This window comes from Solanum lycopersicum, chromosome 4 (genome assembly GCF_036512215.1).
Source record: "Solanum lycopersicum chromosome 4, SLM_r2.1".
NCBI classification, from domain to species: Eukaryota; Viridiplantae; Streptophyta; class Magnoliopsida; order Solanales; family Solanaceae; genus Solanum; species Solanum lycopersicum.
This window is the reverse complement of record NC_090803.1, coordinates 61,863,327-61,982,186: the sequence shown is the minus strand read 5'-3', so window position 1 is coordinate 61,982,186 and position 118,860 is coordinate 61,863,327. Positions and strand designations below refer to the sequence as shown.

The following is a 118,860-nucleotide window of genomic DNA, read 5'->3' as shown; positions in this document are numbered from 1 at the left end:
CTTGTAATGTAGGCACCCCCACCACCCCTAACTTTACTCATATTTTCACATGCTCTTGTATGCTCCTCTTATGGTTAATTTTCAGTAAGAGGGTAGGTGAGATGAGAAGAGAGTTCCTCAGAAATCAAACTCTCGCCAACTAAATGAGATCTTTATTAGAGTTCGATTATGATAAATTCAAGTAGCATATGGTCTATTTAGGGTGTAAGAGAGGGGGAAGCGCTTCGTAGCGGGCAGTAGCGTAGCCACTCTTATGTCAAGGTGTCAATTGGACACTCTTATCGGAAAAATATACTGTATATATAAATAAAATGATAAACAAAGTGACTAAATAACATATTTTGGATATCCTTGACACAACATCATGATGTAGCCTAGTAATTTTAGATGTCTTAAAAGAGTAAAGGCTCGTGAGCTTAAAAAGTGATTATTCGTTCGAATCTAACTAATAGCAACTTTTTTTTTACTTTAGCACCTAGACACCCTTCGTGAAATTTCTTATTCCACCACCGACAGCGAAATGGTACTCCTATATAGAAGGTTACTTACCACTAGTATAATTGAAATTAAAAGGGCACATATATTTACTGCTGCAAACCTATTTAAATGTGCAAATTACATGACACTAGGGGACAGGAGTACATGTCACTTTCTCTTGAGCAAATTATGTTGTTACCTACTTCTATCATAAATCGTGCCGTTTGATTGAAAATTAGTTATTTCAAAATAATTTTTTTGGGATTAGTTATTTTGGGATAATTTATTATATCACTATATGATAAATGATGGGATAAGTTACCCCAAAAATATTAATCAAACAAGATATTTAAATTTTATTTCATAACTTTTTTTATCCCAAAACTATTTATGCTTATCTCTCGTACCAAACGAGCGATATACGTAAGTACTGGGAGTTAATTCTCATTGCTGTAAAGAGAGGTGCAACAATAGCAATGTTTTCTTTTGTTTACTACTCCTAAAGAATGTTAAGAATACAACTCTATACGTGTAAGTTTTCTTTTGGTTTGCGTACTAAATTATTGTGGAATTATAGTCTTTCTATTGATTTTTTCCACCTAAAAAATGGAATAAAATAACATCAAGTTTGATGAGGACTATAATCTTTGGATATTAATTTATTACAGTTTAGAAATGGGATAAAATAATATCAAAGTTCGATGAGATAAAATAGGATATTCAAGACTAAGAATTTGTTTGGATTGGTTTAAAAAGGTAACTTTTTGAAAGTGCGGAAAATTATTTTAAAAATAAATAGTTATGTGTTTGAATAATTGCAGTTGAAAAAAAGTTTTTGATGTGTAAGACAAATAAGTGTTGTTAAAAACTTTTTTTTATTCAAAACATATGCAATGCCCTTAAAACTGTTAACATAATAAAAAGTTGATTAATCTAAGAAATAAAAGAAAAATTAAAATAAAATTATTTTATATTTTAATTCAATTTCAATAACTTAATACTTAAGTTAATTTTAAATGTGCAATTTATTTTAAATCTCAAAAAATATATAGTAATTTGAATACATCACACGAAAGAATTTGAGAATTGCTTAAAAGAAATAAGGGTAAAAAAGTAATCTACTTGGTCAAAGTAGAATGATTTTTAAGTTGAAAAAAAGTAGGGGTCACCCTAATTTTAAGTTCAAACTTATTTTAGGTTGTTCTTACTCTCACAAGTTAAAAACTGACAACTTAATAGCCCATCCAAACAGACAGTAAGTTTGAGATAAAATTTAATTATATTTTGTTTGATCAGATAAGTTCAAGGTCGAGGTTAGGATTCTGGTCTTGGGTTGGGTCAAGGTCGGGAGTCTGATAATGAATTTTTATCAGGGTCATGATTCATATTGGATCGGGGGGTCGGGAATTGAGGTTGGACTTAGGAGTAGCTAGGGTCTCAAATTAGAGTCAATATATAATCAGATCCTAATATTGAGGTGGGGTTCGGGGTTTGATCTTGGGCCGAGTCAAGGTTATGATATTAGGGTCAAGATCGATTTTACGGTTAGGATTGGGAGTATTGTTCCTAATTGGAGTCATGGTCAAATTTTGGATCTTGAATCGGGGTTGGAAGTCTAATCTCTTGTATGGGTTAAGGTTAGAAGGAGGGACCTAGGTTGGATCTCGAGTTAGGGTTGGAGTCAGGAGTAGAGTCTCAGGTTGAGGTCAGGAGCCAAGTCACGAGATATTCAGGTTTTGGTTTGATTTAGGGTTGGGGACATGTCGGAGGGTCCCAATATCATGATCGTAAATTAGATCTTAAGTTAGACTTTGGAGTCTTTTTCCAAATCGTGATCATGAGTTAGGTCCTGAAAAGGGGTTGAGGGGTTCGAGTCAAGGTTTGGAGTCTTTTTCCAAATCGAGATCATGAGTCAGGTCTTGGAAAAGAGGGTGAGGAGTTCAATCATGTGTATGGTTGGGGGCGATAGTTGAGTCCTATGTTGGGATCATGTATCAAGTCGGATCCCTAATCAAGAGTTGAAATTCAAATTAAGGTTAGGAATCGGGTCCCGAGTTGAGGTCGGATAGTAATGTTGGAAGAAAAATGTTTTCCATACTTTTTATAAAAAGTCATTCTCATTAAATTGAAAGAAATTTAGTGAACTTGAAAAACATTTAAACCAATCAAACACGACAAAATTAAAAAATAACTTTTTTCACACAGAGTACACACTAAGTTTAAAATGACACTAATTAACACTTAAAATTATCATTATAAAATTTAAAACTTGCAAAAATGAAAATCCTTACTCTGCCTAATAGCCTATAATATCCTAATAGCAATAAGTGATCAGAATGTGATTTGCACTAATAATGAGTCAATTTCCTAAATATTAGGTATATGAGAAATTGCAAATTAGTGATAGTTGAGTGATATTTTGATTTTAAATGAAACATAAATGATATTTTAAGACAATTCTTTTAACTTGAACGACCATTTAGGAATTGACTCGACTAATAATTAAGGTGGTTCTTTTTGTGAGTTGACATGTACGTATGGAACTGTCTCCCAGTCCCTATTAGGCTATTACCATATATGTAAGTGCTATTAATAATTTTTCCATCTTTGAGGCAAACCAGTGATGTGAGTGTGACACTCACTCATACCAGACTTCTTCAAAAAAGAGCCAGCACATATGCTTTGTTTACATATTTTAGTCACATTTTTATTAGCAATGGAAAACTAAAAATAATAGGTGTATGAGAAATTGCAAATTGTGATGATATATGGAATGAGAAGATAAAAAAAAATATACAATAAGAGTTACATGAGAAATTGCAAATTATATATGATGATATATGGAGTGAGAAGATAAATAAATATAATATTTTAGTTTTAATCGAAAAAGATGTAAAAATATTTTTAAACTACGTAGAATAGAAGACTTTATTCTTTGTTATCATTTGATATTATTTTTTATTCTAATCGTCAAAATATTGGACATTTGCTCCCATTCACAGTCAGATCAACTTCAACTTCATATAGTATAATTTTTGTATCAAAATCAAGCTATATTTGTGGATTCTTAAAGTGTGTGTTATTTTCTTTTTTAGCCCCGTCCAATTTTTCGTGGCATATACTTTTGTCAATCCCCTTTTTGTTTTTCCAATTTCTCCTAACAAGCTAAAAAGGTTGCCTCTTTAGGTTTTCTCAGTTTCAGTTTACGTGATATTCTTCGGATATTGAAATTTAAATATATTTTGCATTGACATTAATATTTTCATATATATAAATATTTTAAATTATAAATTATTTTAACAGCTTAAAAACGTAGTGCGATGAACAACAGAATATTTCCATAGTACCCTTGTTAGTCCAAATGGATGGAAAAGCTAGATTAGCCGATATATGATTATCGGGTTCAAGAAGGTAAATTATAGTAGTATTTTATGTAGTTTCCTAATCAATTTTATTTCGAAAAATATAAAAAAATTATCATCAAAATTAAATTATTTGACCCTTGAAATTCAAACATACCAATAGATAATGGTGGCAGAAATGTCTTTTTTTTAATAGTTCAAAAATATTTTGGCCCTTTTTCCGTAATTTTTAAAATATATATACCATTTGTTACCTCTCTTAATTAAGAATTTTTAAGACTTTTGATACTAATAAAAAAATAACCTTTGCATTTTCAGAATTAATGAAGTTTTGATGAATTAATCTCTAGCTCTAATGTGTTATGATTTGTATAACACAAATTGAAGGGTCCCATATTTAGTAACCAGTCCAAATTTTCAAAACATTCATCATACTCATGGAGAAAAGTTGAAGGGAATGACAAAATTAAAGGAGGGCTACATATTTAGTGGCATACAACTGGATTTTTTTTAACGTTTTAGAGAATCATATTCATCAAATTTTGAACGTTTTAACCATACAATATGAGTAATATTTGGTTGGACATTTTTGTCTTGACATTGTCATTTGTTTGAAGTTTGATATAATTTCTCAAATTCAAACATGTTTTATTGAAGTTTTGGAATTTGACAAGGCTAAATTGTAGAATTTTTCTTTTTCTTTTTAACTGATGTTATGACATTGACAAGACGTTAAATTTATAATGTCTCGATCTCCTAAATGTCGATTTTGAATATTTTTTGTTGAAATGATACTAGCAAGATCTGACACAACGTGAAACGTTTTGATCTAAGATTCTGACATATATTTATCAATTTTATATGTTTTCGCTTGAGGTCAAAATATATATTTAACTAAACTTTAGACGTTTTTAACTTACAGTTCGAAAGGAACAAATTTTGTCCATAACCACCAACTTCTTCTTCAAAGTTTCAAGGATCAAACACAATTTAATAATTAATTCTACCTCAAATAAACTAGATTTGAAACATAAGTTTCATATATTATCATGAATAAACTCCAACCACTAATTTGCCAAAATCACACCATGCATGTAGTGTTATATACTATTGCAAATATATATGTTTTTATTGGTTGAAAAAAATAGAAGGAACTTTAATTTTGAAAAAGAAAAATAAAAATATTTTTCTGAAAATTGTCTACAGTGTGCTATAATAATATGTTAGGTCTTGAAATAAGATATTTATTATTGCGTTCTGATCGATAAAATTCAGCGAGTTACTAATTAGTTAGAGCGAGAATCATATCGGCACTTGTGGGTATAAATTATAATATCGTAATTTTGGACTTAACAGTAATCAATTACATGTTAAATGCTAATTAGTAACACATAATATACCATTTTCCTGCTTACTGTTAAACTATCACTCATATTATTCTGTAGAATTTTGATCACAAGATTAGCTTTTTGATCCCTAGCTCATTTTCATAATTAAAAACTGTGAGATAAGACAATAGGTAAATCTTCATGGCATTTTTCTTAATGAAAATGTTGAATAATACGAGATGTATCTATGATTTGAATTTGAATTTAAAATTTAATATATGAACATACTCACTGAATTTCTCAATAAATATATCAAGGTTGGATCAAATCTTGTAGTAGTGTTTTTTTTTTTTTTTGGAATTATTTCAATTGAATTTACTGAATTATGTTGAATGGCTTCATGCTATATGGCTGTACCCCAGGAATATAATTAACACTATTTAAACACTAACGATTAGAATTATATTTATTTTTCAACACTGAATAATTATTATTTCTAAATATAATATATTTATTCAAATAATTAACAAGTAGTTAAATAGTTAAATAATAGAAAGATGCAAAATTTAGTTTAGTGAAATCATCATCAGATATTAAAAAATAATAATTATTCACTACTGGTACATGGTAGATAATTTCTGGCGATATTATTGGTGATTGGTGATAGTTATTAGTAATTATAGCGATAATGATAATAATAATATTGGACTTTATTAGTATTGCAGCAACTGACGTATTAGTAGCGATTTATAGTAATTGTTATAACGTTGATTGATGTTAGCTAGTAATCGATACCGATGACGAAGAATAAAGAATTTTGGTGATAGTTAGCGGTGGTACTAATTGTGAGATGGTGTTGATTGTTAGTGAGATGATTGACCGTAGTTGTTAGATTGATTACAACTATCACAATGAATATAATTGTAATGATATATGAAGGTGATAAATGTGTTAGTGCGCGATTATCAATAACAGTAAATATCAATGTTAGTTATCATAAGTGATTGGTGGAGGTGGTTGACGAAAATGGCCATGATTGTTATTTTTTTTTTGTTAAAGATCACAATAATTAAGATTTTGTCAAATTTAAATCATAATATATATTAATAAATGAACTTAACACTTAAATCATTCAATTTTAAACCTCGTTAAATACAAATAAGGGAGCGTGGTATGTCCAAATTTTGCAATAATTACTTAGTATTACTTCTAATGGGAACATGCATATAATCGAATCCACCAACTAAAAAGTTAACTTTGAACAAATCTTTTGTGGATCTTCTCTTTATAAAATATTGTTGTGTATGTTTTTAATTTGTGAGAAAAAAAATATAAAATATTGAAAGACAAAAGGAAGTATAATTTGGACCACTTTTATAATTCGATTTATTAAAGATTGGTACAACAATACCTTTATACAAATTGTTGAACAACGAAAAAAAGTTGTATAAATTTTTGTGGCAAACCAAAAAGAGACAAAGTGAAGATGCCTAAAGTAAAGAGAGATGGTTCTATGGCTGGCGGCTATATAGGCTACCTATATTGTTCGAGACGTAAAAATTGATTTGAAGTTGAAATTTGCTTAATTAAATATCTTTTATATGAGTAATTATTAAAAGATTTAATTTATATATAAATTTATTAAATAAATAAGTTATGTCGAAATATTCTAATTTATCATATTAATAAATTATATATCTATAATTACTTTGTTATTCTTTTATAAATAAATACATGTAATTATATATTAAAATTTTTTTTTGAAAATAGTTTGTTCATCATGTATTATTCATATCGCAAAAGAGTACATCGGTGATAAGAAATGGAGGGTTAGTATTCCACGTCATCAAATCAGACGTAGAAACAGATGCTCTAGCAAAGCAATGAATAACTTGATTCGCTGATTTCTCAACAGTCGACGAAGAAAGAAAAGACAACTCTTTTAAATACACATAATTTTATAAAGACCATCAGTACAATAAATCAACAATTATGGTAATTAATACCAGCAAAATAAAAGTATTGAGCATATTACTTAGAGATAAGTATGGACAAAGTTTTAATTGAAGCTATAATCATGTCAAGTTGTCAACTATAGGAGAAACAAGGACGTTGATTAGGGCAAAATTTTGGAAGCAAATCTTAATTAAAAATGTAAACGATGCATTATTGGAAGGGGAGACTCGAAGCTAACAATAGTATAGTTATATTTTTGTGATTTATATATATGAGTTTGAGTTATGAAAATAATCATTAATATTTCTATTAGAATAAAGTGTATATATTAGACTATTGTTTACATCACATTCTTTGAGATGCGATCTTTCAACAAAACTTCTACTAATATGAAATTTTTTGTTCTATCAAACTATTACTCTAAATTATTTAATTATAAAAATCATATCATGTGACGTTTTAACAATAAAATTTTAGAACCCATTAGGATTAGGACAGCATATCAAGTTGCAAATCGGAACTCCTCCCCCACAAAGAAAAAGGAAATTGCATTACGTGGGCAGTGGCTAAAGAGGCCAATATATCTTGAAAAACTGATATAAATTATGATATAATTAATCATGCGTTCATGAAAAACATAGAAATATTATTATTAGGAATGATTTGAAAGTGTTAAAAAAGATATGTGTCTTAAGCTCCCAAATTTAAGGGTCTTATTTTTAATAATAATAGGTTGTAAGTTATTATTTTTTTTAACAAATATTAAATACTATTTATAGAAAATGTAAACTTTTCATGAAAAATGAAGGAATTATAGAAGATATTTGATATATTTGAACTACTATATCTCATAAAAAATAATTTAAAATAAGAATGATTATATTATCAGTTGAAAAGTAGAAGAAATCAATTATATAAAGTTATTGACGATTCAAGTTTAAGGCCCTGTTTAATTTTTGTTTTAAGTCACTAATATGCTTGAACCGCTCCTGGTCATTATTATACTAATACAAGCTAGAAAATCTACCTGTGAGACCTAGGTTCAGATCCGAGTGTTTTTTCATTATATTTATTTTAAGTTTATCTAACCAAACCAAGGATTCGCCTTTGGTTAGCTGCATTTTGTTTAAATTTTTGCGTCAATCATTGATTCGTTTATGTATTAACTCATGTAACTTTAACTTATTTGAGTAAATATTTAGTCCAAATTGTTCAATGAGAAGTTCTATTAAAATGCTTTTAAGAAGTCATTTTTTTATTTGATACATAATATATAGTCATAGTAAAAATAAAATAATTATTTTATCAGGTACTCAAAATTAGATATAAAAAATAAATAAATAAAACAATTAAAAACTGAATTAACAATAGTTACATGAGTTGGGTTTCGTCCATAACAATCTAAATAATGTTTTAACTCAATCTAATTATGATCACTCAAATTTTGCTCATTTTGCTTATTATCATCTATACGCATATGAGCGTCTAGCAATGAAATTTGAGGGTTTTAAATCGAAAAATAAGTTAAATTTAAACATGTCGAATTAAAATGGAACAATAGAGGATGAAATTTGAGGGTTTTAAATAGAAAAATAAGTTAAATTTAAACATGTCAAATTAAAATGGAACAATAGAGGATGAAATTCCCAAACAATCACTTTCTAAAGCTTGTAAGTGAAAATAATCACTTGTCACCTACTTTTAAATTCTACAAATTTTCCACGTATAATTTAAAACTTTATGATAATAATAATTTTTAAAAATACATAACCAAAAAGTGGCTATTGGTGTTATTTTTAATCAATAAATTAACAAATGATCTATTCGGCCAAAAATTATTTTAATTAGATGAACTAAATAATAAATCGCAACTAAATTCTTTATAATCTAATCAAAGTTTTTTAACTTCTTTGTTTGTTTTCTTACCATCCGCTTAATTACCAAATAAATAATTTATTTATTTGTTATGACTATATTAAACCATGAAATTTAAATATATCTTATAAACATTCGAATAAATTCTTCAATCGAGTAATTTTGAATTACATATTAACTCAATTTTTATCAGCTTGGCCTGAGATAATGAGATGCTCCAAGTCAATCCATTGTGAAAATATGATTCCATTTGAAGATTGATCAAGTTATATTTTCATTAACTAATTTTATCACCTTTTTACTCGTTGAGGGACATAAACCTAACAATATTATTGATGGATGAGACTATGGAAGGCAACTAGCCAACAACTCCTAATTTTGGCATACTTAACAAAGAATGTTAAAGTTTTTACTTGTATTAGCTAATTGTCATTGGCTCCAATATCACCAAAAAATTTAAAAACATATATAAAAAGTATTAATTATCGCTAAAAATACATATTTAATAATAATTAAAATATTATCATTAATTAATTGCCGCTAAAGATATTTTTTAATTACCAGCGAGTTTTAAAGTTCTTTCTAATTTAGCTTAGCCAGTATTAGTACTTCTCAAATAGAATATTTTAGTTTAATTATATTTCTGGATACCCTAAAATATTTTTTTAAAAAAACAGTTTTAACAGAGTAAAAGGACAAATAATTCAGCACACTCTTGTCAATGTACCAGGGAAGGTCCACACAGAGAATAAAAAAGGACAAATATTTTTTTTTTAAAATGTTAGTAAATGCATAGTTATTTTCTTCATTAGCAGCAGTATTTAATTGTGTTATTTGGAAACTTAAGTAAATATATTATAATAATAAAATATTTATTATTTATAGCAATGTCATTTTTTTCACTTAATCATTTTTATTCATTTATAATATAAATTTAATACAATATTATAAAGATAAATTTATTATTCAAATATGATACAAGTTTTAATATGGATAATACATATATCACATATTTTAATACACTTATAATATAATGTGACTTTTTTTACGAAACAAACATAATATATTTCAAAAACAATTATAATTCAAATATATTGCATACACAATTCACTTCTAATACATATTACAGATTTATCACAATATTTCTATAAATAATAATAAACAAAAAGTATTACTAAAATCAATAATTATTTTTAAAAATGTATAAATTTATGTAATTTTTTTTATTTATAATTCCGTTATTGTTACGTTGTGAAAACATATGAGATAAGAAGATAAGCAAACGATGGTTCTTGGCATGTGGGCTTGGCCCATTTCTGATTTGTCTTGTCCAACCCCAAATAACGTTTATCGATCACTTTTTACTCCAGGGAAATTGTTTGAAAGTATGGATTTTTGAAATTTTATTATAATAGTTACTCATTTAAAAAGAATCACTATTTTCTTTTTTTAATAAGTTTTTAAAAAAGTGATTTCTTTGTTTTTTCAACACTCTAACATTTGCCCACATGATATGTTTAAGTATTAGTGGTTAGTAGCGGAATTAAAATTTTTAATAAAGGATTTAAAATAGATAGAAATAGACACATGAAGTAATCGAAGGAGGTTTTACATCTACTATACATACATATAAAATTATTTAACCATGTATAAATAATATAATATTTCGGCGAAGGAGGTTCGCATGAACCCCCTTCTTACAAGGTGGCTCCGCCCCTGTTAGTGTTGTAGCCAGAAATTTCATCAAGCATATCAAGGAAACGTGTACATTTTTCATTTTGGATGAATGAGTGCACTAGAAATTTTAAAAACTAAAGTACCTAATGTGTACATAAAAAAATTGTAAAAAAATATGTAATATACATGGAAAAAATTGAAAAAAGAGGAAAACGATAAAAGAGTGCACAAGAAATTTTAAAAATTAAACTACGTAATCTACGTAAAAAGATTTTGAAAAAGATTGAAAAAAGAGGATCTACGTAACATACATAAATTTTTTTAAAGTATGTAATATATTCGAAAAAATTGAAAAAAAGAGCCTTAAAATTATTGCTAGCAAGATTTAAACTCACAAACGCTTAAAGGTTTTGGTCTTTTGAGTAGGCTGCAACACCTTGTTGTGTTAAGGGTGTCATAAATGCATTATTTAACCACTTTGTATATTACTAGACTTGTATATAAAAATATAATTTTCCGACGAAGAGTGTCCAACTGGACACCCTAAAGAGTATGTAGCTACGCCCCCGGGGGTGTGAAAAACTTAACCAACCGATAGATCGAATCGAAAAAATTGTTATTAATTAATTTATTGTTAGTAGGATAACGGGTTTTTAATGATTTTGATAAAATAAAAAAGTTATTGATCAGTTGTCGATTCGATTTGATTTTTTAATATTGGATAAATCGATAACCTATTAAGACGATAGTGATTTACGACTTTTACCTTTACGTAAATACTCCTTCTGTCCTATATTAGTTGATTATTTTCTTTTTACACATAAAGTACTCCTTCCGTCAAATAATAGTTGTTCACTATACTAAAAATAGATGTTCAACAATAATTATCTAATTTACAAAAATTAAGAGATAATTTACATTTTATATCTATTTTACCCTTAATATTAAATATTATTTATCATCTAACGTATTCTTTAAAGCATTAAATTTAATAAGGTCAAAAAATAATATAGTAATATTACCCTTATTATTTTTTGTTTCTTAAAGAACGTGTCAATCAATAATGGACAACTATTATTGGATATAAAAAATACTAAGAAATCATAAATAATTTTTTACAAACAAATGGTTAATACTTTCGGAAAAAATAAATTGCAAAAGTAATATAGGATAAATCAATTAACTTGATACAGTAAGATAGACAACTATTAATATGGAACAATTATTTTTGGAATGATGGATCAATTAGTATGGGTCTATGGGATAAAGTATTAATATAACTCACTATTTGCCTTTATCCTTTAGATTCCATTCACACTTTACAAGTACTTCGAGTTTATATTTTTACATTATAAGAAAAATTAAACTCTAAATTAAAAATCATATTTCTCTTAATTTCTTTTTATGTTATAAAAATTAAATAATTTTTAAATTCAGATAAAAATTACATGACTCGTATTTTCATGTGTTAATTTTTTGATAGTGGAACTTAGGATGCTTAATTTGGAGAAATAGAAATAATCAAATTGTTAAGTTATGCATGTGCCAAACCTAATAAAAATACTCTAATTTACTCCTATTAGAACTTCACGGAAAAAATCATTAACAATTTTCGTATGCATTACATCAATCGCACTCACTCTTCAAGTTACTTTATTTTTATTTTCTATAGAATAATAATAATTACTTCTACATAAAAATCTCTTCTAATGAAAGTGAGTTTATTAATCTTGGCCAGACAAGGATACATTGTTTGAGCAAATAGGTTAATTAACGACTGTAAAAGTGTAGAACATACCCAATATTAAAATTAATTATTGTGTATACATTATAGTTATTGTTACAATAAAGTGATAAGTATTTATTCATTTTAAATTAAAAGTTGAACTCCTGTATAAGAAGTCACGTTTCTTAGGAACCATTTTACCTTTCAATATTGACATTCAGATGACTCGAATTTTATATTTTATCCTTTCCATATTAACATTCAGATAGACTAGTTGAATTACAATGTAAAATTTAAATATCAAATGAGATAATAAAAAAAAAAGTCAAATATTACAAATCTCCTATCAAGTAGATAGGTAAGGGTGTTTCTTTTCTACAAAGAAATTGACTGTCAAAGACATTAAATTCACACAAACCATATGAGGAAAAAAAAGTCTCAATTTACTACGAAGACTTTTTTCACACACTTGTCGATATTCCCATGGTATCTCTCTACTCATTCTTTTTTTTTTTTAATTATAAAAATAAAGTTTGTTTTTGCATTTGTCTGTGGTTTCGTTCAAGGATAAGATATTTAATAACTTTGATTAATGTCAAGTACTAATTGTGGAGTCACAATATATCGAATATAATTTATAACGGTAATTAAAATTAGGTATGTTTTTCAAAATTAATTATTAATAATAATTATATATACACTCTGTAAATGTTGTTGAAGTCTATATCAACTTTAGTTCTGATATCAATTATTAACATACATATGTATTTTTATTAAAAGTTATTTTTGTTTTAGTGTCATAACCTCGTAGTTGTCAAAGCAAATGTAGAAATTTTAGATAGTGTTAGGTTTTTTCTTTTGTTCTTAGCTTAACCTTATAGTTAGTTCCTTGTGGGTGGGGAAGAAATTAAGAAGGTTTTCAAAACCACCTAACCCTACCCTATATGTTAGATTTTTTTTCAAAGTTCTTATGTCATTTAATTAAAACCCTTTTATTTATATTAAAAAAAAACATATAATTAAATGAAGCAGCCCCTGGTCATGATTGTACATGCAGTTGGTCACGAACATCTAGAAATTATTGTAATGATCATATATAAGTGGCAACATCAAGAAATTAAATAAATGCTTTATTTGAGTAGTATTAATTATTGTGTTTCCAATCATCTAAATTGATGCGTTAATCATAGGCCATCAAACTCTTTTGTTGAAAAATTAGCAAAGATGTGTATATCATTAAAGATTGCAAAGACAAAATTTAAAGATATGGTCAAAAACAAAACAAATTGCTATAATAATTTTAAGTTAATTCGTAATAATAATCGAGTTCACGGTTAAAATTATTTATAACAATTGTGTTGAAATTTGTAATAATTAAAATATATAATATATAATGTATGAATAGAAGTCACTGTTTACGCACAATATTTTATGATTTTTTAGAAAAAATTATAACATCTATTAGCTAATGTAATGTGTTGTTTCACAACATATCAAGGAGTTGACGTTGATAGTGTAATGTAATTTACATGTACTTTTATCAAGTAACCAATATGTTCTTGTCAATTATTATTATACAGATATTTTACATGTAGATTACAATAATTGATAATATAAAATTCATCATGACCTAAATGACATCAATAAGTATTTTTTTACGTCATCAAGTAGAGTGCTTTTAAAATGTTAATCGATAAAAAAAAAAAAAAAGAAAATCGTAAAAAGTATTTGGAAAGAAGTAGCAAGTGTATTTTACTAGGATATCTTAGGTTACTATAGCTCACATAGGAAGAATATATTAAGGGGCGATATAGCTTTTCATCACAGATTCATCTGAATTCATAATTTTTAATATATTATATAAATATATTTATAAAATTCTATTAAATCTTAACACATAAGATTTGAATTCATAAAAAGAGAACAAGAAGGAATACTTGCATTATAACAATGAGGAATATTTACATTATAACACATCCAACAAGGATCAAAAAAGAAAATAGAAAAAAAAAAGTGTACCCTCTCAACAATCAATAACATATTTACAACAATTACGCCTCAATTCCAAGAAAATTGAGTCGTCTATATAATAATCCTCAGTGTCCATATCACTCATCAACAACGTATACCAATCATACTAATAAAAAAAAAAAAAAACTTCTAACTTGTTTTGGAACCCTGCGCAAATATCAAGAAATGTCATGCATGAAGTGTTCTTCAAAAAATAATTCTGGCCAATATGAAGAACTCCCTTGATCTGCACCATTGTTAGTTGAATTACTGCTGGAATGTCCTTGATTATTGCTAATTGAAATTTCAGCCAAAGGTGGCAAATGACTTGAAGAATGTGGAGAAGGGAGAATATTAGTAATATTTAATGGGGAACTAGGTGAATTATTTTTTTGATCAAAATTAAAATTATGACAACTAATTTCATTAATACTATTATTCAAATGCGTTTGGAAATTGAAAGGGACTTGATGTGTTTTATCTTGATTATTGTGGAGTAGTTGAGAGCAAGAGTTATTTTCATTGGAGAAAAGTGTTTGATTTTCAAGATTGGATAAAGAAGGGGTACTATTTTCTTTAACAAAATTTGTTAAATTAAATGCCCCTAAATCTCCAAGATTATTATTATTATTATTAGTATTGTAATGTTGAGTGTTTGATGAGGGTGTAGGTAGTGGTGGATTATAATTATTTGAAGATTGGAATAGAAATTGTAAATATTGAATTTTAGCTAATTGGGCAGCTTCTACTTGTAATCTCACAGCATGATCTTCAAGTGGATGATGTTGAAGTAAATTTGCCAAGGCAATTATATTAGGCAAGTTTGCAAATAAATCAGTTCTTGGCCTGTGTGTCATTGGATCATATCCCATTTGAATTAGCTTCTTCTTCAAATGCGTGTTCCAGAAATTCTTAATCTCATTATCTGTTCTTCCTGACAAGTGTGTCGCGATTGCAGACCATCTACAACCATAATATCAAAAGATATCATCAATATGAATTTTCACAAAAACAAAAATAATTCTACATAAAATCTCTCGCAAAATTAAGATCAACTATATAAATCATCATTGTCTATTTGTCTTTCTATATATAAGCTTATTTTTTAGTCAATGTTATATGAAATACGATAAAAAAAAATACGAAAAATTCTCTATATTTTTTACTGACATATAAATCTCGAACATGATTAATTGTTTCGATAAGAAATAATGAACACAACATTATATATAATTCTCATGAAAATTAATGTAAGTTATATTGAATTTACTTGTTTCCTAGGATGGAATGGAGATGAAGAATTGTTTGTTCTTCTTCTTCAGAAAATTTGCCTCTCTTGATATCTGGCCTCAAATAATTAGTCCATCTTAACCTGCAGCTCTTCCCACACCTATTAAGTCCTATATATATAGCATATAAAAACAACAAATGTTAATTTTGTTAAAACAAATCGATATCAGATCGCAAAGAAAATTCAATATCTATTATATATACATAATCAACAATGTATATATTCTATATACAACATAATTTTTCGATAAAGTTCGAAGCTAATTTCAGTGTATGAGATGATTAAAAAAATATTTTTTTTTGTTGAAATTATTATAATACCTGCAAGCTTAGGAAGGGCTCTCCAACTTCCATGACCATGTTTGTCAATATAATCAACAAGTATTTGATCTTCTTCAGGAGTCCATGGTCCTTTTTTAAGCCCATTTTCATCACAACAAGGAGATCTTCCCATTTTAATTAAATTAAATTAAATTTGTGGAAGAATCTATTTGTTTTTCTTTTGGTTTCTTCTATTTGATTCTACCAAATTAGCTATGTTTAGTATTTATACAATTGAGCAGTCTAGTTTCTTGTACTTTAATCCAATTAACAAATTTTGATTTTGACAGTTATCTTCATAAAATAATCGACTTATATATATATATATAATAAGTGGACAAGGAACCTTATAAGTTTATTTGTTTTAAACATTAATCTAAAGTTAGAAATTTACTTGGTCAAAATTCTAAATAAGGTGTAGAGGACATGCCGACCATGGATTATATTGTTCTCCTCTCTTCTAATTTTTATGTAATCCTCTAAATTTGATCTAATGTAAAATTTAAGAAAATAAAATAATAACGATAAAATTAAGTTTTATGGCTTCAGATTAAAAATATTTGAAATGTATTAAAATGTCTACTGATATTAAAATATATCAGGTAGAAAGTTGAAATTAAAGTGTTACAAAAAAAAATGTTTTATTTGAAACAAACTAAAAAGGAAAGTAAGACAAATAAATTGAAACCTAGACGAATGTAATAATAGTATATTTTCTTATTACGTCCGTAATTAAGTTCTATTCGACCTATCCCTAAAAGGGCTATATTTTTATATTCTTGTTTTAAATTTTTTTAAACGACTCAAACTTTCATTTTGATACATTTTCTTGGTTGGAAAATTTCTAATGTGGAATAACTTTTATATAAAAAAACAAACAAAATTTAGGGTAAAATTTGGAATATATATCGAGGTTTTAAAGTATTTTTGAAATTCCAAATTCAACCAAAAAAATATTAACTTTCAAATAAATATGGACTTACTTGTATCTCGACTAAAATTGCTTGCTTATATAAATAATATCTCTTTACAAAAAAGTTGATTTTTTAAACATAATTTTCGAATAGATAATGGGACCAGATTTTTTCTGCTAGTCAAAAAAAAGACGTAGCCATGCAACGAATAAATGATAAAAAGAGATTTTACTGCGTCATTTGCTTGCATGACTTGAAATTGCTTTAGTCAAATTTATTATTATTTTCTTTAACTTTTTCACTTTTGTTTTATCCCATATTTTTTTTTTAATTCAATTGAGTGAGTGCACACTCTTAAGCTTAACTTGTTAAATGAAGTTTACTTGTATAATTCACCTAACCTTTTGATTTACGAAACTGGGGGAAAATCTCTAACTTAGTCAAGGGAAATTAGTCAACTTTTATTAACTATACAATAAGAATTTTTTTGTCAAATAATACTAAATGATGTCTTGATGGTTTTATTTTCTACATCGAGCTCACTTGTGTAGCCTCCTATATCTTTTTATTTATAAAATTTTAGCCATATTTGAGCCTTATATTACGATAAGTAGTTGTTTGTAATATCAACATGCTAACAAGATGTAACATATCCCAATTTCCAAGCATCTTTATTGTTTTTCATAAGGTGATCAATACAAAATAATGTCAATAGGATTAATCTAAACACTATTAATGATAGTGCATTAGCTTAGAAAAAATTTATCAACATGCGTTGGGCCCACAAGATAGTGTCATATATGTTCAAAAAGGGATAAAAAATTATTTATAAAATAGGTTCAGGGGGTAATAGGACCTTAGTATAGTATAAGTGTGTCTCTGAGATTTTGAGCATAGATTGAAGGGATACCTGTGTACTTTTTCTTAATTATACTATTATCAATACATCTTATTTGAGTAATATTTTCTTGTTCCACTTTATATAACTTACTTTCTAAAAAAGAAATAATATATTTTTATATTTTAGTACTTCAATTTTGCTTTAAAATGCTCAATTTATCCTTAATGAAATGATTTCTAGCAACACATATATCTATGATTAATTTTGTACCACAATTTTTTTAAATCTTCTTTCTTTTTTAAAATTTATGAAAAGTCAAACTAACTCATATATTAAAATAATGGAAGTAATATTTTTATATCTTATCAAACTATGATACTTATAGTATGATTTTTAACCTAAGGCCTCATATTCTGTTCTCTGTCCCCTAACTCCTATTCACATGGTCCATCACGTCTTAAAAAATAATAATTCGAAAACTATATAAAGAAAAAAAAAACCAGTTACGCCGTCAAAAAATGTAATATAATAGATAAAGTTATTTTTTTCTCTACTAGAATTTTAGGATCGATATGTATATAAAGAATAATTAGTAGTGGAGAGCATTTTTTTCTCGAGCTCTTATATAGATATTGAACTTTGAATAAAAAATGAAAAAAAAAAAGGAGTAAGTAATAGTTAATTATGAGGTATGGTGTATAATACACGTGTATACCATTATAAACGTAAGGTAACAAATCTAGGAAATTAAACTAGAGTAGAAAATGACACCAACATACTGAAAAAAAAAACATATTTCATAGTCATATTATATTTATTAATAAAATTAATTAATAGATTGAATATTGTAAAACATTTTTTTTTAAAAAAAAGGTGATGAAAGTGAGTTGACTATAAGGAAGAAACTAGTTAGAAGTAAAGTTGGTATATCAAACGTCCTAAATCTTCACCTAATTTCATTTTTGGAGCAAATTAATTAAAATGACTTTCACTTTTTGAATATTTGGCTTTTTGTTGTTTTCTTGTTATGCCAACCAAAAATCTTTTGTTTTTCCGACAGATTTGTATGGTTTAGTATTAAAAAAATATTAAATTGGTTTAGTATCGTATAAGCTACTCTTTTTTGTTATACATAAGTCCAAGATGGCTTTAATTTAAAAAAAAAAAGGAAAATTACTACATATATATATAATATAGCTAAAAAAATATAATGACAATGGTAGCTTGTTTTAGGTTCGAGCCTCTGTACGAAGAAAATTATGTACCTTAATATTTTGTTTAGATCATTATTATTCATTATTTCATAATGTATTGTATTGTACTGTACTTTATTGTACTGTATTGTATGAAAGATATAATGTTTGGCTAGATTGTATTGTTTGTTGTTATTTAGTAACATTTTAATTGTTTGGTTTGATTGTACCGTACTGTATTGTAATTTACAAATTTACTTAATTATCCTTAATTATTCTAGGGTAGGAGGTTTGACTAGGTTCAAATAATTAAGGTAAACGGTAAAAATAGTATTTTGAAATATTATATAAAGATATAATTGGAAAAAGAAATTAAGTAACAACGGAAACACACCAAATTGGTTGGTTGTTCCATAGAATAGGGGTTTTCGTTGTTACGTAACAACGAAATTTAACAATATCGTACAATACATTTTAAGTAACAATCAAAACAAACATTATAGATATAGTAACGATATAATATAATACAACAGATAATAATAATGATCCAAATATAGTGTAAATAGATTGAGCTATGCGCGATTAAAATTTAGTCGAGGCCGTAAAGAGTGGCCATGCTTATATCAAGGACTTAATACACCACCTCTTAGGTAATAATGGACTTGAAAGCCTTCATGTGAACTAATGAGGCCTCAAACTAAGTAATCATGGGCTCATCAAGGGCTTACTACACAAAAAGTTTTGTTTTCATTGTTTTTATTTTAAAAGATTTAAAAATAACTTTAATTTGTATACATGATCAAATAAAATTCCAACTTTTAGATATTATTTTTTATTTTGTAAACAAAATTTATAATTTTCAAATACTCACAATTTTCATGTTCATACACTCCCTTAATTTCCAAATGAGGAGTTGTGCTTGAATGTGAATTTCAACAAATCTTTGGAAATCTTATATAGGGGCTTCTTATGTCGATGTAACATCAGTCATAATTCCTATTAGCTAAAATGGTTGCATATATATGTAATTATCAATATTATATATGTAGGACATAGTATATATATATATATATATATATATATATATATATAAATATGTATAAGAGCTGTATATACATTCATATACATTGTTATATAATATTTATACATTGCAACATTTCATCTTCCTCAACAAGTTGTTATTTTTTTCAATCTCGACTATCTCAAATCTCCTCTAAACAGTCTTAAATTTTAGATATGATAATCTCTTCTCAATATTTTGAGTCTTTTGATATATCATTCACATGAAATGATATGCGTTTGTAATACGCCAAATCTTAGATATGATGAACTCCGTTCAATATTTTAAATCTTTTGACATATCATCCAAAATGATTTGCGTTTGTGATAGGTTGAATTTTAAAATCTAAACTTGGAAACTACTTAACAACGAATTGAATGAACATCTATCCGGTCAAATCTTTCTCTAGCTCAAATTTTAGATATAAGTTTCTTTCAATTCTTTTGATATATTATCCACCTAACTTATATTTTAAAACTTTATGATAAGATTTTTTTAAAAAAAAGCGGCCTTTATTATAAAAAGTCTCAATTAAAGCCCAACCAAAAGGAGCCACAAAAGCAGCTTCATTAGCGTCAGTAAAGAAAGCAAATGCAAATTTACCTTTGCAAAAAGTTTTAGGAACTTAAGAAGAAGTGACGTTGCAATTTGCAAATCTTGGGTCCCATCCTTCTATTATCGAGTTTTATAGCTAAATTATTAAATAAAATATTTTTTGTTGAGTTATAAATTTCTTTAGATTAAAAATATTTTGATTAAATAAGTTTATATAGTATCAAAGATTTCATTATAATCCAAAAATCTCAATAATTTATGTATGAAATTATGTCATTTCAGTAATAGCTTGTGTCCACTCGCAACAGGGTGCACACAGAGCAAACACCCATGTGTTTAAGCCCTGCTGGAAGACAAAGATAAAATTAGAATTTGAGTTTTATGAATTTCAAATATTAACAAATAATTAATAATTATTACGTTTTAAACTTAATAATTATATATATTAAATAAATAAACTAAATTCGAATAAATCCATATCGGAATTTTAGCTCCGCCCTGCATGTAGACAAGGATGCGGCCCCTCTAAGTGCCGTCTACTGGACCAGCTTTTCCTTTTGCTCAAAGTCCGAGTCATATTAATGTAAATGTAAAGTAGCTTTACTTCTTGCATTTTTGTTATGCATTTCTAGTTTATTTATGTCAAATTTATATAATTAGGGTTTATTTTTAAAAAAAGTTTGATTAAGGGGTATAAGTAGTCAAACTTTCAAACAAAAATATTCGATTAATAGTTATTTTAGCTAATGCAAGCAAATTTTCACACATTGTTAATTTAGCGAAAAAATAGTCTCTTTTATTAAAAGATATTAACTGAACACATATATATTGCATCGCATAACAATATTGTTTGGGGCGCTTATATAAACCATTGTTAACCTCAACTTATCTTTTTTAACTTTTTTGAAAAATATTTTCTTAAATTAAAGATGGAAAAGGATGACAAGAAAAGAATAGAAAATAACACTATACTTTCTATGTTTTGAGGTGTGACAGGGTCATGTTAGAATAGTTAAATTATATAATTTTGGGCATAGTGTGTACCCCCATTGATACAAAAGTCCAAAATGTAACTGATGGTATCACATGATGAAAGGAGTTGGAACACCAAAAAGTGTTGGGATATTACATGGCCCCCTCCATGTGCCTTCTTCATCACTCATAGCCAGCTATATTATTTTACTTAAAACAAAAAAGTAGCATATGTGAAATTAAACAAGAAAAAGTAGCACTTTCTTTAATTGCTTTTACACTAATCTTGATAATCACTTTTAATTATTTATTTATTTATTTTTTTAAAAAAACAACACTAGAAACAATTGTAGCCTATTATAAGAATTACACTTTGCAAATTGAAAATTCTGAATTCTATAAAAGATAGGCTTATTGAGTTCGAGATAAATTACTCTTTCATATTCATATTTTATGGTATTTTTAACGGCATTACCTATTAAGAAATTCACTCGAATAAGGTGGTTTCACTAAATTACTCTTACAGTTCCTTGGTTATATGAAATCACACTTGTTTATATAAGGGTATATTTGAAAAAAAAAAAATACAATAATTATCATCTTCATTGGAAAATCTTTTATTTTGAATTATTTTGGACGGTATGTAATAAGCTTAAAACACTTAAAAACACCATGAAATATGGACTGGAGAGAGTATATTTATATATATTCAATGAATTTCTTAACACGAACAAAACTACTGAATTTTGAAGAATCCGTAGTTAGAACTCTAGCTTCGCCTTTGGTTTCTAACAATAATTGAAACTAAATACAATTGGGACAATAAAAGAACTTATACTAGTACATCACTTATCCCTTGTAAAAGAAGTGAATTTCAGAGTGAATCAACTTATACAAGATTGAAACTGCATTTTATAGTGCTGACCATATTATACAACTTCTCAAATAACAAATCAGTGTATTTCGAATACCAGATGTCTAACTCGAACAAAATAAGCCGATTACTAGAAGCAGTACTGCAATGTTCAGATATGTTGCAAGAGAAACACAACAAACAGCGGAGGAAACAGGTGAAAAAGCAGAAGGTCCAAGAGCAGCAGTATCAGGGCCAATAGGGTACATCACATCATCTGGATTTTTACTAGGATTCGAAGGAATAGTTGGCATTGAAGAAACTGGAGGCACCACACCACCAGAAGAAGGCAAGAGAGGTGCAATATCTGGAGATATCTCTGAGAATGGAGATGCCGCTGGCACCGGAGGATTTGCAAGAAACTCTACTGGTGTTGCTGATATCAACTTCCTCTCCACATTCAGTGACACTGCTAGAGGTGTTTTTGCAATGAATATACACATAATGAGTGTTGCTACAACAAGAAAGCAAAAGGTGCTGGCCATTATCTCAGAAAACTAAAATTCAGTTTAATTCAATTCCTTTTTCTCTTGCTAATGATGAAGAAATCAATAGCACATAGGCTCTTTATCTCTCTTTTTTTGAACAATAATGAGTAAGGAGAGAAAAAGGAGAGATTGATCTAAGATGGGCTATGATTAAAGGTGAGTAAAAGGTTTGACAATTTATATGAATTTAGTGAGTGGTATTGTAAATATGTACAGGTTGGCATGTTAAGAAGTAGACAAAAATTCCCTAGGTGGTTTTAATTATTTATTATCTTAAGTACTTTATTTTAATTTTTTCATGCTTTTTTCAAAGGGTCTTTATAAGGTACTGATCTGGGATCCTCTCAAAGTTGATTTATTGGGCAGTGGGCTCTATATATGATATTGCTTTTCTATTGCCCTAGTTGCAAATCACTGTTGGAGTTCTACAGTCTCAAGGACATGAACTAGTAGAGTGTTCATTAAGTGAGACGTATGAGATAAACGCAGCTGATAGTATAAGCAAATAATCGTTGACAATATCTTTCTTAAGAGATGTACTTACACAAAAACTTAGAAATCAAAACATGAAACGGAGAAACCAAAGATTGAATTATTGGTGGGCAAAGTTGTTGAAAGATCCCCCAAAAGGCAATCAAAATTACCTAGGGAATGATACAAACAAGAAAGTCTAAAAGCACTCATTTCCACCCTGAAGTTTCATAAGAACTTTAAAGTTTAAAGATACTATCTAGTATAATTTTTTATACGATTACTTAATTATTCCAAAGAAAACTTGGTGTTTGCCCATTAGAGCAAACTTAATACAGAAAATGACAAAATTAAGTCATAAAATTAATATGTGACTTCCAACTTTTCTACCTTTTACGAAGTGCCTCTAGCATCTTTCAGTGTGATTACCTATAATAATTATTAACCTTAGTTTACTGCACTGGACATTAAAAAATTGTAAAAATTGACTACAGTTTGATTTTAATATAGCTAGCTCGAAAAGCAAGTACCTAGAGATACTACAAGTCTGGACATCAAAACTTAAAAAATAAAGTGAATAAACATAAAATTATCACAAAGCCCCTTTGGGTTGTCTTTGGGTGCAAGTCTAATAAGTTGGTGCTGGGACATGTGCACAGATAACTGCTATTCAATACACAGCTAAAAATTTACAAAGTATTTAATGTTTAATTGCCTCAAAATCAATTTTAAACCTGCGGGACTGAAGTTGAAAATCTAGAATTTGATGTTTGGCTTGCCAAAGCCTAACTTCAGACATTCAGAGCCTTAACTTCAGACCTGAATTTCTGAAGTTAGGGCCAAATACAGTTATTTTACAGATACAAATTTTGTCCACATTGAAAAGGAAATAAACAAATCACAAGAAATTACAAGTTACCCTGATGCATGACCTCCAAGTTATGAGATCATACCTTTTTTCCATTTGATCGAAGTTCATTTGCTGTAACACATTTTCTTGACTGTTGAACTTTGACAAACGCCTGAAGTTGAGGTATTTTACTATCTGCAGGTATAGATTCTACCCTGTCAGAATGGTGGTTTACACCATTGTTGACGGATTCGGTCTTCACAGGTGGTAGATTTTTAAATCAAGCTATAAATGGAAATGAGCAGTAAGGATTATTATTGTTGTAGCTGCGGAATGCCTCATGTCTGTTTGACTGCATGGTATATGTGTGTGCGGCATCTTTGTCAGTGTTTATAAGGTAAGTATGACATGAACAAACAATACATGTCCATCAAATTAATCGAGCACTATGCCACGCTTAACGCTTGCCTCAAATATAAAACACCCAAAAATATAATATTCTTATTCAACTGCTTATCATTTAGGAATAATAAAAAATACATTGTAAATTACGTAACTATGGTATATTTACTAAGAATAAGGGTGATGGGCTCTTCGCTAACGTTAATTCAAATAAACTGAATCTCGAGTTTGAATGGTCAAACTAAATAGAAAGCTCAACTTCAAACTAATACAAGCTGACTTGAGATTTATTCACAAACATGTCAGTATTTTACAGCTCTACTATTACTATTTCTCTTTTATCAACACAAAGTTCAAACAAAAGATCCCAACCCAAAAATGAAAATGAAAATGAAAATAAAAGATTCATCTCAGATGCAACCACTTTGAAAGTGTAACATACCTCACAATCCACCAGGGAGCCAGACCAATATCTTCTTGTTCAGCGCTTTTGCAAATTCATCCCAGGTTCATACAACCTGAAAACAAGCATCTCACTTTTGTTTCGAGACATCAAACAAATTTTATTGGAGGACAGAGGTGAGCATATCTTTTGCTTGTTCAACTAGATTAGTCACGGAATATCTGTTTGACTTTTAGCTGCATTTAGCGTCAAACAGCTCATACCTGGGAAAGTTATTACAAAGCTAAAGTAAATTTATAGCATCAAGCTTGGTGTCCAAAAGTGACAATTTAACAACAAAAATGATTTCTATTCCCTTTTCTATGTGACTTTCTTAAACAACTGGCAAGTAGAAAGAAAAGACAAAAGCTACATTTCCTACCTGGTCATTTCCAAGGCCTTGTTATCCTGCTTCAATCCTAAGGGGAAACCCCCTTCATTCTCCCAGAAAAAATATTTCCAGCCAGGTAATAGTTCTCTCTGAGGTCGGCCACGGCACAAATACCTGATTCATTCACGTTTTCAGCCATGACAGAACATGCTTCAAAGATCCCTTGAGTGTGAGCATCCTTTGAAGGGCGTAGGAAGAATAATTACTTGAGTTATCGCTACTATAGGAGGCAGACCAGACCCCCTCATCCCCATGAACAACATCACTATACCAACCTGCCACAACATCAGTAAAAAGAGTTAGCTTGCATAACAAAGTGGAAACTACAACGACAGTTTCTAAATAGCTTTGAATTTGTATTGCTCTGGTCTTATAAGCCCATGAGTTCTGCCAGACCATAGCCTTCTCTCCTCATTTTCAAAATTTATATCCAAACATTTTGCAAAATTCTGTCCTAGACAATGTGAAATAGCACCTTGGATATCACGGACAGTGTTAGAATTAAATCCTGGCAAATAAAATTGATGAATGACAGATAGAAACACCAAGAATTTTCAGAGAAAACACTGTTAAGAACAGCCAAACGATGTGCATGACTGAAGAGGACGGATGCCTAAAGTATAGTGTAGAGTTCCCAGCAAATTTCTTTAACTCACGCATTGTTACCTTAGTGACCAGAACAGCTAAGAACTCTTCATTTCTGCATCCACACAATTCCAAGAACCTGAATGCAGATAACAATGCCTGATCACTACTTTATAGAAAGATAGTAACATGATCACCATTTATGAAAAGATACTAATCAGATAAGCAAAGATATCTTTTCTGCCCTAAATCAAGGCATCTGAGAAACAAACTGCTAATTCTCACAAAGCACTTCAACTGGGCTGTGCTCACAAAATAATGCAACAAGATTAGAAGAAAACCATTGTTACAAGAACATGAATGAGCCGGAAAAAAAAACAATTAATAGCTTCAAAAGCTATTGAAGTGGGTGGCTAAAAATAAAATTAACCTCTTCTCCAACTGCTGCAATAATCATCCGCAGACCTGTACTGCACTTTGTCTTACATATCACTCCAGCTTCGACCAGAACTCTTATGGATTTTCTTTTCTATCATCAGCCTCCTGACTAAAGCAGATCTTTCCCAGTCCTCAGAAGTAGCAAATATGTTTGATAACTGCACGAAAGCACCTGAATTCTCAGGATCAAGCTCTATAATGCGTTGAGCCACGAGCTGTCCTAGTATCTTGTTACCATGAGCTACACATCCTCTCAAAATGGATAACCACATGCTTGAATCTGCCTCAAATGGCATCTTTTTGATGAGGTTCACAGCTTCTTCGAGACATCCAGCTCTTGCATAAAGATCTACCATACAGGAGTAATGTTCAATTCCTGGATCAATGTGGTAATCGTAATTCATTGAATAAAACCACCTTTTTCCCTCTTCTAGTAAACCACAATGATCACAGGCAGATAAGACACCAATAAATGTGATATTTGTTGGCGAAACACCCACACTTCTCATTTCGTGGAATAGATTCAAAGCTTCATTTCCGTAACCATTTGTAGCATAACCCATCAACATAGAATTCCACGAAACCTCGTCGGATTTCATCATTTGGTCAAAGAGCTTCCTGGCATCACTAACAAAACCACACTTGCAGTAGAAATCAATTAAGGAGGTAGTAATTATTTGATCACCATCAAGGCCGATGATAACAACTCTTGCGAAAATCTGTTCACCAAGTTCAACTGAAGCAATGCTTGCACAGGCACTGATCACACTTGAAAAGCTAAATTTGTCCATCCTAAAATCCATCCTATTCATTCTGTAGAAAAGATCAAGTGCTTCAACTGGACAACCATTTTGATTAAGACCAATTATCATAGAGTTCCAAGATATTAAGCTCTTGTAGGGCATTGACTCAAATAATTGTCTCGCATCTTCAATTCTGTTGCAGTTAAAATATATGGTAATCATAGAATTTAGCAAGATGGTATCCTGTGTTTTGAGTTCATTAAAAACATTGGAAGCTTCATCAGGACATCCACATTTGGCATATGTGTCAATGAGCGCACTAGCAACGACAAGGTCATCCAACAGTCCAAGCTTAAAACCATAAACATGCACTTGCAAACAATTTTTAAGGGCATATGCACTAGCGCAGGCGTTCAATACACTAGCTAATGTAGAGGAATCTCCTATAACTCCTTCTCTGTGCATCTCTCCAAAAAGCAATAATGCTTCTAACACTTCATCGCATGACACAAACCCAGAAATCATGGAGTTCCATAGTACAATACTAGGATCAGTTATCAGGTTGAATATCTTTCTGGCATCATCCATTCGACCACGTTTTGAATATGCTGAAATTAGCGCTGACAAGGAAAAGTTATCAGGATTCTGCATTCTATTCAAAATATAGTTCGCATTATCCAAATCACCACCCTTTCCATACATGTTAACTAAAGAACTTGCCAACACAGAATCAACTTCAACTTCATTGACTATAATACGAGCATGAATTTGCTTCCCCAAATCAGCACTTCTTGTGTCAGCACAAGCTCCTAATGCAGTTGCCAAAACAAATGAATCTATATGTGATGCACCGCCCATCTCTCGAAAATCCCAGTCTATAAACTCCTTAAACAAGCATAAAGCCACCCCAGGGAATCCCATTTTCGCATACCCATGAATAAGTCCATTCCAAACTACTTCATTCTTCCGTGGCATTTCACTCAATAGTCTTCTAGCAACACCCAACTCCTCTGCTTTAACAAGACCAAGAATGACCACATTCCAAGAAAATTCATTCTTGGAAGGCATTAAACGAAACAAGTCCAAAGAGTTGTTCATCTTCCCCCATTTCATATACCCTTCAATCATGGTATTCCAAGTGAAGCAGTTTCTCTGAGACATTTCATCGAACAGTAACTGTGCATCAGCCATTTGTCCACACCTGGTATACATTTGGAGAAGGCGATTGGCTATTGTTAGAGCAGAGTTAAGGATACCCCTTTTGAGGAAAACGAGGTGGAGTTGCTTCCCATTAGGAAGAGATTGGTTGCTGTTAACAGTATTGAGCAGTCGAGCACAAGATTGCAAGTCTAGCTCCATCTACTAGATTATGTGATCATAAATTCTAAAATGGTTAGACAAACACAGAAATCTAGCAAAAACAAATCTTCAGGTGAAAATGACAAGGCAGTTGATCACACTCATACTCTGCTATGAGTTAATTACTCACTTCAACAATGTTTATTCTTCTAGTGAAGGCTTGAAGGAAATTTTCTTTACAAGTGATAGTTACACCAACTTTATTGTTAGGGGTTGACTATTAGCTGATCAAAGAAATTCTCATATTTCACAAGATGAATTTTGCATAAATAAGGATGTTGCCTTGCATTATGGAGGTGTGGTTATATTACGAGACAAAAAAATTAGAAACGAGGATATTCGTGAAATGTCGAAATAATTTTGGCGGAAGATAAGATTGAGATGATTTGACATGTGAAAAGTTGGTTATGTGCGGTATTACAAGAGTGTGGAGGTAGGTTGAAAAATATTGTGGAGAAATAATTAGATAGGATAGGACAAAGTTTCAATTTAGCTACGACGTGACATTAGACAGGAGGTCGCGAAAGACACGTACGACCAAAGAAGATTAAAAGGTAATAGTGTTTTGACTCACTATCACGTCCATATTGCTTATGTAGTTTTTTGCCTTTGATTTTTGCATAATTTTCTATTGTTTCTTGTACTTCAATTAGCGTATTATCTTGTTGTAGTTATGTATTTTGTTATGATTACACTATAAAAAAATAGAATTTCTCTTAGCTTATTGTACGTATAATTATTCCTCTCCAAACCCGTTTTATATGACTATATTGGTAGGTTGTGTTATACATAGGGATATTAGGCGTATAAGCAAGCATATGTTGATTAATTAGTTAACATAACTATAGTTTGTTTTAATTACTATTTGCAACAAACTTTTAGCTATGATTATACGACCTAACTTTTTAATTTTGTATAATTGGCATGTTTGTATAATTTGAAATTTGTATAACTCAACATTTGTATAATATAATTTTTATAACTATTTACACTTTCGATATTTGTAATTGTATAAATTCGTTAATTCGAATTTATATAAAAATATACCTATGAATTATTCAAATCAACAAATTATATAAACGAAATAACTTAATCTATTACTACAGTCCGCAAATATGCAAACTATGACTATGGAGCATAATCAAGTTACCCTTGTCATATTACGGATCACTAAACTTTAAATAAGTTTACAAAATGGGCTATATTTCAAAACATTGTCATCACAACTCACAAGTGGCTACATTACTGGCCCGACCCTAACTCTGGCCCAAACCCTAGACTTCCTCTTTACCCCTGCCACAAAAACGCCTCGCAGAACAACCATTAGAGCAGCTCGAGAAGTAAGAGAGAGGACTGAAAATACAATTTCTCCGGCGCCGTCTAAGGCCTATAAAATCGGAAGTTCATCGCATTAGCAAATTCATCCCAACTTCAAAGTAATTCTAATTTCTTTTGTTTCTGTTTTCTCCCCCGAGTATTTTTTTGAATTTAAGTGTTTGAAATGTTTTCTTACTGGGAAATTTTTGTTTTCATGAAATTTATTCGCAGATGAGGTTGTTAACTCACAACATGTTATCATCCAACATCAAGGGAGTCGCAAATGGATTCCCGTTGAAGATCGAGGTTGTGAAAGTGGTAGAGAAAGAGGTTGATTTTAATATCGATTTTCTCAAGAACATGTTCCATAAGGTTGAATGGAAGGCACTGGCGGAAGCTTCTAGAACCATGGGTTACGCTGAACTGCCTGAAAATGTTGATGCTGCTATGGTAAACTCAGATGATTTTCTTCATAAGTTTCATCATGCCCTTCTCGAGCTTCATCTTGAAGAGGGTGCCTTGGTTTGTCCAGAGACTGGCCGGAAATTTCCTGTCAATAAAGGCATTCCCAATATGCTTCTTCATGAAGACGAGGTCTGATTAGTTTTTTTTTTCTTTTTTTGGGTATTGATATGTTTTGGTTTGGAAATGGGGATTAGGGTTCTTGATTATAGGGTTTAAGGGGTTTGTTATGATATACCATTTTGAATTGTAATGCTATTATTGGAAGACACTGTCGATATTATGGAGTAATTACCAGAACTTCTTTGTTGCACCACACTGCTATATCTGAGATTGTAGTTTTGTATCGAAATTACAACCTTCAAACTTCTGTTTTGAAGTTTATAAGTCTTCAGTTATTGTAGTTATGTATCGAAATTCCTACCTTCAGAGTTCTGTTTTGAAGTTCATAAGTTTTTAGACGGACCAAATCAAGCATGAAACATGAATGTATGAAATTTAACCATATTGGCTAATCTCTCAAGAAAAATCATTAAGACGTTGACATGGAAATCATTCTTGGCCTACCTAAAAGAAGTTCAGGATTGGCAACACTGAATAATTTGTTGCAAACATTTTACATTGCTTAACGGATAAGCAAATTATAAAGGCCTCGATATGATATATGAATATTTTGAGATCGCTAACATTACAACATCTCTCAAATTTCTAATATAGAACAATTTCACGATCATAATGATGCAAGACAATTGAATGTACTGGCTGCAACAAAGTTCCAACTAAACAGACCATAAATCATTCTACATTTGCATGAAGGTAGATTAGTTCTATGACTATTGTGGTGTACAAAGTTAAATTATTTTTTTGCGACATGCATTGTGTACAATTATATCTCGCGGTTCTTTATATGGATGAGGAACGCCATTTCTTGCGAGGAGTGGTATCATAGGGGGGAAGAGGCACACCAAACACCCAATCAAGAACATTCAAATACTTGGATTTAAAGACATCCCTCTCCATAGCATAACAATGCATGATAATTGCAGTTGCCATGCTAAAGATCACAACATCACCCCTCTTTAATTTTTCAGACTGAGGCAAATAACCAACATCAGCCATGCACGTGACGAAACTCTCAAGTGCCCGAGCAAGACAATAGAGTGAAATCTCTATCCTTCTGCTTTTCTTCTCGATTGCCAGGGCCAGACCAGTAGGGAACTGTAAAATGTATTTATGTTAGCTTTACAAAGGGAGAAGCAAAACAATTGGTTAAGAAAGATAATTAATCTGTCCTATACCGTTCCCAGTGCCACCATGGGGATGTTACACCTCTTGAACAGCCTGAAGAGAAAACATGTCCACAACCTAACAATGAAACAGCAGATGAAGCTTTGAGATGAGCAATCATTTTGAAGCAAGCGTACTTAAACTTAGAGGGGGCTTAACATCGTCAGGCGAAAGGACTGAAAAACGTGCAAAATTATTCATAATAAAGACAGTAAAATGCAAAAATTTTACAAATCAAATCAGTTCTTAGTTCTTACCAGGCAGACGAACAATACATGGAGAGAAATAGACTAGACCTTGCTGTACCGAGGAGACCCTTCGCCAAAATTGTGTTAGGTCTGCAAAAATTTCCTTAGAATGTTGTAATAACTGGAGCTGAAGGAAGATGATTATACGCTTATAGAGCTTGGAAATGGAATGGGCTAAAAGCAATATGGACTATCATGAGGAAAATGTACTTCCAAATGATAAATTATTCGTAGTAACAACTATGCTACAATAATTCTCCTATAATGCTACAGATTTTATCAACCAATGGCTGATCAACGGATAATCCAAGAGAAAACGAAGAAGACAAGATGATTTATCATTGAAGAAACCAACATTCAGTACCTTTTCAAGATGCCTTGACGATGTACAATGAGTGCAGGAACTAAATAAACTGGAAGGTAAACCGGCAGAGCTCTCTTGTAGGCTTGAATTAGAAATGAAATGAAATGCGCACCACATCCTTGATTCTCATGTACTATCTGCATGAACATCCAAAGGGAAAACAGTGCTTGCAGATCAACAATATCAGCATGTCGATTAAACTCTTGCAATCCTTGATTACTATGAATCCAAAAAATTTCAAGATAGCAGCACCTACCTTAGGCAAACACATGAAACACAATTAAGAGTCTACTATTGAGGCCAATACAACAGGATGTTTGGTTTTGGCATAACATTTACAGGTAGCAGAAGTACATGAAAGGGCAATTGCATCATCCAGTTACATCCTTAAATGAAAAATCATGAAGCTACAGCTTCTTTTTCTTTTTGGTAGTATAAAGTGGCTACAGCACTGCAGGTATTTTTTAATCAGTGATTCGTGCGTCATAATTGGACCTATAAAGCAAATTGATGAACAAAACTAATCGTGTACTTAATCTAGAACTCTTGATCTGCAGAATTGATAGTCCACACATATCAAACCTCATATAGTTCTCCTCTTCAACTGGGTATTCAATATGATAATCAAATCAGAACAGTTCCTTTTGCTGTAATACAACTGAAATGCATTTCACATAGCCCCAAAATACCACATGAAAGAACGGAAAAAGTATCATAATTTCCAAACAGAGTATAATAGACAAAAGGAAGTGAACAACACATTTTCCACTAACACATAATAACATCCAGATATTGCATTTGCCTTCATTAGCTCTAAAAAAGTATTTGACTATCAAGCATGCTGGTTATTGAAAGGCAAAGGGTAATTAACAAACAACAAAAAAGGAAAAAGAACTATGATATGGATAAAATTCATTAATCTACAAAGCAGTTTAATCTAAATCATAAAGTAGTGACTACATAAACTTACTAGAAATAGTCAATGGCATCAATTTACGGGCCCTTAATAAAAAGATATCGCTCAAGTCTCCAAGAGCCCTCATTTTTATTTTAAAAATTTGACAATTAAACCCTAAATTTAGATTTACCCAAACAACCTCAAAAGCTTAAGAATGCAGAACAATAGAAACAGAGGACACGAACAACCTCCAGCCAAACCTCCAACTTCTAGCTCTACACAGTAAATATTTTAACTCCTTTCCCCTCCACCATTTTATAAAGTAGCAACATTTGCTTTAGGAGGAACACGCCCACTAAAATAGAAAGCAGCATTCATATTTGGACTAGTATTCCTGCCAAAGAACAGGAAACTATGACATACCGAGCAGGGTACTTTCATTTGTGGATCCAGTTTGATGTTAATACCATTGGACTTGTAGTGATTCTCTATTGCTTCCAAATTCATTACAGAGTTCCCACATGCCAGGTCTTTCACACCCTGCAGGATAACCAAAGCTTTGCCACCATGTTTGTTGAGAAAGGATTTGTAAGATGGATGCAGACTATCTTGCTTCAATATGTAAGCTGACCTGACATAAATTAAAAAATGCAATATGAGAGAAAAAACATTGTTCATAAGGGAATAGGCATCTCAGACTCAGAATATGCAAATCAGGCTTCTGAGTGAATCAGGTTTAGAATTCTGAACTCACTACATTTTAATCAAAACAATAGACCGACAGGAAAGAGATTTTTTATCTTTATTGTAATACCAATGACAAACAAGCGTTTAGAGAACTACTTGTAGACAGAAGTTTTGGGTAATTTCTGCAGGAACTTGTAATCACAACCAATCCTATGAGGCACAATTTTTTATCTTTTCCATTGAAGTAACATACCTACAACGTTAGCACTTGCTGTGCATATTGTGAAGTGCTAAAAACTGACTTGTTGTGTATATATTGTATCCCTTCCTTTTGAATATTACAGATTTGACCTCTTCTTGCCGTTGCTAACAAAATACACCCAATCTCCCACATCATCAGCAGGAGCCAAAGTTATATGGGATGACAATGCTAGCTTGGTTAAATATAGGAATTCCACTTGGGCTAATGGAGCACGACAGCCCAAACAGTTACTTTTACTCATTGTTGAGGTACATTATCCTTGAATTGTTGTGCTTCGGGATGACACACATGCAAAGACAGTAGTATGTTCATTGAAGGCTTTGCTCTATAAAAATCCTTTCCACATAAGATACATGGATATGTATAAGGAAGCTAGAGCTTGGGAAATGCAGTGTTGCTTTCTTCAAAGGAGATACTAAATATGTCAACTATCTCATGTTATCGCTGCAAATTGGTGCAGTAGTATCCTTAATTAATTAAACTAAACACATGGCATCAAGATTTTTATAAACAGGGTCCTACTTACATTGATAGAAGGGAATGGAGATTAGATCTCAAGACAATCCATAAAATCCTGCTGAAACTATAACATGTTTTTTCACATTCTCCATAATGCAAGGTCATGATATAGTTCTTTCATTGTATATTGACATATGAATAAAGAATCTGATATTGACCTGATTGACAGATGAAAATTCTACTATTCTTGAAACATATTACCAGATTACCAAATGAGACTATCAGTTTTAACATTCATCATAATAAGACTACTGAAAATGTTGGTGTCCTATCAGCACTTTGACAGTCATGACTTTTTTAATCTGAGACAGCCACTTCAATAAAGGAGAGACTGAGCACGCACATACAACGATTAGAACATAAAGCTTACAAAGTTGTTAACCACTGGTAATAGACTGAACACAGTTCATGCATTTATGTAGCTGTCACTTCCATTGGAATAATCCCAAAGACAATCAATCTGATACATATCAAAACATAAGGGTGAATTTTAATCAAGAAGTCAACTTCATCCTCCAATTATTTAAGTTGCCTCACTCTCCACTAAAATGGGATAAAAAATTTAGGCAATGGACACTTAGGGAAACTTCTCTATCATGGTTGACTTGGAAAGTACCTCTTTCTTGGCCAACTTCAATACAAAGCCAAATCAATATGATTTATCAGCTTAGAGCCAAGCATGGTTAATCTCAACTTCTAAGCACCGCAACTTACATCATGTTCAAAGGAAGAAACGTTTACTTGTTCATGACATAGCAGTTTATCAACAATGCAGCACTAAAAATGCATAAAATTGCAGTTTTACATAGTCAAGAACGAAACGAGATTGTGTAGTAAAAATAACAATGTATTATACATATAAAGCTTAAGAAATATGGCTTGTAATTAAAGGAAGGATATCATTACTCAGTATATTTATATATGAAATTAAGTCCCACAAAAGGAGAAAAACCGATGCTTACAGGATCTGTGAAGAGGATAGACACATAAGGAAAATGTCTCCATGAGCCCAAGTTAAAGGCTTGCATATGCGCCCAAACCGCTTACTTTTTATTCCACAACGGGATGCCAACACAGCCGCACGCACAAGAATGTAAACCGCCAAGCTCGTGTGCTGTGTATTACCAGTAAGAAGCAACGATGGCCCTGCAATTGCACCCGCTAGCAATGCTCTCCACTTAGCTGTCCTGAAATTAAAATAAGTTTCTGCTTAATCTACTGTTAGGTTAATCATCTCACCAACTCTCAAACAAATGACTTCTGATTTTCGCCCACATATATACAAACACACTCACAAACAATGCAATACATAATTATATGCTTAGATAAGTAACAGATTAGTATTATCTATTTCGCATGTACATAATTATATGCTTAGATAAGTAACAGATTAGTATTATCTATTTCGCATGTACATAATTATATTTAACAAACTGAAAACATCCGAATTTAATTAACACATGCATACATACAAATGTGTGTGTATGAATATAAACAGTGACATACCTTCGATGACCTCCCCAAGCGGACACAATTTCATCAACTGATACAAATGTACCAGAGAAAGTGCCAAGGAACAGACCATATCTTAGAGTTTCCTTTAGTGCCAAAACTACATCATCCCTGCTCGAGACCATTTGCCCTTTCCTAAAAAATTAAAACATACTCAAATGAGCTTAAACCAACGGGGTATAATTTAGATCCAAAAACTTTGAGGATTTAAAACAACTTTACTTCGCAGAGGACATCGATTTCCTACGTCGTAGCCGAGAGAGAACAGCAAAGATAGCGAGGCCACCTTTTAGACCAGCGCCAATAGTGAATCCTTTAACGGAAGCACTAAATATTCTCCAAAGCTTGTCGTAATCCTGAACCGGATAAGATTCGAGGCTAAGCAAAGAGCAAGATGACGAAGAGGAAGGGAGAGTCGATCGCCGGCAATGCTGGCAGTTCTGGATTAGGCTTTCCTCATCGAGGGAAGAGCACGTACATCGTCCACCGGCAGAGACATCAGCTCCGTCGCCGGACAGCGGCATAGCGGCGGTTGGAATGGAAAGCGTTTCCGGATGAAACTCTGAGATTATCGAAGGGCAAGTGGAAGTATAACACGTATGAATGTAGAATTAGCAGTTGAAGATGACGGTTTTTAATTTTAAAAAATTTATTTTTATTGTCGTTTTAAATAAAAATAAAATACACTAGGATTATTTTCCTATAAAATTTAGTATGTTAATTAATATTTAATTTTAATTTTAATTTTTTATATTCAAATATTTTGGATAAATAAAAACGAATAGAGTTTCAACATCAGTGGCATAGTGAAAAGAAGAATAAATTATGTGTGTTATTGGTCTTCCCTGTCTCGCCAGAGGTTAATTAAATGCGCAGTCAAATAGGTAAAATTTATGATAGGATTGGTTTATTATTTTTGTCATTGACTTGTCACCTTCAAAATGTGAGGAGAATGATATTTAAAACTTACAAGCTACTACTGCTAACAATTATGTGATATGATTGTTTCATGTATAAAAGAATATAAGCCAACTGCGTGTAGTTTTAAAAGTAAAATTGAAATTTGTTTCCAATAAAGGAACTTATCATTTTCTTAGAAACATGGGAGAGAGTGCCAATTTTTTCCTGGTATATTAACAAAAGAAATTTGAAGTGAAAACATTCAGTTGACTTATATACAATATTCTTGCAAACAATTGAATCAAAGATTTGGAAAAGAATCAACCATTAAAATTAGAAAATCTTGTTCTTATGATTTATTTTTGTTATTGACTCAAATAATACAATAGTGCTTAAGAACACTGTTGGGTTGGTTATTAATTTTTTACTTCCTAATTTACACTCACTGAAAAAAGACTTGAATCGAAATAAGAGGTACGCATGGACATTCACATAAAGGCTATAGATATGTACAACTAACACAAGTTTGAACGAGCTAGATACATCCAACATGTTGATTAAACTTGCAAAATTAGAGATCTCGATACGAAGAAATTCAGATAAGGGGATATAATGTTTTGAATTTTCAAATAATCAATTTTCATTTTTTAAGATCTCGGTATTCATTTTTCCATTGGGTTCTTGTTCATATAGCTCTTTTTATCATTTGATGAACCTTTACTTCCCAATAACAAAATGTTTTTCTTTTGGGGATAGAAGAGAGTAAAATATAGTATCGAGTTTGTGAATCTGGATCTAAGCTAAGAATTTTTCATCAAGTGTTAATAGAGAGAAATTTTAGATTTCATGTCCAACAAACTAGATCCTACCTCTTTAACATCAAGGTGATGAATAACATTGTAATACAATGCTTTTGTACCTCACTACTTAGCAACAGATGTCCTTCATTCCGCTTTGAGAACAATCTTCATGAACTCGTAGACGAAGTAGCTTATGGAGGCAGAAGGTAACACCTGAAAATTCAGAACATGAAAATTGAGAATGGGAAAGTCTTGATAGTTAAAGAGATTTGAAAAGAAGAAGATGAATTCTAGAGATATACTTGAAATTTCGAATACTATAATCATATACATATGCAAGTCAATTGAACTGAAATACGACAATCCCTCTAGGTCTGAATGAAGTACAATTGCTGCTATTTATAGGAAGAGTGAAAAGGAAGGGAAAGGGTGAAAAGGAAGAATTTAGAGATGCCACCATCCCAGAATCTTGTGAACTCCATGCATATTGAGGAGCAGAACGGTTGGGAAGAACATTGTGTTCAGTTTCGGAGATTAAAATGAGTCCTTTTCCAATTAAAAAGTAATCTCAAACATAATGATATGGTTAAACAGGTACTGGTACCTGTAGTAAACTAGGGATTAGTCCTGCATATAGAGCTGGAACACCTCCCTGTTCAACAATCTTCGCACATGTTGCCAACGCACTCAGTTTAGATGCTCGGCCTTGCAATTGAAGATGTCTTCTAATGACCTCAAATGGATAAGTTGCGGCTTCAGCACAAGCACCAGCAATAGCACCATGAAGTAAGGTCCTCATAGGTCCCAACTCAAGCTGGTCAAAAGCATTGAGCTCTGCTCCCTGATTCTTCATATACTCTATTCTTTTTCTGCCTTCAGGTGAATGCAAATAAGCTGATTTTAATATGTCATATACACCATAGAAAACAGCCGCTGCTGGGGCCATACTCAAAATGGAGGGTACTAGTCCCTTATAAAGAGAGAAGAATCCTTCAGTTCTGATCACATGTTGAAAAGCTCCAACCACACCACCCAAGGCTTCTCCACCCCGTGCCACTAACTTGGTCCGGATCTGAAAGGTTTTAAATTATCAGCAACACAGGAAATAACAAAGCAGAAGCCAGAGAAAATCAACTTCCCCAATCATAAGGAGGATAATCAAATCTAATATGGACATTTCTGAAAAAAAGGAAAAATCAATAATAAGGACATCAGCTGATGTGAACACGTTATAAATACATACTTATTAAAAACAAAAGATTGTTACACATTCTTACAGAAGAGGAAATGCAAACTACTTCAACACAACTTCTTACATATTCAAATCAGAGACCTAAAAACTATGTACTAAAACCAGGGCTTTGATGCTAATGGTTGACAGAATATCATTCCATGCACTATGTTATATTAGGAGCATGTATCAAACCTGAATGATGAGGGAAAAACTAGTTTGGTCCATATTAAAAATAACAGACATTGTCCAGTACCCATTTTGCTGCTAGTTCCCTGATGAAGCTAAAATTGCTCTATTCTTCCATCTCATTCCTTGTTTTTCTCTTGGACAAAGCTGTTGTACTAATCCTTTCTTCTTTCTTCTTTATCAGTAGCTGCTGTACTAAATTTTATACAGGGCATTTCGCTCCTTCACCCTGCCATGTATGTCATCTTCAGTTGGGACCCTTCTATTATCTGTTTTAGAAAAAAAAAATCTAAATCCTAAACTTCTCTCGACTAAGTCAGTTTAATTCTAATCCAAAATGACACATTAAGATTCTTAGTTTTATTTTATTCAGTATTCCAAAAGTTTTCCCATCTTTTGGTACCTTATACATATTAATAAATAGCAAAAACAAAAAAGGATGTGCTTAAGGATCTTCTAGTCAGGATTCACAATGATGTGTTCTTGCTTGAGGACGAGAAGCTTAAAAGCCAGAGGAAGTTGATAAGAGTTTATTAATCATCAACCTCTTTGTCGACAGCCCAAGGCTTTCACTCAAGCACTGTCCCACCTCCCCATTCCTTTTTTTTTCAATAAGGACCAACCTCCCTGGTCCTTTCTGCCACTAGCTGGCTTTCCTTTCCCCTTGTTACACCACTATCTCCTTCCACAACTCACCAAGAAATACTAGAAAAACAAAAAAGGTTTAGAGGCAAAACCTGCTTGAAATGTTAGAACTCATCAACAGATGAATTAGAAACAGCGTAACCACCAAATGGATCATGTTTTCAATCAGCAACTGTAAAATATACGAGAAATAGGACAGTTATGGATCAAAATGGGATGGGTAGATGATTATTGACACTTGAAGATAAGGGATCCAAAACATCAACCTTCTTTCCTTCAAATCATAACTTTTTCATATAAAGAATCTCTTGTTTTTTGATTGTGCAATTTCCGATGCAAATCAAAGTCTAACAAAAAGATATCTCCTTTCTACCAGAAAAACCTATAATCAATGAATGACACAAGTCAAACTGACAAGCAGCTAGTATTTTGCAGAACTTAAACCATAAGATTATGTGACATAATACCTCTGTTTTTACTCCATATGTTAATTTTATAATTTTAGTCCTATTTTCGGATTTCACTTGTACTTGCAGCCTTCCTTATTGGATTCAGCTAGAAGGTGAGAAATTGTACTGAAGGAAGGGAAGAACCATGAGCAACATAAAGGATGTTTTCTAAAGAAGAGAAAAGAGCTCTCTTATTTTCCTTTCTCTAGCTATTTGTGGATTAGAAATGTACTAGTAAAGAAAACAATTACATAGAAAAGAAGTTCTTTTGACAGTTCTGTCAACAGCTAGATCAAAATGTAAAATTAATGCACTGACAGTTTTATGTGTTTATACACGATCTTAGATGGGCTTAGTGAAAATTAGAAATATCAAAAGGCTTAAAAAAATGCAAATTTCCATCTCATGACTTACAGTGTCCAGTGGTAAGCACATAACAGTAGCAGTCACACCAGCTGCAGCACCAGCAACAAACCGCTCGATGTTAGTAGTTTCTTCATTTCCTGATAATCTTAGGAGTTGCTTTCTGTATGTGTCAAAAGCACAAAAATTAACTGCCTTAAAAGGAGCAGTACGAAGTATATTAACCAAGTTCCCTTTCCAAAAGCCTCTCAAGCCTTGAGTAACTGCAATTGTTTTGATGAGCTCCAAGAGGTGCTTCTGTTCACCACGAACTATATATTCCAGCTTTAGTCTTTCAAGTGGAGCAACAACAGTTCTGCAAAAACAAGATTTATTCAAACAGAGTTGAAGCAAAAGGTAATTGTAAGCAGAACTTGAGTTCAAGATCAATGTGAAGTTAACTACTTTAGAAGGTATATAGAAGGATAAACTAAACTATCTTTTACCCTTTTTTTTTTTTTTTTTGGAAATTGGTACATTGTATCTTTTACCAATTTTACTATTTTAACTACTAACAAACGTCAAATAATCAAAAAGAAGTAAACATGTCTATTGTGTTAGTTTATACAATTACTTGTCGACTCTGGCCATCACAATATCAGAGAGGACAAGAAACAAAGAACAAGAACAGGGAATCAGAACCATATGGAGACTTGAAAAAAGTGTCCAGAGGCTCAGAAAGAATGAAGAAGTAAATTAACCAGGAATGGATGGACAAGCTCGTATTCCAAATAAAAATGATGGACCAACCCTCTCTCTCCTCAATATGAAGCTCCCACGATGGTTTCAGAATAAAAACCATTCCAAAATTTCATCTAGGTGCAAACTGCAGAGAACTCCTAAAGATGATTAAGGCAATTTGTAAGCTTCATATATTTACTTACCAAAAGGAGGGGGACAAGGGGAATACAAAATTTAACTTCTTTCTATTCAGAAACAGTATGATTAAGAATAAGTTAAAAACTTGAGCATAAGGAATATCTAGAGGCTTAATCCAAATTAAAGGATTTTATTGGAAGTATTCAGATTAAAAATTGTATTAGGTCAAAACGTAATCTTCCTCTTTTCAATATGAATGTCTTGTTTGACTTTTTAAAAAGATTTAAGAACCTCTCTCCTGCCCTCCGGCAAAAACAAAAAAAAAGGAAATAACACTAAACAACAATGATTTTAAAAGGTCATAGCATTGTAGAAATATGGATGACTTGATGAGTAACAGGTCGAACTTTTTGGGTAAAAGCTTACTTCAGATTCATCTCTATGTTGGAATGGAGTATAGAAAGTGTATCAAAGAAAAACATGATGCTTTTGGCTTAAGAAGATGGACGTTGATTTGATGGAGATCTGGAAAAAACACAATATTCATCTAATGTAGAGTAACTGAAAAGTGAGACAAAGGTTCAAAGCTTGAGCAAAATGGATGACCGTGCATGCCTTAAAAACATTGATTTATGACTTAACAGAAAATAGGCCTTTGATTCTGAAAAGAAGGCCAAGACAAAGGAGGGATATCCTAGTGAAAGAGGCCCACTAACTCAATGAGGTTGGGGTTGCGAGTCACCAAGGGAACAAAATAGGGGAAGGGCCACAGTTTGCTCCTGAATTGTGGTGCTTAAGTGGTGGGGTTTACCATATCTAATAAGGAATGTAAGACCAGACACCACACCATATCCTAATGTTACATTGGACATTCTTTTACCTCAAAACAACAAGAGAAGGATAACTAGACCCATGACACTTTCATTCGTGACAGCAGCATAGTGATATGGGATTATCTAAAGTAACTATGTCCACAGTGTGACTTGTTTGACAGAGCCTCAGATTCTTTTTACTGTTATTAATCTCTCTTGATTAACCATTACAGCTTCTTACCCCAAGGTAGAAGAATACCAGGATAAATCTCCAACAAAGACTCATCCATTTCCCAGCACTTATACATTTGGAAAACAATTAACGGAAACCATCACCTTTCATGGCATTTCCTCCATATTTTATTCATATCCTATATTGAAAATTCAGTCTTCTCTGCATTATTGTTTTTCTGTTATGAAAATCAAACCCTTTCTCCCTCATATCCATCCATATTTACAGCTTTTTTGCTATCATATATTTGAAACTTCATTGTCCATTCCTTGTTTCTTAGAATTCCATCTTTCAGATGCAACTAAAGATATGGCGGTGTTGTAGATAGGGTCAACTGAGAAGGTCTGGAAGCTTTCACAGACAACCAAGACCAAGAGAGACAGACAACTGCCATCAATACAAATAAGCCAGTTTATACATTCTTTTATAGCATTATAGTTATGAAAATTTTAAGTTGCTTTTTCTGTTCACGCATGGTTTTTCTGTAGTTATTTATGAGGCCAGAAGATATGAATGCACAGCAACCCCATTGCGCCATGGGGAAAACCTCCGAAGGTGCCACTTAAGAGTTACCAGCAAGAATAGACTAGAAAACGGAATCCTAAGTGGATCAAATAATGCCCTCGTGCATTTTAAACTTTTTCCTTATATTTTGTTAAGAGAACACACCATCTAGCTCCCTGATTATTGTACTTGCTTTTGAAATGTGCACAAGGAAGAAAGAAGGTAAACTTCCACGGCAAGCAGTTTTGCCTCAAAGGCAGTATGGGAAATTCCCCCACAGTTTAAGTATTTACATAGGAGATCAAGTGCAAGGAAGCAATAAAAAAAGTCATCTATGTAATAATTCCTCCAGGCTATGATGAAAATCCACTCTGTTAAATAGGAGACTGACAAGTAATACTATGTTTGCAGCGTATCTTGTTTCTTATCTCCACCTCCTACAAAGCATTTGTCATTGTTCTGCCAACTAGACCCCAAACAATTATGGAGTTACTCAATATATATATATAGAGAGATATGAAGTTATGCATAATGCAACAACTCTACACAGCGAACACCAAAAGTAATCAATCATCAATCAACTATGCATTGACCAAACCAGTTGTGTTGGCTATATATATATCCTCTACACCCATTCCATTATGTTCAGATTCATTTTCTTCCAACAAAACCATGTAATTAATTTGTCTTTTTAGGTTACTTTGGAATTCTATAAAACAACTTGAAACCTCACATTAATTTCCTTCACAATTAAGTGTCTAACCAAAAGGCTCCTAGCAAACACTAGATCTAATTTCAGTAAAATGACAACTCAGCTTAGTCTTTCAATTTGTTTGAATGCCTAAACCATGAGCTAGATTATGAATGAATTCCATATCCACTGTTCAAACTATCAAGACTCCTACCAGATTAGTAATGAGGTCAAAGTGGCAAGGTAGGGGGTGTTAAAAAACTTGGGTTTCGAGATCTAATTTTCCCCAAAGCAGGATAACTCTATATATAGTTATTCGCCCCTTCATTGTCAACAAAATTAACTACTTCTCCCTTATATGGGTGTACTTGACTAGGTGTGAGTTGTAACTGTTACATTCGATCTTTTCAATCTTTAATCTCCCTAACATGGATTTCCTTGTATCATGTCACTCCACTCAAATTTGGAAAAATTCCCCTCTTAAGACTAAGAAAATTATGATGACCCAAAGATAATAATAACATCAATAAGCAAAAATCATAAGCTGCAGTAATTATTTTTCTTCAATCCAAAATTTGGCAGAGTCATTATTCTGCGTCACAAAGAAGATAATGATATATTGAAAACTCTCTCCTCTACATGAAGTAGCTCGTTATTTCCCTTATACCTCCTATATATTACATCTCGAAATTCAATCACAACTTGCCAAATGGCACTAATAAAACAAAGCTGTGTTGCTCGGACTCTTCAAAAATCCCAACGAGTGCGGTCGGATTCGCCAAAAGTAGTGTATTTTTGAAGAATCCAAGACGGGTGCGGCATCAAAAGTGAAGAGTCCGTGCAACTAAAAAACAAAGTGATACTAGGATATCAACAACAGATCCCCAATAACTAATTTGATATTCCGAGTAAGTTCAAACTACTGTCAGTGTACGACAACAACAGCTCGGTGTAATCCCACGAGTGCGGTCTGGGAATATAGAGAGTCCGCGGTCCTTACTGCTACTTAAGTGCAGCAAATGGAAGTATTTACTAAAAGGATAAACAAGAAAAGAAATCAACAACATAGATACTGGACAAAAAGCACTAACCTTGTTAGTATATACCAAAAGGATAAACGACAAGTAAAGAAATCAATAACGCAGATACGGCAGAAAAGCACTAACCTTGATACCATTGCAGCAACTGCTCCAGCCCACAAATGTTTGCTGGTGTTCATTGCACCACGTCCCCGTAACCCAATATTTCGCTTCTTCACAACCCCATCGCCGACACTAGACTCTTCCACCTTTGGACTCTCGTCTCCATTACTCAACAAACATTCACTGGAATTCCCAACAACATCAGTATTCTTCTTAAGTGACAAACTCAAACACAAGAAATTACCCCCAATACCGGCACGAACACTCTTTTTTTCTCGCCGGAAAATTGGTCCACTACGACGAGAAATGGGAGAATGTAACTCACTGGAATCATCAATTGATGATATTTTTAGAAAACTAGATGTAATTGAAGAAGGAATCAACGGTTCAATAAATAATCCACCAGAAAACAAAATTGTATCTGGATTTTCTACAAGTGTGAGACTTTCTAAGTGTTTAAACCAAATAGTATGAACTCCAGTCATTCTAAATTCTACAGTATAGTGAAGCTGAGGAGAATTTTGATGGCATTCAATGGGATAATGGAAGGGAAAATGTCAAAGTCAGCTTTGCTTGTGTCGCCGCACTGAGCAGCTTCAGCCTTGTTGATTATTTTTTGTGTGGTTTGTACACCATTATTAAACTACCCAAAAAAAAAATATCATTATTATTGCAACTATTAAGTGCAGGCCCTATATAATAGTAATTATATAGCTAATTGAAATGAAGAAAGTAAAAATAGAATATGGTTGTAATATATTTGAATGTTGATTTCAAATAGAATATGGTTGTAATATATTTGAATGTTGATTGAAATCGTTGTAACAATATCAAATTTAGGTAGGATTTGTTATCTCATAAATTATTTAATAGTGGAATCATTATAAATAGTAATTTATCCCGTTGAATAATTATATATTTTTGAAATATATTAGTATTAAGTAGTACATGAATAATAGATTCTGCTCAAAATTTGAGATTGTTATAATAAGTTCGATTAAAATTTAAATATATTTTAATTTTTTTTTTCAAAAGTAAAAAATATGATAAATTGTAAGTGTGGTAGTGTGCTTGTCTTGAGAGTTAAGTGTTTTGATAAATTGAAAGTGTGGTAGTGTGTTTGTCTTGAAAGTTAGTATTTTGATGGTTGACACATGTATTTGATGAAAAAAAGATATGAATAATGTCATTAAGTCTAATGAAATGACTCCTATATATCATTCATATTTAGGGGATACAAGAGAAAAGGATAGAAAAAATTAGATTTTATCATATGGCAAAATTTGATAGTAATTAGATAAGGTATGTATTATTAGTGGATATTTCATTAGTCTTCAAATATTTGCGTCTTTATTAAAAACATTTTTTTTTAAATATTAGTTACTGAAATTATTTGTTTTCACTCTAATCTTAATAGTAATTATTCATTTCAACTACTCAAATAAGGAGAAAGTATAGTCATCACACAAATAAGGGTAAATATCTTCTTAATTAATGTTTTCTTAGTGAGCTATTTTAAGTGTGTAAAAATATGATAAATATTTTAAAACGAAAGAAAAAATAGCATAAAATATAAATGAAAAAATAACATAAAATATGATTAAAAAAATATCAATATTTTGAATAGGACAATAAGGTGTTCCAGGAATCGTTTGCGGAAAGCCTTTGTTTTTTGTTTTTATTTTTTCAATATAGACACAGAAATATTTTTTAAAGATCACTTTGTTATAAAAAAAGAAACAGAAATAGAATTACAAAATAGGGAAGGAATTATCACTAATACAATTAAATTTTATATAACTAATCAATTGAAAAATATGACATGATATTTAAATTAATCGAGATTCAATACAAATTCAAACACAAGTACCTGTATTTAAGTAATTAAGGTCCAAGGGCCTATTTGTAAATTGTAATCCTCCCACCTCATTTTATTTTTCTTCTATTTTGTGCAGCAACAAGCAACAAAAAATGAAATAAAAAAAATGAGACATGAAAATATCTCCCGGCTCACCGACTTATAAATACCGCATTTCCTTCGCGCCATTACATTTCGAATGTTCATTCCCCCAGACTCAACGTTCAACTGAGAGAGAATTGCAGAAGACGATCGGAGATTCCTTTTCCTGAATTTTCTTCTCCGAGACAGTCTAATTCTCAATACGAACACTGAGAGCTAAGTTCACAGAGCTAATAGCTTCGATTTTTCGATTTCTAGGGTTAACATCCTTGCTTTGTGATCGCAAGGCCACAAAAATTAACGTCGTAGGATTCCTACTTCGTGTATGTAGGGGAATTCGATAAGTTTTTGCGTTTGATTTGAAAATGAGTAAGCTTTTAGGGTTATCAGGCATGAAAGGCCTCGATCACTTCAAATCGCTGTCAGGATCTGGTGTAGGAGCTGCGAAAACGATGTCAATACCTACGCGCATGTCTTCGGACATGGTTTCTACTGGAAGTTTTGCGAATCTGAAGCTTACAGCAGGTAGTATTTTCATGTATTAGCGTTCTAAATTTTCTGAAGAAATGGATACATTTTCTTATAAACTGTTCATGTTTTTCTATCGTCACCAGAGAAATTGGTGAAGGAGCAAGCTTCTGCTAAAACTGATCTGCAATTGGCGGTAAATTGGTTGAACTGTTCGAATTGAACGCCAATGCATGGTTTTGTGATTTTGTGTGTTTGTGTGTTTGCGGTATCTTTCTATGTCTTTCCCATTATGTGCGTGTGTTGTGTGCCATAGATTCAGCTATCAGGTGTAGGATTTTATAGAACACAAAGTCCTCTATATGTTCATATAAATGCAAGTATTAGGTTTCACGTCTAAATTTGAACTCAATAATTAGTAATTTCACTTGTTCTCTAATTACACACCGTGTAATGCAGAGCTCAAAGTTAAAGAAGTTGACTGAAGAAGTTCACGTGCTAGAAGAAAAATTGAAAAATGCATACAATGAAAATGCTAAGTTGAAAGTGAAGCATAAAGAAGACGAGAAGCTATGGAAAGGACTGGAATCTAAATTTTCTTCAACAAAGACCTTGTGTGATCAGCTAACTGAAACCTTACAGCACCTAGCTGGTGTGGTTCAAGATGGTATGTAAGCGGAACTTTCCTTTGAAGAATTTCCAGATGCAGAGAAGATGGAACAATCCTTTCTAGCTTTTAATATTGTTTTTCTGATTGTGCACTTGAACTCTACAGCTGAGAAAGACAAGGCATCTTTTGAAGATAGACAATCTGCAATTTCTGTTGTTGTTGATAACTTGCAAGACGACTTGAAATCCCTCTCTTTGAGGTTGGAATCCTCCGAAGAAACTGTTAGAAATTGTAAGTTATTGAATGCTTTATTGTGCAATATGATTCATCCTCAATTAAGAAATTCTAAGTAGTCAGAAATCTTATCTGCTGCTGAGTAACTAGAGAATTATGCTTCTTAGATCCTAATGTTTATAGATTCTAACATGTTTTTGGGTTGTCACTAAAGGTAAAAGGGAGCTGAATGAACTTGGTATTGAGAAGGAGAAAATGAAGAACTGTTTCATGGTTGAACAGAGCAAATGTACTAGTGTAATTGAGGAGAAAGGTAAATAGCTATGATCTAAGAGCTTTTGTGCTTGCACCTTAACTTTCTAGAAATAGCAGATGTTGCGTAAAAATGGCTCTACTGTCTGCATCAGCAAGCTAATCCCCTCTTCTTATATTTTTTTTAGTTCTGTTGTCTATCAGATACCAGTGCCCTTTGGTTGATTCATTATGGACCTCACTGAAAAAAATTTACTTAAGCAGCTCAAGTTCTATTTCACTTTTATTACATGGTCGATTTGTTGGTGAACAATCTATGACTGTCTGCTCTTAATTACATAAGAAAGCTCGTAGACTTGTCTGTAGTTATATAAATGCCCATAGATTCTCTTTTTCGAATCAAGGGCTTGTGATTCAAGTATTTTTTGAGTATATAACTGTTGAGTCCCACATTGTTTGTGGGATGGACACTTGGGCTTCCTCACCTCGTGAGCTAGCTTTTCTAGTTGAGTTGGGCCTAGATTCCATTTCAGAGCACTCAAAGTTCTTGGATTCGAGTCTCACCATCCATTATTCTTTTATAAAATTCCCCATGATTAGCCCCATGAAAATAATCAGGCCCACATGTGAGGGGTCGTGTTGAAGAGATAATTAAGTCAATAAAAGTGTGCTCTCTTGGAAAGCTTAAGCTTTTAGATGAGATGGTCCCACACTTCAGCAACAAGATCTGTCTTTTATGTTATGCTGCTACTGAAACTGTTTACAGTAATTGGAAACAGTTTGTTTGACAATTCAGTTAAAGTCAGCTGTCATTTGACATTCTTCTCTCTCTATCCATTGGAGTTCATACTGTGCGCTTTAATATTCTTTTAACAGAAACTTTTCAGAGTCTTAGTTTCTCTGTAAAAGGTGTTAGCTCCTTAGGACATTTGTCTTGTTAATTAGAAAGGGGATGTTTTCCTGTTATGCTTCATTTCTGTTTAACAAATGTTCTACTGCTGACATAGTCCTAAACATCTCTAGTTTCGTTATAATTTTACCTCTTGGTAACTTTCCCAGTTCTAATTACTTTTCTCCCTTTATTTACATGTTTCTTTCTTTTAATTTTTCATAAGATGCTATGATCAAGGAGTTTGAAGTTACTGTAGCAGTTAATGGACTTGCAGTGGAGAATTTGAAGAATAAGTTGGAAGAATTACATATTGAATCACGATTAAAAGAAGTTAAACTGGAGGACTTGAGAACTGCCAAAATGAATGTGGAGAAAGAAAAGAGTGATCTTGTATCTAAAAATAACGAATTTGCTGAACAGTTAGATACATCACTTCAGGAGATAAAGAACCTTAATGAGTTTGTGAATGAAATGGTGGTGAAGCTTACTGATCTGGATAGTCAAAGTCTTGCCTTTGCGGAGAAGATTATTCAGCTTACTGCTTTATTTGACTCTGGTTTTGAAATGATGAGAGAGAGGGGGGAACTTGCTGCTCAGCATGCTCAACAAAAGTTTGGCAAGCTCCAGGATCAATATACAAGCATTACATCAGAGAAAAATGCTCTACTGTTGGCTAATAAGGACTTGAAGGATAAGGTCTCTGCACTTCAGAAAGAACAAGAACATGCAATGGTGCAGCACGCTCAAGAATCCCTTTTAGCAGAAGATCAAATTAGAAAATTGGAGTCTGAAGTAGAACTGCTTCTTTCCAAGAAGGAGAAGATGGAACTGCTGATTAGCAAGCTGCAGGAGAATATTGTCACTCTATCAGATAGTTCAAAACTATCGGAGAATGAAATGGTCAATTCTTCTCACAAGATATTCATGCCTAGTTGCAGTGTCCGAATTAACATAACATGCTCAATTTTCATATCTTGCAGCAAAATTTATCATTGAAACTCTCTGAGATGGAAACAGAGAACAAAGACCATATTGGAAAGCTTCAATCAGACATGCAGAAAAAGGAAGATGAGATTCATGTTTTACGCAAGGAAATTGACAATTACACGGAAACAGTGGATTCACTGGAGAAGCATGTTACAGAGATTAACAATAAATTGGAGGAGAAAGATCAGCTTGTTCAGGAACTTCAGGACAAGGAGAAGCAGTTGGAAGCTGACAGAGAAAAGGTTTTTACTACGGATACTTTTAGTTCTACAAATTCTATTATAACCAATACAATGTGTTCAAGTGACTAGTGTTTTGCACCTTGTTGCAGATTCAGGCATCTTTGCTTGCTGCTGAAAGCAAGCTCACAGAATCCAAAAAGCAGTATGATCAGATGTTAGAAAGCAAACAGCTAGAACTTTCGAGGCATTTAAAAGAATTATCCCAGAAAAATGATCAGGTTAACCTTGAAATATTATTTCTGTTGTTTTCTCTGCACTTGTTTGATCCTACCCCTACAAGTTACGATCGTAAGATCTTGCTCAGGCCATCAGTGACATTCGGAGGAGGTATGACTTGGAGAAGTTGGAAAGTGTCAATCTAGAGAAGGAGAAGGTAGCTACTAATTCTTATGGTAAAGGACATTTGAATGGAAAAATACTGTATGCCTTTCAGTTTTTTTATTAATCTTCAGGCTGAAAAAATTGTTGGGGAGATGGAAAAGAATTGTGAGTTAAAGCTGTCGGAATGCAGAGAAGAATCTAAGCAGAACTTGAAGCGTGTACAGGAAGAACATGCTAATTTGGTATGTGTTGGAAAGGATGCACCATTATCATTTACTTCTTTAGGATCATGAAATCTTCTATATTTTCTTATGAATTCCAAAATTGGCAGTCTGATAATTCTACTTATCCCTTCTTTAAAGTCATTCTTTGCACACAGTTCAGTTTTTCATTTGTGTATTTCTAGTTCGACTCCTCTCAGATATTAGTGTTTCAGTTCCATTGAAGTTCATAGTAATCTTTCATGATTCTCACGCTTATTTGTTAAGGTTGTAGGGGAACTCTTGAGAACGATGATTTCATCCAAAAGTTTTGTGGTTATTTATATGAATTATTGAATTTTTTATGATTATCTGGGAAAATGAATTTTTGGATCTTGCTTAGATCTTTTCAAAAGCAGCTTTTCAAGGCTTAAAATGATGTTTAAGGCTCAAAAGTAAATTTTTGAGTAGTTCGTACTGGAATCACGATGGTGAGCGGGCAACTCAAATGTGATTTTTTCACACGTTTGTTGAAGTTACCTTCTTCAATGCAACTTTTCCCAAAATTGAACTCTATTCAATTTCCTACATGACCTTTCCTCATGCTAGCCAATGTGAAATATCTACAGAATATGTTGGATATGATTAACTTGCAATCTGTTAGTATGATCATCTAACAAAGTAAAAGATCATTATACTAATCCCATTTGTTATATCTAATGGATTCTATTTTGTCCACCATATATCTGGAGGGCCGTTAAGCTAAGAAATGCTGCTTAAGAAACATAAAACCATCTCTTTGCTTTACTATTTAATTCAGATAATACCGACACTTCTTGAGCTTCGAAGACAGAAGCTTGTGAATATGTTGAGAACATACTTCATTTAGCCAGTAGCTGAAGCATTTTGCTGCAGGTATGTCAGATTCAGCAAGCACACAGCAAGAAGGAAATGAGTCTTGTTGCCAGTCACAATGAAGAGCTAAAAAGTTCCCACTTTCACTATGAAAATGAATTGAGAGAGGTCAATTTTCGTAAACTTTAGTTTATGTGTATTGGAAAAATTATTCTACCTGTATATTGCTTTAGCAGCTGATGTGTCATATTTATTTCAGAAAACAAATTCAATGAGGAACGAACATGAAGCTCAGTTGAGAGCTCTGAGACTTGAGCTTGAGGATAATAGCAGAAGACTGCAGGAGGAGTTGTATATGCAGAAGTCTAAAGTATGTTCTAATTGATTTCTCTCCACATTGAGTTTTTGTCTTACTGTTCATGTGTCATCTCAGGAGGAAAAACAGAGGGCTCTTTTGCAGTTGCAGTGGAAAGTAATGGGAGATAATCCAGAAGAGGAAGAAGTGACTTCAAAGAAGGTTTGACTCTTTATTCATTAGATAAGACTTATGCCCGTCTTTTACCCAGTTTCTATCTGCAATCACTTCTTAGTTCAGTGGTTCCTTTGAATCCTTTCTGATTCAATAGATACTTCCTGAGGATTTAAATTTGATTATCAAAGCTTCTTGTGGTATAACTTATAAAAAAATAATTGTCAGTTATATAATCACATAGCTATACAAAGTCATTGCGGTTGATTTACTAACATATAAATCTGCTGATTGAAGTTTTAAATTTATATGCACAAATAAATTATGTATACTCCCATATTAGGTAGCCCTGTTGTTTTTATAAGGTAAGGTAAACCCATATTTGGTAATGCTTACAAGTTACTATTACAGAAATTAATATGTGTTATATAGTTGAACCTTGTATCTTCAAATTGTATCATGCTGATCACCGAGTGTAACTACAACATTTGTTCACCTCCCTGAGATTTGTTGGGTATGACTGGCTACATGAGAACAAATGAAAAAGATGCCAAAACTTGACGTATGATATAGATTTTCACTTGTTATGTTTTTTATCTGAACTGAAAGAGATGTGGAAGGATCAATTTGGTTGCTACTTGAGGGGGATTCTGAACACTTTAAATACAACAATAAACAACATACCCAGTGAAGAACACTTTAAAGACAACCAATCTAACTTCAACCGTCATTGCTCAAAATTTGTGAAATTTGCAGAACTACTGTTGCTCGGTGACAAAAAGAAACCCACCTGATAGTGGCAAACCACCTGTGAGAGCTGAAGCTAAGGATGTGGTAAACGTGCAAAGCAACAGATCATTCTGGTTTGCTTTCAATTTTCTAAACTAGCATGCTGGTCTTGGCTTATGTTTCAATGTTTTCGTAGGATTCACATTATCTGGTTGGAAATCAAATACCTGTATCAAATTTGTTAAGGAAAGTTGAGCAGGTGAATTCAGGAAGTCTGCCCCAACATAGTAGGAAGGTTAGTGGTTAACTGCAGTTATCACTAACTCAAACAGTTCAGCTGAATTAGCTTTCTGCAACATTAGCTTGCGAATAAGAAACACATAGTTCTGTAGAGTGAGTTAGCTGATGCCATATCATGGGGCATGCACTTTTATGGATTCATGTTGTATTAGATAATTGGTATCTAGCATCTGGATTACACTCTGATTTCATCTCCTTCAGTGGAGATTCATATCAACATATGACCTGAATTCTTCTGCATGTCTTCTCTCACTGTTCCTCACTTTGTAAATTCCAGGTGACTCATCATGAGTATGAAGTTGAAACCACAAATAGTAGAATAATCACGAAACGAAGAAAAACAAAAAGCACAGTCATGTTTGATGTATGTAAAATTTAATTCTTAACAGCATTGCTGGTTGTCATTACCTGATTCCAGTATGTCACTAGATTGCTCGCCTGCCAATGTAAATGATGAGTCTGACTTCTATATTACTGTATTATGAAAGGATCCATCAAAACACAAGAAGAGAAGGACACCCAAGGTGAAGACTCCCAAAGAGATTATTGGGGTATGACTCATTCATTACCTCCTTTTTGTTCACTTGCCATCTTACTGGATTCCAGTATATCAAAGTTGCCACCTGTCGTTATGCGTCTATGCCAATGTTTAGATAAGTTTAGCGTTGATATTGCTGTATTATGAAAAGTTCCATCAAAGCACGATAAAAGAAAGACCAAAATCAAGACCCCTGGAGATTTTATCAGGATATGAACCATTATTTGACCCTGTTGTGTTTTCACTTTCCATTCATGGTCCTTTGTACCTTAATCTAAGAAAAGATCATGTCTCCTTAATTGGTGCCTTGAAAGCTTAACTAGCTAAAAGAGTAACATGATACAGACAAATCTCCATACTTATCTTGTTCTAACATCAATTATTTAATTTTGAATGCAGGTTGTTATAAAAGGTCAGCCAAAACCTGCAAACATAGGTGATTTGTTCTCAGAAGGATCTCTGAATCCATATGCTGATGATCCCTATGCATTTGATTAAGAGGTACTATTAAGCGTTCTGATTGCAGAAATCTGAGAAAGAAAACTTCATTTCTCTTCTTGTGATGCCTGTGCTGCACACTATCAATCAGTTCCCAGTGCATTCATTAATTTGTCCATCTAAAGAAATAGCTACCGAGAGTAAACACACATGTTTGAGCAAACATTTCTTTCACCTGTAAGAAGAAAGAAGAAAGTTTTATCTCGTTATCTGATACCAGAAACCTTTCAGTAATAATAATGTAACTTCTTCCTGCAATCAGCCTATGCTTCATTGAATAACCTCTTCCCCACTCCCCAACCCCTTCTCGGTAAATTTACTGCTACGGATTCAACGCCCACATTTTTCAGCACATATTTCATATGACTTGATAGAAGAGTAATTATTAACTTGTGTGCTTTTGCAGCTTTATCAAGAGTGTTGAGCATCACATCCTTGTTTAGTTTCTTTCTTCTATCAATGCCTTTAATTGTCAACTTTATTCCCTTCTCAGGTGAAGAAGGTACTACTCCAGAGTGTTTATTACAAGTGATGCTTGACCTGTAAATTCGTGCATGCTGATTCTTTGATGGTAGGCGTATATTTGTTTGTTTCATATGTAGCAAGGAACTATAATTACTTTTCTCGCAAAAATGAAAGAGAGCCTATATCACTGCAGTTAGTATGTGAAGAAATTGTGGGAAAATTAGCTTTGATTAGAGTTCGATAGGAGGGGAAGTGCAGCAGTGTAAAGTCCCCAGCTGCTTAGAACTACCTATATTGTTTTGTTATGTGCTTTCCAAACTGTATAAGATCAGCTTTGGTTATACGTTTAGGTGGATATTTCTTTAGATTAGTAAAACTAACGCACAAAGTCGCCGACCTTCTTCCCAACATATGCACACGCAGATAGTAATTCCGGGGTCTCTCTATACGTCTCAAGGGAACACTAGAATCAAATAACTAATACTCTTTAGAAAAAAACAAAAATCTATACCCTCTCCTACATTCACTTTTGTTTCTCTGTTATATTAAAAATATATTTTCACTTTTCATGTATCTTATTTAAATAGATATACTTCAAATTACTTTTCGAGACTTAAAAAAATATATATATCAATTATTTTTTGGTGATTAGGACAAAATGCTCAACCCCTCGCTGTATAGAGGCGTAATTGGATAAAGTATAGGATGCGTCATCTTCGTGCCAGTAAGTTGTAAATGACTTTATTTGAGTTACAACTTACAATACTATTAAAAGACGGGGTTTTATATACTCTACTCATCAAACTTTTTTTAATTTAAGCTATTGAGTAAATGGTTATCTAAATTTATTTTTGAAAATGCATTCCCTTCATTTTATTTTATTTAGCCTCTTTATTATATTTATATTTTATATTTTTTATTAGTTTATTTTAGTAAAATTAAGAAAATTTTACTACTACTTTTTTTTCCCTCATACTATTCTTGTATTGAGTTCATACGCATTTGATGAAAAAGTAGTACCGTTTAGGCGTTTACTCATGGCAACCGACAGGGACAATTACATGATGCATTTGCGATTGTAAAGGGAAAAAAAATTTCCCTAATAAGCGCACATATCTCATACTCGTGCCGTCTGCTGCCGCTGAAAAGATAATTTCAATTTAAATATAGCAGCATATAACGTGAGTCATGTGCACTTGTAAACATACTCCCTTCATTTTCATTTAGTTGTATGAATAAGATTTTGCATAATTTTCAAAAAAAAAGTTAATAATATAATTTGTTCAATATATATATTTTTTTTTATCTTTTATCAATTTAGTTGCTATTAAATTCTAGAAAAATTAATGTATTTGAATAAAAATGAAAAAAAGCAATTAGTTCTTTATTTATAGTTTAAATCAATAAGCTTTTGAGAATAATTATTTTTAGAATACATGACAACAAAACAAGGATCAGGAATTCTCTTTTGTCTTCATACCATTTTATCATTTCTTTTAAATGGTGTGAATTGCTTATGTAATTTTTAAATATATAAATTTTATTTTTGAAAATTATGTGATTTCATATTGATACTTCTAATCGTATCACATAAAGTGTAACTAATCAAAGGCAATCACCTCTTGTTTGAAGTGATAAGCGGATAATAAAGTATCTTCTACCACGGAGAAGCATAATGCCTTGTTGCAATTTTACAAATAAATATATTTATATACTATGTGTGCAAGTGAGGTTTACATACATTAAGACTTGAGCTTATGAAACGTAAAATAAATCTTTGCCTTTGCCTTATGGCCTTCTCTGAGGTTTGAGTATCATCTACCTATGAAAACTTTGTACTCCAGTTAACTATACGAATCCAATCTCTGGTTTTATGACTTTTTGAATGAATTGAGGCAACCATGAATCATACAGACGGGGTTCCATCTTGATCCCACAAGGCCATGATTGAATCTCCGATCTCTGAATTACCTAAACGGATTAAGTAGAAGATTCATAACAAAGTTTGAGCAACGTATCGGGGCATTACTAGTCACTGTCTCTGTCTGAAAAGGAAGAAGAACTGCCTGAGTAGTCTGTTGAGTCTGAAGGAAGGTATCAGCCAGCATTTGACCAAGCTGGACTTGTGCTAGTGTTGTAATGTGCACATAATCCATCCCTAAAGGTAGCCCTTTGGCATCAACAGTTCTCACATTTGGAAGATTAATACTCAGTTGAGCTTTTCTAACCTGCTCCATATAAGATCCAATAGATGATGCCAATGCCACCTAAACACACACCAACCAAATAAAATTAGCCATATGTATTCAAATTTGCCTCAATAAATGTGTGGACCACTCTTAAGTCTTAACTAACACCAATAATGACATCAAAAAGAGTTGTACATAATTGAATTTGAATTCCTAAAACCTACCCCCCCCCCCCTTCCTTCACCTTTACCTATACACAATAGACTTCATACACCTCATAAGGAATAATGCATATTTTACCATGTCTTCCCCCCTTTAATATGCTAAAATGAACAAATAAAAAAAAAAAATTATTTTTAATATAGTAGACAAGTAAAAGTGAATGTCACGAGTATGTGACTTGCTGATAAGGAAAGAGAGCAACCATTATACGATACCTTAAATTTTCATGTGGTACATAAATAGAGACTGACCAGCTCCATTCGGAAATTGGAAAAACAAAAGTAATATATGGAAGTACAAGAGTCAAATCATTGATTTTCCGTGTCAATTCAACAATTAATAATTAATATGAAGAATTATATATTAAAAACTAATACACAGTAATATATTTTTGCCGACTAGAGTAATATAATTTGAATGAGTAAAGATATTTTTTTACCTGAATGACAGGCAATGTAGGTGACTGTAGATCACGGAGCACATTCTTGAATAATCTCTTCAGTCTAAATCTGTACAATTTGGCATCTTCAAGAGTCTCTGTATCACTCTCACCTTGGTACCACAACAAAGCTTGAAGTTTTCCACCTCCTTGCAAAGCAGCTTCTGTTCTCCTTATCATATGATTATACAGAACACTGCCACGAGCCCATTCGCTTATATTTGTTCCTCCAATAGCACAAGGCACCAAACCGATCACTCCAATACTTGGATCTCTCTTCAGAACTGAATTGGCAAATGACATACCTGGCCCAACTCCACAAACTTTACCCAAATCTATGTCTTGGTGAAGTGGTTCCTGAGCTTCAACCCATGTAAGTCCTGCATTGAGTCTGAGGATGTTTGAGTTGGATTGACATTCTGGTGGAATCACACCATCCCATGTCTCATTAGCCAGGCCATTTTGGCCATGGTTAATGACACCACCTCGGCCGGACATGTTGCTTTGTCCGGCTAATATGAATATGTTTAGGACCTTTGAAGTTGAAACATCTGCTAGATCTGCTGTATTTACCCACCTGATGTGTGTTAGAAGTATTAACCAAAGAAAGGAAATCATTGTTTTCTTGAAATTGAGGCAAAACTGTGACATCAAGCAAGTGATCTGCCCATAAGAAGGAATATAGAAAGGGCTAGGTGGAGTGTGAAAAGGTGAGAGGAGGTTGCTGCCTAATTGGCCCAATCTTAAAGCAAGATGTGTTGATTTCTTTATTACAACTGTATTGGGATTTTTTTCTCTTAAAACCCAAACCTACCTTTAATTATCAGCTGTTGAATAAGACTAGGAGACAAACTTTTTGGTTGTTCAAGTTTCCACATCTAAGCATATGTCAGTTCCACCTATTAATCTACTACTACTGTTTTCATGGACACTTCATATCATCGTTGTCCTTAATTATCACTTTCATTTCCATATCCTAGTGTTAAAAAGTGACTCATAACATTGGTCTAGGTGTCTTTTCATTCCATTAAAATAAGGCCACAAAAGTTAAGCCAACATACACAATTACTGTAATCCACAGCAGTTGGAATTAGATGCCCCTCCAAATCCCCCAAAAAAGGGATTGCAACTTTACTAGCAATACTTATCCCAAAAATGAAAAAAGAATTGACCATCTTTTACCCCATGGTCACTAACTTACCAATCCTTGAGGGAAAAGAATATATTAGATTGCAACAAGATTTTAACGAGAGGTCTTGCACAAAGCATCCCGCATTAGCAGGGTCTAGAGAAGGGCTGCACCCTAGGGGTGTGATGTAGATCGTCTTTTAATGGCTACTTCCACCTATTTTAAAGTTAAAAAAGATAAAGTTTCTCCACCTATTTTTACTGGTGAATCTCTTTCTAGAATCGAAATCTATTCGAGCATTCAATTGGAAATAAATAGAATATGAGAAATTCTAGAAAACACAGATTACTTGCCCGAGCAAACTGGAAATAGAAAAAGTAAAGCCAATGCAAATCTGCTGCTGCAACATTTACACCTATAACACTAGAAAATAAAAATACAGAAGCATTGCATTATCTACGATGCAGTCTAACAAATCAGAAATATGTTCCACTGCGAAAGGAAATGATTTTCATGACAGATGACGAAGATTTGAACATTGTTCTTCCTCAGAAGATTCCAAACAATTACTATCCACAATGAGAACACCACCTAATTAACCATAAAATCATGCAATACTTTCAAAAATCTGCAGTACATCTTCATGATACTGTTAGAACAAAACGAAAATACTGGATGCAACAATATTGAAATATTTGGTACATGAAGCCATGGTCTGATAGATATGCATCGAAGTCGATCAAATCTGAGTTCTCAAGTACTGCAGCATCTAGAGGTTATCAGATACTTCTAGAATATAACACTAGCAAACAAGTTTACTTCAATGAAGAACAAAATGTGAACAGTCAACACAGAACTATTGAATAGAGCAACAAATTGGATCGAACGAAAGTACTGGGATCAATTCAACGCCAGCAACAGCAGCAGGGTCCAAACGGAGAGTAAAGCAATAACTTGAACCAATAATTCCGTAACGCTGCAGAGTTTGAGCCTCTTGTTCTTCAATTTCTCCTTCACTATCTCCATCTTCAATTCCACCGCCTCTTTCAAATTCTCCTCATTCTGAAATCATCAAAAATCAAAAACTTCAACAACAAAAATTTCCGAACTATATATCATATAATAATCAAACGCATGTAAAACAGAGTGAAACGGAAAGTGATTGAATACCTTGTTTTGGTTAAGATTCGCATAATCTAGAGTAGTATTTTTCAGCGATGAGATGAGAATTGCAGATTTAGCACATTGAATTGCGACTTTAGGCTTGAGAGCTTCAGCTATTTCTCTTTCACTTGTGATGTCCTCCATTTTCTCTCTGTTTTCGCGCTTGAGAAAGTGTTCTGTTTCACGTGAACGTTATGATTGTAAAAAGTACTTTCCCTCTCAAAAAGTACTCTCTATATACTGTGAAAATTGCATTTTTGTTGCGTCTGACAAAATTTTTGACACTCAAATTTGCGTTAGAAACTTATTTTTATAATATTCGAATAATTTTTTTTATTTCTCCACTCGTTAGGAAATCATGAATGGCCGCCCATAAAATTTTGGAAAATTTTGATATTTATATCCCAGAAGTTCCCGAATTTTTTGGACACATTCATTCAGCTAATACATTGCAAATAATACATTACTCTCGAATATTTTTATAATCAAAATTTAAGAAATTATAATATTTTAAGTTGTATATTTCTGTACTTTAAATACTCATATCTCTAATTTACTCGACCACTTCTGAATTGTTACACCTATTAAAAGAAAACAATGATTTACATAATGAATCTTGTTACTTTATGAAGTTGATGAATCAAAAACTTAATATTTTTAAAAGATTCTTATTTTTTTCAAAATAATTAATTAAAAAAATTATTCTTTCTTAATCTGTTCACAATTGACAAGTAAAGACCGCACGAGAGAAAGACCAAAAACAGAATATCCTTTCTTGTGCCTTTAAAATGACACCCCATTAAACAGCCATGGCCCATGCGTTTGTGTTGGGTCAAATATTTATACACTAATCTCCGCCCTTGTTTTCAGTATCACATATTAATCTCCTAGGTTGAGTTTTCTATCGCACTTGTTTAAAATACTTTTGTGTTGGGTCAAATATTATACACTAATCTCCGCCCTTGTTTTCAATATTACACACTAATCTCCGAGGTTTAGTTTTTGTCTAAATTCTGTGATTATGGCATTAAGCGTATCTTGTACAACTAAACTGTGATTTTGGTATCAAGCATCGTGCTCACCTCTAGATCCTTTTTGACTCGAGAAGAGCTCGACTCTATACGTACTTGTTATTTCCTATATAATTTGCTTTTGAGTCTAGAGATGACTTACTCATTTACCCGTAACGAGCATGCTTAAAATATAAATATAAATGCAAAGAGAACAGGATTCCTTTCATAGAAAATATCTGCTTGTAATTTGACTACTGAAACACCAACGAGACTGTTTACCCAGTTCAAAGAACTAACACACATTGAACACACTTCAAAAACTCAAAAGCTGACAAAGGGTTTTACTTTGCCATTATTGAAAACACAAATACTGCACTTGTTTATTAGGGGTCGCATGTGAACACACGAATTGCGACAGACGCATAGAAGAAAGATTTCAAAAGACCGAGTCTACTTGATCAGTGAGATGCTATCTTGCTACTGATTGACTTGTTAAACCATGTCTTCCAGCTTCCAGCTCCCTTCCGGATTGGTGACTGCTTACCACCATCGGCTGTTTTCTCGCCCTGTGATGACTTCTTGAACAGCATGAAGTTCCGAACTCCAAGCGATCCAATAGTCTCCCATGGACCAAGAGCTGCAATGTGAACATAAGCACAAGTAAAATACTCCATTGGGACAAAAAACAAGAGCCTCTATAACACGGGACAACAAGCAGTTCATCTACTAATTTAGAGTGAGCACCAACGGTACATCAAACACAGCGTAATCCCACAAATCAGGGTCTGAGAAGGCAAGTGCATAGGCAGATCAGAGGGTACAGAAGGAGTTCCCCATATACCCTCAGCTCTCAACAGTTTGACCTTTTCTCCAACAAACACCAAAATTTTACAATGTTGGAACATTAAAAGCATTTTAGAGCACAAAACGAACACACGTACAATCGTACCAGATGCAAATTGTTCATATGATTTAAACAAACTAATCATAAAGTTGAAGCAAGCAGCTATAGCATATCAACAACAAACTCGAGCATATGCAACTTGATAATCAAACTAATAACAGGAACAAGTTATTAAACATAATCACAAAAGCAACCAAATGCAAGGAACAAAGAGCAAACTTAATGATCTAACAAATCAAGTTTGCACAAATAAATCAGCATCGTCAAATCAGCAAAATTATACAAAAGCCAGCTAATTTATAAAAGCAAGCAAAGCTACAGAAAAAACAAACTACTTCCTAACAAGCAGAAATCTCAATACAACACAATTCAGAATACATCAACTAGATAATCAGCACGAGTTTAAAATTTTCTGATGCAAAAAACAAAGAGCGGACCAAAAATTCTCACCAACAAAACACAAACGAAGCTAGATACAACACAAACAAATCACCCATATATATAATTTATAAAAAAAGGGTAAAAGCACAACATCTATTATATTTCTATACATGATGATATAGTGAGAATTACCTTCAGTGCCAGCACTGGGGCAATAAAGCACAAAGTTACTGAAGTCAGAACCAAGAACAGGAAGGCGGCCTTCCCTAGCATAAGCTTTCATTGCAGTATCAATAACATCAGCCACAAGCTCCTCTTCATTAACAACAAACCGGATCGGACCGGCACTTCCGAGAACCGTAATACTAATCAAAATCCGGTTACCTTTTCCGGTTTGATTCTTCTTTGGCTTGTAAAGCAACATCTTGTTTTTAATTTCAAATTTTTTTCTGATAATTTTCCAAAATTTATTTTCAATCATACAAATCAGAGCAAAAAGAAGAAAAAATCACGATTTCGAGAAATTGTGGGAAAAGCGAACAGCGTTTAAGGGTCAACGCCGAGGCAGCGGAAGTACCAGCCTTCTTTGCAAGAGCCAAAGGAGAAAGCAGATGAAACAGAGATCCCCCTTTTTGGTGTTAAAGGGGAGATCATTAACAAGTTCTTGAGGATTTCTACCATTCACAATGGAATTCGAAAGAAAAAGAAAGAAAACAATTCTTAAGATGAAAGAAACAAAGTTTTTTTCGAGAGAAAAACAACGATGGATGATGAGTTTGGGCTGGCGATGAAGAATAATAGTGGTTTATATAGAATTAGGGTTAGGGTTTTTGTTTTCCTGTATATATAGATGTTTCTGATTTTCTCTTTCTTTCTGATTATTGCTAAATAAAGCGATTGTTTTTTCCTTTTCCTTTTTCTTTTCCTTCTTGGTGTAGAATTAATAAAATCAAATTCAACCCGTTTAATTCGTTTAAATTTGGGTGGTTGATTTATTAGCTCAAACTTTTTTATAACACTAACTGATTACAGAATATTAATTGCCGTGAAGTTCCAATTGATTCATAAAAGAATTTTATCAGAAAAAATTATTTAATTCTTTTTTTACTTTTTAATTTGAATTGCTATATATAATTATAATAAAAAATAATAATTTTATTAGATAATAAATAGTTATAAAAACTAAATAAAATAATGAAATTTAATAAATATAATTTTAATTAAGTCTTGATCTATTATATAATTTATTACGTTATTCATTTTGATCCAACTTTCTTTTGATCTAAGGATGTGTTTGGTACGAAGGAAAATATTTTTCATAAAAAATGTTTTTCTAGAAAATATTAACGTGGAAAATAAATAGATTTTAAATTTATTTTTTCATGTTTGGTTGGTGAGTAAAAAATATTTTTCGAAAATGATTTTTAGTGTTTGATTTATGAATGAATATTTTTGAGGAACATCTTTTATTTTTATTAGAATAGAAAATAATTTATGAAATAAAAAAAAATTAAAAACAATTTTTTTGGGGGTGGGGGTAGTGGGGGAGGCAGGGAAGGGGGTAGGAGTGAAAAAATAAATTTTTGAAGTTGATAGTATTTTTAAAAAGCAAAATTAATTTTTTGAGGAGTTGGGGTGGGGGGCTGGTAGAGGGTGGGTAGGGGGGCTGGCCGGGGAGGCAGGAGTTTAAAAATAAAAATTTGAAGTTGAAAAAATTATTAAAAATAAAATTATTTTTTTGGGAAAGGGGGCTGGAGTGGAGGGTGGTCAGGAATCAGGTGAAAAAATAAAATTTTGAAATTGAAAATATTTTTATTTTTTAAAAAATTGATGTTTTACTAAAAAAAATGTAATTTGAAATTGAAAGAGAGATTTGAAAAAATTGTTTTTTCTTAATTTTTAAGGGAAGTTATTTTCCTTAATTTTGAGAAAAATAAGTTAAATTTGAAAAACATTTTTCAAAACTTTTGTCGCAATCAAACATGAGAAATTTAAAAAATATTTTTTAGAAAATATTTTTCTTCATACCAAACACATTCTAAATATATGCTGAGTTAGTTAAATTTATCTTAATTCATTATGATCCGATTAATTATCATCCCCTAGGATGCTTAAATTTTTTGTTTTAAAATTTTTATGGTTCTTTCTAGAAGACTGGGATAAACTGCACCGACTCATTGTACAGGGATGAGCATCACTGAACAGTTCTAATCACATACGGCTCATTCGCATAAAGCCACAAATGTACAAAAATAAATATATTGCCAGATATACTTTATGATGTAAAAAGAATATTAGCCCTGGATATTGAAAATTATATATAGTGAAAAATTGAAATATGAAATGTGAAGTTACGTAGAACTTTTTTTGTTCTGTTTATTTATTTATTTTTATTAGATACATAATATTAAGAAAATAATACTAATTAACAGTAAATTTATTATTTTACCCTTATTAATTGATAGAATTCTAAAATTAATTTATCCATTAGAAAAGTTTTACGTATTTATAATAAATAAGAGAAAATATTATTTTTTTGGTATGTTAAAAATTACGAATAAAAAATTAAAATTAAATAAATAAAAAGAATAAAGTGAGTACTTTTGAGAATCGAAGTTGTGTCTTTTAATTTTTAAAAATTAAAACTTTTTAGGGACCCAACCTTTTAAGTAATATATACTAATTTTTTAAAGGACATATCTTGTAATCTAGATATTATATTTTCTTTAAGAAGTACTTTTACTTATAATTTTATTAAATGAGAAGCAAAAGCAATTCTTTTCTTTTAGGCTTTGGATGGGTTATTTGAACATATAATCATGGAAACTATAGAAGAAGAAAAAAAGTATAACCACAATACCAATAATATGAGCAAGAAACATAATATTATAGTCATAATTAAAAAATTTATACACTCTGTCTTTTTGCTAGTAATTTTAAAGAAAACATCTTTAATGTATTACACTTTCCGTTTGTAATTGACCAATACATTTAAATATCCAATCCAATTATAGAGATCAAAACAATGTGAACTAAAGGACTCGAACTATTAAAATAATTGGTAAACAAGACAAACTTATTTAATTAATTTCACTAATTTAAAACGTAATTTAAAGATCTGGAGATCAAAGATCATGACTCTATGGTACATGAGATCATTTTGCAGAACAACATGTTACCTACAAAGAAAATAACATTTTGAAAAAGATCTCTACCAATCAAAGAAAATATTATAAAATTAGTTTTAACAAGAAAGAGAATCAAAAGAGAGTATATGCTGTTTAGGTTATCAACCTACTTCCTAAAAAAAAAAATACTTCCTGAATTACTTTCATAAAATTTATTATTTGTGCTTGAAATCCAGTCATATGTATAATTTCATAAACTTACGAAAGAGACTTTTATAATTAAAAGGATCGAGGGACATATATTAAGCTCACAAATATCTGACACATATTCGATTTTGATTGAAATTGTAGTTACGATGACGAATTTTATGGAGGGTCTTTTACCCAACACTATTTAATAGTGTATTTTAAAGGTATCTATGCGCTCAAGTGAACATCATAAAAATTGCATCATTTTAAATAGTAATGTGTTCACGTGCGCACACATATTCCTTTAAGATAAATTTTAAGAAATGCACGCGGGTAAAAGATCCTCTATAACGTTTGGTATCGTAACAACAATTTCGACCAAAATTTTGAGACCTTTTTTTCAATAAACAATAAACAAAGTTTGAAATTTCTCTATTCATTCTTTACACTCCCTTGGCATCACATGAACAAAGAACGAAAATTTTATATTAAATGTTTACACCCAACACTGAACTATCGATCGTGAAGCTATCAGATTGAATCAATAGTACATCTTTAGATATTTATTATCAAGAAAGGAAAAACTTGCAAACTTAGCCAAAATGACCCAACATTGGCTATTTGTGCACTTACATCTGAACTTGGGTGAAAGCCCATATTTCTTTTTTTGATGGGCCGATAGAAATAGTAGACCCAAACCCAAACTTTCGCTCCAATTCAGTTTGAGCCCTCAAATTAATTTTCTCACACTCAGCCGCTTCCCTCCTCCCTCCCTTTCTGCAAAAACACCATACTATAATCATTCTCTCTCAAGAGAAAAAAATCAAATTAAAGTGTATGTTCATCTTTCTCTCTGCATATTATACCGATTATTTGCTTGTGCTACTTTGATTTTGTGATTGTGTTCTAATATTCGTGTTCGTTTAAGCAAGTAACTCTTTTTTTGTTGAAATTTTTGCTTAGTGAAGCTCAGGTTATGTTTAGTTGATTTTAGAAGCTCACAGTTTGTAATATACCTCTTGCAGAGATTATTAGTAATGGGGAAGAAAAAGCAAAAGATTGTGCTACCTCCTGATCTTCCACCGGAAGTTCCTGATGAAGCAGTCGAAGTATCAGATGAAGACGTGCTTTTTGTAAGCGAAAATCGAGAATATACTGGATTCTTGTCGAATTTGGATACGAAGTCAATTAATAAGTAAGCAATTATTGGCATGTATATGTGTTTATTCTCACTCTATGTTGTTGGAGCTAATGCACATACAGATATGTTTGTTTTTTTTTAAAATAAATTTTATTTGTAAATGAGCATTTCTCGACATGTTTTTAGGTTGTTTTTGACTTTATTTTTGTGGATTGATGCATAGATAGCGAAAAATTTTCATTTTGATTTGGTAAGTTGGATGATTTGAATGTATTAATCTGTCTCTTTTGTTTGAAAAATGTTCACTCACAAGTCTACATATCCGAAAACTAGAAAAGACACAGCTCTTGCCAAGGGGAATATACTGTTTAATTGATTTGGAGAGACTTATATTTGAAATTATATTTGATATTAGTTATTTTCGGAAAAACGGGTTTTTCGCCTAACGTCTCTTATGATCGGTTGATCAACCTGATAAAAACATATGACCGGTTGATCAGATATCGATTTTCCTAAAGAAGAAGAAAAATCATGGAAGAACGATTTTAAATGCCTAGAGGGAAATTAGCTCTATGTAGGAAGGGAGTTGGAAGAAAGGAGGCAGAGGAGGATTGAGTACAAAGTATTCCAGCCTGCATATGGTGGACAGTTTGGAGGGAGAGAAACTTAAGACATTTTGAAGATAGAAGAAATTCCATTCAGAAGATCATGATGAATAGCTTCAGCCTTATCTATTTTTGGTATAAGCAGGTTTTAACGGGGGAAATGGGAGATTTAGTAGATTTTCATAGGCAAAGTGTAAGAAAATAGATGTACAAATGAACCCCCATACTCCTTTTTTGTAATTGTAAATCCTCTCCCTCGGCATTTGGTGCTGAGTTTTCTATGAATACGAGTTACCTTTATCTCAAAAAATTGTAGGATACCTATCTATTGTATAACTTGTGCTTCATTTGACACTTCCACATATTAATGTACTATATGGAGTATGCTAGAGCTTTATCTAAGTGGCCAGTGTCTTTTCCCACTGTATTGGTGTTATCCTTGCCTTCATGCTCATCTCTTATTGAAAAATTCTATTCAGTGACGTGTTGGAGAGTATTTTCCAAGATACAATAGGTAAAAGGTTAAACTTCTGGCATTGAAGGGTACTATGTTGGTGCTTTCTGCCAAAATCATCTCATCATTAAAAAAGATTTACTTGATGATCCAACTGTGTATTTTACATTTCCCCCAAATAAATGGGAGGCCAATAAACTCCTCTCTCATGATCAGGATTTCCAAACTTAAGATTGTTATTTGACTTAAAATTATTGAAGTGCTACAAACATTGCTGGATCAAATAGTAGATTTTAGTTAGAAAAGATCAAATAGGTAGAAAAGCAAGTCTATCTCAAAGAATTTGCTTCCCTTTTCTACTTCGGAATCCATTTTTTGGCCGCAGAAGTGGGTTTAATCAGGGAAACAATTCTTCCACGTTACACATGTTTGAGCTTTGGCAGGCATAATAGCTCATTTGCAATCAATCCATTCTCTCCCGTCTGAATGAGTTATTCAAACTGACACAAGATTGACAGCTGAGCATATTTTCCTGCCAGATTCTATTGCGGCCTGCAGTAATGTTTGGTTCACAGTGAACTTTTTTTTTCCTTTTCGAAAATCTAGTTTTAAGTGGTCGCTAAATTACCTTTAGCTCCCACAGTTTGACTCTTTGTTCAGAAGCTCCAGAGCTCAATTAGTTTAATGCTTATCCTAGTTTTGTAGCTTGTCAATGGGCCCATAATTCACCAATTCGAAGAAGTTCACCATATCCTGGAATTTTCTTAAGCTCTTGTAATCTTCTCACAGTATCCTGGATTATTGAATAGTTCACCCTGGTGCCCCTGTAATTGGGGGTCGTTTTCATTTCCCACTCTTGACGTTTTCCTTGGCGTTTGGCCCTTTTTCAGGTTAATCTATCTGACACTGCAACTTTTATTTGTTCAACAGGTTGCTATGTTTCTTAAAAATTGTGAGAGTGATGTTTCCTTTTGTATTTGCTTGAGTTGTATTTTTTGCTATGTTCAACATTAGAGTACGATTTAGTTAGAACATCTGTTTCTTTAAGTTTCTTATTTCCTATTCCAGTCTTATGCAAGTCTATTAACTTTCTAAAGTCCTATAACTGATCTTATTATTGTTATTGGAAAGGCATGTTACTCGTGTTGCCGATGTGAAAGAAGATGAGCTAGAGTCTCTGTATGAAAGGCGATTAAAGAAGAAGTCACTTGATAAAGAAACAGAAAAACAGGGACTAGAGGTTGATCCTGTGGATGCTCTTCCTGTGAAGACATTAGATGGAAAACTTTATTACAGGACAGGTACTGAAAGCTCTTGTTCAGTCATCATCACCCGGTATTTTACCTGCTGTAACCGTTAATTGAGTCTTTTCATGATATACAGTGCCAAAGGCTACACAAAAATCTGAAAACGAAGATAAAGATGAAGCTACTACTAACAACAAAGAGGCTGGTATTGATGCAAGTGTGGTGAGGCTGACTAAAGCAGAGAAGCGTGCCAAATTGAAGAAAATTAGGAAAGAGGCCAAGAAACAGGCAAAAGAGGGGACAGAAGTAGAAGATGTTGAGCAAATACCTCAAGCTGAAGTCTTGGTATGTGCATTATATATCCAAAAGATATGCTGTAGTGCTTGAATATCTATCCTGAAGTAATTTTAAATTGTAGATTACAATGCAAAGAGTGAAAGAGGCACTTGAACTTTTGAAAAGAGTATATATGATGAGAGTTGGGTACTACATAAGTTAATGCTGGCACCCCTAGTTGCACTGTCACTATACTGTTAATTAGTGGAATTAATACCTGGTTTCGTTGCTTCATGTTTTCCTAATTTTGGTAAAGGAGGAGATCTTAAACCACTTGGATTGGGGTGATCCTTGTAAGAGGTGTTGTAGCGTGATTTGAGCTAGGCATTTCTGTGCGAACTATTCTGGAAAATGATACTCCCTCGGACCCAAAAATCAGAATGACAAACCTGTCTTTAGCTGTCCCAAACACACTTCCTCTTTTTTTGTCAATACTCTTTCAATATATAGTATGTACGAAGTTTTGTGAGCTAATTTTTATATTCTTCTCCAACAAAATAACCACTGTTATTAAAAGCCATCAGCCATCGTTAAATAACGTAGCAATGCAAAATAAGAGATTATTGCCTTATGGAAGAAACTATGAATTTTAGATGGTGAGGTGTAAAGTAAACTTACAAGAAGCGGTTGATTTTCTGAATCGAATTTCACTGGATAAAAAAAGACAAATAATAAAAAAGAACAGGAAAAATAGGGCTTTTTTATATCAAGTGTACTTGGGACTTCTCTTATATACACTTTAGTGTCCTCTTTGCTGCTGTCTTCTTCTTCTTGAGCTTGTAGCACCTTCTCTTCTACTACCTTTGTTTTTCTGCTCCTTGGGAATCACATCTTTTTTTGATAACTGTGGTGTCCCAGCCAGCTTCTGAATCACTTCCTTCTTCTTCTGATTTCTCTCTTCAACTCTCTTTGTTCAATCACTTAAACAAAAAATTTAAACTAAATGCCAATAATTCTCTTCTGTATTTGATGAATTGGAAAATAGCTTTGCAATTCTATTTATAATTCAGTGGCGTTGTTGAAGTATATATTACTGATGTTTACTTCAAATTCTAGGATTTAAATTGTCATTACCTTAACTGTGGTAAAAAAAGACACTTACATTTGGATACAAGTATATTGATTTTTACTTCCTTGGTGTTAGGACGAAGTGAGAAATGATATGACAGCAGAAGAGGCCAATCAAAAAAAGAAGTTTAGACTAGCTGAGCTGGGAACTGCACTGCTTACTGATCCTGAATCAAACATCAAATCTCTCAAGGAGATGCTGGAGATTTCTAAAGATGGTGATCGTGACATTGCGGTACTTTCCCTTCAGTCTTTGTTGGCCGTTTTCAGAGATATCATCCCCGGGTGAGAAGTTTGCAAGAGTTCATGGGCTGCTTCTAGTTTACTTGTTGTAGTTTTTTTTGTTCTTTTGTCAACTTTACGATGTAAACAATTTACTCTTCTTACGTCTCTTCAATTTGTTCTCCAGGTATCGCATCCGTCTGCCAACTGAAAAGGAGCAGGAGATGAAAGTATCAAAGGCTGTTAAGAAAATGCGGTTCTATGAATCTACCCTCTTATCTGCATATAAGGTTGTAATAATTGATTGACATCTGAATTCATTTTATAGCTGCTAGTGCATATTGTTAGTAACATGCTTTACCACTTTGTTGTGTTCCATTTCTTTGTTTGAAAATTATTGTGCTACCTTTTTAGTGCACTATGTTAACAGACTTTTGACCTTTTGCCTTGTGGATGGAAAAATACGAATTCAGACCATACTCCATAGAAATTGTACTTCGTTTGGAATAAGAAGTATGAAACACAGGAACATATATTCTTTGAGCTGTTCTTGTTTCTGGTGTTACATGGTAGCATCTTGAGGTACTTAATGCAGATAAGAGTGCTAGGGCTGCTGTAATAATTAATGTATTCCTCCAGATTTTAGGTTGACTTATTGAATTCTCATTACATTGCAACTATTTTACATATTTCTACCTGTTATTAGGTTTGAATAAACACCAGACAAACTATTTTTTGTCCAGGGCATTGTATGAATTATCTTAGCTGTGGGATATTAAATTCAAATTATTAAAGTAAATTCATTACCTGAGAATGAGTCAATAAGTTTGACGAGTGTAAGGGCTAGCTGGACTCCTATGTTAAGCATGTTCACATACTGCAGCAACTTCTATGAAATGAATAGAAGTAAAAGTAAGAATTTGTCTTTGAAAGTGGGTCAATCAAATGGGTACAATCTAAGTTATTATGTATCAGTATGACTGTACGTTTTCTCAAATATTTTTCTTGATATATCTCGTATCAGGAAGGTAAGTTGCTGAGATGAAGAAAATTTGAAATAGAATGTGATTTTCCTATTTCAAAATGGTCTTAGAGACTTAACTTGCATCCTTAGAAATGTTACTCGTATATGTCGGATAGCAGATTCAAATATAATTCAAATATATATATGTACGTGTGTGGGTCGGATAATTTTGCTCATTACTCCTTTTCCTATTTGGGTATTAACAGGCGTATATACAGAAACTGCTAGCTGTTGAAAAGCAGGCTGTATACAAACGTGTGGCAGTTCGCTGCATCTGTATATTACTCGAGGCAGTTCCACACTTCAATTTCCGTGAGAATTTGTTAGGTGCTGTCATAAGAAACATAAGTTCTGAGGATGACATATCGAGGTAAATTATGCCTACTGCTCCTCTTTCGTTTCCTTCCATTTTGTATCTTTTGCCCTCCATGAATCCTTAATTGGGTTGCATTATGATCCTTTTCTGGTGGTTGCTTTGGCATTACAGAGGATGCAAGACAAGCTTATTTGAGGATTTAAAAGGGCTTCTCGTTAGTTAATCAATGCAACATATTTGTTTACTTTAATGCTTTACATTCATCCAATATATAATGTCTAATATATTTTCCTGTTTTAGTTGATGTAATTCGATTAGGCATATATATTAGGGAATAGTTGAGACTTATACTTTAACTTTAAATTATGAAGCTGAACCTTTAATTTTGCTATATTAAATCCCTAGCCAACTTTTTGCTAATATTAACTTTAAAATCTTTTGTTAAAGAATGACAAAAGTCTCACATCAGTGGTTAATGAGGTGGATGGACTCTTTATAAGGCTTGGGCAATCCTCCTCCCTTTGAGCTAGCTTTTGGGGTGTGAGTTAGGCCTAAGACCTAATTTCAACATGGTATCAGAGAGGGCTCGTCTCACTCGATGTTGGGACCCCCACAAATCAAAAATTGCCCACGCACCAGATGCCAAGCACTGGGCGTGAGATGGGGTGTTAAAGAATGACAAAAGTCCCAAATCGGTGGTTAATGAGATGGGTGGACTTCTTGAAGAATTGGGCAATCCTAAGACCTTTTGGGTGTGAGTTATGCCTAAGACCTGATTTCAACAGCTTTGATAGTGGAAGAAGAAGTTTTCGTTTTAAAGAGGTGAGCTTAGTCTTAGTGGCAATCTATACTCCCCAGACCACATGTGGGATTACACCGTATTTGTTGTTGTTTTTGCTTCTTGTCTTGTCCAAGTTGAATGCTAATATGTCATTTCAAGATATACTAAATTGCTTTTATTGGCGAAGCTTGAAAATCTGTTGTAGAGTTCGTGCACTTTAAAGTTATTGAGATATGTTGCATTGTTTTGTAGATTAGTCCTCTCTCTCCATAGATGCATGCTGATTGTGAAACAGAATATTCAATTTTTTTTTTGATGATACGCTTGTGCCTCCAGGATATGCTGTTTTTGAAGTATCAACTATGTTCTCTCAAGTTTATCTATCTACTGCTTGTTGACAGGAAACTTTGCTGTGCTACTGTTAAGTCACTTTTCACCAATGAGGGGAAGCACGGTGGTGAGGTAACGGTGGAGGCTGTTCAAATGATTGCAGACCTTGTTAAAGCTTCTGATTGTCAACTACATCCTGATTCCATTGAGGTCTGCAATTTTAATACCGACACTTTGGTTTTAGGATATTTTTTCTAAGATTGTTTATGATGACATATTGAACTTAAATATGATGTGAATTTGAAGCATATATCTTGGGTATTGGGAAAAAGGTGAATATTCCAATGTTAAATGTGGTGGCAGTGTCAAATAATTGACAGAGAAGATGGCGATAAATGCTAGTCCACATATGAATTAATACTCTCAACAACATCTATTCAAGTACAGGGTCTACACTAGATTTAGCAGTGGGAGAATGATTGTCCTCCTAATTTGATTTTGTCATGCTCAGGTGTTTATGTCTCTGACATTTGATGATGATCTTGGAAGGCGCGAAGCTCAAGATGCTAAGAATAAATTTAAAAGCAAAAATGCCAAAAGAAAGGACCTTAAGGAGCAGAAAGAATCAGCTGCCAACGAGAAAAAGAGAACACGGAAAGAGATGATGTCAAAGACACGAGAAGAGGTATTCTTTTGCCAACATGATCTGTGACTGGACTTGTTAAGTGTAAGTTCATTTGCGCATCTCATGTTTTTACAGGTCACCACAGAATTGAAGGCTGCTTCATTAGCTACCGATGTTGCTGAAAGGAGAAGGATGCAGACTGATGTATTATCAGCTATCTTTGAGACATACTTTCGTGTCCTAAAGCATGCAATAAAGCCTAGGTATGTTTTTCTTGCTGATGATTGAGTGGAGCATGTCAATCAGTGGATTCAATTATCATGAACACTCTAGGTTTGAACTTGAACCACATCATAGAACTAGTTCTCAGTGAGGAAAGAAAAATACTGTGCTTCCATTTTCGGGCTACCTGTCGTTTATTGTTATTTTGGTTAAATTGTATTTTGATTTTATGAGAAATCCTGTCATACAAATGTATAGGGAAGTAGAGAATCTCACACAAAAACATGATCCTTTGTAGAAAGCTTTCTAGCTTTTAGAGAAAAAGGAAAATCCTAGGAGAAAAGAACACATGATTGTCAAGTCAGTCAGTCATTTCCTCTCTCTTTGCAAAACTTTAACTAGCCATCACTATAAAAGAACGAGGTATATGAATCAAATTTGCAGTTGAGATCAATTTATGAAATCAGAAGAGGATATCTGAGGAAGACGAACAGGAAGGAGAATGAAGACCACTTTTCATTTCCTTCCTTATTTAATTGATTTTCTCATTAAGAATTTAAAGAAGACAGATAATTTTTTGGATGATTCAGTGCCCAACTCTTTGGATTTGATAGCAACCCACTATGTTTTTTGCTTGATTCTTTCTCAGAAAATAACTTCACTGTAATTGTTTCTCAGATCAGAAGCAGGTTTCTCATCTCAGCCAGCTGGAAGTTATCCACTTCTTACTCCTTGTCTTAATGGAATCGGGAAATTTTGCCAGCTTATTGACTTAGATTTCATGTCTGATCTCATGAATTATCTGAGAAAGCTTGCCAGAAGTGGCAATAGTTCTGATGGCTCTTCCAAGGATGTTTCAGCATGTCTGACAGTATCTGAAAGGCTCCAGTGTTGCATTGTCGCTTTCAGAGTGATGAGAAACAATTTGGACGCACTGAATGTTGATCTTCAGGATTTTTTTGTCCAACTTTACAATCTGTTAATTGAGTACAGGCCTGGAAGGTAGTTCTCTATCTATCAAATTACTATGTTTCAATTATTTGGCATTGGTAATCTTAACTTTCCACCCTATTTTTTTCCCACATCGGCCTTTTGGGGAGGAGGAAAGATTTGTACATTTCAACCACCTCTCTGAGTACCAGAGTTGGATATTTATCCTATTAGTCTGAGGTTACGTCATCTAAGGCTAGAGTAACATGGTTAGCCATCTTCTTTGTAAGCAGGGATAAAGGTGAGATCTTAGCTGAAGCTTTGAAGATAATGCTTTGTGATGATCGACAACATGACATGCAGAGGGCTGCAGCTTTTATAAAACGTTTAGCTACATTCTCTTTATGCTCTGGGCCTGCAGAGTCCTTGGCTGGTAACGACATATTTTGCTAATCATCACTAGACTGCTATTTGTTTTTAATCAAGATCATATATGTTATGATTCAGGGATCTCATTTGTCAAACTATTGCAGCCTTGGTGACTTTGAAGCATCTTCTTCAGAAGAACGTCAAATGCCGGAACTTATTAGAAAATGATGCTGGAGGTGGTTCTGTTTCTGGTGCCATTGCGGTATGAACCAGTCTTCTTTTTGATTAATTATATGACATTCATGGTGTAATCGGTGTTGACTAGTTACTTACATAAGTTGGTTTTACTTTTGTATCTTTGAAGTTTGAATATGGATCAGTAATGCACATGATATTTCTGAAGAAAATAAGAGAAGTCCACCTCTTCAGCCCTTGTGTTCACGGACACCGCTAATTTGTTCCCCAGCTTTGTTATATACTTTCTTTTGGGTGGGGGTCAGGGCAGGTAGGAACCAGAGGCATGGTAACATAGGGCTTGAATCTGTTGACACTACGGTGGTATAGGAATTTTTTAGAGCATTTATATCTACTATATTCAGGAGTGGGCAGTGCTGATGCAATGTACTTCTCGACTTTTCATTGTGTTTTCTAAAGTCATCGTAATGTATTGAACTTCCCATCAGGGAAGCTGTGGAAATGTTCAATGACATTTGTTTTCTGTGCCACTCATAGTACCAACTATATGCTTCATACTGAAATGACCCCCTTCTCATGAAAAGAAATGCTTCCCAATTGTGCCACTCATTCAGTAAATAGTTGAACCTCTAGAATGTGCTGATGCCAATTCTTTTCTGTTGCAGAAATATCAACCTTATGCAACTGATCCGAACCTTAGTGGTGCACTTGCTTCAGTGCTTTGGGAGCTTAACCTCTTGTCAAAGCATTACCATCCAGCTGTTTCTACAATGGCATCCAACATTTCTATGTTGGGCACTGGTGATAACCAGATTCACCTGTCCAACAAATCTCCTCAACAAGCTTTTAAGGAGTTGTCACTTGAGCAGGACTCGTTCATCGTAAAAGTTGATCTCAATGCCAAGAGAAAAAAAGGAAACGCCTCACTAAAGCATATAAGTGAGGGGGCTGACCTCGATTCCACTGTCAAAGTTGATGAAAATGATGTTAAAAGGAAACTCTCTGAGCATTATTCGCTGCTGCATGACATAGCTGAAAATGAAAGACTAAGAGGGGAACTTGTTGGGACAACATTGTCTCTGAATCTATATGAACAATACAAGAAACAGAAGAAACGAAGAACAAAGTAGACATTTGTTGTCTACGATTTTGTAGGTAGATCTATTTAAAAAGTTTAAAGCACAATGTACTATTTTTGGATAGGAAAGTGCAACTCGCGATTGTTTTGCACAAACTGGGCATAATGCCCCTATTCTGTTGTATGGATCTGATTATTTATTTCGATGTCCAGAGATATGTCCCAGAGCCACACTTGGTTGGAGCATGTCTTGTTTCTTCCTTACCCCGACCCCTCTCTTCAATTTTTTTTTTTGTTTATCCTCTTATTAATCGCGATAAGAGGAGAGAAAAATGAGGGCTTATTGTCACTGACAAGTGTTTTGTGTACACTATTCATTAAGGGAATGGAGAAGTTACATTGTGTATCGATGCCCAGACTCTTTACCACTTTATAATGTTTCAAAATTCTTGCATGTACCACTATCGAACTGTGGTTTTAGAAGAAAAGGAAAAAAAGAACAGGCATGTGAATATTTTCAGATAGGTTGTATAGAAATTGGTCGATCCTATTTGGTTAAAAATCTTATTAATAAATTTCTGTGTTCCTTTCATTAAGTTATTAATAAGTTCCTAGATAACAAGTTTAAAAGTTTTTCATCGATGAGATCAACATTTATGATAATGGTGAAAATAAGGCTTAGTTATGGAGTAGAAGGGTGACTGGTGGGTTTACAAAACATATTGCTTTGATCATGCAACAACTATTTCTGAAGATTAACATATGGCTGTTCGAAACATAAATCAATTTAGAACCTCATAGATTCTTAACGGTGACGAACTCTCTGATTTGTTTTTTTTTCTCCCGACCGATATTTACCGTGGATCTCTGACTAAATTTGAATTACGCATTTGAGATTGGATATCTCCATATCAAAAGGCTCAAATTCGTGATCTTTAATTGGAGACAAACTCTTTTTTGGTGCAATTAACTTGACACTTTAATGGTCTAATTGAATGAACTTGAAACAAATACATGCAGTACATCAACTACCTAATGTTCGATATTATTGTCGGTCCACACATATTCCCAAAAAAAATAAATAATGAAAAAATAACTCAAAAACATTCATGTTGCAAAATTTCAATACAATAATATAGTAGTAATTTTTTATTTTATTTTACAAATCATTTCATGATACCATAGCATTAAACTCAAAAAGTTAGCAAGCGTTTATTTTTTTTTTGAGTAACATAACTATGTACATATCGAAAACAGTAAATATCACCTTCCTTTACAATAATTTCCTCTTTACCATACGAAATTATAACTCACCTTAGAATCAGAAAATATTACATGAAATATATATATATATATAATAATGTTTTTCTAAAAGGTACTAGGAGGCTAGCTAAATTATTTGCCACTAGGCTATACTTTTATTAATTAATCAAAAGGAGCTTAGCCTTTTCTTAAAAAGGGTAGGAGTAGTTTCATCTAATGGATGTACAAATTTGCAATTTGGACATGTTGGTGAAGATTTTGACATCATTACTAACATATGACATTTTTTGCAAACTGCAGTGACCATTTCTTGTTGATCAACATCAAATGTTAGCCATGAAGGTGAACGATTGATTAAACCTTTAGACTCACAATTATCTTTTTTCATGAGGTGATTTGAGCTGTTGCTAACAAAATTGTCATCAATTTGGTTGGTTTTTTCTGGTGATTGACATGATGGTAATAAGTTGAGTTCTAGGTCTAAACTCATATGCACTTGATGTGTTGGTTGTGGTGGTTCAGGATCACTTAGTCTTGGATCACTTGATGTCCTCTTTTGTGTTCTCGTGTTGTAGAAATAAATATGTCCAGACTGCATTTATAAAATAATAAAAGAATTTAAAAATTAATAGCGGATTCAGAATTTCTATTCAGATGAGTTAAAATATAGAAAATGACTATATGAAAAACTTAAAAGAAAATTTAACATAAGATATATATATGAATATTTTTTTAACCTAGCTACACACAGTAATTTTGAATGTACAAATAAGATCGTATACTCTACTTTTCATAATATTTTATGTTTTGAGGCATGATTGGATGGACTTATTTTATGTGACCTTTTAAGAATAAATCATTGGGATCCCAAATTCTGACTTTTTTTTAATGGTTGTTATTATTTTGATTTAAAATCTAATGGTTGAATTTATTTTAATTTTTCAAATTTTTAGCTTATACACTTTCAATAAATTCATCCAAATATGCTCAAAAGTCTTTAACCAATTTAATAGTATTCCTTGAAAGAAAAACACATCAACAGTATGATTTTTTTGGTCAAAGACACTTAAAAGTATGATCTAACGATTAATAAAGTGAGTGAAAATTCCATAAGATAAAAGATTTGAAATGTCATGGAAGTGATTTCCAAAATTTTAGTAGGCAAAGTAATCCTATAACGAAACAAAACATTTTTTTCTGAAACACAATTGCCTCTCTTATGTCAAGAGAATTCAAAAAAAAATTATTTTCAGAAACGACAACAACACCATCATTATACATATAAAAAAGAAATTAACATACCTTAATATCAAGACATCTTTGCCACTCCAAAGGCAGAGGAGTCTCAGGATTCAATTGTGTACCAAACAAAGTTGTAACTTTTTTTGCTTTAATTTGTGGCTTTATTTCATCACAAGACAATTGATCATCTTCCCATTTTCTCTTCTTACACAAATCTTCCATAACATTTCTTTGTTTTGGAATTTGACTTATTTTATGAAAAGACACCATGATGACTTACAAATTGTTTTATTTTTTGATTGTTGAGATAATTATAAAATGTTGTGGAAGATTATATAGGGGGTGGGAAGTAAGTGCAATATAGAATCTAAAAGGGCAAAAATTTAAAATGTGGAAGTAGAAAGGGTCCCATTATTTCTGTATGACGTGCTGTTCAAGTGAGAAGTAAATTGAATTAAATTGGAGTTGGGACTTTGCAATTACTATACACCTCCAACCTGCTATTTAAAGCTAAGTAGGTAGTACTAACTAACTCTTTTTTTCTCTATGGTCAAATCTACACTCTTTCTCATACATGCACTAATTTATATTTATTAGCTTTTGCCATCATATATTATCATCACTTTACTTTAATGTAAACCTTGGCTAGACCACAAAATTCTTGTTTATGTCATTTTTTATTATTATTATTATTATACAAAAGAAATGTAGAGTTTTCTTTGAGTTGATAAGTTTTAAGTGATTTGGAGTAGATTTTATAAGTGAGTAGTTATTTGTTTGAATGAAAGTATTGAAACTATACATTAATTTTTCTGTTTCACTTCTCGAGAGTTGGTTTAATTGAGTTTCGGAGATAAATTAGATTAGATTAAATTAATTTTTGTGAAATTACAATTTAGATATTACTTTTTCTATTTCATATTAATTTTAATTGAATTTTAGAGGCAATATACGTTTATTAAGAAAAATATTGAAGGACATAATTCAAATTATAATTTCCACTATTGCCCATTGTGAAATTATAAATATAACTTTGCAAGAACTACAATTTATCTCCTTTAAATCATATTAAGTGAATTGTTGGGACTTTTTTCATAATACAAAATAAGTAAATTACTCAAAGTTTAAGAAAACTGTTGGGACTTCTTTTCTTCATATTTATCCTTCAGTCAGTGAGGTTTTTAAATATAATAGTTTGAAAATAATCAAAAGAATAATAGTGAAAAATAATGTGTAATTTATGGTAAAACATTTTTTTCCTTATGGGGTGTGTTAAACCACAACAATTCAATTAATATTAGACTAAATAGAGTAAAAAACTATACAAAAATACAATATATTATAATTCTCATATCATTATGGGTAAAAAAAGTTATCTTAAAATGTTGATCAAAATTTAAATAATTTCAGAGCTAAATTACTTGAACTATCATTCTCTTCCTACTTTCAAGTTTTAAATTTACATTAAGTTAAATATTTAAAAGTTACACGTAAAAGTATAATATATTGCAATTCTTCTTATATCACTTAACATGCTGAGTAATTATTTTACTTTCGAAAAATAAAACATGACACGTATTTTGAACGGAATAAAGTAGATTGCACTCATGTCACTATCCCTATACTTGATTGTTGGTGTTGTATTAATAAGTGAGCGATGTAATATATCATGGTGTGTATAGCAAGCTGCCATTAATGCCAATTACTTTAGAATGGATGGGGAAAAGGAACTTGCAAAATGTTCATTCATGAGATATTTATCCCTTCAGTATGGGATATATAACTTTTTTAAGGAAGATCTTCCATAAAATCCTTTATCTTTAGTCCATTCATAAAACTTTTTTTTTCTTTTATTTCTATTGGAACTTGTAATTAAGAAATTAACTATAGGTTTCGATTGGTTTATGGACTCATTTATGCATATATTATTATGCACGTAGGGGCGGATCCAGAATATTGGACAGGGCTTTTTTGGAAACACAATAATTTTTGTCTGAATTTTATATTTTATTTATATTGAGAAATGAGAATTAGTTAAGAATATAAAAAATTATTATAATAATAAAGAAGCTATTAATAAAAGGAGTTGTTTGTCCAATTATAATTGCATATTGGTTTATTTTATTGGGGTAGAAGATAATTGATGATCAACATCTATTAGGTTTCGAATGAGTGAGTTGAGCTCAATTTCAAAATGTTAAAATAGGTTAACTTAATAAATAAGTGTGTTATATATTGATCTGCTGAAACAAGTTGAATTAAAATGAGCTAAAAATCAAAACATTATAATTCAATCTGTTCAATTCTTACTTAGTTTTAAATTAAAAGTTTGTTTTATCAAATAAATGTAATTTTAAAAAAATTCAGACAAAGTTTCTTAGTGGTCAATTGGCATTGCATATTAGTGTAGTTTTAAAATGAGTTTAAATTATTTGAGTTCAAAATGAGCCCGGTTAATAAAATATGCAGGTTATTAAGAGGTGAGTTTAAAATCTGTTTGATTTATTATATTTTGAAATGTTTTAGTAAAACTTTTGACGAAAAGTTTAATAATTTCCAAATTGGTGATATATACAACTACCCATTGAAATAAAGTTGCACCTTATCTTGCATATAATAATTGATATACTGTTACGTCTATATTAGCTATATAAAATTTAATAAGACCAAACAATTAAACACATATTTTTGTTATATGATGAGATCAATCAATTAAACATTTTTAATGTAATGTAACCAAACGACCCCAAATGATACATCTTCCACCAACACAATTAAAAGCAGATATACGTCATAGTTTTTCCTTCCAAAGGAAGCCTATAGACAAAAGATTAGCTGTAGAGTTATTGTATTTAGACACATCGGTCGTGACGTTAATATAGATTGTTCGTAATATCTGTATTAGAGTTTGACTATTTCAGATTCGTGTCATGTAAAGCCTCGTTATCGAGATTGTTTTCATAGCCAGAGCTCAAATTTGAGATTTCGAATTGAGAGAGGAGCGGTCTTATCCACTACACCACGTCCTTTCGTGATGGACAAGGGGGTTATGAAATTGTCTAGAAAATTATAAAATGGTCCTTTTTATTTTTGGAAGTAATTAATTCCAAAATAGTAATCACTTAATAATTAATTGGGCAATTTTGGTTTCCATTAAATATCTATCAAACTCTAATTGTTAAATATAACTGAAATTGTGAAATAATTTTAAACTAGATACATCAAAAAATTTTATTAAGATTTTCAGATACTACAACAAACGCACAAAAAAATAAAGGACCAAAAATAACATAAAGATAACAAAATTTATACTTTCAAATTTTAGTTCCAGCTAAATATTATCTATTTTTAAAAAACTCTCATTATTAAATTTAACAGTCATAATTGGTAAGTATTCGTTATAGACTGATAAAACGCTCATTTTTTATAATTTTAAAAGACTAAAACAATTCAAATTGATACTTCAATTTTAAACGATTATTTTGAATCTACTATAAAATAAAATAAATTTTTAAAAACTATAGTTTCATCATTTTATCTGAAATTGTCATTAAATAATAAGTCCGTATACAGTTAGAGTTGAAGAAGGGCGTTGAAATATAGCTTGAGAAACTTTAAATAGGGGTTGGTCATTATAACTCATAACTCCTACTATTTTTCCCTTTCAGTTTTGCTTCTTCAGTATTTCAAAAATAAAATTTTATTTTTATTTATTATTTTTAATATATTAAAAAACATTATTTCATTTTCAATACTAGTTACATATTTTCTTTTTCACAGCATAAAATTATGTATCAATAATAATACATAATATGGTGAATACTTCTATTAATTGGTATTTTTAAAAAGAATTTAAATTATAGATAAGTAAAAGTGAAAGTAAAAGAGTAAAAACTTTAAAGTCTCTTCAACGGTTCAACCATTGAAAACGCAAAATAAATATCACAAAAGTTTATATCATGAGTTTGCTGATTTTTCTAGAGTACTATAGAATCGTTGTAAAGTCATTTCTATTTAGTTGTTTATAAATTTGTGGAATTTAATATTTTTTACGTCTCATAATAATTGTTATTATTCTTTTTTTCGTCCAATTTAATTTGTTGTATTGCATTTTCGAAAGTCAATTTGACTAATTTCTAAAATTAAATTAGATTATATTAATATGATATTTCAAACAAAAAATTTAGATACTCAAAAACTATATGAAAAGTAAATAATTGCAATTTTTTGCGTATAAATATGATGAAAAAATACATCTTAAATGTTAGTCAAAATTCTTATAGTTTGACTCTAAAAATTGAAACTGTGACAATTAAAAGTGGATGGAAGAATTATATTATACTATTATTTTAAAGTAATTTGTTTACTTTATAAAAATTATCCTTCTGTTTATAGTTTCTCAAGAATATGCATAAAATAAATATTGGATAAATATTATTAGATAGAGAGAATTTGATTTAGCAGATTTATTAGAACAATCGATTTCTTTAGTTGTAGTTGGAAAATAGAATCTACTTGGTATGATCGATTTTAGTCATCATGCTTATTAAAAAGAGAGTATTTATTATTTTAGAAAATTAAGAAAAAAATTAGAAAAAATTATTTAATCACACAAACATTTCTATTATATTTGTTAATTATTTGTATGATTTGAAATAATTATACATTGTCTTACTAATCAATAATTTTATATAAAATTTCAAGTCAGATACATTTAAATACATATATTTTTGCAATTAAATACTACATAAGAAGAGAGTTAAGTGAAATAGAAGATGAGTGAGATAGAAAGAATATGCATTCCAAATACATGTGAATCATACTACACATAATTAAATTCTAAATTAGTGAAATTTGCTTTGCTCAACAAATAATTAAAAAAATTCACTTTCATCTTTATTCTAATTAATAATAAATACTAATAAATGTAGAAAGAGATTAATAAAAAGAAATATTAATTGAGGTCAAAGAATAAATATAAACAATTTAGTTAAATTATCCCTTAAATAAAAGGCGTGCAATCAGTCATATTTTACTTACAGGAAGTCAACGTACTTTCTTTATGCATCTATAATTTGAAGTCCTATGATTATTGAAATTCATAAGATAAAAAAATTTTATCATCCATATTTTCAACGTATTGCTTGCATTTTATTTTTTTAAAAATTAATAAATAAACTAACAATTTTCGAATCCATTGAAACTACACATAATCTATTATGTGTGTGCTTTTAATGGTTCACAACGGCCCTCAACCATTTTTAAACATCCAGCATTTTAATGAGTCATGAATAAGTATCACCCCCCCCCCACACACACACACCCCACCCCGTCTCACATTGTCTCATCACTTCAAATAAAACCATTTTCCTTCGACTTAGCAACGAAGATTTATGGTGAAGTGATAAGTATACTTTCATCTTTAATTAGATATCTTAAATTTAACATCTATGAGTATATAAGTTGTCTTCATTAAGAATCGCTTTTACTCAATGTGAAATTTTCCAACATGAATTCAAATTTAATCGAATTTCAATGCGGATATTAAACTGAAAATTAAAAACTGAATCCCCCTCAACATTGGTTGTCTATGTTTTGCATACAATATTTCTTTTTCTATATATTTACATGTTACTATAACTTAACATGATGATATAAGATGATCTTCATACATATCGTTTGCGTGATTAACCAAATTATTGGTATTTTCTCTCAAATAATACAATCTCTCCTCCATTTCGATCATCCAACACTTTTCACTTTTGACATTACTTAAGAGAAATCTTTCCATAAATATCTAATCCAATTCACCGTTTATTTTCCCATACATACACTATGTTCTCATGTGCGTGAAGAAGGGTAAGTTTGATCGAGAATCACGCATTAAATTTTTATTTTTTTGAAATTTATATATTTGTAAATTAAATATTATATGTCACAATAATGACAGTCCAAAATATTATATGAAAAACTTATGATCAAAAATAAATTTATTTGAATTTTGAAATTAGAAATATATCTCAAAAATCGAACACATGAAGTGTATATATATATTGGTATTCTATACGAATTTAGGAGGGTGAACAAATATGCACAAGCACTAAAATAAAATACCTATGGAACATCGAAAAAGTGAACAATAAAGTGCTTATTTATTAGTAGTACGTTGGATGAGTATAAGGTTTAATTAATTCCAATACATAATTTAAGAATATTACACATCCATGCAATGAATGGAACGTAGAAAAGGAGGAAACAACAAGTGATTTGAATGTTGAGTAGGCATCTTCTAATGAGGGAACATTGAAAAAACCATGCATGGCTCATTATGGTTAGCCCATAATCTCGATTCAATGGACGTACGTACGTAACCTATTTACATTTATGCATATTCACCAACCACATTCATTGACGAAATTTACTCCTACTTCACAAAAAAAGCAAAACAAGCCCATTAGTTTTGTGAACGCATTTAAGCTCACATTTGACCAGAGATAAAGGAAGTATAGATGGATGAGTATGCATATTAAAAGAGATATGATCAAAAATGAAGTAATTAATATATATTCGGGGTAAGGTCTGAGTGGCTAACGTGAAGAATAAGATGAAGAAAGTAAAATTGAGATGGTCTAGACACGTGAATATTATTAGAGTGGGTAAAAGTCTCACATTGATTGGGGAATTGATTAATGATTTCATTTATACGGACATGGTGTTAGGACCGAAAATAAATAGGTGTAAATGCGAAAGCTAGCAAAGCAAACATCGAAAGTTCACGAGTAAGAAGACAAAGAGAAATATACCAAAAGACACAAAGATTCAACGTGGTTCGGTCAATCGACCTACGTCCACAAAGGAGATGAACAATCCACTATAAATATGAGAGTATAAATTACAGAGAGAAACAACCTCAACCAATTCACTCTAAATACATAGGAGGTTCACACAAGTGATGACGTATCAAGCTTGTGACCCATAAATTCTCTCCCTAACCAAAACTCTCAAAGCTTTTAAGTCTATATTGTGAATGCTAATTAAGTTAGAAGGAAAATGTCTCTATTTATAAAATTCTAAACCTTTTCCTACCAGAAAAAGAATTAGTCAATCCAAAACCTTCTCCTAAAAGAAAAAATTTATTTATGGTAAGAAATTAGGACAAATAAAACCCCAATACTTGAACGATCTTCTCCTCATGAGCTAGCTTTTAGTGTTGAATTTGACCTAGGTGCCATATTTTTTTACATGGTAGGAGAGCCAGGTCTATTTCCCGCCAGGTCCATTTCCCGTTTGGATCTGGAGTCCACACTGCAGTTGAGCCTGTGCACGCAGGAGGATGTTCGAGTGGGTTAAAGTCTCATATTGATTGAGAATTTGACCGGTGATCATCTTATATGAATTTGGACAATCCCCTCATTAAACAATATTTAGAGTTGAGTTAAGCTCATATATGACATCACAAACCTCCAACTTAATGATAATATGACCCTTATAAATAGGAAAAAATAATTATTTTACTAATTATTCGTCAAATAAATTTAAATAAATAAAAATAATCAAAAAGAATAATAATTAAATTTAAATTTTCAAAAAGAATTACTTTTAAATTAATAAGTCAAGTGACATAACCAAAAAAAAAAGATACTAGAGGAAGAATAATTAAGTAAAAAAGTAAACAAAAAGAGAAGTCAAGCAAGAAAAGGAGACATTAAATAGGGAAGTTTTAATTATGATATGTGTTTCCACGGAGTCTTTAAAATTTAAAATAGTTAAATTTTAATATAAATATCAGCTAAAAAATAAAATAAAATTTGTGTTTGCAGATTGTCCATTTCTTAAAAAATAAAGTAATACTAATTAATATAATTTTTATTACAATATTTACATTAATTGATATATAATTTTAAAATTTGAAAAAAATGAACAATTAATGTTTTTTTAAAAATATAATCTTAATATATAAAATTAAATGAGAAGGAAAAAGAGGGGGTTGTATTAAATTAAATGTAGTAGGCAGCTGCGTTACATTAAATCATATTGAATTCACTTAAATGCAAATTAAATTGAATAGAAAGAGCAAATGCATAATGCATTTAAACACCTCGCTTTCTACAAAATTAATTATCTACTTTAATTTGCTGAGAGTACCGCCGGCCTCTTTTTAATGCTTCTCAACCTCTTCCTTCCTTCATTTACAAATTACAACTACCATCCTCTTATAACCAACAATTCTCGTACTTTTTTCTTCGTTCATTTTTACTCGTTTATCATAGTTTTTGATATGATATTTTTCTCAAAAATAATATAACGATAATTTTATTATTTTATTTATCTAATAGTTTACTTGTCATGTTTCGCTTCTCAAAAATTAAATTACATGAACTTTGATCAAATATGAGGATGATTGTGACTTACAATGTTCTTTGTGTATAGTTATCGAATATCTAGATTAGAAATTAAAAATATTGAATTAATCAAATTCAATTTAACTTTGAAATTTAATCAACTTGACTGTCGTAAAGAAAAATGTGACAAATAAAAATGAACAGATTGAGTACATGTGTTTTTTTAATTTAATAAATTCAATGTTTTGATGATTAGCGTAAAATATATGTAAATATTTTAAGTTATCTCTTAATTTTTCAAACCGAATAAGTATATATAAATATCTATTTTTAATATAGTTGACAAGTAGACAATGATGGAGTCATGTGGGTGGTATAAAAGTTGTGGAAAATTTCTATTAAAGAGTATTAATCTTAATCAATTTTTTATAATTTTACAATAACATGAGATCGTGTCACAATTTTTTAATTACATATTATAATATATACATATAAGCACGCAATTGTGAAGGACCAGAGACTACCCTTGGAAAACACAAGCTTGATCACGGTGGGTCGATTAGAAGTTGATTCAAAATTGAAAAATTTAATTTATGAGAATTGTATACAATTAATATGAGGAGTAATAATTAATAAGTTTATAGTTAAATGTTTAGAGATATTAACAAAAAGTATTGGATTATGGTGAATCCTGGACTAACCACTCTGGACCTGCCACTTGGATCGACATTAATAATTGCTATTTTATTATTTATTTTTATTTGTCCATAGTATTACTTGTTACACCACTTATATGTGGTTGAATAATATAATAATTTCATTATATCACTTTTTAAATATAATAAATTTAATGTTTAGAAAAAATGAAACTATTACATTTAATACAAGAGTAAATTAAATATAAAGTGATAAATTATTTTATGATTTCTCAAGCTGAATAAATGAAAATAATCATCTAATTTTAGTATAGTGGATGAATAAAAATGACAAAATGAATATTAACCTTTTTTCAAAAATTTTAACCAATGAAAAGCTAATTATTTCCTTTGTTTCTAAATACTCTATTCGTCCTTTATTATTTATTTACTGCACTAAAAATAATTGTCCAATAATATTTGTACAATTTAAAAAATCAAAAGATAATTCATGTTTTTGTGTCTATTTTATCTTTGCTAATAAGTATCATTATTTATCATTTAATTGATAACGTGTATTCAAAGGGTAATGTAGTATAATGATTCCTATTTATTATTTTTTAATTATGTCTAATTAATAATAAATAACTATTATTGAATCGAGAGAGTACTTTTATATACTTATTAAAATTGTCTAAAATATTTGTCATTTTAAAAAATCACTAATATGACATTAATGTGGTGCAAATGTAGTATAATGATCCCTATTATTTATTATTTTTTAATTATGTCAAATTAATAATAAATAACTATTATTAAAATGAGAGAGTACTTCTATATACTTATTAAAATTGTCTAAAATATTTGTCATTTTAAAAAATCACGAATATGACATTAATGTGGTGCAGAGAAATAAGTACATTAAACTGATAGGAATAATTACAATAAATAAAGAGTCAAATTATCCTTTACTTAAATAAGTTTTTTTTTTTTTTTAAAAGAGGCGTAAAAAAACATGATAAATATTTACAAAGGAAGGAAACAATAATCTTAATTTAGGAATGATTTGTTAGTGTCATGAACAAAGAAGCCTATACCATCAAATTTTAGACTAGTGATCGTTATTAGTGGGAGGAAATAGGTGAAAATAAGTCATTTTTAACACGTTATTATCATTTTTTTGTGATAACATATTAAAAAACAATAAATTGTTATTGATAACCAATAATATAAAATAATAGGAGTAATAATCAACAATAAGCTAGAAAAAGACCAAATAGAGGGAATATGAAAACAACAAACATAATTTTTAAATATATTCATAAGAACCGGAAAAACATAATTTTAAAATAAGATGTTTTCTCAATTTAAAAGAATATAAAGCTTCTAAAACGGGAGTAATATATAATTGAAAGCAAAATACAAATTTATCAATATAAAATGCCTAAAAATGAGGAATTTTACTCGATCGTAATCCATATTTAAATTATTAAAAATCTAAATAAATATTAAACACTAAATTAGAAATTAAATAAAAAAAAACATATTATATATATAAAAAAATACGAACAACTAATGAGTGGTGAGGTAATTAGATAATTGAAAAAGCTTTATTGCAGTGTACTTTTTAGCCGTGGACAAATAATTACAACCGTTAAATTGGCTTAAAATTTTGGCTATAGATTCATCAGTTAGCGTAGAAAAATAACTTAGATCAGATTCAGATGGTAACTTGACAATTCTTTCATCGTACGTACATTATTTAATTTATAACTTTCTCACTCTAATAAATATTTCTGCAAATGTGTAAGAAGATAAAGATCTAGTTTCAGATTATTTCTTAAAAAATGTCTAATAAGATAATATTATTATATATGAGTTAATAAGAATATCATAATAAAATATTTTATATTAATTGTAGTATTTTAAAGATGTGCGTATTGACAGTGAACAAATAAATGCCAATAGAAAAAATATTTAAAATTTATGTCATGTCTTTGACCATTGGATCCATGTAAATTATGAAGTTTAATGGCCAAACAAAAGGTCGAAATTGTGAAACTTATTTGAGTAGCTATTTATATTTATGAGTTCCAAATTGATTATCGCATTAATATTTTGTGGGACTATACGTCATTTATTGGAATTTTGAAAGCCGAGAAAAGCGGTCAAATGGCAATTTCATGCATTTAATTCTTTTTTTTAGAGCTTTATATTATTTTATCAGTTGATTATCATTTGTCATGATTTTTATTTTTAGAATTAAATTATAAAAATTTTGATTGTAAAATGTATTTTTTTATTGTATTAATATGTAAAAAAACATTACAATCTATAGTATTTTTCATATGATTTTTGAATATCTAAATTTTTTGTTAAAATATCGAATTAATATATTCTGATTTAACTTTAAAAATTAGTTAAATTAACTTAAAAAAAATAGAAAATAACAAATAAAAATTGATGGAAGGAGTATTATATATTGCTGGGCCACATTTTTTAATGAAAAATTATCAAAAAACTCTTCTTCTAATATGAACTCACCTGCTCATGGCTGCTCCTTAAATAGTTTGATTATACAGGCGATTTTAATATTTAAATTAGGAAAAAAAAGGTTTGATAAATCTTTTAATTTTGTGATGTAGGATTATTTTATCTTTGCAGTAAAAATGATTCATGTATATTATTATTATTATTTTATGAATGACTCATATATATATATATTTATAGAATTTAATATTTTTTAATTAAAAAATAATTCATGTAAAAGTATATTTGATATTTCTCACATGTTTTTTTTGTTAATTAAATGACTCATTTAAATTTATTACTTTTTTGTAAATTTATTATAGATGTCCTAATTTTATGTACATCTATAAAAGTTTTTTAATTAAATGACTCATTTAAATTTATTACTTTTTTGTAAATTTATTATAGATGTCCTAATTTTATGTACATCTATAAAAGTTAAGAGATTGTTTGACATTGTTGTTAAAAATGCTTATCTCGAGAAACACTTTTTAAAAATTGCTCTTCGTTAAAAAATCAATTTGTGCTTGATAAATTCAGTTGGAAGTGTTTTTGATAATAATTTTTTAATTAAAAAATATTTTTGAAAGTCAAATTACGAAAAATAACAAATATCAATATACTTTTAATATAAAATTATTTTATGGAAAAAATTATTTTAAATATCTAATACAAAAAATTTAATTATATTTTTATTTTAATTAAAATGTACGTATTTAAATTTTTAATTAATACTGTACCTAGATTATATTGTTGTCCCTAGATTATATTGTTGAAAATATTGAAAAGATGAATATTTGTTACCTATATAATTTGGATTCAATCTTTAACCATCATCCTTTTTTTATTATAATACTCTAAAAAAATCAAACTAAAATAAAATAATACGTAATTAAGAAGAGAAAAAAATGTTATTTATTACTTTGTTTTTGGAGAGCTGAAATATTGAATTATTATTTTTTCTCACTCTTTTTTTAATTCTATAACAATTTTGTTGTTACCTTTATTTATTATCACGCATATATATAAAATATAAAAAATAATGTAAAAACAATAAAAAAGATATTATATAAAAGTAAATAATAAGAATCTTGAATGAAACGTTATTAAATTTATGAAATATGTTAACTAAGACGAAATTTCACAAAAAATCACTATAATATAATTAATTAAGCTCCTTAACTATAGTTTATATTTTTACGTGTTATATTTAAAAAATAATTTTCTAAATGACAAATATACATTAGCACGACAAGCTAATTTTGTAATTTTAGGAATATATATGAATCAATAAGAATCACTTTTAGAATGAATGATGCATCATATCTAAATGACTAATCAACATTCACTGTTTATTATACTTTTAACTTTTAATAAAATTTTGTATAAATTTATATTTTATATTAAAAATATGAAATTCAGATAAATTTGATATCTTCTGAATTTGATAGTCTCTGCTGGCTGATGGCTGCAGTTAGCTTTGATGGATAAGAAGCTCTTGAATTCATGTGTTTTAATGAACTCTTTCTCGAACATTACATCCAATGATACCAATGGCTCATCATTTATCACTTTGAAAAATTAATTAAATTTGTTTGTTTTTTATTCTTCTTTTTATTATTAATTAAAATACTTGAGATTTTTTTATTTGGTTTCATATTTTGCATTTAGTGTTGATATTAGAGCTTTTATTAAAATTAAATTGTATATTATTTATTATGGATATGACTGTCTCAATAAAAAAAATTCTATATATATATTTAGAATTCAAATTTAAAATTTCACCTAAATTACTATATTATCAAAGCTATATCGAGTGTAATTCGAATCTAACAAAATTACTTAATAGTTAAATTGATAAAAAATTTAACAGGACACTCTATTCTGATTGTCTCAATTAATTAGTATTCATCTTATGTTTTACTTTGAATGAATACGCAATATTAGGTAATAGGAGTACTAGATAAAAGCGTCTATTTTTCAAAATAAAATTCAGATTTATATGACTTGAAATTTCAGTTAATTTTAATATCAATCATTATATACATGTCAAAATACAGACATACATACACAATTTTTCTTTTGAAAAAAGGCATTAAATAAGTTTCTTAGATTTATTGTTTTGATAAATTGATGTTTGTTCTTTATCATATATGAAACTTATTAAATTTTAACTTAATTATTTGGAGCAGATTTCGATGTTGGATTGTTGAAATTTTAGTCCTATCATATTATTGTGAACCATGTAAGAGCTTGTGGGCTAGACATTAGCTACATAAGATTACACAAATTGATACAGACGAAATTATTAGGTCAGAAATTTTGAAAAGTTTTATTTGAGATTTACGTCTGGTTGTCAAATAAAACTATTCTATTCCTATTCATATTTTTATCCTTTGTTGTTACTTTTCATTGTAATTCAAGAATTTAAGTGTTTAGCGTTGTAATTTTGCGTCTAACGATATAATATTTGAGTATTTGTATTGAGAATTTAAATTTGTTTCATTGATGCTTTCGTTGAAAATTCAATTCAAGTTGTATATAAAACTTTTTTTAGTCATGTATGACTAATTATTGAAACTCATAAACAGTTTTTGTCAAAAATAATAATAATAATTTAGACATACATTATTGAAATTTAAACAAATTTTTAGAGGCATTTCAATAGAAATATCTAAAGTCAAAAGGCTTATTTTCAACTTCAATTCATATATGAATGTTCGATCAAAATCCTAGATAAAGAATCTAGCTATTTAAATACTGTTTAAAAACATAACATATAATTTCATTACGAACAAGTAAACAATGTTAGCGGAATATCAATATTTTTTTAAAATAGTTTTTTTAAAAAAAAAAAGAAGGAAAAACTATGTATTTAGACATACTTCATTATCATATATATACATTTTACCTCTACTTTAAAAATATTACATATAATATCACTTTTTAATAATTATACCATAATTTTTTAAAAGTTAATTAGATACATAATCCCCTTAAATATGATTTTTAATAATTATCTTAAATGTATATTTTCTTAATTAATGAGACTTTAACAATTCAAATTACTTCATCTCTTTTCACACCATCAGCGCACTCCCCCACATTATTCATTGTTGAGGCACATTATCCCCTTCATCCTCAACCATTTCAATACATGTTTTGTTTCACACATTTACCATTGCCTCTTTCTTCCCTCGAGCATCTTTGTATATAATAAATTCATAATCAATTTTTTATAATCAATATTATATAAATAAGTAAAGTAAGATTTTGTTAAGTTATTTCGAGATATTGTATAGTAACTTTGTTCTTACCATGCTAATGTATCTAATTAGGAGCTCTAATAATTTTAAAGTTTGATTTTAGGATATTTACATTGTTTGAATCTATTAGTTTTCCATACTTTTTAATGGATGAAAATTTACAATGTCATTAATTTCGTACATTAATTTATAATTTTTATATTTTTAGATTAATGATAAGATAAATACTTTACACTCGTGATTTATTCCTAATTTCATGTGTTTTAATTGATTCCATATTTAGATACATATAATTAGGGACGGCTCGTTAGTTTTGAAAAAAAGTAATTCGCCTCAAGCCCCCAATTTTAGGGGCTCCCATTTTTTTTATTTATTTAGTTTAAATTAAAAAAAATAATTGAATCTCCTTTAATAAATGCAAATGGATTAAAAAAAATAAATTAAGTGAAAAGATTAAAAGGCTGAAGTGATTGTCTTTTCAACAAAAAGTTGTGTACTTTTTGTTAATATACACGTTATCTTATTTTATTTTTTTAATTTTGTTTTTGTTATATTTTATCCACATCTCCTCGGTTTCTTCTCACTTTCTCCTTTCTAATATTATATTTCTCTTAGTCTCTTATTCAAAGCTTAAGAATTTGTTTGCTCTTAATGATAGTTTATATTTTAAATTTGGAGAAAAAATATATTGATTCAGCTTCATTCATTTTCGGAAATCAAGTCTTCAAAGCTTTTGAATACGGTAATATTATTCTAATTTCTAATATTATTATTATTTTGTGTCTTATGTTTGTTATATTTTTTATTTGATATTGTAAATAGTGTTTAATATGGTCAATGTCTGAAGAAATATTAAGTGGTTTGACTATATTATCTATTGAAAAAGAATTATTAGAAGAGATTAACTACACAAAAATTATTAAGGCCTCTAATTTGATTTTGTCCTTAGGCCACCAACGGGTTTGAGCCGCCCCTGCATATAATTATATGTATATGCTTACTACGTATCTGAGATACATGTTCTTAATATAATGTATGAAATAGATACTTGATACATCATATTAATACTACATATATATAGAAGATACATGAAACTAAAATTATATCATATAAATAAATACATGAAATTAATATTAGGTTAGATAAATAGATACATGAAATTGATCCTAGATACATTTATGATACATATGAATGTACATGTATAATCATATATCTAGTGTTTAGTTTGTTGGATACATCATATATTAATAATAGATACATCAAATTAATGATTTTATTATTTTAAGAGTAATAAAATGAAATTAGTCAAACTAAATGACCAACATATACATGTTTTTGTCTTTTATCAATAATATTAATGAAAATTATTATTTCAAAGAATAGTAAAATAAATTAATTAAACATATAATTAATTTAAACAAATAAAATACGTATCTCGATTTTATAATTCGACAGATACATGTATCTCGCGAATTCAAATTCATGTATCTCAAACATGAAATATGGTTGAAAAAGCAATATTTGAAACTATCGAGAATCTTAGTAATTAAGACCTAAACTAATAGAATTTATGTAATTTGACCAAAAATAAAAGACTTAAATTGAAACGGAAGAAATAACTCCAAAACCCTCCAGTTTCCAACTCCCACCAAATATAACGAACCAAGCAAACAATGTTAGCTGAATATCAACATTTTTTAAAAAATATTTTTTAAAAAAATAATAAAATACTTAAATTGAAATGGAGGAAGTAACTCCAATACCCTCAAGTTTCCAGCTCCCACCAAATATCAGCTCAATGCATAAGTATATAATGTTAAATATACGATATATTTCACGTAGACAAATATGCATACATAAACCTAGCTTGAAAATTTTAGTTGACATTCATTTGTTTAAAGTGTATAAAATTAAAATCAGATAAACAAATTGATACACGTTTACTCGATCACTAACAAAGTACTAACTATAAACTTCTATTACCCAGTACTGATCCCATTATGTTAAAATTCCTCTGTTTTTTTTTTACTTACAAAAGCAACTGCAGTAATACACACATACAAACATTTGGTATAATCAATTCAACTTCTTTGCTGTGGCACTAGGACTGATCTCTTAACATATCTACCCCAAAACCAGTGCTGTTCCCACACTTGATGCATCGAATTTAAGTCGACGCCTTTGGTCTCAGGCATGAACATCACAATAAACATGGTCATAACAAAGATCCAACCAGCAAAGAACAAGAAAACACCATACTTGAAGTGACAGAGCATGGCTAAGAAAAATTGAGACAACACGAACGTGGTAGCAAAGTTCACTGCCACACTTATGCTCTGCCCCGTTGATCGAATGTTCATTGGAAATATTTCACTTGGAATAAGCCAATTTAGAGGACTCCACGACCAACCAAAACCAGCAGCATAGATGCACATTAGGGCTAGGATTAAGGCAGCATATTGTTTGCTCATGTGTTTTCTTCCATTTTCGCCTATAGAAGCTGCAAGTGTACAAGCAATTGCTACCTTCACGAAGATCAAATGTAATTAGCATGATAATTGAATATAGATATACAAACTAATCTATTTTATTTTTCTAGTTACATGTTGTAAGTCAATTTAACTTGCATAATTGAACAAAACATGAACTCATTAACCAGTCATCACTCGAGTTTAAACTTTGATATTTGGGTGCATACAGCGAGTTGTCTCAGTTGGCTAATTAGCTAAACACGTACCTGGCAGACGAGCATTTGTACTCCGCCTTGTATGAAGAGAAATCTCCGTCCAAATCGATCAACAATACAAGTAGATACAAGGATAGCACCAACGTTTACTAGTGCAAGAATAATAGCACCAAGTAGAGCTGCGTTATTTCCTAAACCCACTGATCGAAAAAGGACAGGTGCATAGAATGCAATGATATTGATCCCACTCATTTGCTGGAAAAATGGTATGGCAATGGACATGACCAAATGAGGTCGATGTTGTTTCCTAAAGATCGTCACAAAAGGCTCTTCCTTTGAAGTTCTTGCAATTTCACAAGACCTAATAAGATCAGCTAACTCTGCTTCAATTTCAGTGTTGTTGTTGGTTCCTCGAACTTTTGCTAGAGATTGCTTTGCCTGCTCTACTTTCCCTCGCTCAACTAGGCTGCTAGGTGTGTCGGATATGGAAAGTGCACCTGTGCCAAAGGGTTTGGTCACAAAACATATATTTGAACTTCATTAGGCCTAACAAAATAAAGGTCGTAACAAAATAATCGGTGATTTCATTACAGTCTGCCAAAGAGGTACTTGAGGATATAGTTGAGGTGTTAGCAAATTGACCCTGACAGCTATATTATTAAAAGGAGAAAATGAGTAGTGCACCTATGGTCATTGTCACGGCTGGGACTATGGCCAGGCCGAGGGAAAGGCGCCATCCCCAGCTAAGCTTAGAGGTGGCATAGTTTATGCAATTTGCAATAAGAATGCCAACACATATGAAGAATTGGAAGCCTGTGCTGAATGCACCACGCCATTTTGACGGTGCCATTTCTGACAGGTATACGGGAGTAGCCTTCAAATATCATGAATGAAATACAAATGCAGAAAGTCAATTTGATCTATGTCCTGTAAAAGGATATACATAATTCTCACACTACTAGTATAAGATTACTAAACTCCATGTTCTGTTACCTGGTTAGTAAAGCCGACACCAAAGCCTAATAAAACGCGACCCAAAATGAGCATAAAAATATTTTGAGATGCACCATTGATGAGTGCACCAGCAAAGAAAGTGCAGCCTCCTACTACCATTATGTTTCTTCGTCCTATGGCTGTCGTGAGGCGACCAGCTGCAAGAGATGCAACCAAGCCAGCAATGTAGAGTGATGACGTGAACGCTGTTAAAAGTTCACTGTCGAATACACAATACACATTTGTTTCACCACCACCAGATGCTGCCTTCTTCAGTATTGATGGGAAGAATTTTTCAAGGAATGGCCTCATTGTCGTCACTCCACCTAATGTACAAATTAAATTGATCAAATCTCTGTGATAATAAGTTGCAACAACATAAACATTCCAATGGTTAGTGTTAATTTCGCTTATGCGACTAATCTTAACTTTTTTATACCAGACAAAATTTAGAGATCATGTAGTTTAACTTATATACACCATCAATGTAAGAAATTCTTTACACTATCACATTACTCAAAAAATATTTACATGTAAACCTCTTTAAAATGTGGGACTTGTCTTCTTGAAAATAAAGCTAGCAAAACAAAACTCGATAGATCATGAGTAATAAGACAAGCAAGAAATAAGACACAAAGATTTGACGTCAACAGACCTCTGCTTGTATCCAACAATGTCAATAACTGATATAATGGAAAACGAAAAAACAAACAACCTGAAATTCCAATATCGAATCCGAAAATGAGGCCACCTGATGCAGCAACAATGCTAGTGATGATAACTGCAGATGTTATCTTCGCATTAAAGCGGTTATCGCTATCTTGTCTATCATCAGCCATGCCACCGATTTCTATTTTCCCTTCTCAATTGTCAGAAGAGATCTAAAACTAAGTTTTATTTTTCTATAATCTATATATAGGGTGTGTTTGCAAGGAAAGGAAAATGTTTTTACGGGAAACAAGTAGATTTTTGATTTATTTTACATGAAAAATATTTTTGAAAATTATCTTTAATTTTTACTAAAATAGAAAATAATTTTTAAAAATATACTTAATTTTTTTTAGGGTGGGCGATGTGTGGGGTGGAGGTCAAGGATAGGGATAAAAAAAATAAAATTTTGAAGCTAAATTTTTTTTTTGAAAACAAATTAATATTTTCTTTTGGGGGGTGTTGGGCTAGTAGGGGGAGAGGGGGAGGGGGACTCGAGGGTATGAGTGAGAAAATGAAATTTTGAAGTTCAAATTCAAAAATAAACTTAATTTTTTTTTGAGGGGTGGGTGGGTCGAGGGAAAGAGTGAAAAAATGAAAATTTGAAGTTAAAAATATTTTTTTAAAACAAACTCAACTTTTTTCGGGGAGGGGTGTGTGGGGGGTTCGGGGGAGGGTCGAGGGTAGAGGTGGAAAATAAAATTTTGAAGTAGAAAATGTTTTCTAAAAACAAGTTCAACTATTTTTTGAAGGAGGTGGGGGGCTATTCGGGGGGGGGGGGGGTAGAGGGTAAAAAAATATAAAATTGAAATTAAAAATATCTTTTAAAATTGACTTTTAATATATTTTTTTGGAGGTGGTAGGGGTGAGGTGGGGTAAAAAAATTAAAGTTAATTTTTTTTTAAAAAAAAGCTTTAAATTATTGTTAGTTGAAAGAGAGTTTTGGAAAATCTTTTTGTTAAGTATTGAAGGGAAATCATTTTCCTTAAACTAAAAGAAAATTATGTTAATTTAGAAAACATCTTTTAAAATATTTAATCTAACCAAACATGAAAAAATTGAAAAGGTCATACCAAACACAACCACATAGTAGTTGGAAGTTGAAGACCAATAAATAGAGTATAGAAACAGAACACATGACACCCTAAAAAAATACTCCCTCAGTCCACAATTGTTTGACAGGTATACTAAAAATAGATATTCAAGATTAATTATCAATTTCAATAATCAAGAAATAAATTAGTTATTTTTTTCAATTCTACCCTAAATAATTGGTCCATTTTGTTCAATTGAAAAGTTAAAAGTTAAGTAGATTTTTGATATTCTTGAAAAAGTAGAATTATATTAGTCAAATTACATTTTATATTAAATTTTCCTTGAGAGGAGTACATAATTTTACCTTGCCTTACCTGACAAACAACCGTGGACGGAAAGAGTAGCTGCAAGTTTAGACGCTTAAAACTTTGTTATAAATGGAAATGATTAAGGAATTTTTGGTGAGTTTTAGCTGTAAAACTTCCTCTTCTGTCAACTCAATGTTAGCTTGTACATAGTACACAGTAGAAAAGGAAGGGTAGGTAAGAGGAGCAAAGGCATAATTTTAAGAGGCATATTTATCCACATATTTTTAATTATTTGAGATTTTTCATTAGCTATAGAATTATGGAAAGTAATCTTATTATAACTTCAGTTGTTAGCAAAACATGATCGAATTTTGTTATAGTTACTTTTTGGCACGAGGGAATTAAATAATTATCTTCAACAATACTAGTACCAGCAATATCTTTTTTAGTGGCTTTCTCATTAGACTACTTGCTTCACGATAAGTCTTAATGCTTCAAGATGTTTTTGATGATCTCCTCACAAATGTAGGGATCGGGTCCTCTGCATAGTATGCTCGTCCAGGCCCTTGAGTTATACAACTGGAAAGCTGTCCGCATTAGAGGTTGATAAGGTCGTTAGTGTATCACACCAATCAGAAGGGACGAGGTTGTTTGGTCAATGTGGATCAACTCTTGATGTTTGATATATTCAACATGACAAACAACAAATTAATTCATTCATGCAAAGAGAGATAAACTTCAAAAACAGCTAGGGACCTCATAGATTTTTCCAATTGCCTCCTTCCTGAACCAGCTGTTACTTTAATTGCTTGTATTTGTGCTTATATTATAGGATTCGTTTCGTTTGTATTAGAAACGTTTCAAACTTGGGCGAATCATTGTAAGAACTTAGTTGAGGGCAACTTAGTGTCTTGCGTTAAAGTCTATATTAATCAGCTGGGTTGTGGGCAATGCAGGCATTAGGCATTGCTTAGGCTCGGTTAAGTAATCGCTGTATTACTTAGTGTGAGATTAAAGGTTAATCTCGTATATGTTGTAAACTGGGTTTTACTTTGGTTTGTAAAGTTTAGTAAAAGCAGTTTGAAAAGTCCAAACAGGTCGTGGTTTTACTCCCTTGAGCAAGGAGATTTCCACGTAAAGTTGTGTGTGTTATTTTTACTTTCGGTATTGATTTTTTGTTAATCGTAGTTATGCTAAAGGACATGGTCCTATCGTAACTAAAGGACACACACATTCCAACATTTCACAACCATTCAGTAACAAAGGCTATTATTCATTTCTATACAAAGACACCTTATGTATATACAACTTACCTTAGATGGGGGTTTGTCTTATGAGTAGATAGACATAGATTCATTGATGATAAACTACGAAAGATGGACTGCATTGTTGGCCTTGATTTTGGATTGTCAAGCAAACAGGAGCTTGCTAGTTTGATAATAAAAACCAATCCTGGTGCATGTAAGATAAAGCAAAAGCAACACCCTTGATGATATTCAAGGACTCAACTTCATTGCTTAAAACACTAGACAAACTTCCCTTCTCCACATACTCGTAAACCAGAGCGAGTGTTGTGCTTTCGAACAATAGCCGTAGAGGTTCACAATGTTCCGGTGCTTAATCCCAGTCAATGCCCTTACTTCGTTGATGAAGCTTTTGGGATGAGTATTCTGAAATGAAGAATGAAGTCTCTTCACAGCTACATTCCCGAATGATGAAAGGTTTACCTTGTAAACGTTTCCATGTCCTCCTTGCCCGATGAAATATTTTGCATCAAACTCTTCTGTGGCATTTAAGATGTCCCGGTACAATGCCTTCCAATCTAACATGGATATCGAAAGCCAACCTATACGCTATATGTATATTTCACTATACATATACAAAAGAAAACAGTTGTATAATTTCGTTATGCATATACAAAAAAAAAAAAATCAGTTGTATGATATATTTTGGAATACATATACAAAAGATCAATTGTATAATTTTTGTTTGTATAAAGCGAGAAAGAGAGAAAGACAAAAGAAAACTGAGTTAGGAGAAGATCGTATTTGTATAATAATAAGTGTATCAGACGAAAATATATATGCATTTGTATATGCATATACAATTTTCTCTCGTTTTATACACACACAAACACAATGATACATTTGTCTTTGTATAAAGTGAGAGAGGCGAGTGAGCGAGCAAAATCTAGGAGAGTGGCGAATGAGATCTAGGAGAGGGGGGAGAGGGGAACGAAAATATATGTATAAATACAATTTTCTCTCTCTTTATACAAATATAAATACATTTTATACATTTTCATTTTTGTATGAAGTGAGAGAGGCGAGTGAGCGAGATCTGGGAGAGTGGCAATCAATTTCTGGAGAGGGAAAACGAAAATATATGTATATATACAATTTTCTCTTTCTTCATACAAATACAAACGGATTTTGTATATTTGTGTTTGTATAAAATGCGAAAGAGGCGAGAGAGAGAACGAGAGTAGCGAGCGAGATTCAACAGGAGAGAAGCGAAATAGCAACAGTTTGCTACGGGTTATAATTAAATCAAACTATATGTATAGCATTTAATTTGAATTAATAGTATGCTATAATTCTTTTATAAGAACACAAGTGTTAATGACCTTATCAATATGTAGAGCGGAAAATTGAAATTTTTGTCTGGATAACCCATGAAGAAGAAACGTCTCACACACATTCCGTGGTTAGGAGTGTACATGACCGGGTTAGTGCGGATTTTACAAAAAGCAGATCAAATTATTTGTGTCAAATTTTTAGTTTTGTCAACCTAACCAAACTAATAAAATTCAGATTTTTTCTAATTTTTCAACCTCGGGTTGATTTGTTTTTTTTCAAATACCAAATCAAATCATTTGTGTTGAATTTTTTAAAATTTTTAAATCAAGTCAAAGTAATAAACCTCAATTTTTTTTGAATTTTTCCAGTAAAGTATTCATATAAACATATAATTAACTTGTGCTACAAATATTTCTTTTAGTCCAAACAAAATACAACTATCTAAGATGTTTTTTCAAAAATAACACAAAATATGAGATAAGTGATGACTAAAATAAAGAAAATAATAATGAAATCTTATAAAATAAATATTGTGAATTGATAAGTCAAAATGAAAATGATCATAATTTTAAAAGTACTAAATCTTGCTAAAATAAGTCTAATAAGTATTAACAGGGGGAGCTCAACATAATCCGAGGCCTAAAGTGAAATTTTAGTTAGAGGCCTAAAAATTTTAAAAAAATTATCTGTATTTATTTATTTTTTAAAATTTTTAGATTTCATTTTTATAAACAATTTTTCAAATACTTTTTTAAAAATATATTTTTAAGCAAGATTTTATCAATTCAACATTAAAAACATTATTTTATTGAGAAAATTATTATATGAATAAAAAATATAGTTCTATAAGTAATAAGATGATAAATTTTAAATAAAGATAAGAATTTAAGAATTATAGAATCTGATTCAAAAAGTTGATAACTTGATTATCCTACTTTAATATAAAAATTACAAAGAAATAAAAAAATATTTGTAATTTAGTTTGTCCAACACTTATTGATTCATATTTTTTAGAGAAGATTATTTTAACTATCAAATATTTAAAGAAATAGAGTGCATAAGGAGTTAAATTTTTTTTAAAAAATGTGAGTATTACAAAGAAAAAAAATAAAATATATTATGAATAATTAATTCTTTTTCTTGAAAAACTTAAACATGATTTTTTATTTAATTCGATCTTGTACACCCTTACCCGCGATACTGAACTTGGGTACCGCTTGGAAGTAAAAAGAAAATGAGCAACAAAAAATGCGGTATATCATAGAATTACAAACTTCCAGCTATTAGAGATATATAAACTTACTAACGTTTACGCCAAACCATAAACTATTAGATACAAATCTGTAAAAATTGAAAAAATACATATGTAAACAAACCATGTATCTATTGGTTTATTATTGTAAACACCAAATGTGACAAATTCTTCACCAGATAAGATTTATGTGTTGGAATTCTTCAATTGGAAAGGTTAAAAAGACGGAAGAAATTATAAATGTCCCAGCTCCATGCCTAGCAAACCTAACAGTTTTCGGCAGGAATACCCATTAGTTCGCCCATATATATGGGAGTGACAATTGGACGGGTTGGATTAAATTTAAATAGGTTAAAATGAGAAAAAAATTATAAACGAGTCAAATCCTATTTCAATCCGACCCAAATTAGTTTGGGCCAAAACAAATTAGATAACAGGTTAATAATGGGTCATAACCAAACCCGCACAACTTTTACTAGAATTTAATAGCTTTATTTGTTATTTTATAAGATTTTAATAAAATTATTATTTTTGAAATTATAACTATATACCAAGTATAAAATCAAAAATCAAAAGATATTTTAACAAGATTTCTCAAAAATCAATTAAACAAATCAAGCAAACCATCAACATCAAAAAGCAGGATCGGTTTGATAAGCAATCAGCTAACAGCAACAACAGATGTTCAATAGAGTATAAGCATTAAATTATAGAGTAAACCAACTAACAATACAAACATATCAAGGATTATATTGCTTCCCTTGCATGGTGGTTTCTCTGATGAACAGGTGGACGTGCATCCATTGATGATAACTTATGAGAGATGAAGTGCATTGTTGGCCTTGAGTTTGGAGTTTGGAGCAAACAAGAGCATGCTAGATTGATGATAAAAACCAAAACATCTTTTACTCTATCTTCAGGATATGGAAGGCGTTCATCCAGCAAATTGCTAAGCTGCTCAGGATCTATAGTCGATGAATTTGCCAGCACAGTAATGTATTCCCCGACATGCTTTCCTTTGATTATCTCCAATGATAATACTCCAAAGCTATACACATCACACATTTGTGTAACCTTCATTGTATATGCAAGCTCTGAATGATAATACAATTTTCAACAACAATACTAACAATCAAATGAGATTAAGAAAACAATGGAGTGCTTGGATATAGTTCATCAACTATTTAAAACTTACCAGGTGCGACATAACCATATGTGCCTGCAAGCGCGGTGCAATTGGACGAGTCTGGATTGAGAATCTTTGCTATTCCAAAGTCTGCAACACGAGCTTCATACTCAGAATCAAGCAAAACATTACTGCTACGTATGTCTCGATGAACAATGGGTGGTGAACAATCCTGGTGCATGTAAGATAAAGCAAAAGCAACACCCTTGATGATATTCACCCTTTTAAGCCAATCCAATTTCTTAGACTCAACTTCATTGCTTAAAACACTAGACAAACTCCCCCTCTCCACATACTCGTAAACCAAGAGTGAGTGTTGTGCTTTCGAACAATAGCCGTAGAGGCTCACAATGTTCCGGTGCTTAATCCCAGTCAATGCCCTTACTTCATTTATGAAGCTTTTGGGATGTGTATTCTGAAATGAAGAATGAAGTCTCTTCACAGCTATATCTCCTAATAATGGAAGGTTTACCTTGTAAACACTTCCCTGACCTCCTTGCCCAATGCAAAATTTTGCATCGAACTCTTCTGTGGCATTTAAGATGTCCCTGTACAATGCCTTCCCATCTAACATGGATATCGAAAGCCAACCATCACCATCCCTTCTTTCAACGTCTCCAACTCTTCTTCTTTGGTCACACATAAAGAGAGAACCAGCGAAAGCACAAAGCAGCACTAATGCTCCCAGAATAGGAAGTACAGTGATGAGGATGAGTTTATGTCCCTTCGCCATTGAGTGCTTCTTCACCATAGAAGATGGCCTTTCGCAAGGTTGGAATCCAGTCACATTGCCACAAAGACCTTTATTACCTTCTAATGAGGCATTCATAAAAGCATTATTATTAGGGATTGGCCCTTCCAACTCGTTGTATGACAATACAACATCCTGCAAACCAGTCAAACTATCAAATTCTTCAGGAATGTGGCCAGAAAGGCTGTTGTGGGACAGATTCAAGTTCACCAAGTACTTCAAATTGGTTAACTGGGGGGGTATTTCTCCAACCAGAAGATTATGGCTCAAATCAAGTACATTAAGATGAGTTATACCCCCTATCTCCTTTGGAATTTTCTGGCCAAACTTGTTACAACTGAGGTTCAAGTGAAACAGGTGTTGGTAATCTCCTAAAAACGTTGGGATCGACCCATTCAATCTATTGTCTGATAGATCAAGGGAGTCTAAATTTGTCAGTGACCCAAGTTCCTGAGGTATATTGCCAGAAATTTGGTTGTTTTTCAATGAGAGCTCAACCAGAGAGGTTAATTTTCCAAATTCCTCTGGTATTTGCCCAACCAAATGATTTGCTGAAAGATCAAGTCCCAAAAGACCTTTGATGTTTCCAATCTCTGGTGGTATGCTACCGCTAATGTTATTTCTGGCTATCCAAAAAGTAGTCAAATTCTTGTATTTCCCCCAGTTGCTGCTGAGTTCGCCATGAAAATCATTGTCGCTCAAATCAATGAACTTCAGCTCGGGATGGATGCCAAAAGCTTCAGATAAATTCCCAGTAAAGCTGTTGTTATTGAAGCGAACCCTTTTGAAACTGGAGCAGTTGCTCAAGCTTCTTGGGATTGTCCCTGTAAGCTTGTTACGATTCACTGTTAAAATCTCAAGTTTCCCACCATTGCAAAGCCGCTCTGGCAAATGGCCTGAAAAGTGATTGTTACTAATTGATAAGAGAACCAAGTTATCCAAATATGCAAATTCTTTTGGAATCGAACCAGAAAGTTGGTTATCAGAAAGGTACAAAGAATTGAGCTCAGTTAAGTTACCTAGAGTAATTGGAATTGAACCACTAAGCTTATTATCGGATAAATCCAGCTCTGTGAGACTATTCAAATTCCCCAACTCACTAGGAATGGGACCAGAAAGTTGGTTAGAATAAAGGTACAAAAATTCGAGCTGAGTTAAGTAAGCTAGAGTAAATGGAACTGAACCAGTAAGTTGATTTTCTTGTAGCTCCAGATCATTGAGGTTTTTCAAATTCCCCAACTCTCTTGGAATGAGACCAGAAAGTTGGTTAGAATAAAGGAACAAATTTTTGAGCTGAGTTAAGTCACCTAAAGTAATTGGAATTGAACCACTAAGTTGGTTATTGCATAGTTCCAGATCATTGAGGTTTTTCAAATTCCCCAACTCAGTAGGAATGAGACCAGAAAGTTGGTTAGAATGAAGATACAAAATTTTGAGCTCAGTTAAGTCACCTAAAGTAATTGGAATTGAACCAGTAAGCTTATTACGCGATAGCTCCAAATCATTGAGGTTTTTTAGATTCCCCAATTCACTAGGAATGGGACCAAAAAGTTGGTTTGAATAAAGATGAAGAGTTTTGAGCTCAGTTAAGTTACCTATTTCAGCTGGAATGAAACCATTTAAATGGTTGTCACTGATGTAGAGGTTCTCGACCTTTGATAGCGAGCCGATTTGAGGTGGGATTTTGCCTGAAAACTGATTAGACGACAAGTCAAGATAGACAAGATTAGTGAGGTTTCCTATTGCATGGGGTATAATACCAGAGAGCTGGTTCATGCTAAGATCAACATATTCGAGAAAGGGGAGAGATGAAAATGGAAAATCATGGAGTGTACCAATGACACCAGCATTACTAATATTCAACCTGTTTATTCGACCATTAAAGCATATAACTCCATACCAACCCTTGCATGCATCACTACTTAGTGTCCATGAAGCCAATAAGGAATTATTTATGTTTGCTTTCCATTTGAGGAGAGCAGTTGCTTCCTCAGTAGAAGCAAAAGTAACTGTGAAGAGTGTGAAAAATTGAAGCAAATAAAATATTCTGGGAACCATCTTAAATGAAAGCTAAAAGATTTCAGTTGTTTTGTGTTTGGCTATTGATCATGAGTATTGTTTTATATATATATATATATATATATATATATATATATATATATATATATATATATTGTAGTGAAGTTTTGCTGAGTCAATGTTAATTATTAGAACGACTTGGGAAGTCAATGCGTCACTATTCGTGTAATTAAGTATATACCAATGAATTAAAAGGCTGTCTCTATTGTGGCCTTAGCTTAAAGTTGTGCAATCACAAATACACATATTAGCTTTGAAACTAAAACATTGATACACATTATATCACCTCTAAAACAAATACACACATACAGTTTGTCTCAATTTAATTTTTTGTGATACACAAAATTTATTAGTTAGGAGATGAAAGCGCAAAATTTCAAAAGCACGAGTGCCAATGACCCTGTTAATAGTTGCGTCATATTGCACAGAATTTGCATATTTTTTTTAAAGAAATTTCATAAATAACCATAGTTTAAATCATAATTATGAATAGTAATAATATGCATAATTATAATTCATAGCATTAGTAGGTAGTAGGTCACTTGAATTTGTTTATCAGCTTGTAAAATACGGGTCTACCAAGAACCACTTGTAAGTCAACGAGTCACTGTTCATGTGAGTACATGCCAACGAATTAAAAGGGTGTCTCAATTGTGGGCCTCTATGCCTTAAATATGTTGAAATATATTTTGATATAAAAAGTCACTTGAGCTAATGGACATGCAATACGAAGAAATTACACAACTTGCCCTACAAAAGAGTATCTTTATTTTTTAGTAATACTCACAACCGGAGTGTTCAGATAAAAATCGGTTCAAATTGAAAAATCGAATTAAATTAATAAAATAAAATAAATTTTATTCGGGCTTGGTTTGGTGTTAGATTTTTGAAAATTGATAGTATTTGATTTGGTTATGAATTTATTGAGAAAAAGTTGAAGTCAAAGAAATAACTGAATTCGACCTATAAATTCTATAGATATGTTTTATTAATACATGCTTAATATATATGTTTTTATTAAACAATTTTAAAAATCTTTATATGTTTTTATTAATGTTTCTTTATAATTTACTTATTGAGAAGTAAAAATGTCAAAAGGTGAAAACATTTATCTTATTAATTTTTCATTTAAATATTACTTTCTCTTCCTTCTAAGCCAATATAGTAAATTTTAAAGCTTTATTCACGGTAAATTCAATGATCAAAAGCTCAGAATTTCAATCATTTTGAATGAATTGTTGTTCTCACTTTATTCACATTTGAATGAATTTTTATTTTTTACTTTTTTTTGTCTATGGTAATAAACGAACCAAAATCGATAAATATGTATTTTATTTGGTTCGATTTGGTCTTAATAATTTTAAAAACCAATTAAACTGATTTGATTTTTGAACCGACCCGCAATCACCCCTACTCCCATCTTATGCTTAGAGGACATAAGTTCTTTAACTCATGCAATAGGATGGTATGACATAAAAATATAAATTTTACGCCCCATGAAAGTTATTTCTTATTATGAAAATAAAAATTCTAACCCAACCAAAAAAATTATTTAAGAACCCAAGTGCTAACAACACTGTGAATAATTGTATTGTTTTCGCAGACCATGTAGAGCGGAATGTTGAAATCATTGTTCGGATGGCTGTGCTGAACTTGGGGTACCGCTTGGAAGTAAAAAGATAATGAGCAACATAAAATACGGTATATCCCAGAATTACAAACTTCCAGGTATTAGAGATATAAACTTAACAGTGTGTAAACCAAACTATGATTATTATTGTTAGACACAAATCTGTGAACATTGAAAAAATATATGGTTTATTATTGTAAACACCAAATGTGACGAATTCTTCACCGATAAGATATATATATGTCGAAATTCTTCAATTGGATAGGCCAGACAATAAAAAGACAGAAGAAATTATAAACGTCCCAACTCTATGCGTAGCAAACCTAACAGCTTTCGGTAGGGATAGACATTAGTTCGCCCATAATCATAATAAGACCGGCAATTGAACAGATTGAATTACATTTAGACGGATCAAAATAATAAATGAACCGAACCTTATTTCAACCCAACCCAATTTGTTTGGGCCAAAACAGATTAGATAGCTGGACCAATAATGAATCATAACCAAACCCGCACAAATTGTAGTAGATTTCATATCTTTGTTATTTTACAAGGTTTTAGTACCTACTTGCTCTGTTTCTATTAATTTGTCTACATTTCCTCTTTTAGATGTACCTATTTACTTGTCCATTTTAACAAATCAAGAAAGAACAAAAAAAAAATTCTATCATACTCTCATTTAACTTCTTAGAAATTTCTAAGCTTTAATTCATTCTTTTTGAACCATATTTAATAAGGACAAAATTAACTTCACTATACTAACTACTGTTATCTTAATATATTTGCCTTTTCTAAAATGAACTAAAAAGGGACAGTAATAAAACTATTATTTTTAGAATTATAGCAATATATAAAGTATAAAATCAAAAAAAAATTAACAAGATCTCTAGAAAATAAATTAGACTAACATAAGCAGGTCATTAACCAACCCAAACCTAAATGGGTTGCGTTGTATTGGGCGGTTTAACTATAATTTTGCCACTAGAACAAAATTGAAGCATGAAACTTGAGCAATGGCAATAGGTCCATCACACTACAACAGAGTATTTCGTAACAAGTAAAAGACCAAATTTATATCTAGTTACCTTCCCCAACTTCCTCTCCAAACAAGTCAAACTCAGCCATTTAGCAAAAAGAGATTGTTCAATATGGTAACAAGCACATACGAACAAGACTCATATGAGAGGACACAAATTCTGTATGGGGAACACCTAAATGAGGTAATTTAACCGCTGTCCAGGGACACAAATTCCAGACACTTGAAGATGTAATCAAAGAAGGTTATGTTCGATAAATTAAACATCTCACAGGAATCGATCAAATCTCCAAATTGATAATGTGCACACATCTCGATGAAAAAGAACCCAGATTGGTGCATACCAGAGGAGACATGGCAGTCAGCACATCATAAACACACAGCTTAAGCTCCTTCAGAAGGCACGTGCAGAGGATCCAATTAAACACATCAAGCAAACCATCAACACCAAAAAGCAGGATCAGTTTGATAAGCAATCAGCCAACAGCAACAACAGATCTACAGATATCAGCTAGAACTTCACAAGTATAAGCATGAAATCATGCACTGTATGGGGGTGTGCTATGTACTTGAAGAACACTTTCAAGACCATAAAGCAAATAGACACTAGAACAAGGTATTAGTGATTGGGAAATTTAATATTATTTGTTCATTTTAAGATGAATAAAGAATTAAGTCTGCAAGATCTTTATGGTCAAACCACTACCCTTGGAACTCATTGAGATTAGATCTTATATCGAAATCTTTACTCGGCATAACAAATCTCATCCTGGAATCAACTTCAACTGCTACACTACATGCGGATTCCTTTCATCTTAAAGATGATCACAGCTAACACCTTCTCAGGGCAGAATATGAAGTTAAGACAAAAACGAAATGACTGTCAGACCAAAGGGCATTAACCTAGTGCGACTTCAGTAATTCATGAGTTTTCTTATCCTTACCGATCATGAGAATCCAGAACATCTGTATAGAAAATGTAATTTGTCACCAGCAACAAAAATACAACAGCAAAGCTAAAACAGCACCAACAGCTGCTGCATCTGCTTGCATTCAACCAACAAACAGTAGTATGTCACCAGCAACAAATTATAAGCAGCCAAGTTAAAACAGCATCTACAGCTGCTGCATCTCCTTGCCATTCAGCGAAGAAACAGTAGTTTGTGAACGGCAACAAAATTACAACCAACAGCAAATATAACAGCATCAACAGCTGCTGCATCGTCTTGTGATTCAGCCACATTGACTTTTCACGACCCAACTATAGAAGGCCAATAATTCCCATCATAAGTAAATTACAAACAAGGCATACCATCACATTATACCATGCAAGTATATTTTCAATCAGAAAAGCAATAAGAAACAAAAAAAGGCAGAAAGAAAATCCACAGAAGCGTAATTAAAAACCAACAGTTGAAATCTTAATATCACAAAACCATTCCATAATACCAGAATGCAGATGTAACATCAAAAGAAGTTCTGGTTAAGTACAACAAAAAGAAGTTAAACCTTATAAATAAGTCTGGCCAACCAGTTCTAGCAAGCAGAATACAGATGAAAGTATCATTCACTTAGGAATGTCCTGATACGCAGCATCAACCAAAGCCAGATTACAACTGTGGCTCCTCCCTTGCTCCTCAATCCTGCAAAATAAAATAATGTTTTTTCATCAAGTTTATACTACAAAAAAAAGTATATGACAGCCACAACTTACATCAGCATCAGAACGTGGCAAGGGGCTGCGAGAACCAGCACGTCTACCCCGAGGTGATATACTCTTTGGAGTTGGAGACCGGTCCTTGTGATTACGTCCATCTGGACTAGCATCCCTGGGAGGAGTTGTTCTTCGTGGAGAAGGGCTCCTTCGAGGACTGGGGCTACGGCGAGCAGGGGAGGCACTTCTATAAAAAATGAAAAGTTAGACAGCTTATAAAAATAGTTCTCCATGGGGGATGAGAGATGAGAAGGAGAATATTAACAAGAAAAGGTCTACCTTCCATGAGACCGACTTCGGCTGCGCCTGTCCTCATCATATTTACCTCTCCCACGACCTCTGTGGTAATCAGGGCTGCGGCTTCTGCTCCGATGACGGTTATCTCTGTCTCTTCCACGGTACTGATCACGCTCATACCTTCCCCTACTTCTACTTCTACTTCTACTTCGGCTTCTCCTTCTAGAATCCTTGTCCCTATGATCACGATGCCTAAGATAAACAAACAAAAAAGGGTGAAGATCAGATTGTGGATACAACTCTTCAACCTCTCTTAGCTAAAAAGCAAAATGGCAATCATTCAACTCAAGTACCACACAAAAGGAGAAGCAATATTATGTGCATACTTCCACCTTGTTTTTGGAGAGGAATTAGTTATAGAAGAAGAATATAAACCCGTATCTATTCTAAACCAAAATATGCCCGTATCCATTCTAGACCAAAATAAGCTTATCCACAAAAGCTCAAACATTTATGCCTTGATGGGATCACCACATTCCACCACACACACAAAAAGCTTTGGAGTTATAGCTTGTTCTGTACACAATCCCAAGACAGAAAACTGATATTAGTATCCAGTCGGACAGTAGATGACGATGCTAGACGTATAAAGGCGCCTCCATCTAATCCAACTGAAACATGTTCGTGAACCTACTCAGTTGTTTTGAGATGTTGGCAATCTAAATTGCTTTAACTAATTAATAACAAATGTTTTCATCCATTTACTAATGGCAGGAAACAAGTAAAATCACAACATTATTGTTATCATAAACATTAATGGCTCAAAGTAAGATAACAATGTTACTGATTTCCCTATTTACCCCTCACTCAGTTTACCACATTGAGATGGTTGTTACACACTGCAGAGGAATTGAAAGCATGAAGACCATATAACATCAGTATCAACTCAATCAATCAATTCAATCAGAGGAAAAATCTTAGCCAAAAAAAGAAGATCAAGAAATCTGCAAATTTATTAAAGGCAAGTTCAATTACAACAGCTGATGAAAGAAAGAGAGTTTACTGATTTGGCCATTAAAAATTAAATATTATAATGGGAGAGTCGTGTTTGACCATACTTTTTACAAAGAAAATTGAATTTGGATACACTTTCTCTGAATATGAATTAGAGCCTGTTTGGATTGGCCTATTTTAAGTGCTTTTTCAAGCCAAAATAACTTTGAAGCACGTTTGGAGTGTTTGGATAATTTCAAAAAATGCTTACAACCACTTGGTTTTAAGCTAAAATGGTAAAATAAGCCACTTATAAGTCAAAAGCTAATCCACAGGCTCTAAATTAGTTATTTTACTCATAATTTGATCATTTGTATAATACTGAATTCATGTATGCCATATTATGCTTTTTCATAGAGTATGTGCTTCAAAGAAAAATAACATCTTGTATATGGATGGACCTACTCAACATATATTTGTGTAAATTTCCCACTTCACAAGCAAGATGCAAATAGTTCCTATATTGTCTCCTTTTTTCCAGTTTTCCAGCGCAAAAAATGAAAAACTACCGCGCCACTGTTAACTTTTATAAAATAAGAATGTGAAATTCTTATCATCTGGTACATGCAAATGATTACTTAGGGTGAGAATAGAAGCAAAGGGTGTTTTAAACCAATTAAGGTGAGTATAGAAACAAGCATTTTCTTGATCAGTTACTCCTATTTAGCTGATTGAGAGGGCAACTTGAAGGGACATCTTTCTCCTAATCGTCGTAGATTTCTTTTTCTCGGCTCCAAAGTTCATTGTATGATAATTAATTTTTAACTTCTACAACTTGAATGAATAGAATTTGAGAATTGGTGACATGGGCAGTTGTGAAGTTGTGTGTGATAACATTAAAAAATCAATTTTATTACAAGATCATGTCTGAAATTCCCCATCTTCTATGACCACGCAAAGCACAAGTAAATTGATTAGTGAACAAACATATTGTATGCTTTAAGGAAGCGGTGCACTTCACTTGGTTTCACTTGTAAAAATCCGTTGATGTAGAAAGCATGTCTGATCAAATATTCACATGAATTTCCCTATAGGAAGTATCCCCAATGTTTCATGATTACAAAATCAACAAAGATAATGACCAAGATTACACTAAAACAAACAATTATATTCTAATGGAAATCTCAATGACCATGATAACACTTTAAGTGGCATAATTAAATTAAGCTCTTACCTTGGTCTAGGACTGCGGCTTCTTGACCTCCCTTTTGGCCTTTGTACAGGCTCCAAAATTCTACCTTTGTCACTGATCACAAAAACAATCCTAGTCTGTCAGACATGGTTCTACTCCCACAAACAAAAGGTTATTACAAATAAGTTTATAGGATAAAGATGCAACTAAAAATACATGTTAGATTATAGGATAAAGATGAACCTAAAAAATACACGTATGAAAATCACAACTTTAAACAAGGAAATCTCCACAACTTAAGGAATACTTGCATCAGACAAGACTTACATTCTCTCAGCATTAGGGCCGTACTTCGCAAATCGAACCATGATTTCCCGACCATCTACAACTCTTCCTGTGACCAAATATCAGTGTGAACAACAGCAACATAGGCTACCATCCAAATATTAATGTGATCAGTTACCATCAAGCTTTTCCACTGCTTTTTGAGCCTCATCCTGATACTTGTAGCGCACAAATGCAAAACCCCTAGAATCTCCAGTCCTGAAGCACAAATAAGCATCGTACCAGTCTAAGACTACAGATATGGCTACATCTTTGCCTATTTCCACATCAAGATAACACTAAGACATCATACATACATCTCGGTTCATAAGTAATGTAAGATAATCAGAAGTAACACTTGAAAAGGAGAAATCATTTCCTTCCCACTCTATTTCTTTATATAATGGTAACGAATACCTGCATCCTTCTACCTAACAGTGCAGGTACCGGCTAAAGCTGCTCACCAAGGGGAAGGCATGTAGGAAGAAATAAGACAACTTAAAATAATAATTTGAATTATGTATTATATTACAACAACATAACAAGTATTATCCCAAAAGTAGAGTCTAGAGAGACTAGGATGTACCCAGACCTTACCCCTAACTTTGTGTGGTAAGGAGGCTGTTTTCAAAAAGTATGCATCATATTAATGGTCATTAAATATTATATCAGGATAATATTTGAAAAGTCTGTTTGATAAAGAATATATCAAATGAATTTATACTTTCAAAAGTAGCAATACATACAAAACTCAGACTCATCATAGTTATAAGTAAATTACATGGTGATTTCATTAGTTTCAAGATGTCGAACAATTTAGATCGTCCTGGAATAAAATGTGTCATATAGGCATCATATAACGAAGTTGGTGGAGAAAAAATAACACAGCAATCAAATTAACATCACAAATACAATTATGCAAACAATAAGGGTACTGAAAAAGCCGAAGAGACTTCCACTTCGTAAACTCGGCCAAATATACAGTAACAATACTATAAAAGTACGCTTCTGCAAAAAAAAGTATGAAAGATAAGAACCTTCGGTCTCTAGGGATAAAGACATCGACTACTTTTCCATACTTATCAAATAGAGGAAACAAGTCATCAGCAGTGGTACCTGTACAGGGAAACAGTAATTAACTATCAGATTCAACAACTTTGCTAGAAAAGAAGAAAAAATTGCTAAAAATAGGGAAAGAGAATGGATAATTACGAAAAGTAACGTTGAGAACGAGCAGAGAGTAGGTGTCTTTGATGTCCGGTGGGCCTGATCTACCGAAGTGAGACATCGCCGTTCGCCGGAGTGAAGACAGATAAGGTTAATGAATGGTTAGGGTTTGAGCTATATGGATGTTTGTAGAAGGAAGCCAATGTTGTATATTTGGTATTTTATACCAAATTGCCCTCGATATATTTGTAAAGGTTCAGTTTATGCCTCCCATTTGGAGAAAATGATAAAAAATAGTCCCTTATGTTTTTGGATTGATTTAAATTGTTCTTTGAAATATGAACATGAGCAGTTTTAGTCCTTTAACTAGTGTACCAAAGCACCTTTGTAGTCTCTGCTATGTATATTGATTTATACACAAATAAAAAATTATTATTAATAAAATATAATGATAGATATTTTTACCACATTGATTCTTGACACTTGAAATTACCATTTAATGAAGGGCAACTTTCACATATAGCAAACAAAAAATTCATATTTGTATGTTATAGCAAACTTTGCATAATTGTACTTCATAGCAAACATAAAACTGTATAATTTGCTATACATATACAATTGTATAATTCGTTGGCCTAAATTGTATAATTCGCTGGCATAAATTGTATAATTCGCTGGCCTATTTCGCTGTAATTGTATAATTTGTCTTGCATACAGTTGAATCGAATTAAAATATATGTATATTGCATAATTATAAGTGTATAGCAAGAAGATATATGCTTTTCTCGCTTTATACAAAAACAGAAACACAATATATACACTTCTGTTGTATAAAGCTAGAGAAAATTGTATTCCACTGCAATTGTATAATTCGTTGGTCTTTTTCTTTGCAATATTTGAAGTAAAATGTTTGTAAATTGTATAATTAAGTGTATAACACGAAGATATACATTTTTGCATGTGTATATGCAATTTTCTCTCGCTTTATACAAAATAGAAACAGAATTATACACTTCTGTGTATAAAGCGAGAGAGGCGAGCGAGAATTGAGAGTGGCGAGCGAGATTTTTGGGAGAGAGACGCTGGCAAATTTTAGCTAATGTTTGTTATGGAGCACTATTAAATCAAACCCTAGCTATTCCATTTAATTTAGGTTATTAGTTTGTTATTATACAATAAAAATAACACTACACACACATTTAAGATGATAAATATCAAGTTATAAACATATTTTTTAATAATAAACTACTTATAGCATATTACTATCAAGTTATAGCATATCAAGAAAAAACATATTATTCTCATTAATTTTTTTAAATAATAATAAACTTATTTAAATAATTACATTTATTATTCAGTTACCTTTTTTAAACCAATGTAGTTAATTAAATTAATTATTTTAAGTTACCTTTTTTTAAACAAAACTCTTAACTAGTGTAAATTCAAATAAATATTATATAGTTACCTTTTAAAAAAAATTACAAAATAATAGGGATTTTATCATTCCATAATTAATAACTACCCATCAATATCTAAAATAATTACAATTTTATTATAAAACTGTCACACTGCCCCAAAATTTTGTTCTTCCCCAAATCCTCACAAAATCATCTCTTTTGCACGCCTAACAATTATTTTTTTACCAAATCATCTCTTTTGCACGCTCAAAAAACTTTCAATCTTAACAGTCGTCTTCTCCAATTCTACTATTTTGCACTCAAATCTTCATCTCTTGCACTTAAAAAATTGTACAATGTCGAAGAGAGGCAATGAAACCCCGCGAATTTTCAAAAGGTTGAATGATGAACAAAGCTCAGACGAATTTCATGCTCCATCTTTCAAAATTTTATCACAAACTCAGCCTTCATATGCAAAAGACAAAGCTAGATCAGGGAAATCAAAAATGAAAAAAAAAAACCAAACATCCAAAGGAATCCGAGAAGAAGAGAAAAGGGAAAGAAAAGCAAAAAGTAGATGAATCGGAGAAAAGGGCGAAAGAAAGAGGAAAGAAAAGGAAAGGAAAACAAATTGAGTACTCATCAGATTCTGAATCTGATTTTGTAGAAGAATTGATAAAATCAAAATCAAAAAAACCAAGAACCTCTGAAATCGATACTTCACATTTACAAGAAGAAGATGAAACAGTTAAACCCAAAAAAAATTTAAAGGTTAGTAAAAAAAAATTTAAAAAAAAATTAAATTAAAATTATCTATTTAATTTTATTCTAATTTCGAGTTAATTGTGAATAGTATAGTACATTTTTATGTTCTTTTATTTATGTATGATTCACTATATGAAATTACACATTTTTTTATATTACAATATCAATATATGAAACATTTATGAATTGTGTATGATTCAATGTATTAATTTGGTATGATATGTATATTAATTTTGTATGATTTGTGTATTAAGTTTTATATCAAGTTTATGATATTGTTGAATATTAATATCCATAATAAAATTACATACTTTATGTTTTGATTTGTATATTTAGTGTTGAATATATTGTATATGAAAAAATGTTGTAAGTTTGTATGAAATGCTACATCTACTTTATTACATTATAAATGTATAAACAATGTATGAACTGTGTATGAGTATATTGTAATACAAAATCAAAAAAAGCAAAAGGCATTGAAATTGGTAAGTCAGAGATAAGCCACAAATAAACCTAAACAAGTTGTTAAGGTCAGTAAAAAGATTTTTTCAAATTTCAATTAAAATGTATGGTTTAAGTGTGTTTAATTTTGATTTTATTTGTCAATAGTATAGTACATGAAATTTGTATGATTTATATATCAATTGAGTTTTTAGTATTGTATATTATAATTATATATGAATATTGTATGATTTAATATTGTATGATTTGTGAATATATAATTGGATTACAACAAAGTATGATTTTTGATAAATAATAATGTATTAATGTTGTATGATTTTGTGTATAAAATAATTACTATATTTCACTATAGGAATG

At 31.5% G+C, this 118,860-nt stretch overlaps 13 protein-coding genes across 28 annotated transcripts; 3 read left to right on the top strand and 10 right to left on the bottom strand.

Annotated features, from left to right (window-relative positions):
- Positions 1–14,310: 14,310 nt before the first annotated feature.
- Positions 14,311–16,224, bottom strand: LOC101267601 (transcription factor MYB93). Its single transcript, XM_004238480.5, has 3 exons — positions 16,023–16,224; positions 15,682–15,811; positions 14,311–15,374 (listed from the first exon to the last, which is right to left on the bottom strand). Exons 1-3 carry the CDS (start codon positions 16,153–16,155, stop codon positions 14,591–14,593), a joined length of 1,047 nt encoding a protein of 348 aa, XP_004238528.1. The 5' UTR covers positions 16,156–16,224; the 3' UTR covers positions 14,311–14,590.
- Positions 16,225–22,235: 6,011 nt separating this feature from the next.
- On the bottom strand, positions 22,236–28,997 carry LOC101254992 (pentatricopeptide repeat-containing protein). Of its 5 annotated transcripts, none has more exons than XM_010321875.4 (6): positions 26,530–28,995; positions 26,181–26,238; positions 25,506–25,789; positions 25,124–25,347; positions 24,383–24,474; positions 22,236–22,879 (listed from the first exon to the last, which is right to left on the bottom strand). In XM_010321875.4, the coding sequence occupies exon 1, from the start codon at positions 28,637–28,639 to the stop codon at positions 26,582–26,584; it is 2,058 nt and encodes a 685-aa protein (XP_010320177.1). In that variant the 5' UTR covers positions 28,640–28,995; the 3' UTR covers positions 22,236–22,879; positions 24,383–24,474; positions 25,124–25,347; positions 25,506–25,789; positions 26,181–26,238; positions 26,530–26,581. The 5 variants fall into 5 exon arrangements, with proteins under 5 accessions (XP_010320177.1, XP_010320176.1, XP_004237912.1 ...); XM_010321874.4 differs by having other exon boundaries at positions 24,383–24,631; positions 26,530–28,980; XM_004237864.5 differs by having other exon boundaries at positions 24,383–24,631; positions 25,124–25,199; positions 26,530–28,913.
- Positions 22,536–22,955, bottom strand: LOC138348220 (classical arabinogalactan protein 26-like). Its single transcript, XM_069296850.1, has one exon. The coding sequence runs from the start codon at positions 22,953–22,955 to the stop codon at positions 22,536–22,538; it is 420 nt and encodes a 139-aa protein (XP_069152951.1).
- A 937-nt stretch (positions 28,998–29,934) lies between the features above and the next one.
- Positions 29,935–30,734, top strand: LOC101254687 (multifunctional methyltransferase subunit TRM112 homolog A). The gene is made up of 2 exons (XM_010321873.4): positions 29,935–30,075; positions 30,188–30,734. Exon 2 carries the CDS (start codon positions 30,188–30,190, stop codon positions 30,554–30,556), a length of 369 nt encoding a protein of 122 aa, XP_010320175.1. The 5' UTR covers positions 29,935–30,075; the 3' UTR covers positions 30,557–30,734.
- Positions 30,735–31,059: 325 nt separating this feature from the next.
- On the bottom strand, positions 31,060–37,206 carry LOC101254379 (uncharacterized). The gene is made up of 8 exons (XM_004237862.5): positions 36,418–37,206; positions 36,190–36,330; positions 35,646–35,870; positions 33,639–33,846; positions 32,318–32,454; positions 31,963–32,043; positions 31,717–31,783; positions 31,060–31,636 (listed from the first exon to the last, which is right to left on the bottom strand). The coding sequence occupies exons 1-8, from the start codon at positions 36,717–36,719 to the stop codon at positions 31,322–31,324; spliced, it is 1,476 nt and encodes a 491-aa protein (XP_004237910.1). The 5' UTR covers positions 36,720–37,206; the 3' UTR covers positions 31,060–31,321.
- A 504-nt stretch (positions 37,207–37,710) lies between these two features.
- On the bottom strand, positions 37,711–45,689 carry LOC101254083 (probable mitochondrial adenine nucleotide transporter BTL3). Its single transcript, XM_004237861.5, has 4 exons — positions 45,036–45,689; positions 40,824–41,127; positions 38,500–38,967; positions 37,711–38,108 (listed from the first exon to the last, which is right to left on the bottom strand). The coding sequence occupies exons 1-4, from the start codon at positions 45,494–45,496 to the stop codon at positions 38,040–38,042; spliced, it is 1,302 nt and encodes a 433-aa protein (XP_004237909.1). The 5' UTR covers positions 45,497–45,689; the 3' UTR covers positions 37,711–38,039.
- A 1,281-nt stretch (positions 45,690–46,970) lies between these two features.
- LOC101267307 (synaptonemal complex protein 1-like) lies at positions 46,971–55,380 on the top strand. The gene is made up of 19 exons (XM_004238479.4): positions 46,971–47,496; positions 47,586–47,635; positions 47,899–48,106; positions 48,215–48,340; positions 48,498–48,596; positions 49,651–50,327; positions 50,408–50,656; positions 50,746–50,874; positions 50,961–51,029; positions 51,109–51,219; positions 52,093–52,200; positions 52,292–52,402; positions 52,466–52,549; positions 53,258–53,335; positions 53,427–53,525; positions 53,808–53,894; positions 54,019–54,081; positions 54,468–54,569; positions 55,060–55,380. Exons 1-18 carry the CDS (start codon positions 47,337–47,339, stop codon positions 54,564–54,566), a joined length of 2,607 nt encoding a protein of 868 aa, XP_004238527.1. The 5' UTR covers positions 46,971–47,336; the 3' UTR covers positions 54,567–54,569; positions 55,060–55,380.
- Positions 55,381–56,720: 1,340 nt separating this feature from the next.
- LOC101253776 (probable carbohydrate esterase At4g34215) lies at positions 56,721–60,546 on the bottom strand. Its single transcript, XM_004237860.5, has 3 exons — positions 60,181–60,546; positions 57,882–60,072; positions 56,721–57,298 (listed from the first exon to the last, which is right to left on the bottom strand). The coding sequence occupies exons 2-3, from the start codon at positions 58,530–58,532 to the stop codon at positions 56,999–57,001; spliced, it is 951 nt and encodes a 316-aa protein (XP_004237908.1). The 5' UTR covers positions 58,533–60,072; positions 60,181–60,546; the 3' UTR covers positions 56,721–56,998.
- Positions 60,547–61,390: 844 nt separating this feature from the next.
- Positions 61,391–63,457, bottom strand: LOC101253182 (uncharacterized protein At4g22758). The gene is made up of 2 exons (XM_004237858.5): positions 62,665–63,457; positions 61,391–61,824 (listed from the first exon to the last, which is right to left on the bottom strand). Exons 1-2 carry the CDS (start codon positions 62,951–62,953, stop codon positions 61,646–61,648), a joined length of 468 nt encoding a protein of 155 aa, XP_004237906.1. The 5' UTR covers positions 62,954–63,457; the 3' UTR covers positions 61,391–61,645.
- A 3,041-nt stretch (positions 63,458–66,498) lies between these two features.
- Positions 66,499–76,996, top strand: LOC101252872 (nucleolar complex-associated protein 3). Its single transcript, XM_010321871.4, has 14 exons — positions 66,499–66,624; positions 66,815–66,984; positions 69,121–69,290; positions 69,373–69,581; positions 70,717–70,925; positions 71,050–71,152; positions 72,093–72,256; positions 73,385–73,523; positions 73,825–73,998; positions 74,074–74,201; positions 74,839–75,162; positions 75,384–75,523; positions 75,624–75,721; positions 76,320–76,996. Exons 2-14 carry the CDS (start codon positions 66,827–66,829, stop codon positions 76,782–76,784), a joined length of 2,481 nt encoding a protein of 826 aa, XP_010320173.1. The 5' UTR covers positions 66,499–66,624; positions 66,815–66,826; the 3' UTR covers positions 76,785–76,996.
- An 18,876-nt stretch (positions 76,997–95,872) lies between these two features.
- On the bottom strand, positions 95,873–98,555 carry LOC101267019 (sugar transport protein 5). Its single transcript, XM_010321870.4, has 5 exons — positions 98,404–98,555; positions 97,689–98,014; positions 97,380–97,569; positions 96,747–97,192; positions 95,873–96,534 (listed from the first exon to the last, which is right to left on the bottom strand). The coding sequence occupies exons 1-5, from the start codon at positions 98,525–98,527 to the stop codon at positions 96,091–96,093; spliced, it is 1,530 nt and encodes a 509-aa protein (XP_010320172.1). The 5' UTR covers positions 98,528–98,555; the 3' UTR covers positions 95,873–96,090.
- Positions 98,556–104,149: 5,594 nt separating this feature from the next.
- On the bottom strand, positions 104,150–107,649 carry LOC101266718 (MDIS1-interacting receptor like kinase 2-like). Of its 4 annotated transcripts, none has more exons than XM_010321869.3 (3): positions 107,103–107,649; positions 104,766–106,403; positions 104,150–104,664 (listed from the first exon to the last, which is right to left on the bottom strand). In XM_010321869.3, exons 1-3 carry the CDS (start codon positions 107,563–107,565, stop codon positions 104,318–104,320), a joined length of 2,448 nt encoding a protein of 815 aa, XP_010320171.1. In that variant the 5' UTR covers positions 107,566–107,649; the 3' UTR covers positions 104,150–104,317. The 4 variants fall into 4 exon arrangements, with proteins under 4 accessions (XP_010320171.1, XP_010320169.1, XP_004238525.1 ...); XM_010321867.3 differs by having other exon boundaries at positions 106,527–107,619; XM_004238477.4 differs by having other exon boundaries at positions 104,766–107,649.
- A 2,484-nt stretch (positions 107,650–110,133) lies between these two features.
- On the bottom strand, positions 110,134–116,092 carry LOC101251771 (serine/arginine-rich splicing factor SC35). 9 transcript variants are annotated; one of them, XR_741243.4, is made up of 10 exons: positions 115,925–116,092; positions 115,750–115,828; positions 114,852–114,931; positions 114,716–114,782; positions 114,431–114,502; positions 112,246–112,455; positions 111,967–112,153; positions 111,762–111,895; positions 111,197–111,513; positions 110,134–111,090 (listed from the first exon to the last, which is right to left on the bottom strand). XR_741243.4 is itself a non-coding variant. In XM_004237855.5 (8 exons), the coding sequence occupies exons 1-8, from the start codon at positions 115,998–116,000 to the stop codon at positions 111,890–111,892; spliced, it is 777 nt and encodes a 258-aa protein (XP_004237903.1). In that variant the 5' UTR covers positions 116,001–116,092; the 3' UTR covers positions 111,652–111,889. The 9 variants fall into 9 exon arrangements, 2 of the variants coding, with proteins under 2 accessions (XP_004237903.1, XP_010320168.1); XR_011220875.1 differs by having other exon boundaries at positions 110,134–110,763; XR_011220876.1 differs by having other exon boundaries at positions 110,134–110,644.
- Positions 116,093–118,860: the final 2,768 nt, after the last annotated feature.

Excerpts from the sequence above, each read along its gene's own strand:
- LOC101267601 (XM_004238480.5), bottom strand. The coding sequence starts at position 16,155 with ATGGGAAGATCTCCTTGTTGTGATGAAAATGGGCTTAAAAAAGGACCA. Across the intron at positions 15,812-16,022 it reads AGCCCTTCCTAAGCTTGCAG|GACTTAATAGGTGTGGGAAG; the intron begins GTATTATAATAA and ends CTATATATATAG. Across the intron at positions 15,375-15,681 it reads CATTCCATCCTAGGAAACAA|ATGGTCTGCAATCGCGACAC; the intron begins GTAAATTCAATA and ends TTATGGTTGTAG.
- LOC138348220 (XM_069296850.1), bottom strand. The coding sequence starts at position 22,955 with ATGGCCAGCACCTTTTGCTTTCTTGTTGTAGCAACACTCATTATGTGT.
- LOC101254992 (XM_069297337.1), bottom strand. The coding sequence starts at position 28,639 with ATGGAGCTAGACTTGCAATCTTGTGCTCGACTGCTCAATACTGTTAAC.
- LOC101254687 (XM_010321873.4), top strand. The coding sequence starts at position 30,188 with ATGAGGTTGTTAACTCACAACATGTTATCATCCAACATCAAGGGAGTC.
- LOC101254379 (XM_004237862.5), bottom strand. The coding sequence starts at position 36,719 with ATGCCGCTGTCCGGCGACGGAGCTGATGTCTCTGCCGGTGGACGATGT. Across the intron at positions 32,455-33,638 it reads AAATGAAAGTACCCTGCTCG|ATAGTACATGAGAATCAAGG; the intron begins GTATGTCATAGT and ends ATGTTCATGCAG. Across the intron at positions 31,784-31,962 it reads ATGTATTGTTCGTCTGCCTG|GTTGTGGACATGTTTTCTCT; the intron begins GTAAGAACTAAG and ends TTTCATTGTTAG.
- LOC101254083 (XM_004237861.5), bottom strand. The coding sequence starts at position 45,496 with ATGACTGGAGTTCATACTATTTGGTTTAAACACTTAGAAAGTCTCACA. Across the intron at positions 38,968-40,823 it reads TGTGCTTACCACTGGACACT|ATCCGGACCAAGTTAGTGGC; the intron begins GTAAGTCATGAG and ends AAAACCTTTCAG. Across the intron at positions 38,109-38,499 it reads TAATCCCTAGTTTACTACAG|GTGTTACCTTCTGCCTCCAT; the intron begins GTACCAGTACCT and ends CTGAATTTTCAG.
- LOC101267307 (XM_004238479.4), top strand. The coding sequence starts at position 47,337 with ATGAGTAAGCTTTTAGGGTTATCAGGCATGAAAGGCCTCGATCACTTC. Across the intron at positions 50,328-50,407 it reads AACTATCGGAGAATGAAATG|CAAAATTTATCATTGAAACT; the intron begins GTCAATTCTTCT and ends CATATCTTGCAG. Across the intron at positions 52,403-52,465 it reads TGTATATGCAGAAGTCTAAA|GAGGAAAAACAGAGGGCTCT; the intron begins GTATGTTCTAAT and ends GTGTCATCTCAG.
- LOC101253776 (XM_004237860.5), bottom strand. The coding sequence starts at position 58,532 with ATGTCACAGTTTTGCCTCAATTTCAAGAAAACAATGATTTCCTTTCTT. Across the intron at positions 57,299-57,881 it reads CTACATTGCCTGTCATTCAG|GTGGCATTGGCATCATCTAT; the intron begins GTAAAAAAATAT and ends GTGTGTGTTTAG.
- LOC101253182 (XM_004237858.5), bottom strand. The coding sequence starts at position 62,953 with ATGATTGAAAATAAATTTTGGAAAATTATCAGAAAAAAATTTGAAATT. Across the intron at positions 61,825-62,664 it reads CCCCAGTGCTGGCACTGAAG|CTCTTGGTCCATGGGAGACT; the intron begins GTAATTCTCACT and ends TTCACATTGCAG.
- LOC101252872 (XM_010321871.4), top strand. The coding sequence starts at position 66,827 with ATGGGGAAGAAAAAGCAAAAGATTGTGCTACCTCCTGATCTTCCACCG. Across the intron at positions 73,524-73,824 it reads TACATCCTGATTCCATTGAG|GTGTTTATGTCTCTGACATT; the intron begins GTCTGCAATTTT and ends TGTCATGCTCAG. Across the intron at positions 74,202-74,838 it reads AAGCATGCAATAAAGCCTAG|ATCAGAAGCAGGTTTCTCAT; the intron begins GTATGTTTTTCT and ends ATTGTTTCTCAG.
- LOC101267019 (XM_010321870.4), bottom strand. The coding sequence starts at position 98,527 with ATGGCTGATGATAGACAAGATAGCGATAACCGCTTTAATGCGAAGATA. Across the intron at positions 98,015-98,403 it reads ATTCGATATTGGAATTTCAG|GTGGAGTGACGACAATGAGG; the intron begins GTTGTTTGTTTT and ends TTTGTACATTAG. Across the intron at positions 97,570-97,688 it reads GTGTCGGCTTTACTAACCAG|GCTACTCCCGTATACCTGTC; the intron begins GTAACAGAACAT and ends TGATATTTGAAG.
- LOC101266718 (XM_004238477.4), bottom strand. The coding sequence starts at position 107,565 with ATGGTTCCCAGAATATTTTATTTGCTTCAATTTTTCACACTCTTCACA. Across the intron at positions 104,665-104,765 it reads ATATGGTTATGTCGCACCTG|AGCTTGCATATACAATGAAG; the intron begins GTAAGTTTTAAA and ends ATTATCATTCAG.
- LOC101251771 (XM_004237855.5), bottom strand. The coding sequence starts at position 116,000 with ATGTCTCACTTCGGTAGATCAGGCCCACCGGACATCAAAGACACCTAC. Across the intron at positions 115,829-115,924 it reads CGTTCTCAACGTTACTTTTC|GTACCACTGCTGATGACTTG; the intron begins GTAATTATCCAT and ends TTCCCTGTACAG. Across the intron at positions 114,932-115,749 it reads TTTATCCCTAGAGACCGAAG|GACTGGAGATTCTAGGGGTT; the intron begins GTTCTTATCTTT and ends TTTGTGCTTCAG.